Here is a 143138-nt window from a genome sequence, read left to right as displayed (position 1 = left end):
GATTATGAGGATGTCAGGATGCACACAGGAAACAATTCAATATTTTTACTCTTATTAGCAATTTTATTAACATGCCAAACAGGATCATACATACTGCAATATAGCAAAGGAGAGAGAGAATACAGGATGTGCAGAACTTGCATTAGTCAAATCATCCCATGAGGGAATCCCTGAAGTAGGAGAAGTGACATCTAAGGTATCAACAGATGATCATCATCCTGGTGTCTCCCACACTAGGATGCTGGGAACCATTCTTTATACTGGATTATGCTAACACTTGCTGCATCTCTTCCATATTTATGAGGGGTTTAGCCCCTTTTCCTTGTCTGAACTTCCACACACCCCCACTTATGTGGAGGGTCACCAATTTCTGTATGTTAATCAACCATTTACTTCAGACTCATTAGTATTTACATTATGTGGTTGCTATAGCATTATTGCAGTTTAATACTTGTGACTTTCAGTTATACATATTCCTTAAAAATATCCTAAAATATCAGCAATCCATGTTTGTGGTTTCCTGCCAGTCAACTGACTTCTTACACTTGTTCATCACTATCTTCAAGAAAGAGAGCTCGAAGCCAGGGATAGTCCTCTGAAAACTCCAGCTCAGTGCACAGCAGTGGTCAAAAAGGCTAACAGAATGTTAGGGATTATTATGAAAAAGGTAGAAAGTAAGACAGAAAATATCATACTGCCACTATATACGTCCATGGTGCACAGCACCCACACCATGAACAGCGTGACCAGTTCTACTTGCCCCATTTCAGAAAGGATATAGTGGAGCTGGAAAAGGATCAGAGAAAGACAACAAAGACAATCCAGGGTATGGAATGGCTTCCATATGCAGAGACTGAAAAGATTAGGGCTGTTCATCTTAGACAAGAGACAATTAAGGGTGGATATGATAGAAGTCTATACAATCATGAATGGTGTGGAGGTTTAATACAAACAAGAAGAAATACTTTTTCATGCAATGCATGGAAAACCTGTGGAACTCATTGCCAGGGGATGTTGTGATGGCTAAAAGTATAACTGGGTTAAAAAAGAACTAGATAAATTCACGGAGGACAGGTCCATCAATGGCTATTAGTCAAGGTGGTCAGGGATGTAACCCCATGCTTAGGGTGATCCTAAACCTCCAACTTCCAGAAACCAGGAGGGGAAGGCTGTGGTGGATCTCTCCAGAATTTCCCTTTTCTGTACACGCCCCCTGAAGCTCTGGTACTGGCCATTGTCAGAAACAGAGTACTGAGCTAGATGGACCATTGGTCTGATCTAGCATGGCAGCTCTTATGTTCTTATCCTTAATCTTGTGATTTAAGGTCATTTCTCTGCCAATCACTTCTGTTAAGCTAGCCCTTAATTACTTATGCTAATCTAACTGTAGGCCTGCTGGTTGTTTACTTGTGTTACAGCATCAGTCAATACTCACTCATTACCTAGATACACTACAGCAGGTACATGCAGTGAAGCATTGATTTGCACTGGTGCACACTTGTGCAGTGACTCTCAAGCTGTGCAGTGCCACAGAGATGAGCAGTGCCATGGGGTATGTCTGCACAGTGGCTGGGAGGTGTGATTTCCAGTGCAGGTAGACAGATGCACATTAGCTGTGCTCAAGCTCCCACCTGAAAATAGCACTGTGGCTGCATGGGCAGCAGCTCCCACTAGCCACCCGAATACAAGCACACCCAACCCCTGGGTACATACTCAGAGAGCTAGCTCAAGCTGCTGCTTGTGGCATGGCCACACTGCTATTTTTAGACACTACCTCAAGCAGAGTTAGCACATGTATGTCTACCCAAACTGGGAATTACACCTCCCAGCTGCTGTGTAGACATATACTCACAGTTATGTGTGGAGATGTGCAGCAAAGCATCGATGCTAGGTACTAGTCTTTTGTTCTTTTTAATACACCCTAATTTCCCATCCTTACTCAGGTCTGTCAAAGGCAGCAGGTGAAACAAGCAGCTTCCACCGCTAATGGGAAAGTAAGAGCTGAGCTGGGTGTTCCCCACAGGAAATTGTGAAAGGCATTTTGACTTTGTGGCATCCCTTTTTGCTCCCTCATTTTATGCCCTCAAGGTACACACACACAAATGTAACTCCCTGCTATGTGAGCACAGTCAGGTAGTTACATGCCCACACAGCATCATCTGTGGCAGAGCACAACTGCAGGGGCTACTATGGGTGAGGTAGGGAAGTGCTGTTATCCCCATTTTACAGATGGGAACTGAGGGGCTGAGAAGCTAAGTAACTTGCCCAAGGTCACACAGGAAGTCTGTTATAGAATGGGGAACTGACTCTGGATCTCCTGAGCCTCAGGCCAGCACTCTAGCCACTAGATGAACCTTCATGTCTCCACCTACAAGACAAGGCTGTTCAAAATGAAGCCCTAAGTGTGGTGCTCCCCTGTCCCCAACAAAGGTTGAGTGGAAGTGGGAAGCTCTGCGTGCCAGAGGTGGCTGAACCGAACTTCCCATGTCTTTTTCAGTTTCCATGAACAAACCTGGAAATTGAGCAATTGGCCAGCAACCTGGGCCATGTTTAAGGCAGGATATGACTGGATATTATGGGGCATTTCACTGGCCTCTCAGTCAATGAGAGAACTTGTTTGTTCCCAGCACACTCACTGGCTTCCAGAGTTAATGAAGACACCAGTTCTGTGGATTAACGCCTTAGATGATATTACCACCAATTGCCCTCTGCTATGAAAGGAGTGTTTTTCTCAGATGCTGACGCCTATTAAGTGTGTGTGAGAGAGAGATTGAGAAAGAAATCAATTGTCCCAGTTTAAAAGCTCTACAAAGTCTGGTCCTCCAAATCTTGTCAGGTGGCCATCGCAGGGCGGTTCTATTGCAACACACTAGGTGACTCAGCCAGTTGGCACATTCTCTTAGTCCAATTAGCTGCTGTGGAGATGATTATATCTTTATGGCTAAACAGAGCCTGTCTGTAGCTTGAGGCACTTTGTAAACTGGACAGAATAATAATTTAAAACACTCCAAACCAGAAAGTCATTGCCCAGCATATCAAACTCCTTCTGCCAGGAAAGTCAGCAAATTCAGAACGACCTGAGATGAAGGGAGTGTGAACTGGAGTCACAGGCCATCTTTACACTGCATACTGTGGTTGATGCGAGTTACATCACCATAAAGCCGTTGCAGTTAGTATATTGCTTGTGCACACGTATACTTGTCTCCTTGTGCCGGCACTGCATGTACTCACCAGGAGTGCTTGTGTCAACACACAGGGCAGTGCTCTATGGGTGGGTATCTCAGTGTGCCACATGCCACTGTCCAGCGCGCTGTCTTTTGAGAAGTTTTGGCAATGTATGGTAGGGGCAGAAATGAGTCGCGTAAGGGTAACTGGGAGCAAAGGGTCGACTTCCCAGTGTGCAACTGTCTCCATACCAAAATGTCATCTATATCTCATGAACTCACATGGCCCTCCTTACTGTCCAACATCTCTGACAGAAGCATGGAGCTTGCACAGCTCTGCACTATTGTCATAAGTGTTGCAAGCACAGGACGCATGATCTTCTGGTATTTGCAGAGCTGTAAGAAGAACTGAATGTGCAGGGAGCATGATGATTTCTTGGAGAAACAATCTGGGACATCATGAGAACCAATTCAAGGTTGTTGGTGGCATTCACAGAGCAGCTGCAGATGTTGGAGCACTGTTTCTGGGCTAGAGAAATGAGCACTGACTAGTGGGATCACATCATAATGTGGGTTTGGGATGACAAGCAGTGACTGCAGAACTTTCAGATGCGCAAGGCCACATTCCTGGTTCCATGTGCCAAACTCACCCTACTGGAATGTGTTTGCATAAGTACTTTGTAACTAGCACTTCTTAGGAATGTGGATTTCTGCAATATCAGCCCTGTTCTGGCCAAATTCTGTAAGCTGGTCCTGCCTCATACCCAGCAGCGGCTCCAGGCACCAACACTCCGAGCGCGTGCCTGGGGCAGCAAGCCATGGGGGGCACCCTGCCAGCCCCTGCGAGGGCAGCAGTCAGGCAGCCTTCGGCGGCGCGCCTGCGGGAGGTCTGCCGGTCCTGCGGATTCAGCGGCAATTTGGCGGCAGGTATGCCTAAGCCGCGGGACCGGTGGACCTCCCACAGGCAAGCCGCCGAATCCGCGGGACTGGGGACCTCCTGCAGGCGCACCGCCAAAGGCTGCCTGACTGCCGTGCTTGGGGTGGCAAAAAAGCTAGAGCCACCCCTGCTTATATCAGGCCTCTAATACAAGGACTTATGTCTCAGGCTCTCTTCCTGATACACAAAGAAAGATTCAACTATCAGCTCAGCAGGTGCAGAATGACGGTTGAATGCCCTTGTGGCATCTTGAAGGGATGCTGGCATTGTTTACTCCCAACATTAGATCTCAGTGAAAAAAACAGCCCTATGGTTATAGTTGCCTACTGTGTCCTGCATAAGATCTGTGAAGCATAGGAGGGAAAGTTGCCACTGGGATGGAGGGCAGGGGTGGAGCAGCTGTCTGCTGAGTCTGAACAGCCAGATACAAGGGTTATTATAAGAGCTCAGTACACAGGTATACATCTCAGGGAGGCCTTGAAAGAGCATTTTAACAAAGAGCCACAATAATGTGTGTGATTTGCTCTGCTCTACTTGGCCCTGCTGTTTTGGGGCCTGTTGGGAATTGTGTGGTGCTTGGTGTACATCTATGAACAGAACAGTGTCAATGCACCTATTAATTTTGCAGTGCTTGGTGCTCATTTATGATTATTACACTGTTAGTCACTGATCCTGTGAGTTGTGTCACATTACAGTAACAAGTAATTGAGTACTTTCAGAACTGCTAGACTCTGCAGCATATGTTGTGAACTAATAAAGACGAATTATGTTCCAAATAATAGAATTTTATTCAGTAACAAAATCAGTGCAAAGAGAAATCTGTGCAAATTAAAAGTAAATACATTAAAAACTTTATAAATTAATGGAACAGAACTTAATAAGGGGAAAGAACATTCATGTCCATCTTACCTACACATACAGCAACTTTGGCTTTCACAGGTCAGCATATATGAAGAAGTGGTTATCTTTAATGTCCCCAGGGTGGAGTGGAAGGCATAGGGATGCAGTCCCTGATGCCACATGGGATATTGAAGGGGGATTAGAGTGATGATGCAATGGAGTCCCTCATGGACTACAGAGGGAGGCGAGCCTGGGATTGTTTAACCTGTAGGCCCCCAAGAGTTGGGAGCATCTGTGCTTGCTGCCCAAGAAACCCCACTATGTCCTGGTGCATCTCCCTCTCCTTTTCCTGCTGGGACTCCTGGGCCTTTCTCCTCTCCTCTCTTTCCTTCTCCAGGCTGTCTGCAACGTTCATCATCCAGGCCCCGTGCTGATGGTCTGATGCAGCACTGGGTTGCAGGATCTCATTGAACATGTCATTCGTCATTCTCTTCTTTCTCCTTATCTGACTCAGGCATTCTGTGGGTGTGGAGGGGGACCCCCTCAAGGCCACCATGGCAGCAGCTGCAGATAAAACACACAGATGTACCATTGTCAGTCTACTCACAATGGAAAGCAAAACTTAAGATTCAGAACTCCCTTCCCTTGCTCCTCATAACTTTTAAGCAAGACTTGCTCATTGACACTTTTGCTTGTGAGAACTCATGCGTGGCACCACTCACAGCACCAGCCCTGGTGAGTGTGGGCTGCTTGGGTGAGGGAAATGAGGAGAGAATTGCTTGGTTGCATGAAACTATGAGTGTAGGGCAATGGCACTGAGTACTAGCACCATTTTCTGCAGGCAGTGGTGATGTAGCTGATATCTCACTCCTGAGGGTAACAAAGGCACAGAGAGCACAACTGCTCCTGGGGGTGTCCCAAAGCTGCCTGGGCCCCTATACTGCTAGTCTGTGTACTGCAATGGTACCTGCCGAAGTAATCACTGACTTGTGTGTGAAAGTGTCCTACTGCAGAGGAAGAAATAAGGCTGCCATCCCTAGAAACCTCCAGGAGAGCATTGCAGAGTACCTCCATGACAGTTTCATTAAGATCTCTCAGAAGGATTCAAAGGACATCCCTGTGTACATAAACAAACTGCTCCACTTTCCCCCCCGCCCCGCCCCCGCCCCAGCCTAACTACAGGGGAATGAAAAGCAGAGATTGTCTCTACCTCTCTTCATTGTACTGCTGCCTCTTAAGTAAAGTAATGAAAAGTCGATAGCTGTGTCCTGTTAAATTGGGGGTGCCATCAGTACCTCATTGTAATAAAAAATACAATTTACACACTTACCTGGGGTTCCTTCCCCTGCTTCAGGCTCACCCATGCTCAACTGCTGGGACTGACTGGACTGCAGTGGAGTCTCAAAGAGGTCCTGGCTCACAGCATAGCTGGATCCCCTCTAGTTCCCTGTCCCCCACCCTCCCACTCTTTCTCCTCCACCTCCTCCTTGTCCTCACTGTTCACACCAGGGGCTTGTGGCTTGCGCTTCTTGGAGATATCCATGGTGGTCTGTGGGATGGTGGTGGGGTCTCCGCCAAGTATGGCATGCAGCTCTTTGTAAAAGCTGATATAATATGCGTGATTCCGTTCCTTCATTTTCCCGCAGCACTGTTGCTGAGCCCTGTTGTACCCCTTCTCCTGCATCCCGCGAGCAATCTGCCTATGGTTGTCCACATTTCTTCAGCTGGTCTGTAGCTGCAGTTGCACAGCTCCTTCTCCCCCCAGGCCCAGAGGATCCAATATCTCCTGTCGACTCCAAGCCGGAGCGTGTCTAGAATGTGTAGCCAGCATGGCCAGCTGGGCACTTCCACACAACAATGGAGATTCACTAGGTGTTCTCGGCAAGCCAGACAATCAAGAAAAGGCATTTCAAAACTTTGCGGGGCTCTAAAGGGAGGGGAGGACTTCTGGTCTCTGTGACCCCTGGGCAGTGAAGGGCACAATTGTGACCAAAGCAGTCAGTGTTGGACATTGTGGGACAGCTGATAGAGAACTGTTAGGGGCGACATAAGTAATACAATATCTACACTCGTGCTGAATCAACTTCATTACATTGGCCATGGCTCAACGCTGCTCAGGGACGTGATGTTATTGTGTCTCTGTAATGGGGCACTTACATCAGTGGGAGACAAATTTAAGCATAGACACATGCACAGCTAGGTCCACACAAGGTAGCTTATGTCAACCTAACGCTGTAGTGTAGATCACGGCACAGAAAAAATTGACTTCACCAGAAGCAACTGACTCTTCCAGAAACAAAGATCGTCTTCTCATACCAGTGTCCCGAGGAATAAAGAAGTGGAGAGGGGGTGAGAAATATCAAAACCGTACACTACATTAGCAGAATTGACTCAGAGGAAAGGCTTGCTTTTCAAAGTTTTCCACAAGGCGTCAGCTGCTCTTTAACTGGAGTGGCGCTTGCAGGCGTCATCCCAGTTACTTTCCTACTGTGGGAACTGAGCCTTTTAAAACTGTTTTGACTGTAACCAAGGAATTAGGGAGATGGATGAAGCCAGCCGAAAGTGTGACAATCTCCTAAAGGCACACAGATGGTGAGCAGACTTTGCAAACTGATTCACTTTGAGTGATCACTTTCCTTAAGTGCATTTTCGACAGATTTCAACCCAGGGAAGGACCTGAGGGGACCTGTTACTTCTTCTCTTAGGTGAAAGAAAAAGAAAAAAGGGAATTGTTCTTCCTTAAAATATATATACACATGTAGTTATTTATTTATTTGCCCTTTGACATCAAGTGGAGCTTGTCTCTCAGAGAAATGTCATCCATAGCTTAGCCCATATGGAGATGGGATACAAATTCACTGCAAGCACTAACCATGAAAAGATTTTCTCATTTCACCAGAAACCACATCTCCCATAGTTCCCAAACTACTCAAGTGATGTATGGCTTGGTAATTGCCCTGAAAGATAAGGAAAGCCTTCTCTGTGGTTACATTTGATATTGGCCTGATATATGGGATCATTCAGAGCCAGCTCTGTGGAGGGTTTGCAGACATAGTGTGTAATATGCCTCTTCATGCTGCAATTCTCTGCTGGGATTCTCGGCTGGTGGAGGGAGGGATTCTGGGGTAGGGTGGTTGCAAATTGCTTTACCACATCTAACGTCCCTTTCATAGCAGCCTCAGTCAGTTCTGAACATGATGAGGAAAGTTAACTGTGGTTTATAATTGCTCCAGAGTCTCCTCTTCAGTACTGACATATCTGAAGGGTGTAAACATCAAGTAGGGAAAGGAATTTTAGGGTGGTCCCAGGGGGTAAATCTAGAGGATCCCAGGGGAGAGGAGGATGAGCAAGAGAAATATTGAGTTTGAATATAGAGAAAAGCTCCTGAATGGTGAGGACTGTGGACCCATCTCCCAAGGGGAGTGCTGGGAGAACATAAATGATCTGGAAAAAGGGGTAAACAGTGAGGTGGCAAAATTTGCAAATGATTCAAAATTACTCAGCATAGTCAAGTCCAAAGCAGACTGCAAAGAGTTGCAAAGGGATCTCACAAAACTTGGTGACAAGGCAACAAATGGTTGATGAAATTCAATCTTGATAAATGCAAAGTAATGCCAATTAGAAAACATAATTCCACCTATACATACAAAATGATGGGGTCTAAATTAGCTGTTACCACTCAAGAAAGAGATCTTGGAGTCATCATGGATAGTTATCTGAATACATTCACTCAATGTGCAGCAGCAGTAAAAAAAAAGCTAAAAGTGTTAGGAACCATTAGGAAAGGGATAGATGACAGAAAATATCAAAATGTCTCTATATAAATACATGGTACATCCACACCTTGAATACTGCATGCAGTTCCGGTCACCCCATCTCAAAATAGGTATATTAGAAATGGAAAAGATACAGAGAAGGGCAACAAAAATGATTAAGAGTATGGAACAGCTTCCATATGAGGAGAGATTAATGAGACTGGGACTTTTCAGTTTGGAAAAGAGTTGACTTAGAGGGGACATGATAGAGGTCTGTAAAATCACGACTGGTGTGTAAGGAAGTGTTATTTACTCCTTCTCATAACATAAGAACCAAGGGTCACCTGATTAAATCAATAGGCAGTGGGTTTAAAATGGAAGTAAATTTCTTCACACAACATGCAGTTAACCTGTGGAACTCATTGCCAGGGGATGTTATGAAGGCCAAAACTATAATGGGGTTCAAAATAAGAACTAGATAAGTTCATGGAGGATAGGTCTATCAGTAGCTATTAGCCAAGATGGGCAAGGATGCTCTGAGTGTCCCTAGCCTCTGATTGCTAGAAGCTGGAAGTTGACGACAAGGGATGTATCACTCAATGCTTGCCTGTTCTGTTCATTCCCTCTGAAGCTCCTGGCTTTGCCCACTGTCGGAAGACAAGACTCGGATGGCAGGTTTGTATAATTTTTGGTGGTGCCCAAAACAGGTCCAACCTCCCCGCTCCCATCCCCACCGGCCTTGTAAGCTGATATATATTTTTTAAAATAATGTAAAAATGGACTGGAAACAGTAAGCGTTTAACAGTTCCCCTATATCACAATATCACTATCATAAGAAAAATTTATTTAGCTAAGAATATCAATTTTATTAATACTCTTTTGAATATGGAAACACTCGTGGATCAATAACCCACAAAAGCAAAAAGCTCTGTCTAATTCGCTATTGTACTCTAACCATGTAAATCTTGATAGCCAAGATGGATGAAAACTCCTTTTCTTATCTTTTAGATTTGCTGCATCTTTCTTTTGGATAACTTCAGTTTGCAAGGTGGGTGTCAAACTCAGGCCATCACTTGATGAATTACCCTTTTGTTCTTTCTCTCTAGGTAACTTTATTAAGAATTTATCCTTTGTTCATTATTATTACACAAAATTAATGGGGTGCGGCTGAGGGGTTTGGAGTGTGGGAGGGAGATCAGGGCTGGGGCAGAGGGTTGGAGTGTGGGGGGATGAGGGCTCTGGCTGGGGGTGAGGGCTGTGGAGTGGGGCTGGGGATGAAGGGTTTGGGGTGGGGGAGGGGGCTCAGGGCTAGAGTGGAGGGTTGGGGTGGGGGAGAATGAGGGCTCTGGCTGGGGATGAGGGGTTTGGGGTGTGGGAGGGGCTCAGGCAGAGGGCTGGAGTGCGGGGGTGAGGGCTGCGGGGTGGGGCCGGGGATGAGGGGTTTAGAGTGGGGGAGGGGGCTTAGGGCTAGAGTGGAGGGTTGGGGTGCAGGGGGGTGACGGCTCTGGCCGGGGGTGCAGGCTCTGGGGTGGAGCTGGAGATGCTGCTCTCCGAGGCTGAAGAGCAGGCAGACGTGGATTATTGCCATGGCTGTGCAGAGCATTACTACTGGGGTTGTATACTGATTTAACTGGATTTGTTGTTTTAACTGTTATACAAATATTTCAGCCTAGTAACCAAGATGAAAGGAATCTAAAAAGGTAAATCTTCATTAATGTGCACAGAGAGGTAAATGCATAACTCTATTATTGGGGGCATGGCCAGTCTGAAAGCCATATATTGTAAACAAGTATTTCTTTACCTATTTATGACTTTCTCACAGTCTGCGCATCTCTTATCTTGGACAATGAAAATCAGTTAAGGTGCTTCCAAGTTCTCAGTGCTGTAACGTTTGGGTTGCGAACACTTGATGGAAATTTGTCCTTGCTGTAAAACCAGTATTTTCAATGGAATTTAAAAGAATAACAGGGGGGACATTTTTCCGTGGGTCTTAAAGGTTTGTTTTTATAAAACTAATTTTTTAGCTAAAGTGGAGTTGTCACCTTACTAAGGGCTTGTCCACACTGGGGTTTCACACTGAGATAAACTGTGCCAGCACAAGTCATAGTTAACTGGGCATGGATTGTCTACACTAAGGGCTTGCACAAATGCAACTATGTTGGTGTAAAATAATCCAGTGCAGATAAGGCCTACAAGTCAGACAGTCTAGCACCCACAGCAATGCATCCCTAAGAACCACTTATAAAGAACAAAAGAAAGAAATGCCAACTCCTAAGCAAAAGAATGGGGCCAGGGATGACAGGTTCACAGTGCAGGATGGGGCTCAGGGCTGAGGCAGAGGGTTGGGGTTGCGGGGGTGAGGGATCTGGCTGGAGGTGCAGGCTCTGGGGTGGGGCTGTGCCGGAGATGAGGAGTTCAAATTTTTGGGTGCAGCAGGCAGGCTGGGACCAGAGAGGAGGACTCCCCACAGCCCTCTCCCTGCCTGCAGCAGTGAGCTCTGGGGGAGGGGCCCTTCCGCTCCTTCCCTTCCCCCCCGGCACGACACTCACCCAAGGCCCAGGCTGCTGCTCAGGAGGTCCAGACAGGATAAGCCCTCTGGGAGTCACCTGCTGGGGGGGAGGGGATGCTGCTGTGTCTCCTCCCTTGCTCCCTCTGCAGGCGCAGCAGTCAGCCTGCCTCGGGCGCTGCTCCCTGAGCCGGCAGTGGCTGGCGAGGGAGCACAGCGCACAGCTTCAGAGGGCAGCTGCCTGCTGCCCAGAGTCCCAGGCAGGGACGCTTGGGGGAGGCACGCGGGGGCAGCAGGTGGGGCAGTGGGACGCTCTGGGAGAGGCACGCAGGGGTGGGAGGTGGGGCTGCGGGAGAGACCCGGCCCCAAACATTGGTGGAGCCGGGTCCCCAGAGCCCTGAATTTGTTGGAGCCCAGACACCATGGGCCCTACAGCTCGCCACCCCTGGACAAGACACTGTGCTAAATGGACCATTGGTCTGATCCAGTATGGCCGTTCTTATGTTTGAGCCTCTGCAGTTTGATCAATTAAAACTACAATGGGCAAAGCCTTGGTTGATAGATTTTTGGGAACAATCCTGTACTGGGCCCTGGGAACTAGACACAACCTAAAAGGGCTTTTCCATCTCTGTGGTACATTGAAAAGATAACTACCATGAGAGCTGCAGATAAAAATTCACCATGATTTATTTTCCAGATGTAGATAGACACTAGATTCGTATTAAGGATTCCGGTTAGTGTAGTCCAAGCAGCATTTCTTGCATTAACACTACTATAATTAAAACTACCACTAGAGGGCAATCCCAGCTTTATGAGCACACACCACATTGCAGCCTCAAACATCCATGACATTCTACTACTGTATTTTATACAATGCCACACAACAGACTAAAGGATATGAGACTGCACCAGATCTTTTAAAAACACTGCAACACATTGAAATTAATTCATACCATATATCTGTAATACCATAAACATTAATCTACTGTTCTGAAGCTATTTTAAAAGAAGCTAAATACAAATTTGGGCTAAAGCCCACTCACTGATTTCTGTGGCGTTTCACTGGGTTACAGAGCAGGACTTGCATGCACAACATCTGGTTGTCATAGAAGAAATGCTGAGCTACATTCTCCATAGGGAAGGCTAGTGAATTCTTCTGGATAAGCTCTCAAAAAACAAGAGGTTATGGATAGATATTACTTGCCAGATCCTCAGCTAGCAGAAATTGCTGATTTACACCAGCTAAAAAATCTGGCCTCCACATCTCTTGCTAGTCACAAGTAACCAGGATTCTGAGATGCCCTTTCGGAGAAGGAGCTTCTTCCTGGGGAACTTCCAGACATGTCAGATTTGAGCCATTAACTTACTTGTCCAGCCCTTGTCTCTCGGGTACTTTCCTGTCACATTCATTAAACCTCAGAAATGTTTCTGGTAACACTGAGGCTTTGCTCTGAGAGATGGACACATCAGCTGAAGGTAAAATAGGAAAGGACCAAACATTTGAACAAAACTCAAACTTGAATCTCTTTATAGGTTTGACAAATCATTTTTTCCTTTGTTTCACTTTTGCTGCTGCTGTCCCCACACTACTGGATCTGTCTGGGTCAGAAAGGGCCAAGATACCATGAACAAAAGCAGTTTTTTTATGGTATCTGCCATCTAGCTGGAAATGGGAACTGGAAGCTCCAGTTTTGTAGATCCACTAGGTTTGGATTGTTTCAGTTGGATAGTCTCCATGAACATCTGAGCTTTAGGGGCCTATCTGAACTTAACCTCTGAATGTTTGGCAGTTCCCTCATTGCTAATTGAAGAAATTATTGGATGATGGTCTTTGGCCTGAATTGTGCAGGAAGTCAGACTAGATGATCACAATGGTCCCTTCTGAAGCTTAAAAGTTCTCAGTCTATAATTAGTCCCTCCTCCACATCTCCATCTCCTCTTCAAGGTGTGGAAACTGACATCCCAATAGCTTCCACACTGAAATGGGCATGAACCAAAAGTCTGGATCCAAGCTCCTTTAATTATGGGGAAATTTGAATCCAGATCCAGACTCTGCCGTTAGCTCCCATCTCTATAATGGTTTGAACCAAAAACCTGGATCTGAACATCCTAACCTTTGAGGAAGTTTGGATCTGGATCAAGACTTAGTGACTTTGAGCCATCTCTGTTTCTATCACAGTAGGATTTGGTGCTTTAAAGATGGGATTTTGCTACATCAGGGCAGGACCCAGGATCCTGGGTTTGGGCTACGAGGAGGAGGGCTCAGTGGGTGGCAATGGGTGTAGAAGGAGGTCTCTTATTCAGACACAAATATTGGCAATAATTCAAGGGTCTTTTCAGGCTTTCAGGTTTTGTGAACAAGGTCGTGTCCCAGTATTGTGTTCTGATGCTATAGCAGTCCCAAACATGTCAGAGCATTTATTTATAGGCATGTTCCACAGCATTCATCACCATAGTATTGCAGAAGTTTTCATGATGTTGAACAATACTGGATAACAACCCAGCAAAATTGGGTCTGTTCTATGAAAATTGGGGCCAAAGAAGGATACAGCAAAGGATGTGCCGATCAAACTGCATTCTGCATTATGCAGTTTTTCTCTCTGTACTCTGAAAAGTGTAACAATTGCATCATGGGGGTCCATAGTTATTGTCTCTCAAAGACCTCTGGGCAAGTTTGTTCAGTGCAAAATAATGGTTTTCCTACCAGTGAGCCCTTCAAACTCAGCCTGGGACCTGAGAAGGAAGTTGGGCTCTTTCTGGTTCACGCATTGTCTCCTGGAATACAGATTCTGCTACTGGCATTTAGTTAACCAAACAATGTTGTTGCTGATGCAGAAGCCAGACTGCAATCCAGCTCCTTTTTCTGTAGCCGTAGCTCAGCAGGGTCAGTGGGGCTCTGAATACACACATGGAGCAAATTTGCTATAGGGAGATGCCAGTTTCACACCTTCCCTTTTCTGACCATGACTGCCCTTTCAGGTTTGCTGCAATAAGCTCTTAATTTACCTTAAACCCAAAGCTACTGCCCCAATAATATGGGGACAGCCCTGACGAGATGATTTATCATGGGAGATTTATAGTCACATTTATTATTTTTCAGGTATGATTGCAAGGGGAAGTGGGGAGATAAAGGGAAGCAGGCAGGAGCCATTGTGAACTTGCTAACAGCATCTGAGAGCCACGTAGAGCTTTGTTCACCACCTGTGTCTGGAATCCAGCATCCTGGGATTTCGAGGCTATGTAGCTGGCTGTCAGGGGCCTGCTCCTGGGCCTGGGTCTTTGTTCTTGAATTTACATGGAAACATCATCGGAACTGGAGTGAAGTGGTAAGAAGGAGCCTGAGGGAAAAGAATCCATCAGTGGAGAGCAGTACAAGGAACACGGTGCCGGGTGCCCTTTCCACTACCTCCCAGGGTTGGCCCAGGCAACACAGGCTTCCATTTGCAGCAGGGCCCACATATAAGGAGATGTGGAACTAGGCCTCCACTGAACATTCTTTGAACTTCAGGGGCACTGTTTCCAGCTGGCCCCCTGGGGGCGTGGAGGGAGGCAGTACTGGACAAACATGAATCAGGGCCCAGAAAATGGCAAACAAGCATAAACTACACTGCTGTGCCACTTACATCCAGGCTTCAGACCAGCCCTGCATCAGCTCTGAGACTTCTGCAGGGGCAGAGAGGAAGCAATTTGCACCTTCCTATTTCCAGGACCGCTAGGATCTCCCTCACTCTCAGAGCCACTATGGGCATTGCAGCAGTGGGGAATCAGGGCCTGATGTGACTTCTTCTGTCCCTGATCCACCACCTTCCTCTTCTGCCTCACACATGACCAAACCTTGGCCTGCCCCTTGCCTGCCCTAGATCAGCATCTGCAGTCATGGCTCCCAATGGGGAACCAGCAAAACTGACAAAAAACGGCCCAAAGAGTAGGGATATCCCCCACCATGAAGAACTGATGCATTAATCCTGGAGAGGGTTTGGCATGATTAGCAGAGTGGTAATAAGACACCCTCCTCTAGCCTTTCCTGTTGGTTGAGAGTCACATATTTCCCCTGATAATGAAGAAAAAGTCAAATACTAAGGCAGAAGGAGGGTTTGAAGCCATCTCTGTATTCCAAACTCTGCCCAAGTGATCTCAGGGCAGTTTCTCTCCCAGAAAAGCCCTCCAGGGAGCTGGGCGAGAGGCTCTGAACTTACAAGAATGAACATAGACTTCTGAAAATGTTTCCCAAGTTAATTAAAAACAGTCCCAAGGTAGGATGGTGAGAGAGAAATTGAAATCAAACAATACAAAATCCAGCCCAAGCCTTCACCCCCAGTCTTGGCTTCTCCCAGAGAACTCCTCAGCTCACTACCTAGGGCCTCTTTCTGAAGAGAGCCTTTATATCTGGATGAGGTAAAAAGCCATTTGTAATTACCACTGAGTAAAACTTGTATCATTTTCCAGCAAGATCATCACCTGCTAACAGAGTGAGGTTTTCAGACAAATGCTGCCAGGCTGCTAGATCCCTGCAAAGTGATGGGAAAGCAAGCGGGTCCCAACGCTGCTTCTTACACCACTACTAACCAAGTCAGCAGAATGTCAACATGTGGATTGTCATGAAGATGCACAAAGTGTTACTGTGTAATCAAGATGAAAGGGACATTTCTTTTAAAAAATATAAATAAAGGAACAAAAAAAGTAGTTGCCTGAGTTTATTAATAGAATTGATAATTGATTAATCAAATTGATTTAATACAGCCGATACATAGCAGCAGAGTGTGCTTCTTTAACCTTCACATCATTCTTTATTTTGATTGGTTGCTTATGCATCACCTCTTCTGGTGTCAAAAAGAGGACCATTGCTTTATTAGCAATCTGGTATCTGGTTATTTGTACCTGGATAGTTACTATTTCCTTAAAGGGACACTGTCAGGATAAAAAATTACTATCTCTGCTATCAAATTCCTTCCCTGTGCCACTGATAACACCCACAATCATTAAAACCAAAAGATTTTTTCCATTTATTCTTACCATTGAAAATTTGTTTTCCACTTCACTCAGGTTGAAGAGTGAAGCAGGACTGGACAGTTTCACTTTCCCTCTCTATTCATTTTCACTCTCTGAGTCTCATCTAGCAGCCCCATGATTTATTTATAATCCCTGACACTGTAAGAAAGGTTTAACTATCCTTGCGAAAACCTGTTTTCATTGCAATTTGATAAAGTCATGAAAATATCATTGCAGATTTTGGACTTGCCTTCTCTTTTTGTTCTTTTGACAAAGCCTGTGTTTTGCCTTGATATTATTTAACCATTCCCCTTTTGAAAAAGTGCTATTTTGTGAATCTGAGTTAGTCACTATTCATGTTTTACTCACATGCCGTAAACTTTTAGACATATTAAGCACTTACTTTGGGATGAAGAAAATCAGACCTAGTTCTATGTAACTGAATGTGGTTAGAGCTGCATGAATGATGCAAAATATTATATTTTAGTTTAAATTGCTGCAAGAATCACATATATTTTCAGATGGTTTTCTCAGCTCAGTAAATTGGGTGAATAATGAAAAAAAATATTGGGAAAATACGACAAAGCTATAAGCTTTTGGGGGCAGGAACTGTTCTCATTTTTTTTACAACATATTTGTAGAGTGCTCAGCACAGTGGGGCTCTGATCCCTAGCTGAGACTCCAAGTCACTACTGCTGTGATACAATTAAGCATAATACTCAACAAATAGTACTCAACCAGCCGTGCAGTTCCATGGATCCAACCTAGTATCTGAGACTAAAGAGAGACACCCAGCGGGGAGAGAGGCACATGACAAATTGCAACTGTTGAACTGAGACTGAGGGACCACATTTTCAGCCACCCTCTTACATTGCACTCAGGCATTTTGCATGTGGAAGTGAGTGTCTGAGTGACTCAATGGGGCAGTTAGACATTTGACTGCTCAGCTGGTGGGCCTCAATATAGATCACAGTGAGAAAGGGCCCAAGGAGACAAAAGTGAAATGGGGACCCATCCATTCAGTACTGCTGGGTTGCTCAATTTAAAATAGGCTGTTATGGGAGAGTGTGTTGCTGTTGTAAGAAGCATGCTGCTTATTCTACTTACCAACTGTTCCTTTAAGTCAATTTTTCAAGTGTTATATGAGTTTTTAAAAAGAAAACCATCCATCTCTCCTGCACCAGTTCGAGGGGGATTTTATGGCCCTTGGCAAACTCAAGGCTGGAGGCTCCTTTCAGTACAATATGGAGGATTTCTAAGTGCGTATATTGCATATGATCCAAGTGCAGAATTCTCCCTAGTGCCTGGCAGTTATGTGCATGGAATTAATGCAGCCTACGCAACAGAATCTGTCCCTAGGGCCTGGTCTACACTGGGGTGGGGGTCGATCTAAGGTACGCAACTTCAGCTACGTGAATAGCGTAGCTGAAGTCAAAGTACCTTAGCTCGAATTACTTACCCGTCCTCACGGCGCGGGATCGACTTCCGCGGCTCCCCCGTCGACTCCGCTACCGCCACTCGCTCCGGTGGAGTTCCGGAGTCGACGGGAGCACGTTCGGGGTTCGATATATTGCGTCTAGATGGGACGCGATATATCAAACTCCGAGAAATCGATTGCTACCCATTTGTGCGTGAGCCGTGAGTGTATCTCACAAGTGTGGATAATGACTGAGCTGTGAGTGTGTCTCATAGTGTGGGTCCACATATGTGTTAGATGTGAGTATGCCTCACAAGCATGTGTTGTGTGTGTGAGCTGCGAGTATCTCTTATATATGTATTATGAGTAAGACTATGAGTTGGTCACAGCTTCTGTGATTTTACATGACCTCTGCGACTTCAGCCCCGGGTGGTGGGGGTCTGGCTGTCAGCCCCAGGCAGTGAGGCTCCGGCTGTCAGCCCTGGATGCAGGGCTCAGGCTTCCATGATATATTGTTTATTGCCCATGTTCTGTCTGTGACTTTTACTAAAAATAACTGTGACAAAATCATAGCCTTAGTTATGAGTGTGTCTCGTTGTGTGTATGCCAGGGATCACCAGCCGGGGAAGAAACACTGCTTTGGCGTCACAAAGGGCTTTGCCTAAAGCATGGAGGCCCATCATATTGGGTTTAGAAAATGAGTGAAAAAAGTGGGTTGGACCTTTAAGTTTCAGCTGAGGCCATAGTCAACCCCCCTCCTACTTCCCAGTAAATCTGTTATCGCTAGGTTCATCCCATCAGCTATCTCTCCCAGAGAGTACTAAAGGATCAGCCCAGTTCTATTAAGAAAATATGGAATCAAATGGCACTACCAGGCACGTCTGGCACCTCAGTGACCTATTTAACATGGTGCTATATGGGCCCATACTGCCCATCTTAGATCAACCCATGGATGGGGCTGGTTGCATGCAGATCTCCTACATAGAAGGAGGCTCATCCACTTCTGCCTCCCTATTCCCTCACCCTAATCCTGAGGAGACCTCTCCAAGGCCTGTGTGGGGACAGGTGAAGACTACGTGGGCTGAGTGGAGAAGTGAGTAGGAGAGGGGTAGAGCCAGGCCAGGGAAGAAAGCACACAATCCCTTCTCCAGTCTCACAGAGGTCCCTAGGGCACCTATGGCCAGGGGTACTCCTTGATATCACAGCTCCAGTGAACCACCATGCAAATGACCCTGGCCTCACACAGATCCTTTCTGGAGACAGGTTCACAGCCTATTTCATATGAGAATGAGGGGCCTTCACCCAGACGTTATGTGCTGGCTACACTAGGAATGAACTGACAGACAGATCTACACATATGACATGGTGTAAGCATCACAAGGATCAAACACACACACAGAGATTTTGGCCCAGCCTGGGAGCTCTGTACTACAAGGCCTGAGCACCCTCACCTCCCATTGAAGCCAGTGGGAATTGGTGGCACTCAGCAACTTTCAGGATTGATCCCTAGCCTGGAGGCTGAATGGAAATTCATCAATAATAGCAGACCATGGTTTGTTACTTTCTTTTGGAACCCTTGTCTATTAGAACAAATGAGCGATCATTTCTCTAGGTTAGGGTGGAAGTTTCCGAGCTATTATCTCCTCTTTATGGGGGAGTGTTTACAAGTGTCTCATTTTAGGAACATAAATCATCCTCACTTCAACTAAATTAGTGTTAATGCAAATTCTCTTCTTCGCTTCTGTACAGCAGGAGCAGATTCAAGTGCATCCAAATGGCCCAACACTTGAGACATTGTCTGGTGCACTGGCTTTTTCCTCCAGCTGTGCAGAAACATATACAAGCCAGTCCACAGCGGCATTGTTATGGAAAGAAATTACTCAGAAGAACTTCTGATCCTGTGGGAATGCAGGGATGTGATGGTGCTCTGGGATTTTATGCCCTTGCAGCACAATCTGGATGTAAGATCCAGAATGCAACTTACATTTGTAAGTAGCAAATCAGAGGGATTCAGCAAAGATCCTAGTTGCTCTCTGAAGAGGACACCTTGATTTAGGGGAAGAATAGGTCACCTTGTCTCTCCAACTGAAAGGGAATAAGACACACTGAAGAGGTTAGCAGGATGCTTGGCTTCCCCAGAAAAAGATAGCATAAGATGTTGGGAAGAGATTTGGGCTCAGGGCCTAGCATGGAGGCCTCAGATGTTAGGAAAAGCTTCAGATGAGTATCCAGATATTGGGATATTCAGAGGCACTGAACCCCAATGCAAAAACATTGGAAGTTCAGCTCTTGCTACCACAGATGCTCATCAAGGGCCAAGTTCAGCCCTGGGTAACTCCACTGACTTCAGAAGAGTCACACCAGGGAGATATTTGGTCCCATAAATGTCTGTGGTTACTTGGTTTTCTTTTAGGCAGAACTCAGTACCTCAGCAAGATGGCTCTGGGTGACTGTGATGGTGCGTCCAAGCTGGGGAAAGCAGCCAATGGCATTACTGTGAATTGAAGCTTTTTTGTGATCTACTCATTTGACTCACCAGGCTCCATTGTCAGGGGAGAGGGAGAACCCTGTGGTTTTCTATGGGAACTAGGCTGAGGAAATTAGGGATGGGTGCAGTGGCACAGATGAAATAAGAATTTACGTGGACATTCAACGGGAAAGCTTATTCAAGCAAGATTTCTGCCCCAAAGATTCAGGTAAGTGTCCAGTTCATGGTGACCTGGAGCCACATTCTTGCCCACGACCTCAAGGTCAGGCCTGAAGTGAATGCCTAGCAAGCCAGTCATATCCCATTTGCAATCATCCTTTTTCTTGCTAGTGCATACACCTTAAGGGGATGAGGTTATAATTGTTCATACTGCAAAGAGGTATGTACAATCATTCTGCAGTGACTGGAATTTCTCAGTGGATTTATACCTGGGTCGTATAGAATTCCATCTGCATTTATTCCAGGCCCGCTGAAGAGGAAGCAGATTTTTCTTACAAAACACTGAGTCTGCAAGTGCATTCATCTCTGTTATAGGCAGTTATGAGGGGCCCATTCAGTGTCCAAAACACTCTCCGCAAATGGGAAAGCCAGGAGTTGGGCTAATGCCCTGATGGAACAGCCTAGTGCTTGGATTGTCTATTGCAGGGATTCTCAAACTTCATTGCACCGTGACCCCCTTCTCACAACAAAAAATACTACATGACCCCAGGAGGGGGGACCGAAACCTAAGCCCGCCCGAGCCCCCCGCCCCAGGTGGGGGGACCAAAATCTGAGCCCCACTGCCCCTGGTGGGGGAGAGGGGTCAAAGCCAAAGCCCAAGGCCTTCAGCCCCAGCCCCGGGCGACTGGACTCGGGCTTGGCCTTTGTCTAAGCCAGCCTTGGCAACCCCATTAAAATGGGGTCATGACCTCCAGTTTGAGAACCCCTGGTCTATTGGAAATTTTAACTTGCATTTCTTGATTTAACCACATGGGGGCATATGGTTATTAAGAGAAATCATGCAAATCTCAGCTTGCTACAGGTACACTGTCCCTTTAAAACTCAAACATATATTCTGAAAATCCTGACCTGGGTTACTATTAACACTGTAATATTTAAGGGACACAATTAGGTTTAAAAATAATATACTTGTAATAAACATATTCCCTTTCCTATGTTATATATTAAAAATAATACATTAGAATATTAAAATGAAGGCTTTTTAAAAATCTCATTAACTTTTCACAGTTTATGCAATTGTTTACATTTTTCTTTTTTTCTCAGCTTGGACAATGAAAACAGCCTACTCAGTTTCACTTTTGTTGCTAGTCACTTTCTTTTAAGCAATTCCACTTTCCAGTCCTTGTGAACTGATATAATGCTCTTTTTAATAAAATAAGATTAAAAGGGAGTTCATTTTAAAAAATATTGTGAAAACATTTATATAGTGACATTAAATCTTGTAAAATCTTTTTATTTTATCCTATATTATTAAACAAAATCTAAATGCAGGGTGTAAAGTACTGTGTTTCTTTAAACCTGAAACCAAACCAACAAACAAACTTTCAGCTAGGCTTGTTAAGTTATTCCTTTGTACAAAAACAACTTTAAATCAATATTTTTAAAAGCTAAAAAAATAAACATAAAAACATAAAGGGTTAAAATTTAAACACAGAAAAGTTAGGAAACCTTCGCTTAAAGGTGTCTGTGAATGTTATTTCTGAGCAATTATAGATACTTGATAAAGGCACAGAATAATCAATCTACCTAGGTTCCTATAACAACCCCCTTCACTCCATCATCTGACCACCTCATTTAACCATATACATGTAAATACAGAAATCTTTTCCCTGGTATAATAACAATAACATGCAGCTAGTCCATGCTCAAAGATTATTTGTTTCATATTCATGAAATGCACAATCAAACATCAGAATGTAAACATCATAAATCCACACACAATTTTCTCTTTTTTTCATCTAAATTTCATTATTCCTAATCATAGAACCACAGAAATGAAGAGCTGAAAGGGACCTCAAGTGTCATCGAATCTAGCCCCCTGCACTGAGGCAAGACCAAGTAAACCTAGACCAGTAGTTCCCAACCTGTGGTCCCCGGATTCCTGGGAGTCTGCAGACTATGTCTAAGACTTCTAAAGGGGCCGTCACCACCATTCAACATTTTTAGGGGTCTACAAATGAGAAAAGGTTGAGAACCACTGAGCTAGACCATCCATGACAGGTGTTTGTCTAACCTGTTCTTTAAAACTTCCAGTGATGAGGATTCCACAACATCCCTGGGAAGCCTAGTCCAGAGTTGAACTATCCTTATAGTTAGAAAGTTTTTCCTAATATTTAATCCCTTGCTGCAGAGTAAGCAAATTATTTCTTCTTCTACCTTCAGTGGACACTGAGAACAATTAATCACCATCCTCTTTTATAACCACCCTTTACATAATTGAAGACTATTATAAGGTCCCCCCTCAGTCTTCTTTTCTCAAGACTAAACATGCCCAGATTTTTAAACCTTTCCACATAGGCCAGGTTCTCTAAACCTTTTTACCTTTTAACTCTGGACTCACTCCAATTTGTCCACATCTTTCCTAAAGCCTGGCAGAACTGGACACAGTATTCCAGATGAGGTCTTACTAGTGCTGAATAGAGCAGGACAATTTCCTCCCATGTCTTACGTACAACACTCCTGTTAATACACCCCAGAATGATATTAACCTTTCTTGCAACTGCATCACACTATTGGCTCATATTTAGTTTGTGAGCCTCTATAACCCTCAAATCTTTTTCAGCAGTTGTGATGGGGGTTCCGGGGGAGCCAGTTGAGGTCACTCAATTAGGGTGAACTGCAAAGAAGGGGGCAGACAATCCCCAAAACTGGTGGATTTCCAATACTTAGCTTTACCAAGCAAGCCCAAATTAGCTTCCGTTATATCTCACTGGTTACTCAGAAGATATATCATGTCCACTGCTTCCCCCCATCTTCTAGGCCTGTAGCTCTGCCAAAGAAGGAAATTAGATTGGGCTGGAATGATTTGTTCTGGACAAATCCATGCTGCCTATTTCTTGTAACCCTATTATCCTCTAGGTGCTTACAAACTGATTATTTAATAATTTGTCCTAGAATCTTTCCAGATATCAAAGTTAGACTGACTGGTCTATAATTCCCCAAGTCCTCTTTGTCCTCCTTTTTAATGATAGGTACTATGTTTGCCCTTCTCCAATTCTCTGGGATTTCACCTGTCCTCCATGAGTTCTTGAAGATAATTGTTAATGGTTCTGAGGTTGCTTTAGCTAGTTTCTTAAGTACCCTAGGTGTTTTGTGATAAACAAATCAATGTTGAGGGGTTCTTGGGAATTAAAACGGGCAAGGGGGGGTTAGAGGCGAACCAGCCAGCTAGCTTCTCTAAGCTTTTTTGTGCTGATGCATTCCACAGTTCTCGGGAGCGTTTCGAAGAGAGAGAGCTTTGTAGGATTTCTAGGTTAGAAATTAATTGCGCCGGAATATATTGGTGGTGATAATTAAGGAGACCTAGTAGCTGCTGAAGCTCTCGTTTATTTTTTGGAGAGGCTTCTGTCCAAGGGTCTAATACGCTGGCTGGGGCTTGTGTGTGAGTGGTGGGAGTGAAATGGAGTCCCAAGAATGAGAATTGCTGGCTGGCCTGCAGGTGGCTCTTTGTTTTGTTAATTTGCCACCCATCTGCTTCTAATGCATCTATTACCATTTGGGTGGTACTTTGAACTGCTTGTGGATTGGGCCCACAAATGACAATGTCATCTACATAGGCTAACAGGGACACATCCTGTAGGGGTTTTACCTTTTTTAATGTGATATTGAGATGGGACGATGCAAGTGCAGGTGAATTACAGAACCCCTGTGGGCAGACTTTAAGATTCCTTGTGTGTCCTGGAGTGGGATTTGGTAAAACATATCTTTTAGATCAAGAGTACATGCCCACTGATTACTTGCATCGCTTAGTTGCCGCTGTATTTCTGGAATGGTGACAGAGTTGGAAAATGCGATAGGCTTTACACGGCTGTTAGCTTGTCTATAATCAATGACAAGGCGATATTTAGAGGGATCGCCGGGCTTGGGAATACCCCAACCCGCGGACAGAAAGGTGGATGCAGTAACCCTTTCTATCTTTTTCTCTTTTAGGGCTTGGCTACACTTACAAGTTGCAGCGCTGGGAGTTACAGCGCTGCTCATGCAGCTGTGTAAGGGCCAGCGCTGGAGTGTGGCCACACTGACAGCTACCAGCGCTGCAGTGTGGCCACACTTGCAGCACTTTCCAGCGCTGTATTGAGAGGTGCATTGTGGGCAGCTATCCCACAGAGCACCTCGTCCCATTTTGGCGCTGAGTATTGTGGGAAGGGGAAGGAAGTGTGCGGGTCATTCCGCTTCCTGTTTGCCAGCGCCCCGTGGTGCATCGCTTCACATCCCAGCATTCACTCTTTCCGGCAGCGTTTGGCGCCATTGTGAGTGTCTTTCTGTTACTCTCTGTGAATCGCGATTTCTGTGGCAAATGGAGCCCGATCTGCTGAGGACTCTGCTGATGAGTGTCACCAGCACAACACGTTTGGCAGTCGAGCTATTCCTTCAGCTCCAAAGTGACAGTGAGGAGTCCGACGATGATATCAATATGGATTTGTCTGCCGCGTGTGACACTACAGTGCTTGCGGCATTCACGGAAATGCTCAGCACCGTTGAACGCCGCTTTGGGCTCGGAAACAAGCACTGAGTGGTGGGCTCACATCGTCATGGAAGTCTGGGATGATGAGCAGTGGTTGCAGAACTTTCGTATGAGAAAAGCCACTTTCATGGGACTGTGTGCTGAGCTCGCCCCCACTCTGCGGCGCAAGGACACAAGATTGAGAGCTGCCCTGACGGTGGAAAAGCGGGTGGCTATTGCAATCTGGAAGATGGCAAATCCAGACAGCTACCGGTCGGTCGGGAACCAGTTTGGTGTGGGAAAGTCGACCGTGGGAATCGTTTTGATGCAAGTTTGCAAGGCAATTAATCGCATCCTGCTAAGAAAGACCGTGACTCGGGAGCGTGCAGGACATTGTGGATGGCTTTGCACAAATGGGTTTCCTAACTGTGGAGGCGATAGATGGGACGCATATTCCTATTCTGGCCCCCACCTGGCATCAGAGCACGTTAATCGTAAGGGTATTTCTCTATGGTTCTCCAGGCGCTTGTGGATCACCGCGGGCGTTTCATTGACATTTACACAGGCTGGCCTGGAAAGGTGCATGATGCACGCATCTTCGGAACAGTGGCCTGTTCAGGAAGATGCAGGCAGGGACTTTTTTCCCAGACAGGAAGATCACAGTAGGGGATGTCGAAATGCCCACTGTGATCCTTGGAGACCCCGCATACCCGTTACTGCCTTGGCTCATGAAACCCTATACAGGGAAGCTTGACAGGAGCAAGGACCGGTTCAACTACAGGCTGAGCCGGTGCAGAATGACTGTGGAGTGTGCTTTTGGGCGTTTAAAGGCTCGCTGGAGATGTTTGTATGGGAAGCTAGACTTGGGAAAGCAGCATCCCGCGGTTATAAGCGCTTGCTGTACCCTCCATAATATTTGTGAAGGAAGGGTGAAACATTCAGTGAGGCATGGACCACCGAGGTTCAAGTCCTGGAGGCTGAATATGCACAGCCAGAGAGCAGGGCTAATAGAGGCCCTGCTCAGGGCTTCAAGGATTAGGGATGCCTTGAGGGAAGAATTTGAGGCTGAAAGCCAACAGTAATGTTTGCTGCCTTGCATGGGAGTGAATTGCACTGCTTACACTGTTATTCTATTATCCATAATAATAATATCATTTGCAGTGCCTCTTTCTTTACTGGGCTAAGGTATCTTTCACTATCTGCTATAATAAAGACTGTTTTCAAAGCCAAGAATTGTTTTATTGAAAAGAAAAAAACTTCCTTGACAGACAGACAGACACACAACATTTCATTAACACAAGAGGGCAATGGTGTGGGTTGGTGAACTGTACAGTCACAAGTTTGCATATGCCATGTCTGGATTGCTGTTTAATGAATCCTGCACTTCAGGGTTCATATACTGCATGGTGATGGGGGTTGAATGCAGAGGGTAAGGGTGGTGGTAGGTATCAGGGCTGGTTGGGGAACGTACAGGTGTTGGAGGCAGCTGGTGGTGGTAAGAGCCTGGATGCTGGGAAAGGTGGTTTGAGCTGACATTGGGGCACAAGGCACAAAGGACGGGCGGGTGGGGAGTAGCACGGTAGTGCTCTGCTTGCATGGCAACGAGTGACTCTATAGACTCGCTTGGCGCTCCAGGATGCTTAGCAGCCGCTCCGTGCTTTTCCTCTTGGCCACTGCATTTCTCTGGCGGGTCCTGCTTTCTTTCTCTCGCCACTCCTTCAATTCTTTTCTCTCTGTAGCAGAGTGCTGAAGAACAGTTTTCAGCATGTCCTCTTTGCTCTTTCGGGGATTTTTTCTCAAATTTTGAAGCCTCTGTGATGTTGAACATCTGGGCAGTCCAGTCAAGGTCACGTAGACACAGAAATGACAACATTTAACACGGGCAGCATTGTATCCACTATCTCCAGACATGAATTGTTACACTGAGGGAGTTCTCACTTGCAAGTTCTCACTTGCATTCTTTATCCCAAAAGGAAAACACAACAGAAGCCACGAAATGGTGAGTGAGGAGTGTTTACTTATATAGGGAGAAGAGGGGCTTGAGTGAGAGGGGAGCTGGTTGCTTCGGGTAATCTGGAGTGCTAGAGGGGTTGAGTGAAGATGCAGATGCAGGGGTGATCTTATCTCCCTATCTCTTCACTAAAGAGTCTCCCAACATTTTTCACAGGACTTAATCCTGGAAGATGTTTCCCTACTGCGAGTCACTAGGGAACAGCGGGGGGCTCTTTTAGAGCAATGTGGATTCCGCCCGGGACCCTATGCGGCGTGCCTGTGTTCAGAAATGGTCCCCCCCCCCCACTGGCCGAAGAGTGGCGCGGACGCGTCACCGTCACTGGGACAAGGGACACAGTGGCTCTGCCTATAAACCTGCGCAGGCATATTGCCCACGCTCTGGATGAAGCTTTTGCTGAGATAACTGAAGCAGATTACCGCGACGGTGATAGACCACATCAACGGGCTATTCCACATCTAGACGCTGCCATGCATGCATCCATAACCCCCTTCCTCTCCAGAAACATTTCCACCCAGAAAATAAAAGCCGCTTACCGGTACCCGCTCCTCTGCTTGTCCTTCTGCAACTGCTGGCTGCTGCGATTGGGTACGTCCCGCCTGGCTTGAGAAGAGCTCCGGGCCGCATGCCTCCAGGCAATCTGCGGTTTCTTCCCCCATCCCAGGAGCTTCACTCGCGGTTTCCTCTCCCCCCCCCGCAGCCTCCTCCTCCTCCTGTCCCCCAGCCTGCTCAGAAGTGTCCATCGTTACCCTGGGATTGGCAGTGGGGTCACCCCCAAGTATCTTGTCCATCTCCCTGTAAAAACGGCAGGTCGTGGGAGCAGCTCCGGATCGGTGATTACCCTCGCGGGCTTTGTAATAGGCACTCCAGCTCTTTAACTTTCACCCTGCATTGTAGTGCGTCCCGTTGATGGCCCCTATCCAGCATGTCCCTTGCTATCTGCTCAAAGATATCGTAATTCCTACGGCCGGAGCGCAGCTGTGCCTGAACAGATGCCTCACCCCAAACACTGATGAGGTCCTGCAATTCACCTGTGCTCCATGCTGGGGCTCGTTTGCCGCGTGGAGGCATGGTTACCTGTAACCTGTAACTGATTAACTGATTGCACTCCACACCTGGCTGCAGCAAACAGGAAGGAGATTTTTAAATTTCCCGGGGCATTTAAAGGGCGGGTCACCTGAGGCAAGAGCAGTAGAGTGCAAACTGATGTGCAGAGTGGCTGAACAGGAATTCTGGGATAGCTCCTTATTCCCTGGAGGACAGGTAAAGCGCTGGTGAGTGTCCACACCTGCTGAGCAGCGCTGGTGTCACCAGCGCTGCACTCCTTATACCCCAACCCGGATGGGTTTTCAGCCAGCGCTGCAACCAGGGAGTTGCAGCGCTGGTTGTGCCCTGCAAGTGTGGACGGGGTGTTAATTGCAGCGCTGGAAAGCCTCCACCAGCACTGCAACTTGTAAGTGTAGCCAAGCCCTTAGAAGCTGAGTGAGCAAGGCTTCAATAAGGGGAAGCCCTTCGGATTTTGTGGGGATAGGGGAAAATTTCCATGGCTGGGAGTTAACTACTTCGGGAGTATAGGGGGAGTGATCGCCTACAGTTATAGGGAGGGCTTGCAGAATTTGATTACGCAGTTTAATTTTTTTAATATCTGAGACACCTAGCAGATTTTTTGATCCTAACAAGGCTTTTATTTTTCTTACGTATTTTCCGTGGGCAATTTTAACCCAAACCACGGGTTTTTCTTGTACTGCATCGAGGCCTTGAACAAACATAAAGGAGCCAGTAGGACAGTGGGGAACGTTGGGCTCAATAATGCTAACTTGAGCTCCAGTGTCTAATAAAAAGGAGGTGGGAGTGTCACCGTTAATTAACAGGGTGGCGTATGGGCGTTCATCGGTGGGGTCTTTAATTTGGGCCGGGCAGCATCCGGCCCCTATTCGTTTTTTGACCTAACATAGTCCTCCCAATTTTTCCAGCCTAGTTGTTCGGCTATATTTTGCTGCTCTTGGCCTGACATTTTATGCAGGGCTTCTTTGGGGATTCCTTTGTTAAGAAGGAAGCCAAATCGTGCCCGTTCAGCTTTAGTTCGCTCAGGATGTTTTTGGGGATTAAACTGACTCTTTGGAGGATCTTTTGGTGGCGACTCAACTGGGAGGACAACAGGCGGGGGCGGCAGTGACAACTTAATTTTACTAACTACTTCAAATAACGTTAAGATGGATCTGCGAACAGCTGCATGCAAGTGCAGCATGGCACCTGTGTCAGCTCCAGGGGCAGCTTCTAATGCTAAATCAACTGCCTCTGCTGAGACAGGAATTTGGGTGGGATCAGTAACATGTATAAAGGGTGTGGCCACCAATTGTTGTTGAACAGTTAAATTAAGTGGATTTTGTACTGGATCCCACAGGGCTATGGAAGCTCCTGCGATTGCCCATATTAAATCGTGTGGAGTAACTAAGGCTCCTGGGGGGATATACAATCCTTTAAAACTGCCTTGCATTGCTAAAATGGCAGCTGCCGGGGTGGTAAGTGGCCAAATGCGATTATTTAATAAAGCATGACCCAGGAAGCCTCGTGCCCAATTGGCCGTTTTAGCTAAGATGCCAGCCTCCTCACCGTCCACCAATTCGGCTCCGTGTTCTAAGGTTAGCCGTCCGACCCAAACCATAGGGGCCTCATCGGTTTTTCGTTGCGTTTCCTTTAAAAACTCTTTAAGTTCGGCTTTAGTACGAGTTCACAGTTCAGTAACCTGCGTGGTGTTGCCTGTTTGTGCATCTATTTTAGTTTTAGTTATCGCAATAGGCAAAGCTTCTGCTACAGTTTCAGATCCAGTAAATTCTGGGGCTGTTGGCAGAGCTGGATACAGAGGAGTTTTAGGACCTTCATATGGGGGTGGCAAAATTTTCTGAGAGGGACTTGGGGGGAGGGGGGTAGTGATGGGCTCTACCTTTTCTGTCTTCTCCTCATTATCATCTTTAGGTGAGCCTGGGGCTGCCTGTTTAGCTGCAAACATTGTGCCCCCGTGGAGGACAGAGCACAGATCGAGGGCCTTGCATATCATGCTAAACAGGACGGTGGAAACATCCTCAGATTTATATTCATCGGGTCGCAATTTTTTGGTTTTCTTAATTAAATCTAATTCTTTTATCATCTGGCATAATAATTTGTGTGCCGGATCAGCAGGCATTACCCGAGGTGGGGGAATCAATTTGGAAACGGTACCTCCGGATTTTCTAACAATGCGGCTACATTCTCTCCAAAGCTGAGAGGGATCTGCAGCACCGAGGTTCTCCACAGTCTCCGTGCACTGAGGCTGTAGAGAACAATCGGCTGGCTGACACCTAAAGCTCGGGTGGCACCGGAGGAGGCATCCCGTATCTGCCAGGGTTAATGGTACAGTATAGCCTTTTAGAGTTTTGCCCGAGCCAAGGGAACAGATCCATTCTATTTTTGGATTAGTCGAATTCTGACTAGTAAAAAGGTGAAACTGCAAATGTTGGAACTGTTCAGTTTCATCATCTGCGCGGTCTGCAGCGTGCCACGGGCATGGCCCAACTTCCTTGCATCCTGTTCGTGACGCCATGTAGATTGCCATGGACTCGCAGGGGCGAAAGAAAATGCAGGCCTGTTATTTACCAGGCTGCACGTGGCAACAGACTATATTGGTAAGGGATGCAAGGAGAGTATGGGTCATGATGCAAACTGCAGACACACACACACACACTAAATTAATCAATTTAAAGTTTTATTGGAGATAATTACAAGGGGTAAGGGAGGAGCGTATGATTAGCTAATAGAGTTAATGAAACTTAAAACACACGATGACTAAAATATCTACTAACAATATTTATAAACAAAGATGCAGCATTTAGTAATAACTGATACTTACAAATACAAACCAACGCATAACGACCGGCAAACGTAGAAGCTCTGTTTGAAACACGTGAGCTGAGAGAGAGGCTTCGAGGTGATCAGGCTCGGTTACAGGTGTACACAGGATACACAGGATTCGTTTTTCTTTCTCCTCTCCCTGCCTGCACATGGCAGGCAGGCTTAAAGTACCAACTATGACGTCATAGAAGTGTCATAGCGGACGGGGCCCAAAACCTGTTTGTGTCCGTTTCTGATTGGCACAAGCAAAGTTTACACCAAGTAGGGGAGCAGGTGCCTTAAAGTCTGGCTTCGCCCCCAAAAGGTGAGGAAATGCATATTGTCTTAGAATGCGTTCAACACTGAATGACAAAAGAAGAGGCCAGGGCAATACCGGTATGGGCAAGTTTTACAGGATGCAGACAGGAACTCATCTCAACAGCTAGTTTCTTAAGTACCCTAGGATGAATTTCATCGGGCCCTGCCAACTTGAATACATCTAAATTATCTAAATATTCTTTAATCTATGTTGGCTTGTGTTCTTTCCCCCTTGTTGTTAATATTAATTGTGTTAAGTATCGGGTCACGATTAACATTTTTAGTGAAGACTGAAGCAAAATAGGCATTAATCATCTCATCCATTATTAGCTCTCCTTCTTTACTAACTAGTGGACCTGCACTTTCCTTTGTCTTTCTCTTGTTCCTAATGTACTTATAGAACCTCTTCTCATCACGTTTTATGTCCCTTGCTAGGGTGTAACTCATTTTGTGCCTTACCCTTTCCGATTTTATCCCCACATGCTTGTGCTATTGTTCTGTAGTCTTCTTAGCAATTCATATATGTTTCCAATTTTTGTAGGATTCCTTTTTGATTTTCAGGTAATTAAAGAGCTCCTGATGGAGCCATATTGGCCTCTTACTCTTATTCCTATCCTTTCTTCATATCAGGATTGTTTGCTGTGGTGCCTTTAATTTTGTCTCTGTGAAACTGCCAGCTTTCCTGAACTCCTTTATTCCTTAAAAGTAGCAAAGAGTCCTGTGGCACTTAATAGACTAACAGACATTCTGGAGCATGAGCTTTCGTGGTTGAATACCCACTGCATCCGACAAAGTGGGTATTCACCCACAAAAGCTCATGTTCCAAAACGTCTAATAGTCTGTAAGGTGCCACAGGACTCTTTGCTACTTTTACAGATCCAGACTAACACGGCTACCCCTCTGATACTTTATTCCTTACATGTTCTTACCTACCAGTTCTCTGAGTTTGTTAAAGTCTGCTTTTTTGAATGCCATTGTCCCTGTTCTGTTGCTTTCACTCCTTCCTTACTCTAATGCCAATTAGTTCACTTACTGGCAGATTCACCCCTGTAGTGACTCTGGCCCCAGTACAGGAATAGATGGTCCATTAGATGGTCTAATTTTTAGATGGTTGGTCCAGTGATTAGGGTGCTTGCCAGGGAATCAGGTCACCCAGGTTCAATTCCTTGTTCTTCTATGTGTCACATTAGGAAAGTCACTTAGTCTCTCTGTGTCTCATCTATAATATGAGAATAGTAGGGCTTCCCTATCTCACAGGGGTGGTGTGAGTAGAAGTATACTAATGATTGTGAGGCGCTCAGACACTACTATAATAGTTACCTTAGCTAAATAGAGGAACTGAAGAGAGGCTGTTTGGCCTCCCTATTCAAAGGCAGTCCAGGTATGATGCCAACCCTGAAGGCTTGCACCACCACTTCAGAGACTCCTGTGGAGCTTTGTGGAAGTCCAGAGTAGTCTGGATGTAAGACCCTGCCTGCCTACTCCCCATCCCAGAATGGCTCCTGCAAAGGCAGGGCAGAGCTGTCAAAACTGGCTATGCTCAAGGCATAGAGATCCCCTGTGCCTGCAATGTTCTGTGGGCATAAAAAGGCCATAGTGTAATGATGAATTGGGACTTCCAGAAATATTCATCCCCGAGGTCTGTATTGGTCTGGAAGCACTTCCTGTGTTTATTTTGGACATTCCATGACTTTGGACATTCCATGACTTGATTGGCCAAAGCAAAAATTAATTAGACCTGGAACAGTTGTTTTGTTTGAAAGTAAGATGACTCTAGGCAGTAATAGATTGCTTGGCTAAATGACCTATAGCTGGCATCTCATTCTCTCACTTATCTTTAAAATAGTTTTCAGTCTTTGGAGTTGTGTGCCATGAAACGATGGGTTATTTCAGTTCTGTGTATTTCTTTAGGGCTTATTGTCTAATCACCAGCTGAGAATCTGGCCTATTGTGTGAGATGTTGTCTATACTTAAGCTTTCAATTTACCGTCTGTGCACGTTTGTACTCTGCAGATCTACTCCTCTTCTGCAGACTCCAAATCCAGTTCTCAGACTTGCTGTTCAGTACACACAATTCTCGTCAGCAGACTCTGATACAGTATCCAGCTCTCAAAAATATACCGACTTCTCAGAAAACTAAGTGATACATACTTAATCCTTTTCTACAGACTCATTGACTCGTATCCAAGTCACACGGATGCATAATCAGTTATTCATGTAATCACTGATGCATGCATACTTCCCCAGCACCCTTGCTAGCATATATCCTGGTCTCAAAGCCACTGACACAAATTCACTCAGTCATTCGAGCTGCTGGAACATACCCAACCCATTTGCACTGAAAGTTGTAATGGCTTTTTATTTTAAGATCATTTTCTTTCAGAAGCATCTTCTGTACTAGTGCTTAGGGAGTTCAAGTTTCTGCCTTTGAAATAGGACAATTTCTGTAAAAGTCAGAAACATGTCACATTTTCAGTACCCTTGGGCTCAGGTCCACAGCTGGTGTAAAAACAGAGCATACTGTGTTTAAGGGCAAGGTTGGTAGGTCTTGGTCTCTCTCTCTCTCTCTCTCTCACCCTCCTCGCCCCACACACACTATATTATATTTAAAGGCAAGGTGGGTCTCAATCTCTCCTCTCTCACACACACAGACTGAACAGCTCTGATTTATGGGATTTATAGCCCCTAAGGAGCAGGTGACTGATCATATGACTAAGAACATGGCCCACTGGGAAAAGAGGCAGGAAATAAAAGGTAGGTCTTGTAGCTCAGTTTAGTGATTGATTGCTGTAGAGGAACTGCTGTAGAGGAACTGCTAGGGTTGCCAACCCTCCAGGATTGTCCTGGAGTCTCCAGAAATTAAATATTAATCTTTAATTAAAGTTTATGTCATGTAATGAAATCTCCAAGAATATGTCCAACCTAAATTGGCAATGCTAGGAACTGCTGTGGGTGTTAGGTCTCTTCTGGCAAGGGCCTGAGAAAAAAGCATGAGTGAGCATATGGTTAGAAACTAATGAGAAGGCCATAGACTTCCTGGATTTATTGAGGACCCCTGCAATAAAGACAGATGAAGGAACTGTTCAGAGATTCTAGTGGGAGGGCTGCAGATAATTCTTGCAGCAGAGGGTCTATAGTTAATCTTGAAACTAGTGAACAAGAAATCCTCACAGACCCTGATGAGGACTATAGGAGCTGGAGGACAAGGTGTCTATGGGAGAGGTGTGCATGGGAGAGGGTTTCTAGTGCAAGGATGGGGATTTAATTTATATTAATAAACCACACCCTAGAACCACACCCTTTCATTTCAGAACGCTGTTTGTGTGGTGTGTGACACTCCAACACATGGGAGGGATTTGAGACATGGCTGAGTACCTGACAAAGGACAGGATAAGATGATCCTGTAACAATAGGCACAGCTCTATCCAGGTCAACAGCTCTGTGCCCACTTACACCAACTGAAGGTGTAGCCCAATTACTCCAAAGCATCTGGGCTTCATAACAAGGATTTCAAAGGCATCTCCGTGGCTAGCCATTATCATCTGTCTCCCTCTTCTGGTACAGCTCAGAAATTGTAGCTATTTTGGTTTAGGTCAGGGGTAATCCATTATTTTCTGTCAAGGTTCAAATTTCTTGAACAAGGCATAGTCAAGGTCCAGACTCCAGAGAAAATAATCATAATAATAATAATCATAATAATCATAATAAATTAAATAAAAAAATGTTGTGGTTTGTTCAAAAGCATCTGGCAGTCCGGATTTGGCCCATAGTCTGCCTATTGACTACCCCTGGTTTAGATCACTCAATTTGACAATTTTTTTTCAGTTTTTGTGGATCAGGTTCAATGCTGGTTTCAGGAAATCCCAGGGTTCAATTTGGACATTCTCTGCATTGTTTTAGCTTCATCAGAAGACTCCCCTCTTTCCACCACAGGAGCCATAGCATCATAGAATAGTAGGACTGGAAGGGACCTTGAGAGGTCATCTAGTCCAGTCCCCTGTACTCATGGCAGGACTATGTAATAACTAGACCATCCCTGAAGAGGTATTTGTATAATCTGTTTTTAAAAACCTCCAATGATAGAGATTCCATGACCTCCCTACACAATTTATTCCAGTGCTTAACCACCCTGACAGTTAGGAAGCTTTTCCTAATGTCCAACCTTGCTGCAATTTACGTCCATAGCTTCTTGTCCGATCCTCAGAGGTTAACAAGAATAATTTTTTCCCTCCTCCTTGTAACAATCTTTTCTATATTGGAAAACTGTTATCATGTCCCCTCTCAGTCTTCTCTTCTCCAGACTAAACTAACACAATTTTTTCAATCTTCCCTCAGATGACATGTTTCTTAGACCTTTAATCATTTTTGTTGCTTTCCTCTGCACTTTCTTCAATCTGTCCACATCTTTCCTGAAATGTGGCACCCAGAACTGGACACTATATTCCAGTTGAGGCTTTATCAGTGAGGAGTAGAGCAGAATAATTACTTCTCGTGACTTACTTACAACACTCCTGCTAATACATCCCAGAATGATGTTTGCTTTTTTTGCAACAGTGTTACACTGTTGACTCATATTTAGCTTGTTGACTCATATCCACTATGACCCCCAGATCCCTTTCCACAGTACTCCTTCCTAGGCAGTCATTTCCCATTTTGTATATGTGCAACTGATTATTCCTTCCTAAGTGGAATACTTGGTGTTTGTCCTTAAAGAATTATATCCTATTTACTTCAGACCATTTCTCCAGTTTGTCCAGATCATTTTGAATTTAATTCTATCCTCCAAAGCACTTGCTATCCCTCCCAGCTTGGTATCGTCCACAAACTTTATAAATGTATACTCTCTTTGCCATTAATTAAATCATTGATGAAGATATTGAACAGAACTGGATCCTGGACTGATCCCTGTGGGACCCCACTCAATATGCCCTTCCAGCTTCACTGTGAACCACTGATAACTACTCTCTGGGAACAATTTTCCAACCAGTTATGCACCCACCGTACAGTAGCTCCATCTAGGTTGTATTTCCCTAGTTTGTTTATAAGAAGGTCATGCCAGACAGTAACAAAATCCTTACTAAAGTCAAGATATACCACATCTACTGCTTCTCCCCTAGCCATAAGGCTTGTTACCCTATCAAAAAAAGCTATTAGATTGGTTCAACATAATTTGTTCTTGACAAATCCATGCTGACTGTTACTTATCATCTTCTAGGTGTTTGCAAATTGATTGCTTGATTATTTGTTCCATTATCTTTCTGGGTTCTGAAGTTAAGATGACTGGTCTGTAATTCCCTGGGGGTGTCCTTATTCCCCTTTTGATAGATTGGAGCTATATTTGCCCTCTTCCAGTTCTCTGAAATGTCTCCCATTGTCCATGAGCTTTCACGGGGACACCATCCCTGCCCGTCCTGGCTAATAGCCATTGATGGACCTATCCTCCATGAATTTATCTAGTTCTTTTTTTAACCCTCTTATAGTCTTGGCCTTCACAACATCCTCTGGCAAGGAGTTCTAAGGTTAACTGTGCGTTGTGTGAAAAGGAACTTTCAGACTACACATAGCTGTACCCAGGAAATGTTTCTCCAGGGACCTGTTTCCAGATGTGCAAAAACTAAGAAGCAGCTCCTGGAGCAAGTCCTCTGTTACCTGCAGGCAGGGCCAGCTCTGGCCTTTTTGCCACCCCAAGCAAAAACAAAACAACAACCTGCAGCGCTGCCATAGCGGCAAAGCAGGAAAAAAAAATCAAACAAACCTGCGGCATGGCCCAGAGCAGCAAAGCAGGGGGAAAAAAACCTGTGGGGGCAGCTGGAGACTCCTCAGCTCCTTTTATACAGGACACCAAACAGCCATCTGTGACTTTAGATGTGAGTTGTATCTAAGTGAGTCATATCTAAGCCAGTGACCTCAAAGTGAAAGGCTTTATTATTGTAGTATCAGACTTCTGAGCCAGTCCCCTCATCTGTTTGAGTTATAGAATATCAGGGTTGGAAGGGACCTCAGAAGGTCACCTAGTCCAACCCCCTGCTTAAAGCAGGACCAATCCCCAGACAGATTTTTGCCCCAGATCCCTAAATGGCCCTGTAGGGAGCCAGGGTGGCTTCCCTCCGAGCCTGAGGGTAAACAGCCACTCTCTCAACCGGAGTGGGCGGGGCCAGGCCAAGCTTGTTCCGCCCCCCGGAAGGGGAGGGGTGGAACAGGAAGTACAAAGGGTGGGGCCCTTAGCTCAGTGAGGGCAGCACCAGGGAGGGAGGCAGATCCAGACAGCACGCTGCTCCCTCCGGACCTTGCTGCCACCCCAGGGGAGGCCCTGGACCAGGGAAACCTGAGCTGGAGGAAGGACTGGGCTCACCAGGACTGCCTGCCACCGAGTACCCTGAGAAACTGGAAGAGCCTGAGCCAGGGGGAGAGCTTGAGCTGCCAGCAGCGGTCTACTCGGGTTAACTGGAGGAACTGGGTCCCGACGGTGCTACAGACTCCTGCCAGCGCTCCCCTGATTGAGGGGCACGCTACAGACTCTTGCCGGCGCTCCCCTGACTGAAGGGCGGGCTACAGACTCCTGCCGGCGCTCCCCTGCTTGAAGGGCGCGCTACAGACTCCTGCCGGCGCTCCCCTACCTGAGGGGCGCTACAGACTCCTGCCGGCGCTCCCCTGCCTGAGGGGCGCGCTACGGACTCTTGCCGGCGCTCCCCTGACTGAGGGGTGTGCTACAGACTCTTGCCAGCGCTCCCCTGCCTGAGGGGCGCGCTACAGACTCTTGCCAGCGCTCCCCTGACTGAGGGGCGCTACAGACTCTTGCCGGCGCTCCCCTGCCTGAGGGGCGCGCTACGGACTCTTGCCGGCGCTCCCCTGCCTGAGGGGCGCGCTACAGACTCCTGCCAGCGCTCCCTGACTGAGGCGCTACAGACTCTTGCCGGCGCTCCCTGCCTGAGGCGCGCCACGGACTCTTGCCGGCGCTCCCCTGACTGAGGGGCGCGCTACAGACTCCTGCCGGCGCTCCCCTGCCTGAGGGGCGCGCTACAGACTCTTGCCAGCGCTCCCCTGCCTGAGGGGCGCGCTACAGACTCTTGCCAGCGCTCCCCTGCCTGAGGCGCGCCACGGACTCTTGCCGGCGCTCCCCTGCCTGAGGGGCGCGCTACAGACTCCTGCCAGCGCTCCCCTGACTGAGGGGCGCGCTACAGACTCTTGCCAGCGCTCCCTGACTGAGGCGCGCTACAGACTCTTGCCGGCGCTCCTGCCTGAGGGGCGCTACGGACTCTGCCGGCGCTCCTGACTGAGGCGCGCTACAGACTCCTGCCAGCGCTCCCCTGACTGAGGGGCGCGCTACAGACTCCTGCCAGCGCTCCCCTGACTGAGGGGCACGCTACAGACTCTTGCCAGCGCTCCCCTGCCTGAGGGGCGTGCTACGGACTCTTGCCGGCGCTCCCCTGCCTGAGGGGCGCGCTACAGACTCCTGCCGGCGCTCCCCTGCCTGAGGGGCGCGCTACAGACTCCTGCCAGCGCTCCCCTGACTGAGGGGCGCGCTACAGACTCCTGCCAGCGCTCCCCTGACTGAGGGGCGCGCTACAGACTCCTGCCAGCGCTCCCCTGACTGAGGGGCACGCTACGGACTCTTGCCGGCGCTCCCCTGACTGAGGGGCGCGCTACAGACTCCTGCCAGCGCTCCCCTGACTGAGGGGCGCGCTACAGACTCCTGCCAGCGCTCCCCTGACTGAGGGGCACGCTACGGACTCTTGCCGGCGCTCCCCTGACTGAGGGGTGTGCTACAGACTCTTGCCAGCGCTCCCCTGCCTGAGGGGCGCGCTACGGACTCCTGCCGGCGCTCCCCTGACTGAGGGGCGCGCTACAGACTCCTGCCAGCGCTCCCCTGACTGAGGGGCGCGCTACAGACTCCTGCCAGCGCTCCCCTGACTGAGGGGCGCTACAGACTCTTGCCGGCGCTCCCCTGCCTGAGGGGCGCGCTACGGACTCTTGCCGGCGCTCCCTGACTGAGGTGTGCTACAGACTCTGCCAGCGCTCCTGCCTGAGGCGCGCTACAGACTCTTGCCAGCGCTCCCTGACTGAGGCGCTACAGACTCTGCCGGCGCTCCCCTGCCTGAGGGGCGCGCCGGACTCTGCCGGCGCTCCTGCCTGAGGCGCGATACAGACTCCTGCCAGCGCTCCTGACTGAGGGGCGCCACGGACTCCTGCCGGCGCTCCCTGCCTGAGGGGCGCTACAGACTCCTGCCGGCGCTCCCTGACTGAGGCGCGCTACAGACTCCTGCCGGCGCTCCCTGACTGAGGCGCGCTACAGACTCCTGCCGGCGCTCCCTGACTGAGGGGCGCTACAGACTCCTGCCGGCGCTCCCTGACTGAGGGGCGCTACAGACTCTGCCGGCGCTCCTGACTGAGGGGCGCTACAGACTCCTGCCAGCGCTCCCTGACTGAGGGGCACGCCACGGACTCTTGCCGGCGCTCCTGACTGAGGTGTGCTACAGACTCTTGCCAGCGCTCCTGCCTGAGGCGCGCTACAGACTCTTGCCAGCGCTCCCTGACTGAGGGGCGCTACAGACTCTGCCGGCGCTCCCTGCCTGAGGGGCGCCACGGACTCTTGCCGGCGCTCCCTGCCTGAGGCGCGCTACAGACTCCTGCCAGCGCTCCTGACTGAGGCGCGCCACGGACTCTTGCCGGCGCTCCCCTGCCTGAGGCGCGCTACAGACTCTTGCCAGCGCTCCCCTGCCTGAGGCGCGCGCCACGGACTCTGCCGCGCCCCGGCCTGAGGGGCGCTACAGACTCCTGCCGGCGCTCCCCTGCCTGAGGGGCGCGCTACAGACTCCTGCCGGCGCTCCCCTGCCTGAGGGGCGCGCTACAGACTCCTGCCGGCGCTCCCCTGCCTGAGGGGCGCGCTACAGGCTCTTGCCGGCGCTCCCCTGACTGAGGGGCACGCTACGGACTCTTGCCGGCGCTCCCCTGACTGAGGGGTGTGCTACAGACTCTTGCCAGCGCTCCCCTGCCTGAGGGGCGCGCTACGGACTCTGCCGGCGCTCCCTGACTGAGGCGCGCTACAGACTCCTGCCAGCGCTCCCTGACTGAGGCGCGCTACAGACTCCTGCCAGCGCTCCTGACTGAGGCGCGCTACAGACTCCTGCCAGCGCTCCTGACTGAGGGGCACGCCACGGACTCTTGCCGGCGCTCCCCTGACTGAGGGGTGTGCTACAGACTCTTGCCAGCGCTCCTGCCTGAGGGGCGCTGCAGACTCTTGCCAGCGCTCCCCTGACTGAGGGGCGCTACAGACTCTTGCCGGCGCTCCCCTGCCTGAGGGGCGCGCTACGGACTCTTGCCGGCGCTCCCCTGCCTGAGGGGCGCGCTACAGACTCCTGCCAGCGCTCCCCTGACTGAGGGGCGCGCTACGGACTCCTGCCGGCGCTCCCCTGCCTGAGGGGCGCGCTACAGACTCCTGCCGGCGCTCCCCTGACTGAGGGGCGCGCTACAGACTCCTGCCGGCGCACCCCTGACTGAGGGGCTCTAAAGACTCCTGCCGGCGCTCCTGACTGAGGCGCGCTACAGACTCCTGCCGGCGCTCCTGACTGAGGCGCGCTACAGACTCCTGCCGGCGCTCCTGACTGAGGGGCGCTACAGACTCCTGCCAGCGCTCCTGACTGAGGGGCACGCCACGGACTCTTGCCGGCGCTCCTGACTGAGGGTGTGCTACAGTCTCGTGCCAGCGCTCCCCTGCCTGAGGGGCGCGCTACAGACTCGTGCCAGCGCTCCCCTGACTGAGGGGCGCTACAGACTCTTGCCGGCGCTCCCCTGCCTGAGGGGCGCGCTACGGACTCTTGCCGGCGCTCCCCTGCCTGAGGGGCGCGCTACAGACTCCTGCCAGCGCTCCCCTGACTGAGGGGCGCTACAGACTCTTGCCGGCGCTCCCCTGCCTGAGGGGCGCTACAGACTCTTGCCAGCGCTCCTGCCTGAGGCGCGCCACGGACTCTTGCCGGCGCTCCCCTGCCTGAGGCGCGCTACAGACTCCTGCCGGCGCTCCTGCCTGAGGCGCGCTACAGACTCTGCCGGCGCTCCCCTGCCTGAGGGCGCGCTGCAGACTCCTGCCGGCGCTCCCTGCCTGAGGGGCGCTACAGACTCCTGCCGGCGCTCCTGACTGAGGCGCGCTACGGACTCTTGCCGGCGCTCCTGACTGAGGGGCGCTACAGACTCCTGCCGGCGCTCCTGACTGAGGCGCGCTACAGACTCCTGCCGGCGCTCCTGACTGAGGCGCGCTACAGACTCCTGCCTGCGCTCCCCTGACTGAGGGGCGCGCTACCGACTCTTGCCGGCGCTCCCTGACTGAGGTGTGCTACAGACTCTTGCCAGCGCTCCCCTGCCTGAGGCGCGCTACAGACTCTTGCCAGCGCTCCTGACTGAGGGGCGCTACAGACTCTGCCGGCGCTCCCTGCCTGAGGCGCGCCACGGACTCTTGCCGGCGCTCCCTGCCTGAGGCGCGCTACAGACTCCTGCCAGCGCTCCTGACTGAGGCGCGCCACGGACTCTGCCGGCGCTCCCTGCCTGAGGCGCGCTACAGACTCTTGCCAGCGCTCCCCTGCCTGAGGGCGCGCACGGACTCTTGCCGGCGCTCCCCTGCCTGAGGCGCGCTACAGACTCCTGCCGGCGCTCCCCTGCCTGAGGCGCGCTACAGACTCCTGCCGGCGCTCCCTGCCTGAGGCGCGCTACAGACTCCTGCCGGCGCTCCCCTGCCTGAGGGGCGCCACGGACTCCTGCCGGCGCTCCTGACTGAGGCGCGCTACGGACTCTGCCGGCGCTCCCTGCCTGAGGCGCGCTACAGACTCCTGCCGGCGCTCCTGACTGAGGCGCGCTACAGACTCCTGCCGGCGCTCCCTGACTGAGGGCGCGCTACAGACTCCTGCCAGCGCTCCTGACTGAGGGGCACGCCACGGACTCTTGCCGGCGCTCCTGACTGAGGGTGTGCTACAGACTCTTGCCAGCGCTCCCCTGCCTGAGGCGCGCTACAGACTCTTGCCAGCGCTCCCCTGACTGAGGCGCTACAGACTCTGCCGGCGCTCCCTGCCTGAGGCGCGCTACGGACTCTTGCCGGCGCTCCCTGCCTGAGGCGCGCTACAGACTCCTGCCAGCGCTCCTGACTGAGGCGCTGGACTCTTGCCGGCGCTCCTGCCTGAGGCGCGCTACAGACTCTTGCCAGCGCTCCCCTGACTGAGGGGCGCCACGGACTCTTGCCGCGCTCCTGCCTGAGGGGCGCGCTACAGACTCCTGCCGGCGCTCCCCTGCCTGAGGGGCGCTACAGACTCCTGCCGGCGCTCCCTGCCTGAGGCGCGCTACAGACTCCTGCCAGCGCTCCTGACTGAGGGGCGCTGCAGACTCCTGCCAGCGCTCCCTGACTGAGGGGCACGCCACGGACTCTTGCCGGCGCTCCCCTGACTGAGGGGCACGCTACGGACTCTTGCCGGCGCTCCCCTGACTGAGGGGAGGGCTACAGACTCATGCCAGCGCTCCCCTGCCGGAGGGGCGCGCTACAGACTCTTGCCAGCGCTCCCCTGACTGAGGGGCGCTACAGACTCTTGCCGGCGCTCCCCTGACTGAGGGGCGCGCTACAGACTCGTGCCGGCGCTCCCCTGCCTGAGGGGCGCGCTACAGACTCCTGCCAGCGCTCCCCTGACTGAGGGGCGCGCTACGGACTCTTGCCGGCGCTCCCCTGCCTGAGGGGCGCTACGGACTCTTGCCAGCGCTCCCCTGCCTGAGGGGCGCTACGGACTCTTGCCGGCGCTCCCCTGCCTGAGGGGCGCTACAGACTCTTGCCGGCGCTCCCCTGCCTGAGGGGCGCGCTACAGACTCTTGCCGGCGCTCCCCTGCCTGAGGGGCGCGCTACAGACTCGTGCCGGCGCTCCCCTGCGTGAGGGGCGCTACAGACTCCTGCCGGCGCTCCCCTGACTGAGGGGCGCGCTACAGACTCCTGCCGGCGCTCCCCTGCCTGAGGGGCGCGCTACAGACTCCTGCCGGCGCTCCCCTGCCTGAGGGGCGCGCTACAGACTCCTGCCGGCGCTCCCCTGACTGAGGGGCGCGCTACAGACTCCTGCCAGCGCTCCCCTGACTGAGGGGCGCGCTACAGACTCCTGCCAGCGCTCCCCTGACTGAGGGGCGCGCTACGGACTCTTGCCGGCGCTCCCCTGACTGAGGGGCGCGCTACGGACTCTTGCCAGCGCTCCCCTGCCTGAGGGGTGTGCTACAGACTCTTGCCAGCGCTCCCCTGCCTGAGGGGCGCGCTACAGACTCTTGCCAGCGCTCCCCTGACTGAGGGGCGCTACAGACTCTTGCCGGCGCTCCCCTGCCTGAGGGGCGCTGGACTCTTGCCGGCGCTCCCCTGCCTGAGGCGCGCTGCAGACTCCTGCCAGCGCTCCCTGACTGAGGCGCGCCACGGACTCTGCCGGCGCTCCCTGCCTGAGGCGCGCCACGGACTCTTGCCGGCGCTCCCTGCCTGAGGCGCGCTACAGACTCCTGCCGGCGCTCCCTGCCTGAGGCGCGCTACAGACTCTTGCCGCTCCCCTGCCTGAGGCGCGCTACAGACTCTTGCCGGCGCTCCCTGCCTGAGGCGCGCCACCGACTCTTGCCAGCGCTCCCCTGCCTGAGGGGCGCTACAGACTCCTGCCGGCGCTCCCCTGCCTGAGGGGCGCGCTACAGACTCCTGCCGGCGCTCCCCTGCCTGAGGGGCGCGCTACAGACTCCTGCCGGCGCTCCCCTGCCTGAGGGGCGCTACAGACTCTTGCTGGCGCTCCCCTGACTGAGGGGCGCGCTACAGACTCCTGCCGGCGCTCCCCTGACTGAGGGGCGCGCTACAGACTCCTGCCAGCGCTCCCCTGACTGAGGGGCACGCTACGGACTCTTGCCGGCGCTCCCCTGACTGAGGGGCACGCTACGGACTCTTGCCAGCGCTCCCCTGCCTGAGGGGTGTGCTACAGACTCTTGCCAGCGCTCCCCTGCCTGAGGGGCGCGCTACAGACTCTTGCCAGCGCTCCCCTGACTGAGGGGCGCTACAGACTCTTGCCGGCGCTCCCCTGCCTGAGGGGCGCGCTACGGACTCTTGCCGGCGCTCCCCTGCCTGAGGGGCGCGCTACAGACTCCTGCCAGCGCTCCCCTGACTGAGGGGCGCGCTACGGACTCTTGCCGGCGCTCCCCTGCCTGAGGGGCGCGCTACGGACTCTTGCCAGCGCTCCCCTGCCTGAGGGGCGCGCTACGGACTCTTGCCGGCGCTCCCCTGCCTGAGGGGCGCGCTACAGACTCCTGCCAGCGCTCCCCTGACTGAGGGGCGCGCTACAGACTCTTGCCGGCGCTCCCCTGCCTGAGGGGCGCGCTACAGACTCTTGCCAGCGCTCCCCAGCATGAGGGGCGCGACAGACACATGCCGGCGCTCACCTCCCAGAGGGGCGCTACAGACTCCTGCCGGCGCTCCCCTGCCTGAGGGGCGCGCTACAGACTCCTGCCAGCGCTCCCCTGACTGAGGGGCGCGCTACAGACTCCTGCCAGCGCTCCCCTGACTGAGGGGCACGCTACGGACTCTTGCCGGCGCTCCCCTGACTGAGGGGCACGCTACGGACTCTTGCCAGCGCTCCCCTGCCTGAGGGGCGCGCTACGGACTCTTGCCAGCGCTCCCCTGCCTGAGGCGCGCTACAGACTCTGCCAGCGCTCCCTGACTGAGGCGCTACAGACTCTTGCCGGCGCTCCTGCCTGAGGGGCGCGCACGGACTCTTGCCGGCGCTCCCCTGCCTGAGGCGCGCTACAGACTCCTGCCAGCGCTCCCTGACTGAGGCGCGCCACGGACTCTTGCCGGCGCCCCTGCCTGAGGGGCGCCACGGACTCCTGCCAGCGCTCCCCTGACTGAGGGGCGCGCTACGGACTCGTGCCGGCGCTCCCCTGCCTGAGGGGCGCGCTACAGACTCCTGCCAGCGCTCCCCTGACTGAGGGGCGCGCTACAGACTCTTGCCGGCGCTCCCCTGCCTGAGGGGCGCGCTACAGACTCTTGCCAGCGCTCCCCTGCCTGAGGGGCGCTACGGACTCTTGCCAGCGCTCCCCTGCCGGAGGCGCGCTACAGACTCCTGCCGGCGCTCCCCTGCCTGAGGCGCGCTACAGACTCCTGCCGGCGCTCCTGCCTGAGGCGCGCTACAGACTCCTGCCGGCGCTCCTGACTGAGGCGCGCCACAGACTCCTGCCAGCGCTCCTGACTGAGGCGCGCTACAGACTCCTGCCAGCGCTCCCCTGACTGAGGGGCACGCTACGGACTCTTGCCGGCGCTCCCCTGACTGAGGGGCACGCTACGGACTCTTGCCAGCGCTCCCCTGCCTGAGGGGTGTGCTACAGACTCTTGCCAGCGCTCCCCTGCCTGAGGGGCGCGCTACAGACTCTTGCCAGCGCTCCCGTGACTGCGGGGCGCTACAGACTCTTGCCGGCGCTCCCCTGCCTGAGGGGCGCGCTACGGACTCTTGCCGGCGCTCCCCTGCCTGAGGCGCGCCACAGACTCCTGCCAGCGCTCCTGACTGAGGGGCGCTACGGACTCTTGCCGCGCTCCCTGCCTGAGGGGCGCGCACGGACTCTTGCCAGCGCTCCCCTGCCTGAGGCGCGCCACGGACTCTGCCGGCGCTCCTGCCTGAGGCGCGCTACAGACTCCTGCCAGCGCTCCCCTGACTGAGGGGCGCTACAGACTCTTGCCGGCGCTCCCCTGACTGAGGGGCGCGCTACAGACTCCTGCCAGCGCTCCCCTGACTGAGGGGCGCGCTACAGACTCTTGCCGGCGCTCCCCTGCCTGAGGGGCGCGCTACGGACTCTTGCCGGCGCTCCCCTGCCTGAGGGGCGCGCTACAGACTCCTGCCGGCGCTCCCCTGCCTGAGGGGCGCGCTACAGACTCCTGCCGGCGCTCCCCTGACTGAGGGGCGCGCTACAGACTCCTGCCAGCGCTCCCCTGACTGAGGGGCACGCTACGGACTCTTGCCGGCGCTCCCCTGACTGAGGGGTGTGCTACAGACTCCTGCCGGCGCTCCCCTGACTGAGGGGCGCGCTACGGACTCTTGCCGGCGCTCCCCTGCCTGAGGGGCGCGCTACAGACTCTTGCCAGCGCTCCCCTGCCTGAGGGGCGCGCTACGGACTCTTGCCGGCGCTCCCCTGCCTGAGGGGCGCGCTACAGACTCCTGCCAGCGCTCCCCTGACTGAGGGGCGCGCTACAGACTCTTGCCGGCGCTCCCCTGACTGAGGGGCGCGCTACAGACTCCTGCCAGCGCTCCCCTGACTGAGGGGCGCGCTACAGACTCCTGCCAGCGCTCCCCTGACTGAGGGGCACGCTACTGACTCTTGCCTGCGCTCCTGACTGAGGGGCGCCACGGACTCTGCCGGCGCTCCTGCCTGAGGGGCGCTACAGACTCCTGCCAGCGCTCCCCTGCCTGAGGGGCGCGCTACGGACTCTTGCCGGCGCTCCCCTGCCTGAGGGGCGCGCTACAGACTCCTGCCAGCGCTCCTGACTGAGGCGCGCTACAGACTCTGCCGGCGCTCCTGACTGAGGGGCGCTACAGACTCCTGCCAGCGCTCCTGACTGAGGCGCGCTACAGACTCCTGCCAGCGCTCCCCTGACTGAGGGGCACGCTACAGACTCTTGCCAGCGCTCCCCTGCCTGAGGGGCGTGCTACGGACTCTTGCCGGCGCTCCCTGCCTGAGGGGCGCTACAGTCTCCTGCCGGCGCTCCCCTGCCTGAGGCGCGCTACAGCCTCCTGCCAGCGCTCCCCTGACTGAGGGGCGCGCTACAGACTCCTGCCAGCGCTCCCCTGACTGAGGCGCGCTACAGACTCCTGCCAGCGCTCCCTGACTGAGGGGCACGCCACGGACTCTGCCGGCGCTCCTGACTGAGGGTGTGCTACAGACTCTGCCAGCGCTCCTGCCTGAGGCGCGCTACGGACTCCTGCCGGCGCTCCTGACTGAGGCGCGCTACAGACTCCTGCCAGCGCTCCCTGACTGAGGCGCGCCACAGACTCCTGCCAGCGCCTCGACTGAGGGGCGCACAGACTCCTGCCAGCGCCTCGACTGAGGGGCGCCACGGACTCTGCCGGCGCTCCCTGACTGAGGGGCGCCACAGACTCTTGCCAGCGCTCCCTGACTGAGGGGCGCTACAGACTCCTGCCGGCGCCTCGACTGAGGGGCGCTACAGACTCCTGCCGGCGCTCCTGACTGAGGGGCGCTACAGACTCTTGCCGGCGCTCCTGCCTGAGGGGCGCGCTACAGACTCTGCCAGCGCTCCCTGCCTGAGGGGCGCGCCACGGACTCTGCCGGCGCCCTGCCTGAGGGGCGCTACAGACTCCTGCCGGCGCTCCTGCCTGAGGGGCGCTACAGACTCCTGCCGGCGCCTCCTGCCTGAGGGGCGCCACAGACTCCTGCCGGCGCTCCTGACTGAGGGGCGCTACAGACTCCTGCCAGCGCTCCTGACTGAGGGGCGCTACAGACTCCTGCCAGCGCTCCCTGACTGAGGGGCACGCCACGGACTCTTGCCGGCGCCTCCTGACTGAGGGGCACGCTACGGACTCTGCCAGCGCTCCCCTGCCTGAGGGGTGTGCTACAGACTCTGCCAGCGCTCCTGCCTGAGGGGCGCGCTACAGACTCTTGCCAGCGCTCCTGACTGAGGGGCGCTACAGACTCTGCCGGCGCCTCTGCCTGAGGGGCGCCACGGACTCTTGCCGGCGCCTGCCTGAGGGGCGCGCACAGACTCCTGCCAGCGCTCCTGACTGAGGGGCGCCACGGACTCTTGCCGGCGCCTCCCTGCCTGAGGGGCGCTACGGACTCTGCCAGCGCTCCCTGCCTGAGGGGCGCGCCACGGACTCTGCCGGCGCTCCTGCCTGAGGGGCGCGCTACAGACTCCTGCCAGCGCTCCTGACTGAGGGGCGCCACAGACTCTTGCCGGCGCTCCTGACTGAGGGGCGCGCCACAGACTCCTGCCAGCGCTCCTGACTGAGGGGCGCGCTACAGACTCTGCCGGCGCCTCCTGCCTGAGGGGCGCGCCACGGACTCTTGCCGCGCTCCCTGCCTGAGGGGCGCGCTACAGACTCCTGCCGGCGCTCCTGCCTGAGGCGCGCACAGACTCCTGCCGGCGCTCCTGACTGAGGGGCGCGCTACAGACTCCTGCCAGCGCTCCTGACTGAGGGGCGACAGACTCCTGCCAGCGCTCCCCTGACTGAGGGGCACGCCACGGACTCTGCCGGCGCTCCCTGACTGAGGGTGTGCTACAGACTCCTGCCGGCGCCTCCTGACTGAGGGGCGCCACGGACTCTTGCCGGCGCTCCCTGCCTGAGGGGCGCGCACAGACTCTTGCCAGCGCTCCTGCCTGAGGGGCGCCACGGACTCTGCCGGCGCTCCTGCCTGAGGGGCGCGCTACAGACTCCTGCCAGCGCTCCTGACTGAGGGGCGCCACAGACTCTTGCCGGCGCTCCCTGACTGAGGGGCGCTACAGACTCCTGCCAGCGCTCCTGACTGAGGGGCGCGCACAGACTCTTGCCAGCGCCTGCCTGAGGGGCGCCACGGACTCTGCCGGCGCTCCTGCCTGAGGGGCGCTACAGACTCCTGCCGGCGCTCCTGCCTGAGGGGCGCGCACAGACTCCTGCCAGCGCTCCTGACTGAGGGGCGCTACAGACTCCTGCCAGCGCTCCTGACTGAGGGGCGCGCTGCAGACTCTGCCAGCGCTCCCTGACTGAGGCGCTACAGACTCTGCCGGCGCTCCCTGCCTGAGGGGCGCGCCACGGACTCTTGCCGGCGCTCCCTGCCTGAGGGGCGCTACAGACTCCTGCCAGCGCTCCTGACTGAGGCGCGCCACGGACTCTGCCGGCGCTCCCCTGCCTGAGGGGCGCTACAGACTCTTGCCAGCGCTCCCTGCCTGAGGGGCGCTACGGACTCTTGCCGGCGCTCCCTGCCTGAGGCGCGCTACAGACTCTGCCGGCGCTCCTGCCTGAGGGGCGCCACAGACTCTTGCCGGCGCTCCCTGCCTGAGGCGCGCTACAGACTCCTGCCAGCGCTCCCTGACTGAGGGCGCGCTACAGACTCTTGCCGGCGCTCCTGACTGAGGCGCGCTACAGACTCCTGCCAGCGCTCCTGACTGAGGCGCGCTACAGACTCTTGCCGGCGCTCCCCTGCCTGAGGGGCGCCACGGACTCTGCCGGCGCTCCTGCCTGAGGCGCGCTACAGACTCCTGCCGGCGCTCCCCTACCTGAGGGGCGCTACAGACTCCTGCCAGCGCTCCCCTGACTGAGGGGCACGCTACAGACTCTTGCCAGCGCTCCCCTGACTGAGGGGCACGCTACGGACTCTGGCCGGCGCTCCCCTGACTGAGGGGTGCTACAGACTCCTGCCGGCGCTCCCTGACTGAGGCGCGCTACGGACTCTGCCGGCGCTCCTGCCTGAGGGGCGCTACAGACTCTTGCCAGCGCTCCTGCCTGAGGGGCGCTACGGACTCTGCCGGCGCTCCCTGCCTGAGGCGCGCTACAGACTCCTGCCAGCGCTCCTGACTGAGGCGCGCTACAGACTCCGGCCGGCGCTCCCCTCAGTGTGGGGCGCTACGGACTCCTGCCGGCGCTCCCCTGACTGAGGGGCGCTACAGACTCTTGCCAGCGCTCCCCTGCCTGAGGGGCGCTACGGACTCTTGCCAGCGCTCCCCTGCCTGAGGGGCGCGACGGACTCTTGCCGGCGCTCCCCTGCCTGAGGGGCGCTACGGACTCTTGCCGGCGCTCCTGCCTGAGGCGCCACAGACTCCTGCCAGCGCTCCTGACTGAGGCGCGCTACAGACTCCTGCCAGCGCTCCTGACTGAGGCGCGCTACAGACTCCTGCCAGCGCTCCCTGACTGAGGGGCGCTACAGACTCTGCCAGCGCTCCTGACTGAGGGGCGCTACGGACTCTGCCGGCGCTCCCTGACTGAGGGGTGCTACAGACTCCTGCCAGCGCTCCTGCCTGAGGGGCGCTACAGACTCCTGCCAGCGCTCCTGACTGAGGGCGCTACAGACTCTGCCAGCGCTCCTGACTGAGGGGCGCCACAGACTCCTGCCAGCGCTCCCTGACTGAGGGCGCTACAGACTCTGCCAGCGCTCCTGACTGAGGCGCGCTACGGACTCTGCCGGCGCTCCTGACTGAGGGGCGCTACAGACTCTTGCCAGCGCTCCTGCCTGAGGGGCGCTACAGACTCTGCCAGCGCTCCTGACTGAGGCGCGCTACAGACTCTGCCAGCGCTCCCCTGCCTGAGGGGCGCTACGGACTCTTGCCGGCGCTCCCTGCCTGAGGCGCGCTACAGACTCCTGCCAGCGCTCCTGACTGAGGCGCACGGACTCCTGCCGGCGCTCCTGCCTGAGGCGCGCCACAGACTCCTGCCAGCGCTCCTGACTGAGGCGCGCTACAGACTCTGCCGGCGCTCCCCTGCCTGAGGGGCGCTGCGGACTCTGCCGGCGCTCCTGCCTGAGGGGCGCTACAGACTCTGCCAGCGCTCCCTGACTGAGGGGCGCTACAGACTCTGCCGGCGCTCCCTGCCTGAGGCGCGCCACGGACTCTGCCAGCGCTCCCTGCCTGAGGCGCGCTACAGACTCCTGCCAGCGCTCCTGACTGAGGCGCGCCACAGACTCCTGCCGGCGCTCCCCTGACTGAGGCGCGCTGCAGACTCTTGCCAGCGCTCCTGACTGAGGCGCGCTACAGACTCCTGCCAGCGCTCCCTGACTGAGGCGCGCTACAGACTCTGCCGGCGCTCCTGCCTGAGGCGCGCTACGGACTCTGCCGGCGCTCCCTGCCTGAGGCGCGCTACAGACTCCTGCCGGCGCTCCCTGCCTGAGGCGCGCTACGGACTCTGCCGGCGCTCCCTGCCTGAGGCGCGCTACAGACTCCTGCCAGCGCTCCCCTGACTGAGGGGCGCGCTACCGACTCTTGCCGGCGCTCCCTGCCTGAGGGCGCGCTACAGACTCTGCCAGCGCTCCCTGCCTGAGGGGCGCTACAGACTCTTGCCAGCGCTCCCCTGCCTGAGGCGCGCTACAGACTCTGCCGGCGCTCCCCTGCCTGAGGCGCGCTACAGACTCTGCCGGCGCTCCCTGCCTGAGGGGCGCGCTGACTCTGCCGGCGCTCCTGACTGAGGGCGCTACAGACTCCTGCCAGCGCTCCTGACTGAGGCGCGCTACAGACTCTGCCAGCGCTCCCCTGACTGAGGGGCGCTACAGACTCTTGCCGGCGCTCCCTGACTGAGGCGCGCTACAGACTCCTGCCAGCGCTCCCCTGACTGAGGGGCGCTAAAGACTCTGCCAGCGCTCCTGCCTGAGGGGCGCGCTACAGACTCTGCCAGCGCTCCTGACTGAGGGGCGCGCTACAGACTCCTGCCGGCGCTCCCCTGACTGAGGGGCGCGCTACAGACTCCTGCCAGCGCTCCCCTGACTGAGGGGCGCGCTACGGACTCTTGCCGGCGCTCCCCTGCCTGAGGGGCGCGCTACAGACTCTTGCCAGCGCTCCCCTGCCTGAGGGGCGCGCTACAGACTCTTGCCAGCGCTCCCCTGACTGAGGGGCGCTACTGACTCTTGCCGGCGCTCCCCTGACTGAGGGGCGCTACTGACTCTTGCCGGCGCTCCCCTGCTTGAGGGGCGTGCTACAGACTCTTGCCGGCGCTCCCTGCCTGAGGCGCGCTACAGACTCCTGCCAGCGCTCCCTGACTGAGGCGCGCACGGACTCTGCCGGCGCTCCCCTGCCTGAGGCGCGCTACAGACTCTGCCAGCGCTCCCTGCCTGAGGCGCGCCACAGACTCTGCCGGCGCTCCTGCCTGAGGCGCGCTACAGACTCCTGCCAGCGCTCCTGACTGAGGGGCGCTGCAGACTCTTGCCGGCGCTCCTGACTGAGGCGCGCTACTGACTCGTGCCGGCGCTCCCCTGACTGAGGGGCGCGCTACGGACTCTTGCCGGCGCTCCCCTGCCTGAGGGGCGCGCTACAGACTCCTGCCAGCGCTCCTGCCTGAGGGGCGCTACGGACTCTTGCCGGCGCTCCCTGCCTGAGGCGCGCTACAGACTCTGCCAGCGCTCCCCTGACTGAGGGGCGCTAAAGACTCCTGCCAGCGCTCCTGACTGAGGCGCGCTACAGACTCTTGCCAGCGCTCCCTGACTGAGGGCGCGCTACAGACTCTGGCCTGCGCTCCCCTGCCTGAGGGGCGCTACGGACTCTTGCCGGCGCTCCCCTGCCTGAGGCGCTGCAGACTCCTGCCAGCGCTCCTGACTGAGGCGCGCTGCAGACTCTTGCCGGCGCTCCCCTGCCTGAGGCGCGCTACAGACTCCTGCCAGCGCTCCCTGACTGAGGGGCGCTACAGACTCTTGCCAGCGCTCCCTGCCTGAGGGGCGCTCAGACTCTGCCGGCGCTCCCCTGCCTGAGGGGCGCTACAGACTCCTGCCGGCGCTCCTGCCTGAGGCGCGCTACAGACTCTGCCGGCGCTCCCTGACTGAGGGGCGCTACAGACTCTTGCCAGCGCTCCCCTGCCTGAGGGGCGCGCTACAGACTCTTGCCAGCGCTCCCCTGCCTGAGGGGCGCGCTACGGACTCTTGCCGGCGCTCCCCTGACTGAGGGGCGCGCTACAGACTCTGGCCAGCGCTCCCTGCCTGAGGCGCGCTACAGACTCTTGCCAGCGCTCCCTGCCTGAGGGCGCTACAGACTCTGCCGGCGCTCCCCTGCCTGAGGGGCGCTACGGACTCTTGCCGGCGCTCCCCTGCCTGAGGGGCGCGCTACAGACTCTTGCCAGCGCTCCCCTGCCTGAGGGGCGCGCTACAGACTCCTGCCAGCGCTCCCCTGACTGAGGGGCGCGCTACAGACTCTTGCCGGCGCTCCCCTGACTGAGGGGCGCGCTACAGACTCTTGCCGGCGCTCCCCTGCCTGAGGGGCGCGCTACGGACTCCTGCCGGCGCTCCCCTGCCTGAGGGGCGCGCTACAGACTCCTGCCAGCGCTCCCCTGACTGAGGGGCGCTACAGACTCTAGGCGGCGCTCCCTGCCTGAGGCGCGCTACAGACTCCTGCCAGCGCTCCCTGCCTGAGGCGCGCTACAGACTCTGCCGGCGCTCCTGACTGAGGGGCGCTACAGACTCCTGCCAGCGCTCCCCTGACTGAGGCGCGCTACAGACTCTGCCGGCGCTCCCTGCCTGAGGGGCGCTACAGACTCCTGCCGGCGCTCCCTGCCTGAGGCGCGCTACAGACTCCTGCCAGCGCTCCCTGACTGAGGGCGCGCTACAGACTCCTGCCAGCGCTCCTGACTGAGGGCGCTACAGACTCTTGCCAGCGCTCCCTGACTGAGGGGCGCGCTACGGACTCTTGCCGGCGCTCCCCTGCCTGAGGGGCGCGCTACAGACTCCTGCCGGCGCTCCCCTGACTGAGGGGCGCGCTACAGACTCCTGCCGGCGCTCCCCTGACTGAGGGGCGCGCTACAGACTCCTGCCAGCGCTCCCCTGACTGAGGGGCACGCTACGGACTCTTGCCGGTGCTCCCCTGACTGAAGGGCGCGCTACGGACTCTTGCCGGTGCTCCCCTGCCTGAGGGGCGCTACGGACTCTTGCCGGCGCTCCCCTGCCTGAGGGGCGCCACGGACTCTGCCAGCGCTCCCTGCCTGAGGCGCGCTACGGACTCTTGCCAGCGCTCCCCTGCCTGAGGGGCGCTACGGACTCTTGCCGGCGCTCCCCTGCCTGAGGGGCGCTACGGACTCTTGCCAGCGCTCCGCTGCCTGAGGCGCGCCACGACTCCTGCCAGCGCTCCCTGACTGAGGGGCGCTACGGACTCCTGCCAGCGCTCCCCTGACTGAGGGGCGCGCTACAGACTCCTGCCAGCGCTCCCCTGACTGAGGGGCGCGCTACAGACTCTTGCCGGTGCTCCCCTGACTGAAGGGCGCGCTACAGACTCTTGCCGGCGCTCCCCTGCCTGAGGGGCGCTACGGACTCTTGCCGGCGCTCCCCTGCCTGAGGGGCGCTACGGACTCTTGCCAGCGCTCCCCTGCCTGAGGGGCGCGCTACAGACTCTTGCCAGCGCTCCCCTGCCTGAGGGGCGCTACGGACTCTGCCAGCGCTCCCTGCCTGAGGGGCGCTACGGACTCTGCCAGCGCTCCCTGCCTGAGGCGCTACGGACTCTGCCAGCGCTCCCTGCCTGAGGGCGCTACGGACTCTGCCGGCGCTCCCCTGCCTGAGGCGCCACGGACTCTGCCGCGCTCCCTGACTGAGGGGCGCGCTACCGACTCTTGCCCGCGCTCCCCTGCCTGAGGGGCGCTACGGACTCTTGCCGGCGCTCCCCTGCCTGAGGGGCGCGCTACGGACTCTTGCCGGCGCTCCCCTGCCTGAGGGGCGCGCTACGGACTCCTGCCGGCGCTCCCCTGCCTGAGGGGCGCGCTACAGACTCCTGCCGGCGCTCCCCTGCCTGAGGGGCGCGCTACAGACTCCTGCCGGCGCTCCCCTGCCTGAGGGGCGCGCTACAGACTCCTGCCGGCGCTCCCCTGCCTGAGGGGCGCGCTACAGACTCCTGCCGGCGCTCCCCTGCCTGAGGGGGCGCTACAGACTCCTGCCGCGCTCCCCTGCCTGAGGGGCGCGCCGCAGACATTCACCGGTGTTCCCCCTGCCACTGATTCTCCGAGACCGGGCGGGGCTCAAGTCGGCCAGGGAAAGAGTAGCTCACCATCGCCCCTAGCGGTGGTAAACCAGTTGACGCAACTTACAGGCCCCCTTAAGAATTGAACTCATAACTCTGGGTTTAGCAGGCCAATATTCAAAACCCTGGGCTATCCCTCCCCCAACCACCAGGAAGATCCAGACCTTCATTAATAGCTGCCTCAGAAGGATTCTCCAGATCCGCTGGCCAGACACCATCAGTAACATCCACCTCTTGGAGAGGACCCATCAACTCCCAGCAGAGGAAGAAATTAGAAGGAGAAGGTGGGGCTGGATAGGACATACACTACGCAAGCAGCCAACCAACATCACCAGACAGGCACTGCAGTGGAACCCCCAAGGCAAGCGGAAAAGAGGCCGCCCAAGAAATACCTGGCGATGCGACCTTCAGGTTGATAGCAAAAAAATGGGCTATACCTGGAACCAGCTAGAGCGAATGGCCCAGGATAGAAGACTATGGAGATCTGTTGTTGGCGGCCCATACCCCGGTTGGGGTGACGGGCATGAATGAATGAATGAATGATCCCTCCCCCCGATATACAATTGCTAGTAAACTACCAGCCTTGTAACTGATAAAATGCTATAAAATCCTGTTCTACCAGCCTACATGTCAGCTGCCACAATCAATATGGATTCTCTGCCCTGTTCTACTTCCTTTGTACTATCTGAACAGAGAGCCCAGCTGGATCAAAGGCTCTGTGATTGGCTTTTACATTTCTCTCCCCTCAACCCCTGGCATAGGGGCCATTTCAGGGGCAGGGAACTGTTCCATGGGTACTGGGGTTGTCCACAATTAGCATGTAGTCCATAGAAGACTGTTGCCAGCTGGCGCATTTGAGCGCATCAGTCCCTAAATTGCTCTAACTAGTCTAGGGAAGAGAATGAGGGCCCAGATCTGTTTGTTGCTGCTCTTCTTTTTCTCTTCTCCTGTGCTGTCCGGAGTGGCCAAGTATCAGCTTTTGCTGTGTACTCCCCAGGGGCGGCTCTAGAGCCCAGCGGGGCAAGCAGCCGCCTGGGGCGGCCCTTTCCCAGGGGGGCGGCAGGCTTGGCCGGTGGACCTGCCGCAGTCATGCCTGCGGGAGGTCCACCGGAGCCCGGGGACGACCGGACCTGCCGCAGGCATGACTGCGGACGGTTCGCTGGTCCCGCGGCTCGGCTGGACCTCCCGCAGGCATGACTGCGGCAGCTCAACCGGAGCCACCGGAGCAGCGTACCACCCGCAGCTGCGGGAGGTCCAGCTGAGCCGCGCGACCAGCGGACCCTCCGCAGTCATGGCCACGGCAGGTCCGCTGCTCCCGCGGCTCGGGGGCGCCTCCCGGGCATGATTGCTTGGGGCGGCCAAATTTGTAGAGCCGCCCCTGGTACTCCCCCAGGCTTGGGCAAAGCTAGTTCTTTGTGGCTTCAAAGAAGCAACTAAAGCAAAGCAGGGAAGTAATGGAGCAGCCAGAGCTGTTTCTTTCCACCACCCTGATGCAGTGGGAGGCCAGCAGAGGAGCAGCAGAGAAGGGACAGCAGCTGTTCAGAGCACTCCTCCCTGCACTTGGGGCTGCAAGAGAAGTGGCTGAAGGCTACTGGGGAGATGGTGCCCCCAGCTCCTCTCTGTAGTGATGGGGCTGATTCAAGCACTTTATTTTTAAAACTGTAGGGTGCAGCTCAGGCAGCATGTGTTCAATTCATAATTAAATACACATTTTCTCCCCAGCACAATCACCATCCAGGAACACAAGTTTGGACACCACTGGGGCAGGAGCAACAGAGCAGCTTACAACTGGATGGGATCCATGCCTGTGTGTAGTGTGTATAACACCCAAGCTATCGTAGAGATGGCTGCATAGACTCTGTCAACATAGCCAACACATTGTATTGTGTAGGTGTTGGCTCCATGGTCCACTTTATGAAACAGTTTCTGAGATGACACACTGACAACCTATGTATAGATGCTGTTCAGACAGCAAAATATTTAATATATTTCATAACCATGGGTTAGCCCATGTACATCATGACCCTCACCAAGAAGAATCACAAAGGATGTTACAAACTTAAACTGATGTGCAAATTATACATACGGGATCATGTTGCCCATCACAGAAAAGAGGCCACTCTGGGTATGTTTACACAGCAACTAGACACCCTTGGCTGGCCCATGCCAGTGGACTAGAGTTTGCGGGGCTCAGGCTGTGGGGCTGTTTCACTGAGTTTGAGCCCAGAAGACTATACGGCAGTGAAACGGCCCTACAGCCTGAGCCCTGCGAGCCTGAGTCGACTGGCACAGACCAGCCGCGGGTGTCTAGTTGCTGCATAGACATACCCTCTGCAGTGTAACATGGCAGCTGTTTAACAGCAAAGAGTAAGAGCTTGTTTACACTTAAAATGCTACAGTGGTACAGCTGTGCTGCTGTAGCATTTCAGTGTAGACACGACTTCTGCTGATGGGAGGGGTTCTTCCATTGGCGTAGGTAAACCACCTCCCCAAGATGCAGTAGCTAGGTCTACGGAAAAACTCTGCCATCAATCTAGCATTGTCTATATGTGGACTTAGGTCATCTTAACAACACTGCTCAGGGATGTGGATTCTTCATACCTCTGACCAACATAGTTAAACCAACCTAATTTTCTAGTGCATGCTGGAGCTGTGAAATTGACAAGAAAGCTGGCTTGCCACTGCAGGTTAGGTGTGGGGTTCCAGCTACAGCCAGCCTCCCCTGGGCTCCCCATTCCCAGCTGGGCTGCACACCCGCCTGCTCCCTACTTCCAGCCCTGCTGTTGCCCAGGCTCCCTGCTCCCAACTGGGCTGCTGTCTGGGCTCCCAGCTCCCCATGGGGAACCTGGATGCACGGAGGCTCCCCGCTGCCCATGAGGAGCCTGGCTGCTGCCTGGAGGCTCCCGGCTCCCTGCTAGGAGTTTGGCTGCACTGAGTGCCTCTCCCCTTGTGGGGTCTTAAAGCCTAAACTCCAGACTGAGCCCAAATGTCTACACTGTAATTTTAAAGCCCCACAGCCCAACCCCGATGAGCCTATCTAAGGCAGCTGACCTGGGCCAGCTGTAGATATGCCGCAGACAGTGTAGCCAGACCCTGCGTTTGTTAAGAACACTGGGGTTAACACATTGACTCCTGCAAGCACCGGGGGTTCTTTTATGTATCTGGGCCAAATACAGGAGGCTAGTTTTATGTCTCATCCACAAGACAGGCTGAACTGTACCGATTCCTTTGTCTCTTAACTAATCGATCTAAAGGGGGACAGATAATTGTTATGATTTGTTCTGCGATAACGCCAGCAGGCCAGACCCCCACTGTACAGACTGCCGTGAAGAGCTTACAGACTATCGATTGTGGATACAATAGACAAAGAGGGGGAACACAGAGAAACAATGAGATGATCCTGGTCAGCATGATAAGCAGCCTTCACAGCACACCAGCTACCTAATTGCTGTCACAGTTTTTTGTAATCATCATGAAAGATAAGAGCTTTAAGGAGAGATTTGAAGGGGCACAATGGTATTTGCTGATATTTACAGGAAGCTCCTTCTCCCATGCAACAAGGCCCAGCCTGGAAGAAAGTTGGGGGAAGGTGTTTGTTGGAAAGTTACACCCTATGCAATCAGGACTGGTGCCATTTGTGGGAAGAAGGCGGGGTGCACACTGCAGTATCATATAAGAGGTGATAGCTAGAGTGGGGATAGGTTAAGGGCCGTAAATGTGAAGACAAGGAGCTTGTGTTAGTTGTGTGGTGAATAAAAGGGGGCCAGTGGAGGGACACAAAGAGACGGGTGATGTGGTGAAAGCGACAAGCCAGGAAAATGAATTGTGCAGTGGCAGTTTGAATGGATATAAGTGGAGCCAGGTGGGAAATGCCAAGGCCAGAGAGGAGGAGGTTGCATCTCCCGCTGACATAGCGTTGTCCACACTGGCGATTCTGTCAGTGTAACTTATGTCGTTTAGGGGGATGGTTTTTTCACACCCCTGAGTGACATAAGTTATACCAACAAAAGTGCTAGGGGTGTGAAAAATCCACCTAACCCCCGGTGTAGACAGAGCTAGAATGAAAGGAGAATTCTTCTGTTAACCTACCTACCAACTCTCAGGGAGGTGGATTACCTACGCAGATGGGAGAACCCCTTCTCTTGCTATAGGTAGTGTATTCACTGAAGCTGTCATAAACAGATAGTTAAGGGTTAATGTCTCTTTTACCTGTAAAGGGTTAAGAAGCTCAGTAAAGAAGCTCAGTTAAGAAGCTCAGCTGACACCTGACCAGAGGACCAATAAGGGGACAAGACACTTTCAAATCTTGGTGGAGGGAAGTCTTTTGTTTGTGCTCTTTGTTTGGGGGGTTGTTCGCTCTTGGGACTAAGAGGGACCAGACATCAATCCAGGCTCTCCAAATCTTTCTGAATCAGTCTCTCATGTTTCAAACTTGTAAGTAATAGCCAGGCAAGGCGTGTTAGTCTTATTTTTGTTTTCTCAACTTGTAAATGTTCCTTTTTGCTGAGAGGATTTTACCTCTGTTTGCTGTAACTTTGAACCTAAGGCTAGAGGGGGTTTCTCTGGGCTATAGGAATCTGATTACACTGTAAAGTATTTTCCATCCTGATTTTACAGAGATAATTTTTACCTTTCTTTCTTTAATTAAAAGCTTTCTTTTTAAGAACCTGATTATTTTTTTCCTTGTGTTAAGATCCAAGGGGATTGGATCTGGACTCACCAGGAATTGGTGGGGGAAGGGAGGAGGCATGGTTAAATTCTCCTTGTGTTAAGTTCAAGGGATTGGATCGGTATTCACCAGGAACTTGGTGAAAAAGCCTCTCAAGGCTGCCCAGGGAGGGGAAGGTTTTGGGGGGACAGAAAGTGATCCAGACACTGAAATTTCTGGATGGTGGCAGTGTTACCAGATCTAAGCTAGTAATTAAGCTTAGAAGTATCCATGCAGGTCCCCACATCTGTACCCTAAAGTTCAGAGTGGGGGAGGAACCTTGACAGAAGCGTTACAGCAGTGGTGCAGCTGTGCTGCTAAAGTGTTTTAAGTGTAGACAAGCCCTTACACTTATACCCCTGCCCATACAGAAATAAGCCATATACATATAAGCACCTTTGTTCTTATGTTTAACTGCAGCCACTCTGGGGGTTGTACCATTTAAACTATACTGGTATACTTCAAGAGATGCAATTTTTGTTTGTAGACAAGGCCTTACCAAACATAGATCATGTCTACACTAGGAGCACTTTATCAGTGTATGAATACCAGTATACTATACTTGCAAAGCACACCTAACCTATGTGTACACAGCAATTATGAGGTGTGATTGCAGCTCCTATAGACAGTCCTGAGCTAACTTTAGTAGCTCCTGGAGGCATGTGATGAAGTGAAAAATCTCATCTTTCCTCCCCCAACCTTTTTTTTTTTAAAGTAAGTTTCTAGCCCTCAGGGTTGCAGTGAAAAGCCTGAAAACTTGAAGCCAGTGCACTTTAAGGCAAATCAAAACAGTACAACCTCCTGATTTTTATACCAGTTTCATAATCTTGGGGGCCTGAATGCTTGGGATTGGCAATGCTGGAAAGAAAGAGCAGCAGGCTGATCCCACCCTACAGAAATCTACATGCTAACGGCGCCCAGACCAACTGGGGGCAATGATTCCCACCCTTTAAGGCACAGCTTGGCGCGGCGGGAAAGGACTGCGCACTTAACTGGAGCGAGCTGGCTGGGTCCACTGGGTGTGCTGAGCCCTGAAAGCAGCTGGGGGAGGGAAGGGTTACAGCGGGCCCGCAGTTGACGCGCAGCTGCCGGAATCCATTGGGCTGGTTGGCTCGGCTCCAGGCTGGGCTGGGGCGGGGACGGGGAAGGGTTAAAGGGGGAGGAGGCGTCTCTGGCCTGCCCCAGGGGGTTGGCGGTTGCCTCTGACTCCTCCTGGCCCGAAGAACTGAAAGCAGCCGGGTAAGCCAGTAGCCACATCGACTGCATCTCGCCAAGGGAAGGAGCCTGTTACGCGTCGCTCGGTCCCAGCTGCAGGTGAGAGCGCGGCGCCCCCGCGGCAGGCCCCGCTCGCTCCCGGGCCTGGGCAGAGCTGCTGGGGAGCGGCGGGAGAGCCGGGAAAGGGGCCGCGCCTTGGAAACTTCCCGGGAAAGTGACCGAGAGAGCCCAGGGCGGGCGGGATGGGGAGAGGGGTCTGCAGCCTTGTGGGGGCGGGGGGTACCCGCTCCCGGAGCACGTAGCATTTCCCAGGGTTTCTTCCCGGAGCTCTGGATCCTTAAGGGTCGTGAAGTGGAGTGGCCGTGCCCCGTAACCGAATGTAAATGGGGCAGGAGTGCCGGGTCTTCCCCCCTTGCATGCAGCGACCTCCCCGGCTTGTGCTGCTAACAATCCTGCTGGCGCCCCCAAAGGCCCAGCTTGGGGTGAGTGGGGGGATTGGTGATGCTCCAGGAGATCCCAGATCTCCCCGGGGGGGTCTCTGCCCGCGAGCAGCGTTTGACCCCCCCGTGGAGGGGTTGGAGAGTGGTGGGCTGGGCTGTGAAACGGGACGTGCGTCTCTTCTCCCTCCCCCACCCCCAAAAGTGGAGGCATTGAGACCCGTAGCGAGCAGCGGAGCTGGTTTGTTTTCTCCCGATCTGGGGCCAAACGCGATGGGCATTTCGGGGAAGGAGCAGCTGTGGTTGTAAATCAGCTCGGTGGGATTTCCCCCCCCCCCAGCTTGGGAGACTCCCTGGCACAATAACCCCGTGTGTGTATGTGTCACTGGAGCTGCAGTTGCGCCTGCCACTCGGAGCAAGGGGGACTTTCCCCGTGGGCGAGATTGGACCGAAGCGTATCGGGGCTTTCACTAGCTGAGTGGTGGGAAACTCCGTATGAACTTTCCAGAGAAAGCGAAGGATCCGGATCAAAAAAACCCTTTGTACAGCCCGCCCGTCTGAGAAGGCGGGGGCCCTGTGCCCCGTGACCCTTGGGGCTGTCGCGTACTTCTCTGGCACCCCTCCTTGCATGGAGTGCAGCCCCTCAGGCTAAAATCCAGCCATTTACTTCGCAGGGCCCGAGAGGGCTCTAGGGACTGCCGGTGGGAACAAGCGAGCCCAGCCTGGAGGGGCTTGAGCTGTCAGAGACAGCAGGAGAGGGGGCAACAAGCCAGCAGCGATTATGGCCCTTTCTTCAGCTGCTTGTTTTGGAGGAAAACTTTAAAAGATCTGCCTTTAATGGAGCTCGTCTTTCGGTGCAAGCCGGTGCCATTGTAGTGCTAGATCTGTATATAAATAACTGCTCGCTAACGTTTAATAAATTGAGCTAATTTGACCTGCCACCGAGGATCCTTCCTTAGGGAGGTTATTTATTTACTTCAGAACACTTCTATCTGACGCTTGGCCAAACAGCTGCGGCTGCTGAGAGCTGCCTTTACTTTGCCATGCTGGGTTAATTAAAAGCTGTTGTTCCTGGGCGGGTTTAAACTCAAGATAGCAATGTCACTGTAATGGGAAAGGACTGTCCTGAATGGAGGTGGACTTGTAGCTGCTCCAGGAGGTTTTCTCCTGCTGGAATGCAGCAGGTGCTGCCAAGTTACTAGGACTTAGCTACGGTGGAGGCAGGTGCTCTGATCTCATTCAGCCATGACAGCTTATCTCAGAAGCTAGAGCTGGAAAAGTCCCATTTTACTACCAGTGCAGGATTGTTCCAGGCAGTTCACTGCACCTTGTGTAATCTGGTATAAGGATACCAGCTGAAGCTCCTCCCATCAGCCTGTCACCTCTGACTGTTGGGACACTGGTGTGATTGTTATCCAGCCTAATAAATCTTCCTCCTTGTGGTACAGAGGGGTGGGTCTAACTGCTCTCCCTTCTTGATGTTTGCCTCTCGACTAACACAGGTGATTATCGTGGTGTTCTTCCATCAGCCAATCTTGTTAATTGTTTCCTAGCTCACTTGTTCCTCATATTCCCTCCAGCTTTGGCCTGATCTTTTCTAAATGTCAACTTATGTCAATATCTTGTAATGTGGTGCCCAGAACTGAATACTATATGCCAGGTGTGGTCTTGCTAAAGCTGCTAAAGTGGCACTGCCTTGCTGTGCAGTGATGCTATTGTGTTCTGCTGCCTCACAGAGTACCCTACAACACACCAGAACCTCAGAGTTACAAACACCTTAAGAATGGAGGTGGTTGGTAACTCTCTCAAAAGTTTGTGACTCTGAATAAAACACTATGGTGGTTGTTTTAAAAGTTTACAACTGAACATTGACTTACTACAGCTTTGAAACTACTATGCAGAAGAAAAATACTGCTTCCCTTTATTTTTTAGTAGTTCACATTTAACACCATTCTGTACTGTATTTGCATTTGTTGTGTCTGCTGCTGCCTGATTATGTCCAGTTCCAAATGATGTGTGGTTGACTGGTCAGTTTGTAACTCTGGTGCTCATAACTCAGGTTCTACTGTATATACCACAGTGGCTTTGGTCTAAAGTGCAGTGGAAACCTTGATTTAGTGGTTCATCTAAGCTTTTTCAACTGTAATTTACAGTATTGGTGCTGAATGTTTCAGCGGAAAGTAACTGTAGGATACCAAGTAGTCTGGGAGCCTTTTATTTTAGAGATGACATCTCCTGTGTGTCCTGTAACAGCAGTTAAAATCTGCTGGGATGATCTACAATTGTCCATGACCCATGGCAGGAAATTCTTTGAGGAAGACTGCTTTTTGAACTGTATCCTTATGATGACCCACCACTCACCCTAATCTTGCACTATGCCTTTAGACTGCAAGGATCATCTGTTCATTCAGGCTAGGGTAGAGGATGTATGTACTACTGTTTTGGCATAACCTATCTGGGTAGCTATCCAGATACCTAGCAATGGAAACCATGCAGGAACTTAAATAGTTGGTAGGTTTTTCTGACCCTATTTGGTGATAAGCATATGGCCTTAGAAGCTGTATGTTATCCTGCCTAGTATTGCTGCACATACTGCCTTTGTTCAAGTGAATGTCTGATCCTTCTTTTTGTCTGGAAGTGTGATGAGCTTTTTTAAATCAACTTAGTGTCCTGCAGCTCCTTACCTGAGGAGGTTGTGAAGGCTAGGACTATAACAGCGTTTAAAAGAGAACCACCATGAATTTATCCAGTTAAGTCCATAAATGGCTATTAGCCAGATGGTTAAGGAATGGTGTCCCTAGCCTCTGTTTGTCAGAGGATGGAGATGGATGGCAGGAGAGTGATCACTTGATCATTGCCTGTTAGGTTCACTCCCTCTGGGGCACCTGGCATTGGCCACTGTTGGTAGACAGATACTGGGCTAGATGGACCTTTGGTCTGACCTGGTACGGCCGGTCTTATGTTCTTATGCAGCTGTGAGCTCCACAGGCCACATTTTTTCTTGGTTCAATATAGTTATTCCTAACCCTTTAAAATATATTTGCCTTGCCTTGGAATCTTTTGGGGCATGAATGTGCCACAATTATACACTAACGGTACTTGGGTGGCTTAGCTGACTTGGCAATGGGGCTCTAATTCTGTTAGATGTCATAACAGGATCTGCAGAGACTTGTACCGAATATGACACATCCCCAGAAATGGTCCAGCCTGTTGCATCTAATAAGGATGTTGCTAAAGGTAATGACTGAGAGCATCCATTGTAGTTCAACATACAGATGTTGGCTGTGAACGATCCACTTTGCCCTAGGAGTTGTAATGAGTCTGTTACAGTCCGAGTAAGGATTCATGGGAGGTTACACCTAAATTCTACATTGGATTCTGCAGGACTTTAAAATGAAGTTGCCAGAGTTCCCAAACAAATGGTAGCTCGAAATTACAGCAGCCCCTGTGTATTTGTTCCCATGGCTTTTAGAGACAAGGTGGGTGGGGTAATGTCTTTTTTTGGACCAACTTCTGTTGGTGAACTAGAAGAGTTTTTGAGATGCACAAAGTTGTTCTACAGGCCTTTGTAATATTAGAGACTGAATCTTTTTAGTTACATCTTGTACTCAGGGACAGAGCTTGAGATTTTGGCAGCTGGGGTTCTGTCCCTGCCCACAGCGCTGGGGCACTAATACAGTAGTGACTTGGGTCCAAGAGTGTCCATTACAGAATCACCAATGTCACTTCTTGCAACACCCTGTGTTCTCTTGGACATCTCCCATCAAAGTACTGAACAGGTCTGACCCTATATAGCTTCTGACAACACCGCCTGATTGGCTGCATATGTGGATTCTGCACAAGTCTGGGACTGTAGAAAGGCTTCACAGTCCTTGGATATGTGACAGTTCCTCTCTCTACATAGGACTCCCACTTTGGGATACTACCATCTCCCCCGGCTGCCTCTGTCTGTGGGGAAAAATGCTGCTTCTCTTCAGTCTCTGATGCTGGAGTCCGGTGATGCAGTGAGGTTGAGTTGGTATGCAATACTCATGCTCACATGCCTCCTCAGATCTCTGAAGGTTAGAAAGTTGTGGCTAGATTCCTACAGACTGGTGAGACTGAACTATTTTATAATGCCACAACTTCCATGGCGGAACTAGTATTGCAAAGAACTGTTGAGAGGAGGCTAATGTTTCAGTGACAACTTCACAATCACAGTAATGGGCTGGTGTTGCACATACTTGGTGTATCTGATGACAGACTAGCTGCAAAGGTGATAAATTCTTGCTGCTTTATAGGATGCCGATCAAGCACGGTATGTGTGGACATTGATGGGACATGGACCTGTGGAAAAAGAAGCAAATAGGCTTGGTTATGCTCTGAGACACTTCCAGGCAGCACTCTTGTGGGTGTCCCGAGCACAGAATACTAGTTTTGGTTGGAACAACTGATTGGAGTATCATTTCCATTCCTGCTCAGACACAAACTGATATAGGGGTCTGGTACCAAGTGTCTCACTTGGAGCAAGAATTCCAGCCCTTCTGTAAAAACATGGGACATTTGTGTTCCTGAGGTACCTTGATGCTTGTTCACATTGGGATGTCCTATCACTGTGAGCCAAAAAAAAGGCACTGGTTAGTCACCCTGAAAGCCATGATACAGATTCAGGGACAGTCCCCATTTAATGGAAGGGGGTAGCTTTTTCTCTTGCTTCCTCTTCTGTTATCAATAGTGCACATGTAATTTCCTCTACGGGGGAGAAGTCTTTTGGGCTAGAAGAACAGTTCCACTTCGGCCAGCTGGTTTGGCCGAGAACCCAGCTTGACTTTGGTTGGTCTTCTCTATTGTACTGATCAGCAGCAGGTCCTGGGAAAAACACCCAAGGCTGCATACGACAAGGTCTCTAAACACTTCCTGCTTCTGTGTGTGAGTGCACAGTGCTGTGAGTCTGAGGTTATTAGTGTGAAACTGGGGTTGGGAGTAGGGGACCCGCTCCTCTCAGTATGGGGTGGAGGTAGCAGGGCAGATGCCTGAGGCATTCACTCAGTTTCATACCAGTGCATGTGACAGAATGAGATGAAAGCTTTGGGCTTGGAGAAAGCTTCCTCCCTAGGGCTAGCCCTACCCAACTGCCTGGAGCCTCCTCCCTTGTGAAGATTTCACACCTTTAATGATGCAGCTCATCTGGACTGTCCTCATTCCAGTTAGCATGCCACTTTGTTTGGTGTCTCAGCACAGGCAGGTGCAACATAACCTGGAACTGGAGGCTGGCGAAGGAGATGTCCTACCAGGGCCTCTTCAAAGCTCAGTATCCAGCTGCTTGCATCTGCTCCTCTTCTCTGGGTGCCTCCTCCTTTCGTTCTAAGACTTCATACAGTGTGACTGAACTTCATGTGGAATTCTTAGGTTGACACTGGCTCCTCCTCCTTGCTGTGAAGATGCTTGAATTGGGGACAGAGCTTGAGGCATGTGTCACAGAGGAGCTCTAAAGGTATATCACCGCTACAGCCTACGTCAGTAAAACTTGCGTTGCTTCATGGGTGGAATATTCACCCCCTTGAGCGACGTAAGTTACACAGACGTAAGCGCTCACGTGTGCACAGCACTATGTTGGCTGGAGAGCTTCTCCCACCAACATAGCTTCAGCCACTCATGGAGGTGGGATTTTTATGCTAACAGGAGAGCTCTCAGCTCTCTCCCATCGGCATAGAGCGTGTTCACCAGATGCACTGCCATGGTACAGCTGTATCAGTACAACTGCACTGCTTCAGCTGTGTACTTTAGAGACATGACCTAAGTTCTGGCCTGCTTCAGAACAATCTCAGGTTTGGCAAGCATTTTATATCCTGCTCCCTTCCTGTGCTTCTGTGAGGTCCATCGAAGTGTGACGCTTTAAAAAAGGAGGCTCTGTAAATACATTTGAGATTAAAGTTTTGGGGGGTGAAGGGGTATTCAAACTACTGCTGGAGCAAATTAGCCCCACAAAAGGCAGCGGTGTTGGAAAGCTCTGTAAGTATGTCTTTGTGGGACAGGTGGTGATAGACTAAGACACAAGCCTTTGCATGGACCCTCTCAGCTTTCACTCAGCTATCAAATTCTCTTCCTTTAAAATATGTAAAGATCTGGTTTTGGTAAGAAGCTTGCGAGGTGTCTTACTATAGACCCTTGACCTATCTCAGCCTTTGAAGAGTTCTTCATTTGCCTCTCATCAGGGCCACAGGTTCACATCTAAATGGCACGTTACCCCTACACTGGCCTGCCCCTGGAGCACTGCATGCTGGGAACTGTAGTCTTTGTAGGACACATTTAGGGCTGTCAGGAGTGGGAACTCCTCCATCAGATGATAATTAAAGATGGATATTTGGAGAGAGAGTTATAGGAAACATCTTCTCTTTGGGGACTTTTTTGTTTAATTTATATGGGACCAACAAATTATCTAAACCTCCAGCTCTTCAGGTAACTTGTAAATATCTCCCAAATGATGGGGTTAAGAAGAAGCAAAGGGTAGGCTTTAAAGGAAGGTCTCAGCATGGTAAGAAGTTAATGGTGGAGGCACCCAGGCACTTGTTCTAGGGCTGATGGTCAATACATTGTGGAAGTGGGGCTGGGTAGGGTAGCACTGGCAGAACTTATTAATACTTGGCACAGGATACTCAAGAGTAGGGAGGATTGTGAAGATAATGGCTGATTTTAAAACTGGGCAGCTAAGTGTAATGCAAGGTACTGTGTACTGGGAAGAGTGGCTCGAACTGTCTGTGCACGCTGACAGGTTCAGAATTCACTATAATCTCCCAGAAGAAAGATGAGGGGTTACTGTAGGCAGCTTACAAAGATGACCGCTCACTGGACAGTGGCAGCCAGAGTCCATAAAACATTAGGCTGTCAAGACAGGGATTTAGAACAACATAGGAAATGCTATAAACCAAGGGCAGCCTCACCTTGTGTCCCAAGTTCAGTCACATCTCAGCTATGGCAGAAATAGAAAAGCCCTTAAGGAGGGTAATTGAAACTAATTCAAGGCAAAAGAAGGGGAGGGAAGAGGCAAACATAGTCTTGAGTGCCTTGTACTTTCCTAGGGAAAGAAGAGAGACCAATAATAACTGGATATTCCAATTTACAGAAGGACCTGTAGAATTCAGACAACCACACTAGAACTAAGCAAAAGGAAATACTTTACATGACATTGTATTGAACATGTGAAACTTGCTGCCACATGTTGAGGAAAATAGCTAATCTGGTATCTATAAAGCCTAACAGCTGGAAAGTGCCAGTTCATTAGGGGTTACAGCACTTGTAATAAAACTTCCAAAGGCCATCCATCCTTATGTGTCAGAGCATAAAGAGGTGACCAGCTGGGGTCAGGAAGAAACATTTCCTAACTACGCTGCAATATAGCATTGCACAATCATGTGGGTGTTAGAGGTTTATCCCTGTTTGTGAAGGCTGTGGACGCTGCTGGGGATGGGACAGATCACTGACTTGTTCCAATATGGCTGTTTCTGTGATTGAGAACTGGAGAATGCCATGTCTGGCTTTTTTATGTAAGGATATCAAGGCTGCTGGACGTTCTGTAACAGGAGGATCATTAGCTATTGAGATGAAATTTCAGAGTAGTAGCCGTGTTAGTATGTATCCTTAAAAAGAACAGGAGTACTTGTGGCACCTTAGAGACTAACAAATTTATTTGAGCATAAGCTTTCTCGGGCTACAGCCCACTTCATCAGATGCATTGAATGGAACATATAAGGGGGAGAGAGGTAGGGGTGTGTGTGTGTGTATAATACACACACACACACGATGCCATACCAGCTCTAAGAGGCTAATTAATTAAGATGACCTGTTATCAGCAGGAAAAAAACTTTTGTAGTGATTATCAAGATAGTCAATTACAGACAGTTGACAAGAGGTGTAAGGATAGTTATCATAAGAAAATAGATTCAAGTAGTCATTACTTGTAGTGTTTCATGGGGATTCTGTCTATTAGTGAGCTTCTGCCAGGAGCTAATTTCCATTTGGTCAATGCTGTGGAGTGGCATAGAGATCCAAGAAAGAAACTTCCATATGCTAGGCTGTATGTCCAATTCGCCCTATCAGCTCCAGGGGAGTTGTGCTAATCTGGGCTCAGAAATATGAGCATCTTGTAAGTGGCCATGTTTGTTCAGGTAGAAATAAACGTATGTACAGCCTATGCTATATGGGGGCAAGGTATAGAAATAACCCATTAAGCATTCATCTGACAAAGTGGGTATTCACCCGCAAAAGCTTATGCTCCAATACGTCTGTTAGTCTATAAGGTGCCACAGGACTTTGTCCCATTAAACATGGATGACCAAACTTTGATCTTGGCTGCTAACTTGCATTAGGGTTTAAATATCCTCTGCCATAATGCCTGCCTCATTCTCTGATGGATGACTAGAAACTTGCTTGTCTGAGATGTCAAAGGTGACTTAAAAGCTGAACTGCACGGTGTGTGTGTTGGCTCTATCCTTGTACTAAGCTTACGCAGAAAGTGACTATAGGCTGAGTTTAAGATGCTGCTGGTTGGCTGGGCCTTGTGCTGTGCTACAAGTGGAGAATCTCCTGGTTTAGCTGCTATTAGACTCTTGAGTAATGCCTGTCAGTGAGGACACCCAGCACGCTATGCACGAGGTATGTTAACCAGGTACCAAGACGCTCTTTCATCAGTGGCGTTATTGTTATAAAGTTTCCAGGGAGAAATGTGGCCTCCAGTCTCTTCTCAGTTTCCTTGTTGATTTCTCAGGCTAGCTGGGCCAGGTCTTTAGCTGGAGATGCATGTCAGTTGTTGCAGTTATGAAACTACCTCTCTGATTGATTGTTTATAAATCAGATAGGTATGGAATTCTCTGGGTGTGAACCTGGTGATGGGGCCCAGTCCCTAGCCTCATCGTTGTAATTGTGCAATAAGTCTGTAAGGTTTACATGCTGGTCCTGTGCCTTGCCCCACAGCCAAGACCTTCTATCCTTAACCCCTGCAGAGCTGGCCATCCAGATATGAATGTTGGTGTGCAATTTGTATTGGGTTGCAAGCTGGTTTTTGGAGGGGTAAGTGGGACCAGCTCATCCTTCCCTGTAGGATAGGATGTGCTCTTGTGACGAGAAACATCACCTTCTTCTCCCACCTCCCCCGTCACTGAGTCAGGCTTCCCTTTGTCCTCTGCAACAAGGCAGCATGATTTAGTGGACTGGGTGCTGTACTGGGATTAAGGAGGCTACTGACCTGAAAGTTACTTCACCTTTTTGAGCCTCTACTCTCCTCCCACCCTCTTAAATCGAAGAAACAGGTCTTTTAAGCTCTTCAGGGCAGAGACTGTCTCTTACTAGCACAATGGGAGCAGTGCTACAACAATACAAATAAAGTTCTTAAACTTCATGGCTTTAGCTTTGATTTGTCTGTCCTCTCTCTTCTCCCCCGCCCCCTTTCACTCCCCAAACAGACTTCCCATGCTGCCCACTGGTGTAAAAGGCCCTTCCCATCAATCTGTCAAGCTGCCACCCTCTTTCTGTATTCAATATCCACCCTAAATACACTTCCTCTGAAAGGCCCACAAAAAGCCCCTGTGAACTCCAAGTTTTTCCTTCCTCTGGGATGTGCGGTTGGTGTTCCGATCTGCCTCTTATACTGTAAGCTCTTTGAGGCAGGAACTGGTTTTACTGATGGTCCTGTGCAGCACAGAGCAAGCACTAAACTAATAATGAGTCATGGACCATATCTAGAAGGAGGAAAAGACCTGGCTAACTGCGTATGAAACAAGGTAAAGTGTACAGCCTCTCTGGCCATTCCTTCTGTTTCTTACTGCTGCTAGTGAGAATGGGCCATGGATGGGAGAGCTGAATGGGAATCTGCAGGAGGGGTGTGGGATGAATAATGGGAGTTGAACAATGGCTGTCTGGGGCCATGACACTCACAGAATGGGGGTGTGTGTGTGTGTGTATATGCACGCAGGGGAGGGGGATGGGGGAAGCAGCTACTAGCGAGATGCTGGGGCCCTGTGGGTCAGAGACGGCCCTCAATAGCAAGCCTCAATTGCTTCTTGGCTTCACAAAGCAACTGCCACCCCATCCCCTCCTCTCATTAACAATCCTGACATAGCACTTGATGTGTGCAGAATCAGATGAGGTGGCTGCCTGCTCATATGTGGAAGTGGCAAAAGTCAAATGGCTCCAGCTAGTCTCATCCACCCCACACCTCCCCCACCTCAGAGGTATGCATTGGGGGGGAAGGTGTTACTGAAAGAACAGACTGGAATTAGGGTTGCCAACTCTCTCAGAATAGCTTCAGTCAGATTTTTTCCTCCCAATATGATATAACTTTCTTTTTTTAAAAGAATATCCTATTAAAATCTCTCAGATTGCTTTCAGTAGTCACTGAGAGATGGATGCTGATTCTAGGAGACTCCAGGCCAATCCTGGAAGGTTAGCAACCCTAACCTGAATGAATGAGTTCTGAATGCATTAGAGTAAAATGGAGTAACTGAGCATCTGGGTTTGACTATTTGGAAGATCTTCCTGGTTCCTGAAGAGTGGGCCTGGATGTGACCACAGCCAATCTGGATGGAAGGTGAAAGGGGTTGGCCTGTGTCCTAGCACCTCTTGGTAGGCAGGGGTGCTGGAACAGTTTTTATAGTGGGAGTGCTGTGAGCCATTGAACCAAACTGTAACCCTGTATATAATGGAAACCACTTTGTCAGGGGGTGCAGCAGCACCCCCTGGACCTGTTATTCCAGCACCTACATTGGTAGGGATGAGGACTCTTTTTTTTTTTTCTTTACAGGCCCACACAGAGGGATCTGTTTAGACTAGAGTTCGTGCTCCCATTTTAACTAGTTAATTGCCAGAGTGCTCATCTTAAAACAAACCTAGAGGAAACACTTATGGAGTGTCTAGGTTAGCATTTGACAAGATGTGTTAATTTGAGTTAGCTGGCAGTCAATTAACTAGAGTTTCTGCTCCTATATTAACTCTAAACTAGATGTACTGTGACAGATGTTGCTTTCTATCTAGAGCCCTTGTCTAGACTGGAATTTCATGGTAGCACATGTTGTTTAACTTGCCACTAACTCAGTCTACAGCCTTGTCTTCAGTAGGAAAAAAGGTGTAATCTAACATTGTTAAATCCTAGTGTAGACAAGGCTGTTAGCTGGTTGAGGTACTCCCTGGGGGGGAGCTAGGCTCTAACTTAACCCATTTTTAGGACATGTTAAAAGTAGTGCATCTTGATTAGCATGTACTAGAAGGCAAGGTAGACAATAGTTGAACATAACACCTCAAATCGTAGTCTAGACAAGGCCTAGGGGGTTTATGTAGAGGGAAGAGTGATCGGGAGTGATTAACTGCCCCAAACCTTTTTCCTGATGCAGATTAATATATTTTATTTTAATTTAGTTGATTGGCTCCCTCAGTATGGGCCTCAATGCATTTTAAGATTTGCTGCCTCTACATAAGGATTTTAAAACATCTCTTAAACACCTTGTACCCTAATCTAGCCATCATTGACAGCTCTTCCCCATTTCTAATTGACGGAGAGTAGGACCCGGTCCATGAATATTTCTTGATTTGGTTAGCTAACTTTGTGCTGCCATCTGAAGATGTAAAGTGCTGCAGAATCCAGGTGTGTTGGTTCTGTATTGCCTGCAGATGCTGAGGCCCTTACTCTCACTTGGTGATTACATGGGACCCTCTTTAAATGAGAGAATTTCATGGGATCATGTAGTTCTTTAGGGAGACTTCCTACCTTTGACTGTCTATGAGCAGGCAGGAGAGGATTCAACTCTCTAGGACCTGGAAGTCTCAAATTCTGTTTGAAGTGGGTGAATCAACTCTGCCAAGCTCTGTTTCCAGTAACTCCTGGTCTTGGAAAGTGAGAGCCTCACTTAATCAGCTCCTTATTATAACCCTAACAGATCCCCCATTTTGAAGAATGGGGATACTTGGAATGACCAGGTTCTTATGTCATCAAGTTCAAGATCTCATAATGTATCTGGGGGAAATAACATGTCATTGACACCCTCCCCAGTGGTCTTGGAGATGGTATTGGTTTTGAAGTCTGGTCATTCATACATCCCAAACACTGGGTGTTCTACAGTGGAACTAGCATATGGTCTTGGCGCTTGTGAAACTCTACTTTTAGAGTGAAGCAGATGGGAATATTGATTCTAATCTGGTATTCTCCTTGTGGCAGTGGCTTATGTTGGATCCAGCAGTGAAAGGCAAAACAGAATTCCCTAATGCACTGTGCAATGTTACGTGGGGGTAAAGATGAGAAGTAATTCCTTCCTGGCCCATCTGGTAACACTTGGGCCCTGAAGGGACCTTGGATTCCCTTAGCTTTTTATAGCACGCATAACTAGAATGTCAGATGCACAATTGTCATCCAATTGTTAAATTTAGTGAAGGCCTTAACTGTTCTGACTAACTGGAACAGTGTTTTTATGCAAAAATTGCTCTGATTCCATTAAAAATGGAATAATTTCACTATAAAGCTTTTGCTCATAAGATAAAATCACCTACATGGTGTGAAACTTGGAGCTGGAACAGTTCCCTCTCGGCCAATGTCCTGGCATTGTAACAAATGACAACCGAAGGAGAGGTCACGCGTTCCTGCATTTTTAGCTGCCCCTTCTGTGCCTGGGAGATCAATGCAGAGCTGTCTGGTGGGCCATGTACATGTATACTGCTGAGCAAATAGACAGATATGCCAAAGATGCAGTTTCTTGCATTGGCTCGTCCTTCAGCTGAAGATAGTGGTGATCTATCCGATAGAGCAGAGGTGGGCAAACTACGGCCTGGGGGCTGCATCCGGCCCTTCAGACATTTTAATCTGGCCCTCGAGCTCCTGCTGGGGAGCAGGGTCGGGGCTTGCTCTGCATGGCTCCCAGAAGCAGTGGTATGTCCCATCTCGGGCTCCTATGTGTAGGGGCAGCCAGGGGGCTCTGCACACTACCCCTGCAGCTCCCATTGGCCAGCAAACGGAGCCAATGGGAGCTGCAGGGGTGGCACCTACAGATGGGGCAGCGCAGAGCTGCCTGGCTGTGCTTCCACATAGGAGCCATATCAGGGACATGCCGCTGCTTCTGGGAGCTGCTTGAGGTAAGCACTGCCTGGAGCCTGCACCCCTTTCACCCCTCCATGCCCCAACCCCTTGCTCCGCCCATACCTCTGCCCCAGCCTGGAGCCCCCTTCCACACTCTGAACACCTCATTTCTGGTTCCACCTCAGAACCTGCACCCCTTGCTGGAGCCCTCACCCCCACCCAAACCCCCAATTTCGTGAGCATTCATGGCCCACCATACAATTTCCATACCTGGATGTGGCCCTCAGGCCAAAAAGTTTGCCCACCCCTGCTATAGAGGTTGGGGTAGGGACTGGGAGTTGAACTTCTGGGTTCTTTCACAGTGCTACACCAATGTGCTGTGAGAAGTCAGATCCTCCACTTCTATGCCTACATACTTTAGCCCCTTCATAGCTGAATGTCTGATTCAGACATTCAACTTACTTTCCTACTTCATAGGGGACCCATGAAAGTGTTTATCCTATTTTACTGATTCTGTTTTTTCCCTTTGAGGGGGTGGGAACTGATGCAAAGAATGCTAACTATCAGTTTGTGATAGAGCTAAAAATGGACACCCCACCCCCATCTCATTTCCCAAGTCTACTGACTTAACCACAGGAGTATCCTGATTTTGCTGACTCCTTTCTAAAATGAGGGTACTTGCCTAGGTGCTGAGGTGTAGCTAATGTTTGTAAAGCATTTGGAGATCCATGGATGAAAGGTGATGAACATAGCCTTAAAGCGCCCAAACGGCAGCCTTCCAACATGTGCTGCTGCTATCTCCTCTCAGGCTAGTATTCTAAATTTGCACCACAGTGATCTCTGAAGAACGCAAGACACTTCAGTAACTGGAAAAAGCCACCCAGCCTGCCTTGTTTCTGGTTCAGCTTAACCCATCTTCCAAACTGTCAAATGCATAAGTAGGACACCGTATGTGTGTAAATCTGGAGACTCTAAAGAGGCCACTCCTTCTCCCTGAAACAGATCCAGCTTTTAAAACTTACTCTCTTCTGCAGCTGCCAAATTCCTGGTGAACTTATCCCATATGTCTGACAGGACTGCTTCACGCCAAGAGGAACAGTTCTCTTTACACCGATGCAGAGGTCGGTTGGAGTGATTGTCCTGACAGAGCCAGACCATGTTTGATCTCAGAGAGGAGTGGTGCTAACTTGTAGGTGGCAGGGTTCAGTGTGAGGCTTGGCAGGTCTGTAATTGGTTAATGTTCTCATGTCACTCCATTTAAAGCTGATGGAATCATCTGCTTGGTACCACATGCAGTCTCTGGGAGAGCAAAGCGCCCGTGTATGTCACTTAAGTCTCATCACTGGGGCTGTCACAGGCTGGGTGCAACTGAAAGGCTTTCTGACCTTGCAGGGATGGTAGGAACTTCTCTTCCAGCCGGCTTTGTATAGCAAAGGGACTGGATTGTTTGGCATTTGCCTTGTCTAATGAGACTTCTTATTGCAACACTTCATTTAAACAAATGCTTTGGCTACAAATCAAGTAGTTTCACTGCAGCCTCTAACTCCCTTTGTAGTCTTTGCTGAATGGCTTCCTTCCTATAGCACTGCTCCTTGCTGTCACTAAAACACCTGCAGCAGCAGCAGCAGCTGTGAGGTTGATAAGGCCCAACAGTGAAGAGACTGCTTTTCCCCTCCAGTGGCCGCAGAAGTCTTGCACAGGGTCCTGGTATTTCAGGCAGCTTCCATAGCAAACTCCAACAGGACTGGCTCTTAAAATGCCCAATTTAAAACATGCTGTAGCTTTGTACATAAAACTGAGGCACCCAGGAACACAGCACATTGGGTGGGCTGGCTAGACTCTAATGCATCATTTAGGGGAACTGCCAACAGACTGTGTCACTTGTAGTAATGGGACAGATGCTTTGGGGAGGGAAGAGGGGGAGGCTCCCAGTTCTTGAGCAGGAAGAAGGGGAGTATCTCAGACAGCCACTCTTTAAAGCAATTGTCTTTATATTAATTTCCCTTCTTTCGAAAGGGCAGGTCCTTTAAGTAGGAAGGGTCTCTATATTCCTCTCAAACTTTACCTGTGCCTTATTTGATATCCTTCCAATGGACGCTGCTGGCTGCATCAGGCACTATGTACCCCTAAAGTTCAGGATATTGGGTCATGCTACAGCATTTGTCTCCGTTTCTGTGATTTGTTGCCCTTATGCTTGTTCACTGCTGCAAGGCTTTTCTCCTAGTGACAGGGTACTGAAGTTTGCTTGGGTGCAATCAGGGATTTGGAGCAATCAAATAATTGAATTGCTCCACTCCAGCTCTGGGCAAAAACCTACTGCTCTGAGCTCCAGCTCCAGGCTCTGCTCCAAAGCCCTGGGTGCTATGAATCCAGTTGCATTTGATCTCATGGGACTGTCATTTGACCACAGCAGGAAACTAAACTTCATGGGTGGAAGGAAGTGGTGACGACAGATATAGATTGGATTTGGTGGGAGCCATCTGATGGCTCATGGGTTTCAACATTGTTCCTTTAATAGCAGGGACCCATCATACTGTAAACTTGGGATCTCTGAAGTATCTAAAAGCTTCCACTAAACTAGCTAGCTTGACATAAGGGCAGGGCCTCTCCACTGCAGAGCCGTGCAGCCAATGCATTCCTTTCCCTCACCCTCCCTATTGTTTTTACCAGGAAAGGCCATTTTGCACTGCAGCCAGGGGCGGCTCTACAGTTTTGGCCGCCCCAAGCAGTCATGCGCGGGAGGCGCCCCGGAGCCGCGGGAGCAGCGGACCTCCCGCGGGCATGACTGCAGAGGGTCCGCTGGTCCCGCGTGGCCCGGCTGGACCCCCCGCGGCTGCGGACGGTTCGCGGATCCCGCGGCTCCGCTTGAGCTGCCGCAGTCATGCCTGCGGGAGGTCCAGCCGAGCCGCGGGACGAGCGCTCCCTCCGCAGTCATGCCTGCGGCAGGTCCGGTCGTCCCGGGGCTCCGGTGGACCTCCCGCAGGCATGACTGCGGCAGGTCCGCCGGTGCAGCCTGCCGCCCCCTAGATTTGGCCGCCCTAGGCACCAGCTTGTTTTGCTGGTGCCTAGAGCCGCCCCTGACTGCAGCCACGTGGCTTTCTACAAGGCTCTTGCGTATAGTATCTGGTAGATAATGAGAGTTCTGCCCACTGGGCATAGACTTTCTCACCTGCTTCAGAAAGTTGTAGTCCTGGTTCTGATGGAGTTGGATTCATGTCCAGGGCTGACACTGCAGTACGGAGCCAGGAATGTGGTGGCTGTTGCCACTTTAAAGGGTTGTCTCCACTTATCTCTGAGGGGTCCATATGGAGCTTAAAGCCTCATAAGAGTAGGTCTGTTTGAGCAGAGTACCTGCATTTCAGTGCAGTTACTAAGGCCAGTAGAAAGTCCAACTGATCAGCATGGAAAGGGAGCAGTACTGTGTTTGGTAAACTTCATGGGGAATTGTAGGCAAATAAGATGAATTCCGGCACTGGAAAGTGCAATAAGGATGTGATGATGTACTTAACAATGAGACACTTTGTAAGAAAAAATACAGTAAGGTCACTAAAACAGCAAGCGCCTCTGTCCTGGCAAATACGGCATCTCCCACTGCATGAGGGTCTATAATACTTTACTGGAGCACTGAATCATAACTGACTTGGTATGTCTAAACTGCATGCAAAAAAACCCCATGGCAGCAAGTCTCAGAGCCTGGGTCAACTAACTCAAGTCATGCTATGGGACTAAAATAGCAATGTAGACATTCCTGAGCGTGAGCCCTATGAGTCTAGTCCATTGGCCTAACCTCTGAGACTTGCTGCTGTGCTGGTTGTTTTTGTTTTTCCGTGCAGAGCTACCCTTTATACTTCTGCTGAATTGCAACCACCTCTTCCTGCACTTCTTGAGGTTCCCTTCCGTTCATGCCTCCAAACCCAGCCATGCTTAGATCTGGAGCTTCCCAGTTCTTTAGTGTAAGCTAAAGCCTCAGGTACTTAAGATCAAAAATGGCTTTTTTTAGCTGTGAAAGGTGTGAAATTTAACTGGTCTTCCAGATCCTCTGCATTAGAGTTGTGGTGTTTCCACCATCCATATACAGATGACCTGGTACAGCATAACATGGCTTGTAAATGGGTAAGACTCCTTAAATCAAACCAATGGAAGGGATAGGTAGTAGTCCGATGAGGCAGGGGAAGAGACCAGAGCTTGAGAAGCATCAGGCAACTAATAGCCAGAGGCTTTCTAATAAAATCCAGGGTGAGTCCACCAGCAAAGTCCAGGTGAACAACATGAAGAGGATCCCAGTGCCAGAAGTGGCAGGGTGCTGGGATTTCCTACCCCTATGATGCCCCTGGATTTTGCTCACAGGGTCCCTGTATCTGCCTCTGGCTAGTAAGTGTTCTGCTAAACTTACAGCTACGTAACTCTCCTCTCTTCTTCCCTGCCACTTCAACCCAGAGCATAAAGAATGCCCTTTTCTTCTCCTTGCCTTTCTTATTTCCAAGGGTCTCTGGGATGGAGGGTCTCCTGTCCTGCCTCTCCCATGGCCTCCAATGTCAGGTGGTTTGACCTCTGTGAATAATTCCTGTGATTGCTGCCCTTAAGCTTCTCAGCAGCAGTAGAATGGAACCAGTATGTGGGTCCGTGTCCTTTTTGGTCACAGCCGTGAAACTGACTTGTTTACAGACTTGGAGGGGTGATACTGGGTTGGTGGGGGATAAGGAGAGTCTCAAATTTCAAGCTTTTCTTTCCAACCATATGTATAGACTCTGCGGGGGGGCGGTGAATAGTTCAAATTCTGCAGCAATTGATGGCTTAGTCCCTGCTCAAATTGCCAGTGAAAGGTTCCTACACACCTCTGGGGAGTAAAACAGTAAGTTTGAGCCCCCAGCCCTTACAGATCCCTGGAAAGGCTGATGAGAAGCCTTAAGCGAAGGCTGAAGTTTGTCAAAAGCTTAAATTCTGAGAAATGTACTAGTGCATGGTTTTGGTTTCCGTTCTGTGTCAGACTGCTTCCCTCTTCTGGGGTGCTAAGCAAACTTGTTTTTATTTTGTGAAGAGGAACCCAACAGTGGAAAGTCCTCCTTGTCTCTTTTTCTCCCCCCTCCTTCCTGCTCCTCCCCCTCCATGATGTCATGGCCTATCTTTATCTCCACAGAGATTAAAATACCTCCCCCCTCTCTCCTCCCCCTCTCCCCCAAGATAGTTTTTTAAGTCTGTCCCCTCTTATCAGCAAAAAATACGTACGGAGGAAGCAAGTCTGTGCAGGCCTATCTTCTCAAAGGAAGTGTGAAGCTGAGCTCCAGTAGCTTCTGAATGATGAGCGTGTTTTGAGTGGTGGTGGGGGAGACACTTGCAGACTTTAGGGAATTCAGGAATACAATTCAGGTGGGATTTGTTTTAAATCTAAGGCTCCTCTCCTTAATAAAGTAGGTTTGGGGATTGTGCTTGTACAGTACATAGCCCAGTGGGGACTCTATTCAGATAACTTTGTTCTGTCCGGTGCCGGGTGGGTGGGATTTACCTGAGCCCGATGAGTGAGGTATGGTCTATCCCTGCTTGCCTTGAATCCTGAACTCAAGAACTCTCCTGATACAAGCCTGCCATCAGGCTGGCTTAACTCTGCATGTCAGTTCCTGGAGCCCACTTCTATGCAGCAGGAAGCAAGGCTTCTCAACAAGTTCTATATTTATTTGGCCAGCAAAATGAAATATTAAATAGGACTTTGCCTTCAAGACAGTGAGTTGTATCAGTCTCTCTGGGGTTGCTACTGGAAGGGTGGGGATGGAATGGAGGAGGGGACTTAGCTTACAGTTATTGGTACTGGTGGTAATTTGTATCCCCATTTTTAAAACATGTAGTCCTTCCCCCCCCCTTTTTTTGTTTTCTCCCCCCCCCCCCAGCTGTTGGAGACAACATGGTCAAGTGGCATGGTGTCGTAGTCTTTCTCCCCCCCCCCCCCACTTACATTGCCAGCTTAAGTATGTCTCTGTCTCTTAAACAGCAACATATATATAAATGTTTTTAATAGACTTTCTTCCATATTTACGCCTCTACCAGCAGTGTTGGGAGCCTCACCCTGGTGCATGGAAACCAGAAGGCAGAACTGGCCACTTGAATCCATATTGTACTCGGGTGAACTAGATTTGTGGCTAGTCTTGATTTTGCTATTTTTAGTCAATTTCAGAAAATGAATTAAATATAGTCTTGGTGTTGCAAGTGTCCCAGTCCCCTGACAAATGCTGTGCAGTGAGTCAGTTTCCCTTGTGGAAATGAGGGGAAACTATGAAATTGACTAGACTGGGCAGTCAGATACACAAAGAGCACAAACCTAAAATAACAAATAACTCTTCTCTAGGAATCTAAGTAATTGGTTATAGTAATATTAATCTGACTTTCAGACAGATGTCCGGTGTTAGGTTTTTTTTTTATTTTAGTTCACTGGCTATTCTGGGCATTTGAAAGGTTGCAATCAGCTTTCCTCTACATTGAGCCTACTTCCTTGTTTGTGCTATGAAGCTTTCCAATCTTGCCAATAACACCCTGATTCTGGTTTGTCATCACTTCTGTTTAATGATCCCGGATGGCACTTGGTGTGTCTCTAAAGCATTTGTTACTTCCTGCCGCATTTATTGCTTGCTTATTAAAAACAAGCTGAAGAAACTCTGCAGTCCTAATTGGATGACTGCTATCCCTAATGCCTGGCATCTCACTGAGCACCCCTACTCTGCCTGTCTGCTCAACATATTAATAAAGTTAACTTCTTAATGATGTCTCAGCTACAAGAACCAAACAAGAAAAGCTTTCACTGTTCATCAAGATAGAATTGTTCCCACTCCATCTAGATTAGCCTGTTTGTCTTATTTGTCTCCTATCAGAAATTCAGCCTCATTAGGGACTTTGCCCTTCACGTGAGCATTCTTTACCTCTGATCTTGTCTAGAGCTGAGTTCAATGCCTCCTATTAAAGATGACAAGCAATGATGTTGGAAAGGAGGCAATAAAGCCATCAGTTTTGTTGGCATGTTCCACTCTTACCCCTCCACTTCAATAACTGTGATATTTCTGCATCATATGATAAGCGACTTCATTTTAAATGTCTGTCAGTTACTTTCTTAATGACTTCAGGTTTGCTCTCAGGAAGTAGGAATCTTATCCCCATCATTTGATGTGGCTAACAGACATCCATCTGCATTCACTTTGTTGTTCGTAGGTAACCCAGCTTAGAAGCTGAGAGTTAAGTGTTGCAGCCTTAAAAGAAGGGCTGCAAATAGGTTTTGTTTTGTTTTCCTTCCTGTTCTTCCTGTTAGGCTGTACTTATTTTTTTATATATATATTAAAAAAAATATGGGGGGGGCATTGTTTCTTGAAAGGGGTTAAATTTGTGACGGGGCATCTTCCTTTAAATCTCCAATGTCCCTCTTGAAAAAGCTATTATCGAGTCATGGTGTTTGGTATCGCAGCTGAGTTTGCAGCCAGGTTCTGTGTATAGTAAACTGTGTGTGTATTAGAGGTAATGAAATGCCTCTGGTAGGGCGTGTTACTCAGGCAACTGTGTACTTCCCACCTGCACTTAAAGTCCAAGGCCTTTTGTTAATGTCAACAGTACATGCTTATCACGTGTTTTCTGCTCACTTGCTAACCTGATTGTTCGTAACTCTAGTCCTCTAGGGAACGCTTTGCTGTGACTGGTGTGTTAGTAAAGAAAAGGCTCATTAACTCTGTCACTATTCATTAGCTGGTGGTGACATTGAGACTGCCTCTGTCTCTCCTTAGAGAGACAAGGTGGGTGAGGTAATGTTGGTGAGACACGCAAAGTTTCAAGCTACACAGAGCACTTCTTCATGTCTCACTGATCAATAGTCAACCTGATTCCCCTTCAGAACCCAGCCTCTGAGGGTACGTCTACACTACGGGACTATTCCGAATTTGCATAAACCGGTTTTGTAAAACAGATTTTATAAAATCGAGTGTGCGTGGCCACACTAAACACATTAAATCGGTGGTGTGCGTCCACGGTCCGAGGCTAGCGTCGATTTCTGGAGCATTGCACTGTGGGTAGCTACTCCGTAGCTATCCCATAGTTCCCGCAGCCTCCCCCGCCTCCCCTCCCCCGCCCCTTTGAATTTCCGGGTTGAGAAATTCATTGTCGCGGGTGGTTCTGGGTAAATGTCGTCAGTCACTCCTTCCGCTGGGAAAGCAACGGCAGACAAGCATTTCATGCCTTTTTTCCCTGGATTGCCCTGGCAGATGCCATAGCATGGCAATCATGGAGCCTGTGTAGCCTTTTGTGACTGTCACCGTATGTGGACTAGATGCCGCTCACAGAGGCGATTCAGCAGCGCTACACAGCAGCATGCTTTTGCTTTTGCATGATAGCAGGGATGGTTATCAGCCATATTGCACCATCTACCATACCATAAATTGGTAATAAGATGATTGTGGCTACCAGTCCTTTTGCACTGTTCCATTTGCTGCTGTCCTAAGTGCCCCTGGCTGCTCTTAGCCAGGCGCAAAGTTAAAATTGGGAATGACTCCTGAGTCAATCCCTCCTTTTGGTATCTAAAAATAGAATCAGTCCTGCCTAGAATATGGGCAAGTCCCCTAGAATATGGGCAAGTCCCTAGTCCTGCCTATAATAGGGCAAGTGTACTAGAGAACCACTGTATCAGAGAACCAGAGAGCACAGCTGCTCTGTGTCAGATCCTGCAGAAATTATGAGCTGTATTCTATTCACAGGGGGTGCTCCTGCAACAACCCCACCTGTTGATTCCGTTCTTCCCTCAGCCTTCCTGGGCTACCATAGCATTGTCCCCACTTGTGTGATGAAGTAATAAAGAATGCAGGAATAAGACACAGTGATTTGTTAGTGAGATATGAGTGGAAGGCAGCCTCCAGCTGCTATGATAGTCCAGACAGGACAGTAAGGAGTGTGTAGGAGAGGAGCCCAGCATCCCTCTGCTAGTTCAGGGCCACTTGAATCTTTTCTTTACACATGAAGGGTGGGGGCTGATGGAGCTCAGCCCCCTGTTTCTATGACGATGATGGTTATCAGCCATATTGCACCATCTACCATGAAAAATTAGGACCAGGCACCCTTGATCGACCTAACAGATGCTGGTCATCATGGTTACCAGTCCTTTTGCACTGCCCCCTTTGCCAATAGGCTGATGATGAGGACGGGTACCAGTCGTATTGCACCATCAGCCACCCATGGCGGGGCGAAGCAAGGATGTTGGGGTTCAGTGCTGCAGCATCGGGTCTATCTGCAGCATTCAGTAAAGATAGGGTGACATGTTAAAGAGTCAAGAGAGGATTGTTTTCCTTTCACTTCTGGGGTGGGTAGGGGGGTGCGTAAATTGCCGAGCTATGCCCTGACCCACCGCGGACACTGTGTTTGACCCTAGAAGCATTTGGAGCTCAGCCAAGAATGCAAATACTTTTCGGAGACTGCAGGAACTGTGGGATAGCTTGAGTCCTCCAGTCCATGAGCGTCCATTTGATTCTTGGGCTTTCCGTTACGTTTGTCACGCAGCAGTGCGCTGAGCCCCTGCTATGGCGTCTGTCTGGAGATTTTTTAAAAATGATTTTGAATTTCGTCTTCTGTAACGGAGCGCTGATAGAACAGATTTGCCTGCCCTTACAGCGATCACATCCGCATGGTCCATGCGGGAGCTCTTTCTTTATTTTGATTTTTAACTGCATCGCCACCCGTGCTGATCGGAGCTCCACGCTGGGCAAACAGGAAATATTCAAAAGTTCGCGGGGCTTTTCCTGTCTACCTGGCCACTGCATCCGAGCTCAGATTGCTGTCCAGAGTGGTCAGTGGTGCACTGTGGGATAGCTCCCGGAGGCCAATACCGTCGATCAGCGTCCACACTAACCCTAATCCGATATGTTAATACCGATACTAGCGTTACTCCTCTCGTTAATGAGGAGTACAGAAACCGGTTTAAAGAGCCATTAAAATCGATATATGGTGCCTCCTAGTGTGGACGGTTGTGGCGTTAAATCGGTTTTACGCTCGTAAAACCGATTTAAACGCCTAGTGTAGACCAGGCCTGAGAACACTTCCCTGCCTAAGCTCTCAAAATACACTAGTATCGTGGCTAAGCTTTAAAGTGAAACTGTTCCAGCAGTTAGTGCCTGTGTTCCTTATGCTTTTGAGGTCCTCTCAGTGTCTCTCTCCTTCCTCTTCCCCCCTCCCCACATCAGATCCCTTGGAAAGGTTTCTCACCCCCTGGAGTTAAAGGCAACTCAGTTTTGAGTTTCTTTAGCTATGAGTGGTTATTAATGCACAGAGTTGTCAGCCTTGCAGTGGGAACTGGGTATGTCTCCTAGGTGAGTGAACTCCAGATGGTCTCCAGCTCATCAGACCTTGCTTTGTGGAGCTGTGCCTTGGCCGGGATTCCTGTTTTCTGGCTTTAGGGCTTGCAGTATGGGAACAAAAATGGGCAGCTGCTTCTTACAGCTTGGGATCACAAAACAGGGTTCCCAAGGCTGAGGAGTGTGTCTACTGGCTCTTAAAGATCAGCCAATCAATACAACCTCTGGGCATATCAGTCTCTCAAATCTAATCTAGTCTCTCTCTAGAACTATGTGCTAGTTATTTGGATAAGAACTGAGCCAGCAGTTTACATGTTTCCTACCTAAACTAACAATATTTCCTTGGACCGTCAACCAAAAGACTATGTCCTGTGAGCTGAATGTCTGCTAGGTTGTTCAGAGCGGGAACCCAATTTGAGAGTCAAGGGCTGCCTCTCCCAAGGGAATTCTCAGCAAGTGGACCCTAGGTGACCTCAGTAACTAGGATGGTACAAAGGGGAAGGATAGGAGGGCAAGTTACAGAAGACTTTAGAGATTTAAATCCAAGACCCGGAAGAATATCTGGCAGCAGATAATCCAGTACACCCGACAGGGCTCAGGTACTCTTCCTCTGCTGAGGAAAGGTGCTGCTGCAGAAGTTCATGAGTGTTTTTTTGGAACACTCATTGCATGGGGCCAACTGCCAACCTGGAGGCAATGAATGGCTCAGATAACTGGGGGAGCCACTATTGTAAAACAAACATTTTAGGGGTGTGTGTGTGGGGGGGAGAGAAAGCCAGGGACAGAGTAGCTGCTGCGTGCAGGCTCAAACAGGGCTAGTCTCTAGAGAAGCCTGAATACACAGCAAAGAAGGGTGGGGAAAGAGAATTGGCAGATGACTTTAGCCACACCAAGGGAGCATGAAAAGGAATGAGGGGGAAGCTTCTGACTCCGGTACCACTGCTTTGATTTCACCCTAACCTATCATCCTCATCATGATGTTTCTATTATGCCTCTTGTGTTTAGGGCAGTGACAAAGCTTCTCCACTGCTGTCTGTTTCTGGCAAGTCTTTCAATGGCTCCCCACCTGTGCCCCAGGTTTTTCAGCTCAGCTTCCACAGCTCTTCACCATGTTTTTGGGTGGCCTCCATTTTAGCTTGCCTTCAGGTGTCCATCTTATTGCTACTCTGGTGATGGAATCAGTTTCCATCTGAAGCATATGACCAATTCATTTCCAACACCTCCTGGTGGTAATGGTGCTCAAATCCTCTTGGCTGCACTGTGTCAGTAGATCTTGGTTTGAGATTGTTCTGGGCCAAAAGATACGGAGGGTTTTTCTGAGGCAGATTGTATGGAATGAACACTGTTTGTACATGTCATACTTTCTCATTCCCCAGTATTCTGCACTATAAAGTACTGTTGAAAGTATGTAGCTCTGATAAATTTTGAGTTTGGTTTTGGTGTTGTATTTTCATGATTTCCAGACTGTATTTAAGCACCTGAAGGCGTTCCTGGCTTTATTGATGATTTTTGTTGTTGTTGTTGTTCCGGGCGTCCTGGCTTGTTCCACCCTTCTGGCTGATTTTGCTGCCCAAGTAGGTGAATGTTTCTACATTGGTGAGAACATCATCCTCTATCCATATTGGTGATGGTGAGGCGATATTGACGGTCATGATATCTGTCTTATCGTGGTTGATTTTTTCAGTCCAATTTGCTGGCTGAATGTGAGTAGAATTTTTTCTTGTATATGGTGTTGGGTTTGTGATAGGGAAGAGAGATCATCTGCAAAGTCCAGGCCTTCAAGGGATGAGAGGAACATCCATTTAATGCCTCTTGGCATGTCATCTGTTGTACACTGCATAACCCAGTCGTCTCCAATCCTCTTCAACATTGCCATCGTGATGCACCCCTGTTGTACTCCTGTTTTGACTTCAAAACTGAGCTTGCTGTGATCTTCACTGCTTGTAAAGTTGAAATAGAAGCTTTTGATGACTGACTATATTGAAAGGAATTCCATATGCCTGCAGAATGCTCCATAGGCTGGTCCTGTGAATGCTATCAAAAGCCTTCTCAGTCTATGAAATTTATGTAGAGTTGCCATTGCCATTCTAAGGACTGCTCTGTTTCATAGAGTGAAGATCTGGTCTGTGCATCCACAATCTTTCCAAAAACCAGCTTGTTCTTTTCTGAGAATGCTATCAACTGCCTCTGAACGCTGGACTATGATCTCTCCCAATACTTTGCTTGGTACAGATAAAAACATGATTCCACGCCAGTTATTACCAAAGAAAGGAACTCTCAGTGTTGTATCTTCACTACAACCCCATTGGTCCACTCATCTGGCACTTTTTCCCTTTCCCAGACTGATGTAAATAGAGGGGCCAGGATAGATGCTGCTAATTTAGGCTTTACCTTGAACAATTCTGCATGCAAGTTACCCTTGCCAGGAGCGTTCCTATTTTTTTTTTTAAAGGATTTGATGGCTTGTATGATCTCTTCCTTAGTTGGGGTGTCTGTGTTGACATCAAGATCATCTTCTGCCTCCTGGATGTTTGCTTCCTCTTTAGGTGGTTCCTAGAACTTGTTCTCTGTTCAGCAATTCTTTGAAATGCTCTGTCATGGGCATTTCTTGTTCCTTCGGTTGTTAGTAGGTGTCCTTGTTTTGTTCCTGATAAGAATATTTGTTGGTGTCTGCTGTTTACCACTGATAAGCCACGTCATTTTATAGATAGTTCCTTCTTCCATTTTGTAGATGGTTCCATGAACAGCTGCATCCTCTGCTCGTGTTGCCAGATTATCAATATAATGCCGTTTGTCCGCTCTCACAAGGCGTTTGACTTCCCGGTGTGCCTTGCTATACTGCTCGTGGTATTGTTGAGCTCCTCATCTGCATTCCCTTCCTCTTCATCAAGGTCTGCAAGTGCTTGAAACCTGCAGAACGAAGGCTTTCTGTATTTCAAGGGACTTTAGCTTGTCAATATCGTAATGTCTGTGTCCCTTGTTTGGTGGACCCACACTTCTCAGTTTTAACGTGATGGAGGCTGTCACAAAGTGGTGGTCGCTGCCAACATCTGCACCACTTTTCACATTTGTCAGTGAGTGTCGCCATCTGCTATTGATCAGGATATGGTCAATCTGGTTCTTATCTCTGCCATTTGGAGAACACCATTTCAACATTGTGAAATTCACAATGTTCAGATAGGATTCCACCGATGACTCTGTCATTCATATTACAGAAATCAACAAGCCTTTCTCCGTTTTCATTCAGGGTGTCACACCCTTGTCTTCCTATTGCTCTTTCGTTTGTGTTGTCCTTACCAACCTTGGCATTGAGGTCTCCCATGGCCTGGTGTTCGTGCGCGCGCTCTCTCTCTCTCTCTCTCTCTCACTCCACCTGCAGTGTAAGGTAGAATTTGTCCTAGCCTGACAACAGCTACCTAAACAATTCCCTCTGCTTTGTTGTCTATATCCTGATCTTGAGCTCATGCCTTACTTCTGAAATCCTTAGCTTCAGGGGGTTGTTTGTTTGTTTTGGACTAGGAACATGTAAACGTCATAGAGCTCTTCTGGGTGGGTGACTCTTACCTCAGGGAGAGATGACAGCACCTTGCAACCCATCCTGAGTTTTGATTAAATACAATGTTTCTTGGTCCTGAGGTGATGCTTCTCCCTCAGTTTGGTTGGTTCTGTGTGCCTTAGTATCTATTACTGTCTTGGAGGAGCTGTGCATGTTCCCCATCAGCACCTGTTGTGTTTCAAGAGGGCCAGCTCTTTCCAGTCATGAGCTGTGCTTTCTTTGTGTTGTGTTGATACTGTTCCTTAGTCTGGAAGGGTCACTGTAGAGCAGTCTTAACAGGAATCAGCAGAGCGGCATATGTGGGAATCCAAGACTGCAATAGCAGAGCACGCTGCAGGTCCGGATTGAGGTCTGGTATCAGAGCTGCATAGCGAGAGCTTTACACAGTGACTTGAGCCAAATATAATCCGCCTCGCTTTAGTGAGCACCAAACTCTGAGTTTCCATGAGCTGCTTGTGAGGTCAAGAAGAAAGAACTACTATTTAAAGCGCTTTGGCTTGCAATTTAACTAAAATAAAACAAAAACAAAAAACCCCACCTTAAGTAGCCACCCTGTCCCTCCGGTCCTTGTCTTTTTTTCTGTATAGTATGAAGAGAATTGAACCCTCTATGCTTTCATCTTCCCACTTCCTCAGGACTCCTGGTTCCCACAGCATCACCTTACAGCTCACCATTTGGGAGGGGGTAGGAATCCCCCAAGCTTCCCAGTGCCACCGGTGCCTTACTTTTTCTAGCCAGGGAGAGGTGGCTGGGCTCATATTACAGACCTGATGTGCAGCATCGAGTCATGCCCGTCCCCCTGCCCAGCCCCTAACAAAGAGAGGCTCTGTTCTCCTTTCCTCAGCTGCTGGCCTCCCCTGATTATGTGCTCCAGCTTCACTGCCATCAACTCCGAGCCTTCAATACTTCTGCATAATACTCCAATGGAAGAATCATTTCCCACTCCTGGCCTCGGGGAATAAGGGAAGTGGCCCTTGCACTAATCCTTGCCCCATACAGACTCCTGCACTGTTCTGTGCAGGGGCAGGAACCCATTGGTGAGCAGAACCCCTCGGCTCCTAGACCTGTCTGTTCAGAGCTATGGAACTCTCCTGGGTTCAGGTTTCTCCTCCCCGCCCCCCTCCACCGCCCAAGTCTAGTTATAGGCCGTGAGCCGGGCCAACTACTCAAGAAAGGGAGCTGGACATTACTGTGGACAGATGAGTGATGCAGAACAGCAAACTGTTAAGATCTTTAAAGAATGAAGCCAATATGGTGAGAGAGGGAATGTCCTCGGTGAATGGTGCAGCCTCCCATAGAATATTTTGTCTAGTCTGCATCTTCAGAAGAATAATGCCGAACTAGAGGAGACGGTTCAGAGAATGGCAGTGAAACTCATGGTCAGTTGACTAAAAGACTGAAATTGTTAACCTTAGAGATGGGCTATGATGACGCATATAAAATAACTAATCCTAGAAAGGTAAATCAGGAACTTCATAACTCAAGGACAAGAGGTCACTCAAGGAAACTAAAAGGTGGTAAGTTTGAAACTGAAATACTTTTACATAATGTAACTAAACTGTGGAACTCTCTGCCACATGTTAAGTTTTTTTTGGCCTCAAGAACATCAAGATTCCCAAAGAGAGCATTAGCTCTTGTAAATGAATATTAACAAATTCGTGTAGAAGAGAGATTGAACTTCATGCTTCAGATGAAGAGATCAGGATGAGACTTAACTTTGGAGATGCATATTATCCCACATCTGTTCTGCCTTCCGCTGAAGCACCTGGTGCCTGCTACCAGTTGGAGATGGGATACTGGAGTGGGTAGACCCCAGTGTCCTACACGCCTGATCCATTATGACAGTTGTCCTCTACCAACAAGCCTTTTTGTCACCTCTTGCTGAGTTGTTGCTGTTTGGGATTCCACTGTTGCCAACTCTCTCTCTCTCAAATCTTGTGACTGTTTTCCTTTAAGCCTCAACTCTGAGTCAAGTGACTAATAAAACAGATTTTCTTGGGGTGGATTGTTTGTTTTTTTGTTTTTTTTTGTTTTTAAAGCAAGCTTTTAGCTTGCATGGTTGCAGAGAAAATCTTCAGCACATGGTCTGAGCGAACCCTAACAGCTCAAACAAGAAGGCAAAGAAATCCCAAAATTCAGTATTGTCAAAAACTTAAGCAAATCTCATGACTTTTGGTACTGACTCATGCTCCTTTTTTTTTTTTTTTTTAAAGGCTTTAATGTTGAGAGCGGGGGGGACACCACCATTTTGGGCCCCACCAAAAATTATACGAACCTGCCGCCTATGTTCATTGGGTCAGGGAACTGCTCTCTGAAGTCTTCTATTGCATGTTGGAATTTTGGGGAGGGAGTTCTTATGTTTTGGATATAAACTTCTTGATGGGAACTGTTTTCTGAATTGCATGCTTTTATGGCTATGAGCTGTAGGTCTGGGCACCCAGTTCACAGCAAGAGGACTGTACCAGTGCTCTAGCATCAGAGTATGTGTGTGTGTTTTTTTTTTTTGTTTTGTTTTTTTAAAACTGTGCTGGGGGTGGGAGATGCTCCTTGCTATGTGATCAAGTCCCTCCCCAAATCAGTTTCCCCATTTGTGAGATGGGGAGAATACTTGCCTACTTAACTCTGTTCTTCCAACTCCCTGCACCTCTGTGCCTCCCTAAGTATTAAAAAAAACAAAAACTCATGAGCCGCACTGGAGACAGCTAAGTGGTCATATGACTGCCTAGTGTCCACTGCAAAACTGCCATGAACCCTAAAGAATAAGAGGTTAATCATTTCTGGGGACGCTGACTCCTAATGTTAAATCCCTATTGGCTTGGGCAGCAGGTTACGGTATTTGGCTTTTATATTTCAGCTAGTGGAAAGAGCTAGAATCACAACACACATACCCCGCCTCTGTCTCGGGAGCTAGCTCCCTGAGAGCTCCATTGAGACTGGCTGAGGAACATGCACAAGAGTACAGGATGCTTGCTGGGTTTGCAGCAATCACACCCCTCGCTCATGATAGCGTCATGAGCTAAAAAAGTGTGAGGAGCTGTTGTATAGTTACCATCACCAAGTACAATCCCTCATGCAAACATGAGTGGTGTTAGTCTTGGCAGAAATCAAGAAAAAAAACTGAACTATTTCCTAGAGATTGTAATGAAATGGGAAGTTTCTGCAAGACTTTTATGAAGCATAGGCTTCTGTACATTGCATTGCTACCTATTGAATAAAAAATTAATACTGCTCTTGGAATGGTGCAGGAGAGGTGTGTGGGTGTGACCTTGCTGTCTGAGGGAAATTAATACTGTCATTAAAGAACTGGCTCAAAGTAACACAAATCAAGGTCAAGATCCAGCAAGACAACAAGATGCCCTCCTGACTGAACAATCAACACAACAGCAGGAAAGGGGAGGAGGGATAGTTCAGTGGTTTGAGCATTGGCCTGCTAAACCCAGGGTTGAGTTCAATCCTTGAGGGGGCCATTTAGGGATTTGGGGCAAAAATCTGTCTGGGGATTGGCCCTGCTTTGAGCAGGGGGTTGGACTAGATGACCTCCTGAGGTCCCTTCCAACCCTGATATTCTATGAAACTCCAGCAGGCAGGACTTGGATTGAGCTAGAGAACAAGCTGTCAGGTGACTGAAAGAGGGGCCCTTTCTGGAGGGACTTGGGAGCCTGGACAAAGTGGGGAAATGGGGAAGAGAGACAGACTCCATCATAGCTTGACTGGCTCCTCAGGGCACTGGTTTGACCAGGATGGTGTATGCCTTAAATTAAGTGATTTTTTGCTAACCTAAGGACTTTCAGACTGTGTGTGCCAGGTGACTAATAAATGGCCAACTTGTTTTTTGAAAAGGCTGAGTGTGTTGCTGCAAGTACTCACTGAGAGCATTATGCCCTGACACCTCCTCACACAGGAGTCTGGAGTTCCTGCAGGAAGTCACGAAGAGAGAAAGGGATCACTGGTGTTGAAGAACCAATCTCAGTATCATGAAAGCCACAGGCCAGCCCCTGTGGAACTATGGGTCTTTGTGGCCTGGCACACTAAAGGGGTCACTCCCAGGAACCCGGGTACAGGCTGAGGCATCGATCACACCCTGTGACTCCATGACATAGAGGTCTTTCCAGATTCTAAGCAAGCGGCTCTTGTGCTGTTGCACAATGTAGGGTCCTTGTTTTGTGGGTAACTGGGAAAACTCTAATCTCTGGAGCTGTAGGTAAACTCCCTTGGAACAGACAGCTTCTTTGTTGCCCCTGCAGAGGCAAACAAGCCATACCTCTGGAGGCAGTGTGGCAGTCACTCTAAGACAGTGACAACTCTGTGTAAAACTGGCTTCCTGCTGTAGTCAGTGCGTCCCTGGGGCAAAACCTACCTTTGTATAAAATGGTAATGTGGTAGTTGCTGTATAGCCTAACCTTCTGCTCTTGGCATTGTGGAGTCGACTTGAGTGGCTGGTGTGTTCCAGAGAACACCAGAAAGTAGACGTATGTATGTTACTGTATTTGGGGGATGGTGTTCAAAAAAAGAGGAGATGTTAAAGCACTGTCTTTATACCTTCCTCTAAAGCATGTGGTACTGGCCACTGCTGGAGATGCAATACTAGTCTAGATGAACTTCATTAGTGTGCTCAGAGATGAACAAAATAAGCTATATGTAATTAGCTGTTTAGCAACATGCCCATACAAGGGCTGTAATGCTGAGTTAATTCATCACCTTGGCCTCTCCAGGTATAGTTTGGTAATTCCAATTCTAGAAACTTTCAGGCTTCTTGTATCAGGGTGACTAACTGCTTCCCAGACTACCCTGTTCTTTCTTCCTTACTCTCTCCCAAAGTGAAAGGATGGATGAACTTTGTAGTTAAAGGCACTGTAATAGGATGAGGCTCTACCATGTATCCTGTGTGACCTTGAACAAATCACTTAAACTATTTGTGCCTCAATGTCTAATCTGTAAAGTCGGGGGGTTGTGAGAACTAAACCCAGCAGTGTTTGTGAGGTGCTTGGATATTATGGTGAGGGAGGGGCCATTCAACTCCCTATATAGGGTAGCATCAGAGGGTAGCTGTGTTAGTCTGGATCTGCAAAAGCAGCAGAGAGTCCTGTGGCACCTTATAGACTAACAGAAGTATTGGAGCATGAGCTTTCGTGGGTGAATACCCACCCATGCATCTGACGAAATGGGTATTCACCCACGAAAGCTCATGCTCCAATACTTCTGTTAGTCTATAAGGTGCCACAGGACTCTTTGCTGCCTATATAGGGTAGGTCTGCATGGCAATTAAAAGCCTGCAGCTGGTCCATGCCAGATGACTTGGGCTCCTGGAGCTCAGGCTGCAGAGCTGTTTCATTGCTATGTGGACTAAGCTTGGGTTGCAGCCTGCAGTCTGGGACCCTCTCATCTTAAAGTCCAAGGCCAGAAGTCTACACTGCAATGAAACAGCCCCAAAGCCTAAGCCAGCTGGCGTGGGCCAGCTGTGGGTGTCTAATTGTAGTGTAGACATATGCATAGTGACTCTTCCCACCCCAAAAAGGCTCATGCTACATATTGTGCTTGTAACATATTCCAAGCTGTGTATTTTGGGAGTGTGACTGGGAGCAAGGGCTCGGTCAGAAACTCGCTGTAACACTGTTACTTCCCTAACAGTCATATGAAAATAATACCTACCCATCGCTTACTGTCCAGCTACAGACCTAGGACCCAGTCCAGTCTTGGTATCTGCCTTGAAGACCGAGTAATACCGCCTTGCAGCATAGCTAGAGTTAAGCGTTCCCTCCCTGTAGTCTAGAAGTGATTGCTGATTGGTGGGGGAAACTAGCCAATTAGAATGAAACCTACATTCCAGTTTAGCCCAGAATTAACCTACATATTTAATAGGATTAGCCAAAAGCTTTGGACTGAAACAAAATAACACACTGGCTTTCAGTGAACCTTGCTGAATAAACCCAAAGCCAGAAAGCTCTGCTGCTGATGTCCTAGGTTTTGTGGGTTGGCTGTTTAATTGGAGTGATGCTTTACCCCAATCTCATCCTTCTGGTGGGTTACTTATGTCCTTTTTAAAGAGACAGTCCTTGTTGAGTGAGGAACTCAAAAGCACTTTAAACTATGCTAAGTGGCTAGTTTTTTCACATTCTCCTCAGAAGCTATCCTTATTTTGGAAAGGAAGGAACAGATCTCTGAGATGTGGAAATCTTCCCCTTTAAATATCAGTCACTCAACCAAGCTATGCCTTTCTAGGATGAAATAAGAGAAATGAACTTGATCCCTCCAGCTCTCCTGAACTCCCTTCACTTTGTCTACATCTGTCTGGAGTAGTACCCAGAACTGAAGACTCTGTTGCAGATAGTCTACCAAACATATTACTGGGAGGGGCTAGCCTCTCCTTGCACCAATATGTGGTGGTCATGGAACCCCAAATTGCACTGGCCTCTTCTCTTCCCCCCCCCCCCCATCATGTTAATTGGACAGACAGATATTCTGAAACTTGTTTCAGGTATAGTGAAGCTGCATTGACTTGTGGCAAAGAACTATGGCTCTGCAATGTCTGTCTCAGTACACAGGACAAATAGTGGAAATGTTTCACAGGATTCTCTTACCAGTCTGGTGTTCCCAAACATAATCTCCAACACATTCTTTCTGTGATCCTCTGAAAACCAGACTACACACATTGAGGTATGGTCATCAAATGCCTATTGCCCTCACCCTTGTATTGTCTGTATTACTCTGGCCTGCATCATCAAACTGCTGCCTGAGGTGCTGGAGCCTATACTACTGGTACCTACATGCAGAGGCTTGTCATCACATTATACTGAAAATGGAAAGGTGCTTTTGCAGGTACATCCTTGTCACAAGTTTGCCCATCTTTTAAGGGTTCCTGAGCAAAGACATAAATTCATATGCTGCTGAATTGCACAGCTTGTGGTCTGTAGCATCATGCATGATTAAGGGTTCTCATATTCACACAGGTGACTGGCTACTGGGTTGGGTTGTACAAGGCTGGCATGACATAAATTCCAAGGCCAGAAGGGACCACTTTGATCATCTAGTCTGACCTCTGTATAACATGCTGGCCATAGAGCTGCCCCAAAATAATTCCTATAAATTCTTTTGGAAAAGACATCTTTGACATGATCTTTCAAACTAGGCTATTGACCCATTTTTTTTGACTGTCTATAGGCCCACAGGGAGAAAGGAAGAGAGCTCCGGGGGAGTAAGGAGGTAGAATGAGTGTACAGAAAAAGCTGGACAAGATTCATTTCAAAGCTTAGCAGTGTCCTCTGTGGATATGGAGTTGGAGCCTCAGCTGATTACATATAAATAGTGATGGAATTACAAGGCTCCTAGCTGGTTAAATCCCTTCTGTGATTGTGGGCTTGTCTACACTTACATTTTCTAGCACTCTAACTTGCTGGCTCAGGGGTATGAAAAATCACACACCTGAGCACATCAAGTCTAAGCGCTTTAAAGCGCAAGTGTAGACAGGCTCAGAGTGCTGGGAGCCAATCCCCTCGTGGAGGTGGATTACCAGGAGCACTGGGAGAGCTCTCTTGCTTGCATGTGACTACACTCGCACTTCAAAGCACTGTCACAGGAGCGCTTTGAAGTTTCCAGTGCAGATATACCCTGACAGAATTGCATTGTAGGCCCCCTGTCACCATCCAGGAAACTTCTACAAAGGTGGCACTTTGTCAGTGGTGGTCAGTCTGGTCCATCCTCTTCTCGGACAGTAAGGAGAACCCTTCATCCAGTTGGCCCAAACATGATCTCTACAGAACCAGCTATTATGTAGCTGGATCTCTGGCAAAATGGTTGCTCAGAGCTATCTCTAATGCTGTCTAGAGGCTATATACTGACATGTGGATTGTTGTCTTGTTTTTTTTCCCTTTAGATCCTGGAAGTGAAGGAAGATGGGGTCCAACTGTTTGAAAGTCACCAAGTATTTCCTCTTCCTTTTCAATCTCCTCTTTTTTGTAAGTATTCTTGTCTCTGGGGGAGGGCTTGAGTAGATGAGTAGCTCTGAATGAAGGGGTGGGCAGAAGGGACTATATATAGCCTCAGATGTGGACCTTTAGATTTCAGACTAAACTAAAATTTACTATAGGTGCCCACTCCAAAATGTCATTGACCCTGATGCCCCTTGTGGCTTCCAGCTGTACACGCTCCCATCTCCTTCCCTGGCCGAAATAGACAGATTGCCCCATTCCACGTATCCCGCCTGCTGTGTCTAGTTCCTATAGCCTCCTCTGTCCATGGAAAGGGGAAGGTGGGCCTACTTTGCTTCCCTGGAAACTTGCCATTATTGCATTCCTTTTTCTGCCACATCTGGAGCAGCAGCAACAGGGTTGCTACAGAGTAGTGAAGCCACAAAACCCGTGGAGTCCATTGCAATCCTCCTCTTCTAAATAGTCCAGGCAGGCTTCACAGAATCATTATAATTTCACTTCAAGTTCTAGTAGCTGGTTTTGATTTTGAAAAAGCTGAATCAGTCCCAAGTTTTCATTTGAAGTGGAATTTGTGAGGGTCTTGGGTGCAGGCTTGCCTGGTGGGATGAGGAGGATTGGATTTTGGGAGGGGGACCCAGTGTGAGCTGCTTCAGAATCCCTGATTGGTGCTGGCTCGCTTGGTTTGGGTGAGGATGGGAGGGTCTACGTCTGGCATATATTCACCTGAGTGTTTGGCCTCAACTTCATCTCCTTCAATCACAGCTGTTCTCCACAAAACTCCTCTTATGTTTGGTTTAATGGCTGGGATATCTGTGTCCTCCAGGGCTCTCCACAGGCTGATCTAAATCGTACAAGTCACGCTGGGATTGTTCTGACTCTTTCAAGGTGGTGCCACTTGTAGTAGAAAGAGGAGCCTGGGACGTATGTCTTGTATCAGAGGCCTGATGTGAAGCCTGAACTAAAGTAGTGGTCAAAGCTTTGACCACTACTTTAGTTCAGGCCTCTGATACAAGACATCTGTCTCAGGCTCTCTTCTACTACATCACTAGGGTAGGGAAGCCTCAGGTGGTCTTCTCTAGAAATGCTGTAGCACCACAGCTGTACCACTCTCTTGCTTCAGTGTAGACACTCACTACAGTGATGGGAGGGATTCTCCCATTGCTCTAGTTAATCCACCTCCCTGAGAGGTGGTAGCTAGGTTGACAGAATAATTCTTCTGTTGATCTAGTGCTGTCTATGCTGGGGATTAGGCTGGCTTAACTATGTTGCTTGGGTGTAGATTCTTCACACCCTGAGCATAGGCACCAACTTTCCAATGTGCCGGAGGGTGCTTGGCCCCTGCTCTACCCCCACCCCACCTCTTCCCACCCTATTCCACTCCCTTCCCTGAGCGTGCCATGTCCTCGCTCCATCCTCCCAGGCTCCTGCATGCCATGAAACAGCAAATTGCCATGGGCGGGAGGGCAGGGCACTGAGCCACAGGGCCTGCTGGCAGGCAGAAAATCCTGGGTGCGTGGGAGGAGCTGATAGGGGTGGGGAGGCGAAAGGGCTGCCCATGGGTGCTGAGCACCCACCATTTTGTACTCCTGAGCAACATAGCTGGGTTGATCTAATTTAGTGTAGACCTAGCCTCAGATTCCAGCTTTCCCCAATTCTCCTGTGTTGGTTTAAACTCTGCCTGTCTCTCTCAACATTGCTGAACGTGTATGACAGAGAAGCCTGCTAAAATGAGAGCTTTGCTTTCCAAGCTTATCCTCTGAGTGGGGCTTTATTCCTCTACCCCACACACTGTCATGCCTCGAGCTGTGCTATGCTGCAGCCTCCTGGAGTGCTGGCCTTGATGTTGCAACTGGGACACATCTGGATCTGGTTTCCCTCAGTTTGCTATGCTAGCTCTTTCCCTGCCATGTGTTTCTATTGCGTCCCTCTCAGAGTAGCCAGGATTCCAACTAAAGACTGCCAGGGACCAAAGGTCATGGATGTTCTTAGCATAGCCGAGGAGAGTCTTAAAGGGCCATCAGAGGTTTGAGGGGACTGGTTTTAGTCTAGGTTAGTGGGGGGGGGGGGCGGAGGGAGTCCTACAGGATTGTATCTGGCTCTTCTGCTAATGCACACTTGTTCCCAGGCTTATCTGTAATTGCCCATCAGTTTTGAGGGGGTGGGCTAGTATTTTTGTTGCTCCCTTACCTGCCCATAACAGAAGGTATTGCTCTGTTTACAGTGTGATACAACTAACTATCCTTTACAACCTCCTACTCCTCTGGGGATGGATGGGGTGAGCTGGGGTCCAGCGGGACCCTAAAGTTATTAAGAGATTTGTGACTTTCAGCTACTTTTTAGGCAGGTTCTGGTTTGTGTTCAGCAAGAATAGCAACTCGGGGAGGGGACAAAAACCCCCTGGATCATGGGGGAGAGGTTCCCTGGGACTATCATCCTGGTTACAGGGATTGGGGCATTTCCTGTATTCAGTGTAACAGTCTCAAAAAAGTATGAGTAGGAAAATAGGGGATTAATGTGGCTTTCTTTTCTCCCCTCACTTACTTGTTTCAGGGTCTCTTTGTGGCAGTTGGGGGAGCTGTGGGGTAACCAAGTTGTGGGAGTCTTGGCTGTAAATAACCTGCACTCCAGAAGCCTTGCTTACCATTCCTATGGAGATGGTTCTGTCCAACAGGAGAGGGAGGAGAGGCTGCATGTGTCTTACAGTGCTGTCTTGCCCTATAATAACCCTGCTTATGTTTCCCTTGCTGCTGCTGAATGTTTGAGTGGGGATTGCAAAGTCTCTTTATTCCACACCCTCTCCTTCACTTCCTCCCCCCTCCCATCCTGCGAATCTCCTTCTCAGCCAGTAAACCAGTGTTCCTGGGGAGCCCCCACGGGACAGCTCTAAGCTGGCAGGGGGGAGGGAGGAAGGGGGCAGAGCCAAGCTGCTCCTTCAAATTGATCCACAAACTGCAAAGTATTTTCCCACATTTTGCACGGAAAGAGGTCGAAAGATGCTGTGGGGTGGGGGTAGGGGGAGCGGCTGACGCTGGAATTCTGCAGCAGGGTTCTCAGGGACCTTGGGCCTCCTCTGGCTGGCTGCAGGTGACGGGAAGCAGCTGTTCTCTGGGCAACTTTCATCTGCTTCTTCTCCTGTGACGTTTCAAACAAACGCTGCTGTTTGACTTAGTACTAGGCCTCTGCCCAATGGAAAGCTGGGCTGCAGTGCTGAACTAAGGGCAATGAGATAGGAGGGGTATTGACCAAATGAAGTCTGCACATCCCTCCCTGAGCCAGGCAGGCTCCATTGAGGGCCCCTCATAAGTAGTAAAGGTATTACCTCCCCATCTAGAGGTGTATTCACTCTAGGGTCAGCTCTTAAGCAGGAGAGCCAAGCAGAATCCCCTGCAATTTGTCCTACTCTGCAGTGGTGATGGCAAGGGGAGAGGAGGTGAGAAACTATCCCAAAGCTGCTGTGTCCCTCCATTTGGGGGTGATGCTCCCCTTAGCACAACGATTCAGAGCAGACTTCTACCTAAGCTGTGCCATGTGGGTGCACGTTGGTGGGAAGAGGGGACGAGCATTAATGCTCAATGTGCCCATAAGGCAACATGTGGGAGGTGGGAGCTGGAGGCTTTTCCCTTGGAGTAACTCAAGGACTGGATGGAGATGCCTTATACAAAGCATGTATCACAGTGAGATGGATCCCCTGTGAATACTCAAGTCTATGGACATTTCTTTAATGCTTGGGCAGCCCTATCAAGGGTGCTGAGTGCTGCTTCTGGGAGTAGCAGGGGCTCTTAGTGCCAGAGGCTTTTCTCTGTCAAGCTGAGGCTAGTGAATAACGGGCGACTGCCCTCAACTTGAACTGACAGGCACATGCTGGGGTGGGTTTGGTTCCAGGTGGGATGGATTTGGAGTGTAACGCTTAAGTGGTTGGTCATTCTACAGATCAGCAGTGGCAACAGGAAATGCCCATCCCTGCAGAGAACTTGCATGTTAATACCTATGATGACTGACTTTTGTGGTCCTGTTTGACCCGTCGGCTGCAGCCATGTGAATGGCACCTCCATCCTACTGACCTGGGTTGGAGGGAACCAATGCTATGAACGTGTCAAAACTATTCTCAAATCCAGGGATCTGCAGAGTGTTTGGATTTCCCCTGTGAAGTCTGCATGTGTGCATGCAATTAAGGAGTTACAGGTCTCAACCACTGTAGGGCTTTAACTGGGTGGCAAAGGTCTCCAGGTCCTGGGGCTCTGAGCTCCCATTTGCTGTCAGCTATCTAGAAATGACGAAAGGAAGGAATATTTCCTGGTTCTGGTTTCATGGTCAAGTTCTCTAACCTAGAGTCCTTGCCTGGCTGAAATGGGCTCTCTGGGCCTATCAGAAGGTGGTGAGTAAAACATTAGAGGAACACTGCCATTCTGGCTGCTGTTTAGACACTGAAGTGACACCTGTCCAGTACTAGTTGATAAAGTCATAACCAATTGAAGTAGCCTTAGGGAGACCAGGCCTCCAACACATCCTTCCTGGAGACCCGAGCAGCCAAGGCAGGTCACAAAGCTCCACTGAATAGAGAGAAAATTCACCTATGCCTCCTGCTTTCTCTACTTCTCCTTACAGCGAATGGGAAAGACAAAAGTCTGGGTGCTTCAGAGCTAAGGCTGCGTGGAGATGGCATTGTGAGGCTGAGTCTGTATGTAGTCCATGGGTATGTTGCTCTCCAGGTGTGGCTTTTTTATACAGTGGATGGTGAAGAGTAGACTTGCAGTCAGGGGGAGACCACCTACTTTAGCCATCTAGCTTCATCTCTGAACCAAGTAAGCTGAGCAAGTGGCTGCTGCTGCTCCTTTCACTTTGGAGTCCATGATTCCAGTGTGGATGGGGGCTCCCAGCCTCAGTCAAACAGACTTGCTGTCCATGTTGCAGGACCATAACTTCAGCCTTATTGGAAGCCTCTGCCATGTGCAGGCCTATGCAACATAGACCCTATGAGGATGGACTGAGATGTGTGGGGAGTAGAGGAGATGTTTCCGCTGCGCAGTTCTCTGCCCTACCCTCCTCTTAACATATATGTGAGTGAGGTGCAAAGTCCCCCTGAACAAAACCCCAAAGTTTAAAATCAACCCTCAGACTAGCTGGTCTGTTAGGCAGAACGTGACCTCAGTCCGTCTTGACACACCACAGTGTCATCCCAAGATAGCACTGAGCTGGGCCCTGTAATTATCCTGCTAAGGGAAGTACAATGTGAGGCCATAATTGCCACTTTCCAGTAGGCTTGGCTTGGCGTGTCACTGAAGTGAGTTTATTTTCAGCGCTGGGTAGCGAGGCTGACACTTTTCACTCCGACAGGAGCCCTGGCTAGAATCCTGTCCCCTCCTGTAGGGGGATAGGGTTGTAGGACACACCATTGCTTAATCCATTGTAGTTCACTGATCACTGCAGTTCCCACCCACAGACAGAATAAGAAAGATGTTGCACTTAAGCTAGTGGAAGGAGCAACCCTACTACTGTGCTCAGTGAATTGGCATAGACATGGAATGGAGCTGAAATTCTGTCAGGGGACAGCAATGCAGCCATGGGACAGCCTGTCTCTTTCCTTTCTCCTCTCTTCCCCCGCCCCTCTATATTTTTCTACAGCAGCTTCCTGCAAGCACAAGATTTGCAGACTAGAGCAAAAGGCAGACTGAACAGAGGCCGTAGATGGTCCCAGTGCCTCATAACAAATAGCCTCCCGGGAACACAACTTAGAAGTAGTTCTGTTTTTTGTCAGCAACGGGAGAACATAGGTTGACACCCCAAGATCACTGCTCCATAAGAAAGTCATATGAATATTTTTGAGAAACTGTGGGTTAAGCAGGAGACAATATCTCTATCTGTAAATTCACCCATCCCTAGGAATGCCATGTTAGCTGAGATTTTCCTTCATCCCTCTCTATCTTGTGTTTTAGCTGACTCCCTGGCATGATCTGCTGTCCCAACCCTGCCCTGAGATACTGCAGTGTGCTCAGGCCCACTGGAAGAGGGCCAATGTGGCATTTTTTCAGTATTGGGCTAAACAGAGTCCGGCTTAAGATAAGGGTGGGCGCTAATGCACACTACAAGATCCAGTCCTCCTGCCCCTGACAATGTATAGCCTTGGCAAGCTTTCCACCACTGAGGTGCAATTTCTTTCACTCTCCCCCTTGTCTGCATGTAACTTATTTGCCACTTAATTCTGATTTAACTTGGTTGGTGAGTTTCTTATCCTTCTTGGTCACCTGCCACCAGCACAGCTACCAAGCTCCCCTCCCAGCCATGCATTGCTGTCCCCTAAGCAGCAGGTTCTTGTGTGGTGTGATTACACTCCAGTTCCATGGACACCACCTGGTATGAGACACAGCGGTGCAAGTCTGTTTGTGGCATTGGTGAGGAAGTTACAACAGTTTTCAAAACATATGGAAAGGGGAATTTCAGGAGCTAGCCTCTCATTTCCCTTGTTTCTACAAACCTCTGTGAACATGCTCCAGCTGGCCCATAATCTGCATCTTCCTCTCTTGGCTTATCTAGCCTTCTCTGTCCCATCCTGCAATCTTGTCACTGTTTGGTTCAAGAGCCTTCTTGGCAGCTCCTGCCATCTGGAACCGCCACTCTATTTTTGCCCTGAGTCTCCTTCCCTCGCGCTTCAGATCACAGCTGCAAACCTCTGTTCTGAGTGTGCCTTTTGCAGTTAAACGAATGAGAGCCTGATCTGTGTGCTGCTTTGGAGGTATAGGGACTCTGCCCTCCATTTGTGCAGTGGGCTGTGATGCTGAATGGGGTATCTGGGCACTGCAGTACTAACTGTTGGAATTAACCCAATATAAAAGATACTGTGGTACAAGGCAGGTACCTAAAGTGAGGGTTCCGTCTCAGTATAAGGGCCAGAGAAGTTGTGTGCATGTAACAAAATGTAACCCACAATCAATCTGGTGCCTGTTTATCCTCTCATCAGAAATGCCCAGCTCCAGGTGAGAAATGTGTTACTGCTAATCCTCACCCCAGGCAGGCTGTGTGGTAGTTGGAGATGGGCTGCTGCTGCTTCTCTCTGGAACAACCAGCTCTTTCTGGTCTGGGCTATCCCCAGAGTTTGCCAGCTAGTTGATGCCAGTGGAGTTTTATGGGTTTTGGTTGTGGTGGTGTCTGTCCAGTTTCCCTGTCATGTCTTGGGCCCCATGCCAGAAGCTCAGCTGTCACCCTCATGCACCATAGCTTGTGGCTTTGTTCCTTGGAGATGGGCTTTCTGGTTGTGCATGTTACTCATAGGAGCCCAAGCTTAGCAGCACTGATTTCTGCATTTGATGCTTTGCACTTAGGCTTGAGTCACAAATGAGAGGTCTGGCATGTCCGCTAGACATAGCTGCTGCTCCCTTGAAGGGTCCCTATTGTAAGGCACCGCATAGGATTAGGTAGGTGGTTCCCCATCCCTGTGAAAGCACAACCCTGGATCAAGCAGCAAGGCTTTCTCTGTCCAAAAGCTCCTATAATGCCTACCTGTGTGTGACACATACCTGCCTCTTGCTGCTCTTTTTGGACAGCATTGCTCTGTACTTGTACAGCTTGTACCTTGAGACTCACTCCAAGCCTTTCACGGCAGAGAGCCTTTTGACTGTCTGTCCCAGCTCTCCTCCCCTGCAGCACCATGTATAACCAAAGCACTACACGAATAATCTCCGAACAGCAGAACCTAGAGCCTGTGTGCTGCTAGTTGGGACTACTTCCGGGAGTGACTGTTTAATCTTGTTTGCTTGCTCTTGGGGAAGGGCGTGTAATAGGAGGAAGGATGGGAACAGTGGGACACTTGCTGTTTCGCTCTTAGCCACCAGTCCCCCACTCCCTGTTCTGTTTTGTTCTGTTTGTTTTTAACTAGTGACTTTCACTCTTCTTGCTCTTTCAGATCCTGGGTGCTGTGATCCTGGGCTTTGGAGTGTGGATCTTAGTCGACAGAAGCAGTTTCATTTCAGTTCTGCGTAAGGCCATGATTCATTCGTCTCCCTTTTTATCTTCTGATTTATATCCTGTGGGAGATGGGTCCCTCTGTGTGTATAGCTCTTTAAATACAAAGGCATGGGAGAGACTTTTACGGCATAGCAGCACAGCCAAGGAACATAGTCCTAAGCAAAGACTGGCTTCTAGAAGAACATCAGTAGTTAAAGATCTTGTTTAGGGGGGCTGTTGGATCAGTCCAAGGATGGTAACCTTAAAATGTGCCCCATTCAGAGAAACTACTTCTAAATAAAAGCTCTTGAGAAATCCTAGATCTCTTCCCAGACATAAGCTCCAGATAAATACATTACAAGCCATATGGCTGGACCATTGCTGCTTGCTGGGCTCCCAGTCCAAACATGTTCTTACTTTATCTAGTTACTTACAGTGTGCCCAGGGCTGTGCAGCGAGACTGTTTCTGCCCGAATATTTAATCCCCAGAGGATATGGGTCTTGAGAGACAGCAAAAGGAGCAGCTGATTCTCAAGTTGTTTGCTGAAATGCAGTGGATTACACATGCATACATTAATTTTGGTTGTTAACTGGGACCTGTATTTAATTCTTAACTGGAGCTTTTTCCTCTTGCTGTTCTTAAACCCGCATTCTAGCCTGACATCCACAGCCCCCTGCATGTGTAGTAGTAGTCTCTTCACTCACAAATACCCAGTCAGGAAAGGTGACTTGGGCCTGTTCAGTGGGGTCAGGGCATTCTGTGCCAGTCAAGAAAATTGAACTAGCTTAACTGAACCTGGACTGGGGTGGGATTTAAAGGGCTTTTGGTTAGTTGGGTAATTGTCACCCACAACAGAGGTCACACGTTTGTGGCTTTCTTGTATTTAAAGTATTGGGTATTTTTATTTCTTAAGCGCTTCCCACATCTCCAGAATTGTGGATCAAGGCTGTTGTGTGAGCCTGGCCTTGCACACAACCTACCGTGGTTCGGCTTTATTCCAGGGAGTGAGGAGTAGCAGTAGCTGCCATGCTGCATCCAACTCGCTATCCAGTGACTCTGCAGGTGGCATTGGCTACCCAGCCATGTGCCGTGCATCTGTAGAGACGTGCAGTTTGGATGCCATGAGGAGGCTTTCTGGAAAATGTGACCTGTTGAAGGGAAGGGGGATGGGCCCCTATACTAAATGCTAGAACAGCCCCAAATCATTGATGCTTGCATGATTTTACTGCAGGATCTGGGCTGCTACTTCAGCTTCTACAAGGGGAAGAATCACAAGGGGGCTACAGCAATGAGGTTGTGAATGGAGATGCATCCCTTTACACTTGCAGCCATAGGGGTTTGCTCAGGGCCTGTCTACTTACAGAATTCCAGAAGGAAACACCTGTTCCTATTAAACTGGATGACACCATAGGTCTATGATTTGAACCTCTGTTGGCACAGCACCGTTGAATCATAGAAGATTAGGGTTGGAAGACACCTCAGAAGGTCATCTAGTCCAACCCCCTGCTCAAAGCAGGACCAACCCCAACTAAATCATCCCAGCCAGGGCTTAGTCAAGCCAGGCCTTAAAAACCTCTAAGGATAGAGATTCCACCACCTCCCTCAGTAACCCATTCCAGTGCTTCACCACCCTCCTAAAACTAACAAAATGTGCAGGACACATTGACTTGACTCTACTGGCTGCTCTTTGCACTGCCTGGCCTCAGTCTTAGCTCTGTTTTCCCGTTTTACCCTTAATCTCTGCTGAATGTGCACCACAGTGCTTTAGGCTTCCTTCCTTGGGATTTCCAAACTAAGTTCTTTCTCTGCCTACTCCCCTCTTTCCTGTACTTCTTTCTTCCTCCCCTCTGCTTTTAGTAACCCTACCAGAGACTGGGGAAGAGTTCTGCACAGCAGGGCATTCCAGCGTGCTGCCGAAAGGGCCTACGTGTCTCTGTTCTCCTTTTGGCTGCCTGCCCAGAACAGGGGAAGACATGGAGCAAGGGGGAATGGAAAGCAGGAATCTCCTGCCAGTAGATTCTGCAGAACCTTCCTTCGAGAGCCAAGATGCTGCAAGCAAGGAGCCTGGGATCTTTTGAAGACTTTGGCTCTGGGGTTGGAAATAACTTTTATTTTTTTATTTTTTTTTAAATGTGGAAATGGCCCATCAATGGCCTCCTAGCAGTAAAGCGATTCAACACGTGTTCAAAGGCCCCAGTCGTGCCTGCATTGCTACAGGGGATTTGTGGCGCTCTCTGCTAACATGCAGAGTGTGAGCTTGGACTTTGATTTAGGGCTACCCCCATAAATACTTCACCCTGCAAGGCAAACGTGTCCAGTCACGGGGCCAGGATGTGATGTCTTGACGTTGCATTCAGTTCCACAGCTGTTGACTTTTTTTATTTGGGTGGGGGGGGGAAGGGGGAGAAGAGGGCAGGAGGTGTGCTAATGTTCTGGATAATATATGGTGTGGTATTGTCTGTCTGCCAGTCTGGGCTAAGAGCTGGCTCAAGCTATTCCAATGAATGACTCTGGCCTTGGTAGTTACTTGCCTTCCTCCTAGAACATTCTAGTGGAATGTGTTTCCAATGCCAATTAGGTACATGTTACAGCTGTGTTTAGGGGGTAGGGCGGGGGGTGGGAAGGGAAAACTATGATGCTCTTCTGGGCCTAGTCTTGATTTAAGGTAGGGTTGTTTGCCGGGACTCCCAACCTAGGAAGAGGCATCACCAAGCTTTGTAAGTCCTGTAACCTCCCTTACTGGTCACGCGACATCCAGAAGTCTCCAGCATCCTGAAACTCCTGTGTTGCTAAATGTCTTTCTCAGGCACTGTGAGGCTCCTTATAAGCTGGTTAAACCTGCTTTTTACCTCCCTTTTGTCTGCCTCCCTCCCGCCTCTCTATAGGGGTGGGCAGTCTGCAAAGAATAGTCCTTCTATGACCACCATAAAGGCAAGCCTCTGTTCTGCGGCTTCTGCAATTGCTATTTAAGGACAGTCGGGAAGGAAGTGAGGACTGAAATGGCAGCTGAGCCCTTCCCCTATAAGGAAGGTTACACCTTCCAAATTGGGTGTAACATAAATGGAGGCAAGGGGGCAGCATCCATTCAAAGAAAGTGCAAGGGCTGCTGATGGATTGTGCAAGAGGAGCTACAGTTAGGCATGATCTGTATTAAACCTGGAATAATTTATCCTTGCACTCCTTTATACAGAGCTGGTTGGCCACTGGCATCAGAACACTACATTCAAATTGTCAAGTAACTCGAATACCTCCTACCTTGGCCAGCCAACACCCTGCAAGCCAATTGGGTCTGTCTGTCTCTCACTCACTCAGCTGGTCCTTCGCAGTATTCCTTTCCTGCATAATGGATGGGAAGAAACTGGACAAGAGTCTTTTTATAAAGTTGGATTTCTAATGTGAAAAGGCAGATGAAAGAGGGAGTACTTCGGTAGGGAAAGGGGTAGAACTTCCCCCAACATTCAATTATTGAATATTAAGAATTTGGGAAATAGTGATGAGGTAGAAAGGTGGGGTTGCTCCTGCCTCATCTCTCGGAGTACCAGTGTCTGCTCTGAGAGTTAGTCAGAGAATTATAAGTAAGATATGAAGCTAAGGTGTGACTAGTCCTTTACTGAGATTTACAAGCAGGCTGAATGAGTAACTGCAGGTTCAAAAGTGTTTGGGAGAAGGGAGGCAACCTTTCTACCCACAGACAAACTTTTCTGTTTAGGTTTCTGTCTAATGCTCCTGTCAACCCTCCTGCAGCCATGGATGTGGGCCTTTAGTCCCTGCATTAATCAAAGCACTTGGCTGTAAGTGCTTGTCTGTTGATGGCTGACTCTTTCCCTCCCTGTCTCCTACAGAGACTTCATCTGAATCGCTAAAGGTCGGTGCATATATCCTCATTGGAGTTGGGGCCGTCACCATGCTGATGGGGTTCCTGGGCTGTATTGGAGCGGTCAATGAGGTCCGATGCCTCTTGGGTCTGGTGAGTGAATCACTGCTGCCTTTACTCCACCTCCCCAACTTCTCTTCAGGTTATGTCCCTGTCCTCTGCTTCTCCCTGGCTCAGTGATCTCCTTGCTGAGTGATGCAGGAGTGAGCCAGTGTCTGGGGACTGGAACCATCAGCAGGGCAGCCTTCAGGCTGGTTGGGGCTTTTGTTTGCCATCTTGGCTATCTTCTCCCTTCTCTGCAGTGTATATTTTTCTCTCCCCATCTCAGTAACAAATTACGCAGAAATTTCCTCGGTGACCTCTCCCTGCCTCCATCCTCCTTGCAGCCCTGGGAGCACAAGACTATGTGCCAGCAGTGATGGATAAAGGGGGTGGGTGTGAGGAGAAGACTTGCTTCCTGCTGCAGTGCAGGTGTAATGGGATGTGGGGTGCAATCCAGGCTAGCAGGGCTGTCCTTAGGATTTACGGAGCCCTATGCAGTAGTATTAAACTGATGCCCCTATGCCTGACTTTGCCCCCACCCATGGACCTCCAGAAGAACCTCCCCCCATTCCTGATATACACCGAGCTTTGTACACAGCAGACGCTGCAGCAGCCCGGGGCAGGGGTAGGGGGGAGGGATGAGGCGGCAAAGGACACCAAGCTGCCCGGCCTGCCTCACTGCAGCGGAGAGTCGCAGTTCCCTGCAGAGACCCCCATACCCTCTCCCTCACTCAGAATGCACCACACTGGCACATTTGGCTCTGAATACGGCCCCTGCCTAAGGAGACTGCAGCGCACGTTGGGTGTGCAGGAGCTGACACACTCTTACCTGCTGTCCAGGTGGTGGTGTCCCAAATTTTTGGGTGCCTTACACAGCCGCGTAGGCTGCATATGCTGCAGGGCTAGTAAGGGGTTGTCTCCACTTCCTTGTAATCCTAGGTGCCTTACAGTGCTTTGCTGCCGTAGCTCACAGCCTGGGATGCTCACAGCCAGCCTACAAGCATGCATGCCACACCCTCAAATGTCTGGGTGCTATGTAGCCAGCCCTGGTCCAGCAGCTCTGACCCGAGCAGGCTGTCTACAGGCTCACTCTGGCTTCCACTGGCCTTGGTTACAACCAGGAATGTGACCCCAGTGCACTCCCAGTCTCTATTCTCTCCCCCTCCCCCCCACCCCCAAAAGCCTCAACCCAACAACATTGCGCTGTGCAATGCCCAGCCGTCTCCTGAATGGCTCAGATAAATTTTTTGTTTGTTCCTTTAAAGGCACAAAATCACATCACATTTTATTAACTTAACTAAAGTCTCCTCCATTCCATGGATTGGTAAAACTGATTTTTTTTTTTTTAATCTGAGCACACCTGCTGAGGAGAATGTCAGCCGTGCCACATAGCCACCCCTCAATCTGGTGCCAAGAGCAACTTCTGCCCTCGAGGCCCAGGGCTGGAATGTGGGGGGAAGAGAGAGGTCCGAGCCTCGGCATGTTCTGTCACATGCAGACACTGTAATTGAGGCTCCCCTACCTACCAGACTGGCTCATCTCCCCGCTGTGGAGTCCTCTCCTGCCAGGCCCAGCAGCTAGCCTACTGGTGGAGACAGAGCTGCAGGCCATGGCTGAAGTGTATTGGGCAACTAACTCTAGCTAGTTCTGTTAGCGCTTCATTGTCATGATCAGCCAGGAATCTCCAGACTGAAGGCTGCTTACTCCTGTGTGAAAGGCCTGTATTGTCAGGATTTGCCCTGAGCCCTACTGAGGCTGCTGCCCATAGATGTAGACTTGCTTGGGAAGCCAGCAGAGTTAACACCGTCTCTTTTGTTTTGTTTATCTAGTACATCACCTGTCTGCTGCTGATCCTCCTAGCTCAGGTTGCTGCCGGGCTGCTCATCTATTTCCAGCGAGATGCCGTAAGTTTCACTTCCCTATAAGCCTTCAGGAGACAAGGGTTGGTATTGGGACAAAGACCTGCAATACATTCCTCCTTATCCTATCTGGCTTGGGGCTGGAAGCTCTTACTTTCCCAGCCCGGTTATGTCATGTGCAGGCAATGCAGTCAAGCTCTCTCCACATCCAAGCTATCTCCTCAATACCATATGCAATCTGCCCTGTTGTCCAGTCTGTCCCGATGTACCTGCCAGGCCCAGCAGCACCATGTACCCAAGGAGTAGGAAGTTCCTTATTTTTTTCACCCATGGGTACCATCAGAAGTACCAAACCCTTAACTTGTGGTCCTCATCTGGATACCACCAAGTCCATGCAGCCAGCAAATCCCCTTTATTCCACCGACTGCTGGAACACTCCATTTTTGGGACCCTGTTGATGTAGTCAGTCCTGGTTACCCACTGCTCATGAGCTCTCTCTCCATGTGCTGCCATTTACATTTAGGGAATGAGCTGCATGTGTCGGGGTTTGGCTCATTCGAAGAGCTGAATGAGAATAGCAAGTGAGACAGTCTGCCCCCAGGCTTGTTTTTGGTCCGAGAACAAGAGCAGTGAAGGAAGGTGGTTCCTCTGTAGGACAGTTCTTCAGTGAGCATAAAATGAAGCACCTGAAGTCCACAGCAAAGCTCCCATGGACTCTAATGGTGCAGCATCAGGGCCTAAATCCAGACTTGGGGAAACTCCCTTTCCTCTCCCCCTGTTGAAATGTAGAGAATTTGTGAATTGGGCTCTTAGTGTGTATTTTAGTTCCTTGCCAGGGGAAAGACTAACTCTGTAGTTTCCATCCATGTGTGTAACTGACTGTGGGTGCTTGGACTTGAGCAGTAGCTAGGCAGATATGGTGGGTGGTGCTTATAGAAGTCTTTCCCATGAGGTTTGGGGCAACCATGTTACTCACTAACAGACCTAATGCAACCATCCCAACACCCACCTGGCAAGGCTGTTGGTGGTAGCAGCTCCCAGACACGGTATTCCTCCCGTCTGTGCTGGCTGGGTTTCTGCTATGGAGTATCCTGTCTGTAGTCCTTCTTGGCTGTGTGCACACAGCTCCCTTCCAACTACCCTGCCTCCCATGCTGGGGGTCCCTACAACTCTGCTCTGTTGCTATCCTGTCCCAATCCACTTGCTTCATTTCCCGTCCCCTTCCCCATGACCATGCAGGATTGCTTTTGCATTTCAAACTCTTCCACGCTTTCAGTTTCGGAGTAAGTGGGTTAATAGCTAATCTCTGTATGGGAATCCATTCTGTCCTTGAAGCAGGGCAGAACCCATAGTCTGATGGGTCTCCATCTTTACTACTTATTGAAGCCTCATGGCTTTTATCTATTGAAACTGCTTTTATTGCAGCTCTCTAGGCCAGGGATCACATCTTGTCTTGTGATCTGTGAGCGCCATCTACATTTCTAGAGCTCTAAGGGACTAGGACAAAAGTGCTGATCCCCTCCAATGCACTGCAACATCCAGTCCCAGTCTTAGATTCCTTCCCAAAGGCAGCTCTTCCTCTGACCTCTGGCAAGTCAGTGCAACACTTGGCCTAAAACCTAGATCATGTGGATAGTGATGAATTATAATTGTGCTGCCCCATGTCTGACAGGATATGTTTACACTGTTTTAAAACCCATGTTGTTAAGTCTCAGAGCTCAGGCCTACAGACTTGGGCTCACGATACATTACTAAAAGTAGCAGTGTAGCTGTTTGGGCTCTGAAGCTTGGGGAGTAGGGTGGATTTCAGAGCCAAAACCCAAATTTCTGCTTAGCTGTTTTTAGCATTGCAGCATGAGCCCTGAGAGCCAAAGTTTGTAGACCTGGGCTCTGAGACTTGCTGCCCTGCTCCCACTCAGCTAGCTCGAATTTCCTGCAGTGGGCTGTGGTGAGCAAGAGCAGCTGTATGAGCTGGCTTCCTAATCACCTGTGTTCACACATGGCTTGCTCTGTGCTGCATTGATTGCACTTGGGGGGAGAAGTGGAAACAGTGATTAGCTGGTGTGGGGAGCGGAACAGGCATTTGCATGTGCTGCATCATAGAACAGCCCCAGTTCTGATGCAAACTAGGGGGTGGGAGTAGGGGGAAATTACTGCTTTCTCCTGGATGTGATGGGCTTTGGCTCAGCAAGGCAAGTGTGGTTTCCTTGCCACCCATCCCAATACTCTCCTTTATCGCTCCTTCCTCTCTGAACTGTTCAACACTTCAGCAGTAAAACTGCAGGGTTTTGTCTAAGCTGGAATTTCTTGCAAGCAGCTGATATTGGCAGCAGTGTAGGGGAATTGACCATACAATAAGGGCTTCTGCAGCAAGGTGGTGCCAGTATACCCCCCAGTAGCAGAGCTGCTTGGATACTTTCACCCTTTCTGGGGAGGAAAGGGGGCAGTTGGGCTCCCGAGCTGAGATTCCAAACACTCCCGTGCCATCCATCCAAGGCAATTGAACTCCATGTGGACTGCTACATTGGAGCCTTTTAGAGGATCCCTTAAACTTGAGGTGCGGTCTACTCTGTGGGGTACTTGCACAGATCTTCAGAGCAGCACCCCCAAGTTCTATGGGCCAGAATTTCTCCTGCCCGTCTGACTCACGACAGGCCATGCTTCCAATTGGTATCTGCACTTGTGGTGCTGTGAATGTCACTTTGTATTTACTGCCCCTTCTCCTGAAGGAGTCCAAAGAAAGGACTGTAAAGTATGCTGAGAATTGCACGAGACTGTTTCTTAGCATGTAGGATGCTTTCCACAATGACGTTCTCTTTGATTCAATAAACTTGGCTAGAAATAACTTTCAGCGATGGAAAGTGAGGGGTTGGAGTGGGTGGTGTTTACGAAGAGTATTTCAGATCTGAAGTGCAGAGTACATGACAGATCTGTACCTCCACTTCTCAGTAGAGATGACCATACCCCATCTGGCACAGCTGCTCCGAGGAAAGTATGATTTGTCCAAAAGTAAATACCAAGCATTTTTCATCAGTAGATCTCCATAGCACTTTACGAAGGCGGTAACATCACTATCTCCATTTTTACAGCTTGGGGATACTGAGGCAGAGGGGGTGAAAAGACTTGGCCAAGGTCACCCCACTGTTCAGTGGCTGAGCTGGGAATAAAAGCCAGGTCTCCTGAGGCCCAGTCCAGTGCTTTATCCACTAGGTCACTCTGCCACCGTATGAAACCATTAATTCAGAAGTCACCCAGGTATTTTCTTTCTTTCCCTGCCTTCCCCTCTTCTCCAGGCCTGGTTTTGGCTGGGGAATGTTGTATCTTCCTGTCCCTTCTGTCTACCTTGGTCTAAAGTTCTGGCCCATCACATGATAAAGTCAAGGCCCATTGCCCCAGGGTTGCCCTAGCAACAGATGGGCTAATTGTGAAGACTTGAGTGAGTCTCCCTGATTCTCCAGCAGTATGTAGTGGCAATGAGGCTTCCACACAATGCTGTCCAAGGGAGGTGGGTGGAGTATCATCTCCACTATAGATGTGTCTGTCTCAAAGTGTTCTTAACTTGGGTGAGCTGACAAGTATTGGTTTAACATGGGTTAAAATAGCAGTGACTGTGTGACAACTCAAGTTCAACCCCCAGCTTACCCTGAGTGAAAAGCAGAGTTGGCATCTCTTCACTGCTGTTTTTTAACCTAAGTAAAGAACACACCTTTGTTTTGCAGTGTAGACTCTAGGTATAAGGCTGTCAGCACAACACCCCCTTCTTCCTTACGTTTGACTCTTGTTAATGAAACAGGTGTGGGCTCTTTGCAGCTGAAAGGCACAGGAGACTGGTAGCTCCCAAAACAGTAATATACATTTAACAAACTACATTCTACTCTTCAAGCTGTGTGTTGCTGTTTAATGATAGATCTCAGTACAGTCACCCACTGCCCCTCCATAGCTCATAGAATCCTAAACATTAGTGCTAGAAAGTCCCTTTTAGAGCTCCTCTAGCCTAGTTCAGGTTGCTTCCTATGCCAGTGGTTTTCAAACTGCGGGTTGTGACCTAGTACTGGGTCGCAGAATGTAAGGCACTGGGTCACGGCGGCTCTGGTTAGCACCACCAACCAGGCCATTAAAAGTCCCATTGGTGCTGCCCAGCAAAGGCAGGCTAGTTCCTACCTGTTCTGACACTGCACTGCGCTGTGCCCCAGAAGTGGTCAGCAGCAGGTGGGGGGGGCCATGGGGCTCTGCACACTATCCCCACCCCAATCACTGGCTCTGCACTCCCATTGGCCAAGCTGGAGGGGGCAGTGCCTGCAGGTGAGAGACACGTGGAGCCGCTTGCGCATGCCTCTGCTTCCGGGGCACAGCGTGGTCTGCGGCACCAGGATAGGCGGGAAGCCTGCCTTAGCACCCCTGCTGTGCTGCTGACCAGGAGCCCCTTCTTGCACCCCAAACCCCTCGTCCCCCAGCCCCACCCTAGAACCTGCCATGTCCAGCCCTGAGCCCCTCCAAAATCTAGAGCCTCTTCCTGCACCCCAAGCCCCTCATCCCTGGCCCCACCCCAGAGCCTGCACCTCCAGCTCAGAGCCCCTCTTGCACCACAACTCCCTGCCCCAGCCCAGAGCCCCCCTTCATTCCTGAATCCTCATTCCTGACCCCCCCACACACAGCCCTGAGCCCCTCCCACATCCGAAACCCCTCATCCCCAGCTCCATTGGGTCACGAGCGTCAACAATTTTCTTCAAGTGGGTCGCCAGAAAAAAAAAAGTTGGACAACCACTGTCCTGTGCCATATTCTGTGGGACTTTTGCAACCTAGCTCTAAACGACTTAAGAATAGGAGAGTTGTTATGCCCTATTTGCCAATTGTGTGGTGTATGCAGGGGCTTGTCTCCGGCTAAGTGGCTGTAATGTGTGCCTCAGCTGAAGGATTGGAACTGATTGGGGAATAATCTCTCAGAGGGAGCCCCATCACTTGATATGCATTTAAAACTGGACCTGACAAAAATGTAATATTCCAGAGAGAACGATCTAGCATTGGTCCTAGAGAGATGGACTGGATGACCTCTGGGGCCTCTTCCATCGCTAGGTGCGTGAATAATATAGTGAGTGTAACTGTGCAGGCCAGACTCAGATTTCCTCCCTTAGTGCAGTGATTGGTTTGTGCAGCTTTCCACAGTAATGAGAAAGGGAAGTTGAGAAATTGCATGGCCACTGTTACATGGATGGTAGCATCCTCCTCATGCAGCTAACTTTAAGCTGTTTTCCTACTCTAGCTCTGTATAGCACCAGTGATAAACAGCAATGGGTTTTTTTGGCATCGTGAAGGGGGGTGGGTATTGAAAGTTGTTCAACGTGCTTTTCCAGCTTGCTGCTCTTTCAGTTAGTTGCCCTGGCGACACACAGGGGGCTAGGTGTTAACTCTGGATGCCTGTGTTCATTCTTGGCTTGCTCTGCCAGTTAGACTCGAAAACAGGTTGCCCTAGGTTCACTCTCCAGAACTGTACTTTCTGTGTAATTAACCCCCCCAATTCTTTCTGAAACACACAATAATCCTTGGTTTATAATTATCTGCAGTGCCTCGCAATGCTGGTGTAAGGCTGACAGACCCTGGTCGTCGGCAGGCGGGATCGAACCTGGGGCCTCTGGAGCTTAGTGCGTGAGCCTCTACCGCATGAGCTAAAAACCAAATGCCTGTTAGCTAAAGCTGTGGAGCAGACTCATTTTCTCTCTCTAAGTGGTCTCAGTGCCACTAGATGGGACAGAACTCCACACCCAGGAAATGTGTGGGTTACACTTGTACAAAACCCCCTAGCTTAGAACTAGAGCCACTTGAGACTCTTCTCCCACCCCCAGGCAGCGCATCCTCATGTGATTGGCACAGATTATGCACAGCAATAAAAAGCTAGAGCTGTGCATGAGCAGAGCTTTTCCCTGAGCTCTGGGAAAATCTGGGACTGAAGCACTTGAACTGGGCTGAGTCTTCTTGCTGAGCTGGGCTTGCTTTGACTGAATGTGCAGGCTAGCAGCTGACTTCCTGGGTGGGGTTCAGCGTAGACAAGTAGCTCTCCTTGCCTGCCTCTGCAGAGAGGTGGGGAGAAGGAAGGCAGCCCAAAGGTTCAGTAACCTTTTGAGCTTACTGAAGCAGCAGAGGCCAATCCCATTAGCAGGAACCAGGTCAAATTGCTGTTATTTCCCCTTGACTTGGGGAAGGGGGTGGGAGAAGAAGTTGGTTTGCCAAGAATGAAGGGGAAGAAGGTTAGAAGTCAGCTGAGGGAAGAGGAGAGGTCATGTGACTCCTATCTGTGTGACTGAACCTGGCTGTCCCCACAGAAAGCCAAGCTGCTGATTCCCTAGGAACACAGAGTGCTGCCTGGTGCTGAGAGTCCTGACCAACTCTGGCTTTGAGATGATTTTTTTTCCCCTGAGGCAGCTTGTGCAGCTGCAGCAGTAATACTATTGCTGAAGCTGGCTGGGCCAGGTCACTTTATACCAAAAAGTGGATGGATGGATGACTGATCCAGGCAGGTTACAGTAACCTTGGGTTGGCTTGGAAATGCTCACTCCAGGACCACATCAGTGGGGGTGACAAAATGGGCACCACTGAACTTGATGTGGTGTGTGGTGGTGGGGGGGAGGGGGCGGCATTGCAAATGCTTACGGTGGAAATCAACTCTGCTCCTGACTGTAATGCAATCTCTAGTTTTCCCCATGCTCCTTCTGACCTGATCCTTCCCCTCTCCCCTGGCGGCGGCTGCTGTGTCCAGAGTAGTGACTGAGGAGGACCTGAGACTCTTTTGGGCAGTGGGAGTTGCGGGGGTGGGACTGACCACGAGGAAGGTGTTGCTGAGAGTGACTAGCTTGCTCTGCTGATCAGGCTCTGGGTGGGTATAAATGGCAGTGTGGCGGGGGGGTATGTACTCATGAGGAGGGAGATCTAGAGCAAGGTGTGTTCGGGGTTTACCATTTGCATCCTGAGATGTAGCTGGGCTCTCCAGTTAGTAGGATCTGTCAGTAAATTGTCAGCAAGGGGCCTTGGCTGCTGCCCTCACCCAAGGCTGAGTAGGGAAGCCTTTGCTGGCCCCTGCACAGTGCAGGTGGGGAGGGGAGGCTAGTGCCATACTCGGGTTCTGGTTCCCACAGTGCTGGGTGCAGATATAATGGTCTGTCCAGGTGGGTCTCAAGGAGGAAGCTGGCCAAACTTCCATCTGCACCATCTTTCCAGTCAACTCTGGCTCCTTGAAAAGAGGCGGAGGGAGTCAGCGCACCTCCCTGTGTGTAATCTTGCCCTAATGCCCAGCAGCTCCACTTGAACTTGGTCAGTCACTGTGGATGTCAATGTGATTTGCAAATACCCTGGGCTTTGAGGCTTCGTTAGTAAGTCAGTGTGTTTAGCCTCTGTCTACTGAGGGGGGAACCCACTTGCCTAAGCCTGCAGAGCGAGTTGCACAGCCAAGCTGATAGTCTCCTGTCTTTAACCCTGAAGAAGCAAGTGCAAACTCCAGAGCATGGGCAGCAATCTTTACTGACCTGTGTTTAGTAACTGACCTTGTCTTTCCTTTGCCAGCTGAAAGCAGAAGTGTCCATCGTGGTCCATGACCTCATTCGGGATTATAACCCTGATGATCAAGACAAAAAGAGCATCCAGGATGCATGGGACTATGTGCAGGAACAGGTGAGTCATCGAGTGAGGGATGGTGAGGAGAAAAGACAATGCTGGATGTGGTGGTGGGCTGGCAAACATTGGCACTGGACAAAAGTGAGGTGCTGCTAGTCAGACTGAGAGTAGGGGAGGTGCTGGGTAAACTCGAGCAACCCCTTATCTTGACTGCCTCCCAGCCTGTCTCATGGCCCCCACTATTCCAGTCCTATGCATGCACCCCCTTCAGTGCTGACATGCAGCCCTTATGCCCTCCAGCCTCCTTGCCAGTGAACTCCAGGAATCCCTTCCCTAGCCAGTTGCCCTTTGTGTTGAATCGCTATGTACACGGATTTCAAGGCCAGAAGGGACCATTGTGATCCTCTAGTCTGACCTCCTGTGTAACAAAGGTCACAGAACTTCCCCCAAAGTAATTGCTACAGCAGAGTGATTAGGTAAACATCCAGTCTTGATTTTAAAAAAATGGCCCATGATGGAGAACCAACTATGATCCTGGGTAAATTGTTCCAGTGGTTAATTACTCTCCCTGTTGAACATTTCTTCTAGTCTGGCCCCATGGCTCTCACCTGGCATTGCTCTCACCATGGTAGTCTCCAGCTGCAGCACTTGGCTCGTGCACTAGGAAGCTTACTGGAAAGGACTTCCTTGTTCTCATTCATGTTTGTAGAACTGTGCCTGTTGAGGGGAACCGCACTGGGCCCTGCCATCTGGCCAAGCAGCACAGCCAGCTGTACAGGGTTTGAGCGCCTACTTGCCGAGAGACCACGTTGGCTGCTGTTCTCCGGCAAGGCCCTGCAGCTGCCTGACCCAAAGGGGTAGGGATGGAGAGTGGGTACTGCATAGTAGGTCAGACAAAGGGGATTTGAGCCTTACTCTCCCAGAGGTACTCAACCCCCACTACTTTGCACTCCTTTGCCCCAACACCAAGCTATGCCTTAATACTCCACTGACACCTTTTGCTGGGATTAATATCTTGATAGTGAACTAAACTGAAGGTTTAATGCCAGGCAGCCCAGCTGAATCTGTTGCCCTACTCCCTAGGATGTGGTATCTTATCTGCAGGTGCCAGCATTGCTGGGAACCATCCAGCTGTCCATGGGTTCTGCTCTTGGCATCAAGGTCACTGCCTGAGCAGCTGGTGGGGAAAGCTAATGCCCTGGTTCAAGCATTTGGGCATGTCAGAGTCATGTTTACATAGCTCCAGTACTGTGATTTGCAGGCAAACAGGAGAGTAAGAGCCCTGCCTTTGAGAGCTTGCAATCTAGCCAGGATAAATACAAACCAAGGATCAGGAAGGGATGCAGTAAAAACAAGGGACTCTCTAGTGCCATGGCTCTTGTTTGTTTCAATGTCTGTGCTTTCTGGAAAGAGCATGCTCTGGGAGGTTTGGCTTGGAGAGTGGAGGCATGACCAGACCAAGTCCGGGGGGGTCCAGGCATAGAGGGGAAGGAGATAGGACAAAAAGAAAACAGGGTGAGCTTGAACAGAGCCATGTTGGCAAGAGGGCAGTGAATCCAAATGTGCTGGCTCCCCCAGCAGCTGAAATGGGACAGTGTTGTATAATCAAAGCATAAATGTGGAGGCAGAGCACTCCTGATTCCAGGTGTCTAAATCAGCCTCTTAACATTTGTTTTCATCCTGACTGTTGGGGATTGACACTCCCACGCACCAAAAAGCACTTCACATGGTCTGTGGGGCAGATGATGATGGAGAGTGGCATTGTGTAGGTCTCCATTTGGATGCTAAAGGAAAAATCCAAGCCACAATCTACCATCATAGTCATGCCTCTTTGACAGCCTTACAGAGGACTGTCTGGGCCATGGAGATGGAGTCCCCTGTCCTCCTTAGAATCCATTTCAGCAGCAGGGAAGCTTGCATCCCCAAAGCCTGTCATGTGAGTAAACAGGAGTTAAAGTCTGGGATCCTATTCTGTTAATCAGCACTAGAGATCCTGTGTGAGCTTGGGAGGATGTGTGTCACAGTGGATATTGAGTGTGGAGCATCTCTGGAATATCACATCATTGCACAGCTCGCTCATGCTGTCCAGACTCCAAATCTCCTTGCATTAGAGTTAGCTCCTCCTGGGGACTTTTTTACTGGAATTAAATGTTCCAATATGAGTCTTAAATATCAGATGCTAGCTCTAAATTGGAGTCTTTTTACATTGTTCAAGCACCAGCTCTGGCATTTTCAGGACTCTCCACTTCATTAAATAGTCACCTTGTTTACTAAATAAATCCAATTTAAGCCAGAGGACTTGCTAGTAGGCCAAGAATCTGAATCCCTCCCTGGCTTCCACCTGGTGAGCTTCTGGTACCTTTGTTACTCAGATGTTATGGTGGAAGCACTTGGCAAGTGAATGATGTGTGTTGTGTATAAGACAGCCAGCTAGACCATAAATTCTCATTTACGCGGCCTTGGATAGACCTCATGGGGGGAATATGTTCCCAGTGAAGCCATCAGCTTTCCATATGAAAATGGAGGAAGATAATTGTCTGGCCCCTGGGATCTTTTTGCAAATGAGACAAAATTTCTCCCAGCCCTCTCTCTTCTTGATCACCCCTTTAGCGCACACATTCTGTTTTGAAACAGCTGACTCAAGCTGTTCCCAAGCATCTGAAGAAGTGGTTTTTTACCCATGAAAGCTTATGCCCAAATAAATCCCTTAGTCTTTAAGGTACCACAGGACTCCTGGTTGTTTTTTCAAGCTATAACTGATGACTAGGGGTGGGTCCAAAGTTTTGGGTAGACATGGTAGCGGGTGGGCTCCATCTTGTGGTGGGCAGCTGTTACTGTAGCACTTAAATTTCAGGGGCTGAAGATCTGGGCAGAAGAGGATGAACCTTGCATTGATTAACAGAACTTTTTTTTTCAGTTAACCTTTAAGGTTGTTACTTTGCATGTTCTCCAAAATGTTCTGGTTTCTTACACCCAAGGCATCTAATATTATGGAAATTGCACACTTAAGGAGAAGATCAAGTAAATATTCAGTCTGTACAATCTCAAGTAAAAACATGTAAAAATACTATTTAACTGTGTCCCCTACGTGGTCTACAGATTTGATTCTGGGCAGGGATTACCTTGCCAACATAAAGGCCACAAAGTCTCTCTCTCAAACTCACCATGCATGCCCTCTGCCATCCTCCCATTCTCACCCATTATTAGCTAGAAACCTTGCCATCTTGCCCTGCCGCGTTTTGTGGTAGCACCCTTGCATTCAGCACCTGGCTTTATTATGAACTGGGGATAAGAGGAGGTCTGTCTGTGAAGGATAGCCTCTCCTTTTGGAAACTAGTAAAGACCTACGTTAGACACAATCTTGTGTGACTCTACACCAGTACTAGAGGGTTGGGTGGGGGGGAGGGGAGGAAATGAGTGAGCCAGAACACACTTCAGATACTATCACTCATAAAGTGACAGTACCAGAATGCCTTACTACGAGTGTGTAGCAGCATGACTTGAGCCCTGCTCTACAAGTTGTATGGTTTATGGACCCCTAAATGTCTGCCTGTGCCTTCTTCCTGGAGGTGAGGCTCATGAAGGCTAACATGCTCCAGCACACTAGCTGCTCTGCATGCTAGTTCTTGTAGTCTGTCTCTTGCACCTCTGGATGGGAGGCTGCAGTTTTCTCTCTTTAAGCACATTAGGTGTGGCCCTCTAACTCATGGCTAGCTGCCAAAATGTTTGGGGGAGAAATCAAAATCCAGCCCTTGCACTTCTCATTTTGTTGCCTACCTGCAGTAGATATTGCATGGAGAAGGCCTGTCCCTACCTGCTGTCAGCCCCTTCCTCTCTCTTACTAGCCACAATATCTGAAAGAGAATAAATGGGAATGCTTTCTTTGCTCTTAGCTCACTTGCTGTGGCTGGACTGGGCCACAGAACTGGACGGAAAATGAGATCCTCCTGAACAAAAGCCTGACTTCCTACCCCTGCTCCTGCTACAATGGCTCAGCTGATATCCAGTCTAAGAGTGGCTTCTGTGACATCGCTACTAATAAGACTGTGTCAGTTGCCGACTGGCCTGTTTATACAAAGGTGAGTACTTGAGCCTCCTGGGACCTGCATGGGAAGTGTCCATTGTGTGATTCCCTGGCAGTATTCTAAGAAGCTAGAGACAGAAAACTGTTATTGAGGTCATCTTGTCCTTAGACTCCAGGAGACACTGCAGAGCCCTTCTAGGATACATTTTCAAGGGCGTGGCCCTGTTCCCTCTGAAATGTCCTAAGCAATGGGGCTTCCACCCCTTCTCTGCTGATGCTGTTCTACAGCCTGATAAATCTCACTGTCAGGAAAGTCCATGTCATTCCATGGTTCAGAAGGAGAAACAGGAGCCGTTCCCTTTCCCGAAGGACATAAGAATGGTCTTACCCTGTATGGGCAGTGGTCCATCTAGTCCAGTATCTGGTCTCCAAAAGTGGCCAGTAGCAGAACTTCAGGGGGAGTGTAGAGAACAGGACAATTGAAGTGATCTATCCCATTTTCCCCTCCCACCTTCTAGCAGTCAGAGGTTTAGGGTTGCCTCGAGCATGGGGATTACATCCCTGACCATGTTGGCTAATAGTCATTGATGGACCTATCCCCCAGGCACTTATCTAGTCCTTTTTTGAACCCTGTCATACTTTTGCCCATTGCAGCATCCCATGGCATTGACTTCCAGAGGTTAATTGTGCTTAGTGTAGGGAAAACTATTTTCTCTTGTTTGCATTAAACCTGCTGCCTATTAATTTCATTGGATGACCCCTGGCACTTGTGTTATGTGAAGGGGTAAATAACACTTCGTTTTTCACTTTCTCCACACCATTCATGATTTTATAGACCTATATCCTATTTCCCCCTCTCCCCGCCCCAGTCATCTTTTCTAAGCTGAACGGACCCACTCTCATGTCTCCTTATATAGAAGCTGTTCCACACCCCTAATAATTTTTTGTTGCCATTCTCTGTACTTTTGCCAGTTGTATCTGTTTTGAAATGAAGTAACCAGAACTGGACACAGTATTCAAGGCATGGGTATACCTTGGATTTATATAATGGCATCAATATTTTCTGTCTTATCTTCGATTACTTTCCTAATAGTTTGTAACATTCTGTTTAGCCTTTTTGACCACTGATGTGCATTGAGCTGAGGTTTTCAGGCAACTATTCATGGTTCTTTTAAGATCTTTGAGTGGTAACAGCTAATTTAGAACCCATCACTGTGTGTAGCTGGGATTATTTTTTCCAATGTGCATTATTTTGCACTTACCAGTGTTGAATTTCATATGTCAATTTGTTTCCCAGTCACCCAATTTCACGAGATTCCCCCTGTAACTCTTCCCACTCAGCTATGGACTTACAAAATTATTCGAGATAGTTATCATCTGCAAACTATGCCACTTCACTGTTCACTCCCCTTTTCCATCCCATTGAATTAATATGTTGAACTGCACAGGTCCCAGTACAGATCTTTGGGGGACCCTGCTGTTTCTTTCTCTCTCTCTCTCTCCATTATGAAAACTGATAATTTATTCCTACTGTTTGTTTCCTATCTTTTAACCAGTTTCTGATCTATGAGATGACCTTGTCTCCTGTCCCAAAACTTAGTTTTCCTTAAGAACCTATGAGGGACCTTATTATCAAAAGCTTTCTGAAAATCCAAGTACACTGTATCAGCTGCATCACCCTTATGCACATATTTGTTGACACTCTGGTAGCTTGGTGAGGCATGACTTCCCTTTTACAAAAGTTTTGTTGACTTCCCCCACTCCCAACAAATCATGTTTATCTGTATCTAATAATTCTGTTGCACCCTTCAGATGTTTGTAGACTCTTACCCTACTTCTCCTTCCCCCTGTAATTGTTTCCCTCCTAGGGCTGCATGAGTAATGTGCAGAACTGGTTACAGGACAACCTTGGCATCATCCTTGGAGTCTGCACAGGTGTTGCTGTCATTGAGGTGAGTCTCCACTACCCGCTGCACACACTAACCTAAACATTGGGTCACTTTTTCAGGCTCTGGAGACCTGGCCAGGGTGGGACCACAGCTCTGATGCTCATTGGAATGGGTTCAAAGCTCCAACAGCCAATGAGAGTACCCTTCAAACTGAGACTGTTCAATATCTGTAGGTTACTGATTGGAAGGTGAATCTAACCAAGTACTAGCTGCTGTTCTGGGAGTCTCTCTTGCCCAGGGTCTTGCTAGCGTAGCTGGGAATCCATCGTGTCTATAACTAAGAAGAATGTGGGTAACTAGTCTCAGTTAGTGAAATCCTAGTGATACCCATATAAAAGGCTAAACCAGAGTAGCAAAGATTTTTAAACACCTCTTTGTGCAGCAGTGTCCTCATGCTGGCTGTTAACAGCCCATTGTGGCAGCAGGACTAGCTATCTGCCTGTCTTGCACTCGGATCACCCCAGTTAGCACAAAATGCTTGCTTGCTTTTCCCGCTCAGCCTGCCTGTTTTCTGACACACTCTCTCTCCTTTTTCCCCAATACCTGTTTTCCAGCTGTTGGGGATGGTGCTGGCCATTTCACTCTGCAAGAACATACACAAAGAAGAATACAGCAAAGTACCCAAGTAATGAGTCTTCTGATCCTGGAGCTACCCCACCACAGAGGCGCAAACAGAACATTCCTCCTGCCCTCAACCCCCTCTGACTGTCCCATCACACTGACCATTACTCCAGTGAGATCCCATTTCTCTCAACACCGAGGAACTGTAGTGGCATAATACAATATGAATCTTCTGGTGATCAGGGCCCTGGGCAGCCCCTCTCCTGTCTCTGGATAGTTCCTACTCTGTGAAGCGGGCCACTTATCTATCTTGCATCATATGATATGATCAACCTGGGAGGGCACGAAGTTTTCACTGCTAACTCTGTGTTTAACAGGCTCCTTCCCATCTTTATTCCCTTCCAGTCCATCAGGCCTACAATAGAATAATCCTCCTCCCCACACCTCCTCTCTTCACCACGTGAGCTGGGAATCCAATGAACCAGCATGAAGACTGAGGGCTTGGCCTACTGGTGATGGGTCACCCTTTGGAGTACATTGTGGGTGAAAGAATGCTTCCCTTCCAATTAGCCTCACATTGTCTTCTCCCTGCCCTTACCCCCATCCAACTCAGACTAAATCTAGAACATTCTATGCTCAGACACCCCTGGATCCCCAAAATCGTTCCTCCCATTTCTGGAGTAAACCAAACGCTGCCTTCCACGTAGCTCCCTTCCCCTTCTCGTTAGATTAGAAGCCTCCTGGAAGGAGCCAAGCCGACTTGTTCCAGGTGTGGCCCATCCAGCAGCTTGTGATGTCATTGCTAAGCTGCTCTTGGAACAGAGGTAGATGGGTTTTGGGCTTCGCTAATCTCAGAGCCCCTTCTTCCATCCCTAGTCCTCCCTTTCACTGGCTCTCGTTGGCTCAGTGGCACTTTAGAGACGGTTGAATAGCACAGGTGTCTGTGGACTCAGCCCAGGCAGGCTCTGCTGGGCATGTTCTTGGGTTGCCAACTTTTATAGCAGAGATGACTAATTATTTTTCCAGTATGCAATCTACGATTGTTAATTCTTTTTAATTACGATGTTAAGACAAAGGCATCTGTATCTCGATTGCTGGCCAGGCGGGACGGCTGCCACTGGAGTCCTGGTCATGGGTATAGGGAAGAGTTTGTCCTTGTTTGGATTGCTGACTAATGGCCATGGGACCTGGAATCACTCTCACTGGTATCTGGATCATGGGCTTTAAGGGGAGTCGCTACAGTGATATCTCAATAGCTGGCTCCACACAACAGCAGATGGTTGGATTGCAGGCTCCATTCTGGGTGAGGAAATGGGGAGGCTTGGTGCCTGGACGTCTGGTTGTGTGTGCAGTGATGCTGCTGCTGCTAACTGAGACCTGGGGAAAAAGGGGAGTTACTGCTTACAATATTCAGAGTACTAGCTTCCATTTACCCTCCTCTTCAGGCCCCACCTCAAAGCCCCTGAAATGGCCAGCTTGTGACTGCAGCTCTGTCTTGCCTACTGCCCTCTTGGAAACTCAAATGAGGTTGGGGTGTTCATGCTCCTGGTGCATGTGCTGCTCAATTTTGGGGATCATAAAGGGATAAGTGACACCTGCCAACATGTCTGAGGTTGGTATCTCTGTAACGAAGGGAAAGGGATCTGGCTGTTGTGCTGACTGGCCAGCAGCAAGGGGCAGCTCTAAAGAATTCCCTCCACCCACCTCCCAAAAGGAGCTGGCCTGGGGTCCCCAGTCTCTCACACTGGCATAGGAGGCTTGGGGAGGGATGGTCCTGCAGTGGTGGATGGAAGTAATTGCTCTTGCAGGGGAAGGTGGGGGCTACTTTACTTGGCCTGTGAAGGTATTTCTAGCTATGGAATGTGATCGTGGTCTAGGGTACAGGTGCCTGGTGGGTGAGTCTGCCTTCAATAGTGATGTGTGCCATGTATCAGGGTAGCATGAAGCCCTGTGCACTGACTCTCCAGGCATAGTCTCCAATTCCAACTAAAGGAGTAGGCTGGCTAGCTGCTGCTCCTTTGACAGAGAGTAAAGAAGTGCAAAAGCCTCCAGGGGAGTGGTAGTCTCAGCAGTGGGCCAAGGACTGAATGATCCATGGAAACTGCACTTCCCTTTCACCCCAGATGCTGTCCCTCCAGGGAAAGGTGACTCTATGTAGGCAGCAAGCGCTGAGGAAGGTTGCTATCGCATTCCTAAGGTGATTATTTCCTGAACCCCCTCCTCTTTGTACAGATCCCTCCAGCCTGATGCTTACAGGGGCAGCACCTTTTTATTGCTCTGAAGTGAAGCTAGCATTTCCCTCCATCTCTTGTAGTAACTAGAGGTTTGTCCCCAAAGGTGGTTTATTTGTTGGCATCCGAACTGGCAAACAAGAGCCATATGCTGAGCAGAAAGGAAGTGGAGCCCCTGCTGAGCTTTTCTTTGTCTTTTTAGGAACCTCTTCCTACTGGAAGAAACGCATGTACAGATCTAAAACATAGAGAGTATTTCTGCAATAAAGAGATTTGCTTAAAAAACACCACAACCCAACCCTTGTGCACTGCGATATTTGCTCTGTCCTTTCTCCTTTGTATAAGAATCTTCTTGTGATGGTCACACCGCCAGGGGGCTTGGGGATGTGGTAAGAAGCACCTGGCATTGACCTCTTAATAGGGCAACAGAGGCTGCCAGAGAGGCCTGCCTGTGAGAAATTACTGGTGTGGTATTGTGGAAACATCGCCTCCCACTGTTTGGAACTTTGGGTGAGGGGTGCTTTGTGTTCACTAGAAATTTTGTTTTGTGGGTTGTTGTTTTTTTTTTAATTCATGCCATTACAGTTGTAGGCAGGAGACAGGTCTTGTTTTCAAGGCAATTAGTGTATTCAGGGCTAAATAAACTGTGGGGCTGGAGGTACTTGAATAAGTGCCACTTAGTTTAGCCCAGGGTGCTGTCTGTATTGTGTTAACAGAATCCAAGAGTTCTAATTCCTCCAGTAACCAGAAGCACACATATTCACTGACCTTAGAAGGCCTCATCACACTATTCCCACAACAACCATGGAGGCCTGAATGCTTCCTTCTCACCCAGCCACCCTGCCTAACCCCAGATTTCCTCAGTGTCCTTACTCCCACTCCCCCTTGCTCATAGGTGCTGACTCTATGGGTGCTCTAGGGCCACCAGGAAAAAAAATAGGGGGTGGTTAGCACCCACTGATGGCCTTGTGGATCAGCACATCCCCCACTGCCTCATCTGCTACAGATTAGCTGTTCAGCAGCATGGGGGTTGGAAAAGGAGGGATGGGGGCAGGGTCTGGGGTCAGCAGGATCAAACACCTCTCAGGAACTGAGGAAGTCAGCACCTATGCTGTTGCTACACTCTACACTTTAAGTGAGATCTTTCACTAAATGGAGACATCAAGATGAGGAGGAAGGTGAGAAGCTGAGGTAGCCATAGTTGTGGTCTGTTTGGAGCATTCTCCTTACTTCAGTAAATCAATCCATCACTTGAGCTGAGTGCTCTAGTTACAGAGAAGTAACCCTGTAGTGACTATGCAAACCACTCTGCCTTGGATAATCAGAGTTCAGATAATTGTATAATTGAGAAGCATGCAGTTATGAGCAACAGCTGGAGTTCCCTGTAGGAAAGCTGAGACAGTGCATGTCACTAAATGCACACACGCATACATAAAACTGCTTTCCAGGGACCTGTGAGCCCTCACAGAGCCCCACAGCCACCTGTCATATGGAAAATTAATAAATGCTAAGTATTATAGCACTTTACATGTTCAAAGGACTGTACAGCCACAAACTTCACTAGTTGTTGACATCCCAGTGAGGTGGGTTGGTGGAACTAACCCTGTTTTACAGAGGAGGACAGTCCAGGTGGATGAAGTGATGTCAAAAGATCCAGTGACTTACCTGCAATCATACTGTAACCCCCTGGCTCTGCCACCAGCTTGAACCCAGGAGGCCTGATTTCCAATTGATAGGGCCCTACTGAATTCACAGTCCACATTGGTCAATTTCACAGTATTAGGATTTTAAAAATAATTAATTTCATGATTTCAGATACAACACTGAAATGTTCAGATTTAAATAACTGTAGGGGTCCTAGCCCAAAATTGAGTTATGCAGGGGGGTGTCACAAGGTTATTGTAGGGGGGGTTGTGGTATTGCCACCCTTCCTGCTGATGGCATGCTGCCTTCAGAACTGGCCCACTGGAGGGTGGTGGCCCCTGATAGGGATGCCACTCTTACTTCTGTGCTGCTGCCTTAGAGCTGCCACTCTCCGGCCACCCAGTTCTGAAGGCAGCACAGAAGTGAGGGTGGCAATACTGTGACCCCTGTACAATAACCTTGTGACTCCCCCTCCCCCCGCAACTCCATTTTGGTTCAGCACCCCCAGTTTGAGGAATACTGGTCTCCCCTGTGAAATCTGTATAGGATAAAAGTACTATACACACATGACCAGATTTCACTGTCCATGACACGTTTTTCACAGCCGTTAATTTTGTTGGGCCCTCCCAGTCGACCACCCTCCTGCTCTTCTCTGCGTATTACGAGACACAACCTAGTGTTTGGAAACCAAACTATTGACCCCTAAGAGGTCAGCTTTAGTTGTGCCAGGGCCAAGACTTGCTGTGTCCCCTCCACTAGCCTGTACTCTTGGGAGAGGGTAGCTGACTGCCTCCTCTTTCCCCAAAACCCGCCCCTGTTGCTTGGTCTACTGAATGAACCGAAAGCTGTTTACGCCTCTTCAAGTGTTTGACCACTAGAGGGCGGTGCATCACTATAGCAAGTTTAGGACTGTATGGCCCCTATTGCTGCGGTATCATCAGAACTGGCTTGTGCCTTGGTGATGGAGCTGATCCATCACCAAGGCACAAGCCAGTTCTGATGATACCGATAGCAGTGGAAAGTACGCAGCAACCTTTAAAGCAGACTTCATATGCAAATTAGCCTCAAAATAAACTGCTTCTACTGCACTGTCAACTTGTTAAATTGGAGGCAGTTCCTGGACTTCCCCAGTCTCTGATGGTGAAGGCAGCCCACAAGCATAATATTGCCTGTCTGCATGCTCCACCCACTACTGTGCTTTGACCTCCCTTCCCTCACATCCTCCCCGTGCAGATAAAGCTGTAGGAGGTCTCAGCAGCTGTCTCCTCCCTTCTTGAAGGTATGGAGGTGGCAGCATGCAGGGAAAAGAATGGATGTTTCCCCTATAAATTCCCCTGTTGCCTCAATGCTCCCCTTCTCCCTCTAGTCCTGTATGATGCTGATCCCATTGCAGGAGGAGTGTTGTGGATGAGTTGCTGCCAATAAAACTTGCACCAGCTCAGTTTCCACTGCCGCTGGGAGCAAGTGGCAATTCCTCAGCTCCTGTGTGCACAATACCATTCTTCCTGCAGAGAGCACGCTGCTCGTCCAGGGGTGCACATGTGCCTGGTCCAAACTCCCAGCTCTCCTCCAGGAGCAAAACTTGGTCATTTTCATCATGGTTGCTGTTGGAACCGGGAACACTTCAGCTTCTTGAGAGCTGCTCCTCCAGCCAGCCTCAGTCATTTCCACCTTCAGGGCAAAGGCTTCCTTAGTGCTGTTCCTGTCCATCCATATCAACTGGCAAATAACAGGGGAGCTGAGCTGAGCTGGAATGGACCCTGGCTTTACACCTATGTGCTGTGAGGCCTGGCCAGTGTGTAATATCTTACATAGGCGGCTCTGGCTGGCCTCTAGCAAAATATCCTCAAGAGGTCCCTGGGATTGAGGCAGATTCCTATGCTGGCTGCCTCTCTTCACGGGCTTAGTAGCTGGGATCTCTTGGAGCACCATCAGGTGCCTGAAGGATGCTAAACTTAATAAAGCTGCCAGTGACCAAGCTGAAGGTAGCATGACCCAGGGTGGCCCTAAGTAGAGCGGAAAGTCCCAACAGTGTCCATAGCTTTGTGAAATGGAAGCACTGTTGCTGCAGGCGCTGGTAAGTAAATCTTCATCTGCACAGGCCTAGGGGCCTGAAAGTTGATATAATTGACCTCTGGGGGGATTTTTATCTTGCAGGTTAGGCAGAGCTGGAATGGGAAGTCTCCACCTACTAGTGAACCTACAGTGGATTTGAGTAGAGGAATTTCATGGGTGATTAATCCTTTCAGAACTGACTAGGATATCAGCCAATGTCACCCAATCGTTAACCCAGACGGGCTACCACGTTGGCGGAAGGGTTGGTGGGACTTACAGTAATGTTTGAACTCTCTCCCCACTGTTGGACTGGAATGGGGCCGTGTACAAGCTGAACCACATGGCTTGTCTTGGGAGGTGCACAGAGAGGAGGAGCAGCAATTTGGGCCAATCCCAAGAAACTGGAGGGAGGGAGGACCCGAGGGCTTCTCACAGATGCGTTTTTGTTTTTGTTTTGTTTTTTGTTTTTTTGCTGCCAGCAGCCTTCACTTTAACCCACAAACAGAAAACATCTCAATTGCATGTGGTCTGGATACCTGTTAGCCTCGAAGACTCTTGGCTCCGCTGCTGGGGTTTTGTTGCAGGGGAAGAACCCCAGCTGCTAGCCAGGATCTCTGATTGGAATCTTTGGCCAGATCGATACTAAAAACGTTTGCGGGTATCAGGTTGGTTGGAGGGGGTTTGCCAGTATAGCTTATTTGGTTCAGGGAACTGGTATAAACTGTACTCAAGGGTTCCTTTAAGTTGGTACAAGCTGTGTATCTACTAGGGGCACTTGCTGGTACAGTTATACCCCAAAATCCCTTTTTAATGGACAAACCTTTGGGCCTTGACTACCCTTGGCCAGGCCTTTGGAGAGCAGCTCTAGACAGCTGAGCTGGGAGCAAGTGGCAATTCCTCAGCTCCTGTGTGCACAATACCATTCTTCCTGCAGCGAGCATGCTGCTCTTCCAGGGATGCACGTGTGCCTGGTCCAAACTCCTAGCTCTCCTCACCTGTTCTGTTTCACAAAATGGGAGCTGGTACTTTCATACTCAGTGTCTCTCTTGTGGGCAAGCCTCAGTCATTGGCTTCCACATTCCAGGCATATGTACTGCTGATTCCTTCTCTCAAACTGCTCAGGATTGATGTGGAAGTCTTGGAGGGGATGGGGATTGAAGGGTGGGGGGAGACCGGTAATGGAAAATATATATTTGTGGACAACATGGTCTTCATTTTCAACCAGGACCTCTAGTCCTACTTGGGAATAGAGGATAGGGGAGGGGTGTTTAAAGTGCCCTACCTCCTTTAACTAAAAGATGAACAGTCCAAAGTGGCAGGAGTGCTGACTCCTGTACTATGGTAACGCTGCTGAGGCAATACAGCTTCAGCTACTGTGAGGTAAGTTCTGTACAAGCTTTAGCTTTCATGTAATGCTGGTTTAATGTGGCACCTAGATCCGAAGGTCACCGGGCCATCTATAAATGGGCCATAAGTAGGATATGAAGAAGTCTCCCTCCTAAAGCATAGGGGGTGCTACATCTCTAGATGAAAACTGGGTGCACTCCACTTCCCTCTGGCAAATTCCACTGGGGTGGTGACAGTAACTCAGTAGTTTGAGACCATGTCCTTCACCATCTAAGTGCTCTACAGGCGTAACCTGGCCATCACCTTTCTCTACAAGGCAGGGGCATGTTGCTCTGTGATGGGCTATCCTGCTAGACCGCCATAAGGCCCCTAAAGGTATTTTTGCTGTCTTGTGAGCCTTGCTTTAAATCACTCTCCTTCTAGCCTTGTACCCAAAGCACCTAACTAACTCTGATCACAGACCCCACTCATTATTGCCCAGCTCTTTCAGCACCCAGACCGCATCAGCTGCTGCTTTCCCCTAACCCCACTCAGTGCTGCCTCCCCTTGCCCTTCCAGCTCTAGCCCAAGCAACCTTCACTGGAAGTTCTTGGTTTTATTTTACCCAAGGCAGGATGCCCTGACCCCATGGAATCACTTAAGGAGCTTGAGTGACAGGCAGAGCACTGCTTCATTTAACCTCTGCTGCTCTTCATATTAATTATCCCCCCCCCCCTTTCCCTCTCCTCACTAGAGCTACAGGAGGCTGAGATGGATACATGTGAGCTAATCAGTCAGGTTAGCAGGGGCTTGCTAATGTTCTCGATTAACCGGGTAACTGGTTGAGTGCTGGTCAGTGATGCATCTAGAAGGTGACACCAAAGAGCAACTCCAGCCCTCAAAATCAAACATTTTCTATTTCCCTGGTGGAGGCTTCTCTCCCACCTCCCCTTTCAAAAAATGGCCTGCACCTAGGTCCCTTGGGATAGCTCAGTGCTAAACCCTAATCGTATTCCCTGTAGGAGCTGGGTTAAGAGGACCATGGGACAGAAGAACTACTGAAGTGCATCAGACCACAGCTTATATGACAGTAACCTGCATGTGCTCATGGCCAGTACCTCAGGAAGATGGAAAACTTCATCTGTGAGGCATAGGGCAAGCGGTATAGTGCTACATCCAGGGGTTGGTCTGTAAAAACTTCCACCTGCCCCCCGACCCACCCCATGATCAATTTGTACCTTGGAGTGTGTGCTTTGAGTTCTCTCTTTAGCTTTGATTAAAAAACTGCAAATGTTATCAACGTGGAATTTCAAAGCAGGAGGGCTCCGTCAAGTTTGGAAGCTGAGAGCAAACACAGCTGTAACAACAGAGAGGGTGTATTCCCAACAGATGTCCAGGCATTTTGTTGCCTCCCGAGTCCCAAGAGATGGGCAATACAGGCGATCATGTGCCTTTAGGAAATATCTAGGAAGAAGTCAGCACCATGCTCCCTAGAATGCCCTCGTGGAATTTGTGGGGTTCTGTCAGGGTTAGATGAAGGCCTAGCGCCCCTGACTGCTGAACTAGTAAGATAACATCCATCTCTGTCTGTTTCAACCCATCTGCTGGTGGGTTGAAAGGTGTAACTCATGCGGTGATGGCTACAGGGAACCTGAAACAGTAGCTCTGAGTTGGGAACTGCCCATTACCACCCCACTCCTATGACTGCTGAAAGACACTGCTCTGCATGTCCCCGGCCAACACCACCCCACTACAGAGCTCTGGACATGCTCTTGCTGCTGCCACTACATCATAGCTCTGCCAGGGTGGAGTTGGGGAGGTTGGGGGTTGAGTCCTCCCTACTCTGGGACATACCCTCACCCACTGAAAGGCAAAGGAGTGGTGACCTAAGGTGGCAGAGGCCCTAGTAGTGGTTGCAGGCCCCAGCAGATGGCTCTTGTGTGGGTGGCCTGTGTTAGTTCATTCCAAGCAAGTTTGGTGCTGTAGTGCGGGGAGGGGGGGATCTTTGTCCCTGGATTGCTTTAGTTCAGCCCTGAGTTCTGTTGGCAAAACAAGAGCAGCACCCCCTGCATCCCCCCATAGGCCTTCATGGACCAATCCTCCCATCGGAGTAGCAATTTCAGTAATTGCTGCTACCTTTGGTGGGAGTGACTGTGAACTGGGTGCTCCTATGAGTGACTTCACTGTCATCAAGTATCAGAGGGGTAGCCGTCTGAGTCTGGATCTGTAAAAGCAGCAAAGAGTCTTGTGGCACCTTATAGACTAACAGACGTTTAGGAGCCTGCAGCCGATGAAGTGGGTATTCACCCACGAAAGCTCATGCTCCAAAACGTCTGTTAGTCTATAAGGTGCCACAAGACTCTTTTTGCTGCTTTCTCTGTTATCCTTGATTTAGCCAGCTTCTATCCAAGTGTCTTTAGTGAACAGCCTCCAGGAGTTTCTCCTGAGGCAGGTGCAGTGGGTGTGTGGGGAGCAGACTCTCATGCTTCCTCCCAGTGCTTATGAACTCTGTTTGATGTGCCCTGGACCATGGCAAATCTCTTTCATGTAGTGTATTTTCAGGGCCCATGAGAAGCATGGATTATCCTCCTGCCCCTGACCCTTGACCTCCTCCAAGGCAGCCACACTGTCAATAAATCTCATGAAGGCAAGTGCCTCCTTCTGCTGTGGGGAGGAGGGCAAGCTGCTCCTGCAGTCACCTGTAAGCACTGGGGAAGGACCCATTAAAAGAAAGGCCTTATCTGCACTAAATACATTTGAGTTCTAGGGTTTCCGCTTTGTCACATGGTAAATGAGGCAGTGATTTAAAATTCCTATACTCTGAGCTCTCCACGCAGATTCTTTATAAGGATAATGTCTGCAGTAGCATCCACGAATGAATAAGGCTTCTATGTTCGGTCTTTGGTAGAATTTTATATTTATTTTTTTAATAATTGCGATGGATAACATCAATGTGTGTTTTCAAGCACTTTTTATTTTAACTGATTTAAAATATCATGGTTGTGAAAATTGCAGGGTGGTCCAGACAATCTAATGACTGTCAGCGTGATTCAAAAAGTTAACAGGCCTACTTGAATTGCGGGATGATTGTCAAAAAAAATTTGCAGCTGAGTTGTGGACAAGCTATGGAAAATTGGGGGTAAAAATAATAATGGATCTTATTTGCGGTAATAAAGTCCATTATTACTTTTCCACGATTTTCTGCTGTCAACTGCCCAAGGCTGAGTCGGGGCTCCTGCTGTCAGCGGGAACACGGGGCTGACTGAGGCCACCCTGGGCTCCCACTCTCAGCCCCGCACATGGTGGGGCGTCTGCTGTCAAAATTGCAGTGGAAGCCTAATATTGCGGAATCCACAATATCCCAAGTTATGTAAGGCCTTATTTATAACCATTAAAAAACATTGTCAACGTCTTACATCAAAACATACAGCATAAATAACCTTAAATCAATCTCCAAGTTCTCAAGCAGCATTTTTCTAATTGTGCCAATCTGTAAATTCTGATGATTATTGGTAGAAATATTTTTTTTGTGTGCATGGTGAAATTGACATTTACTACTGATCTAGCCTCTCTCTATATAGTGAAGCTCTTTCACTTTCTCATTCAGATATAAAAGTTGATGCTGTGTGTGTGACATAATTGAATAAATCTGCTAAAATGCCTTTCTCCACTAAAAAGTCTTATCTACTCTAGCAAGAGAATGAAGATAAGGTGACAAAGAATTCAGCACTAAGGGTATACATGTAACCTTAACTGTAGCTGTATGTGTACATGTTCATTATAGTACAGCTGTTAATACATGTTGGCACACTAGTTTCTGCCGGACCAAGTCCACGTTGCACCCCTGCAAAAGGCTGCTGTGCCTTTCTCCAATCCTTATACCTAACTGTGTCATTAAGTCTCAGTAGATTCCAGTGTGGGGGTGTTTACCCTTCTGGATCCTGCTGAGGGGCATGCTCCATGGTAAGCTTGTATATTCAAGTACTTCTAACTTCTTGAAAAGGCCTTTGAGGCTGAAACTTCTCTTGTTAGGATGAATCCTATGGGAAAGGTTTGCTTGCTTCTGAATTGTGACTGGGACAATAGTATTTCTCCCTGGGTTTAAAATTCAGGTTTTTACCATGGGTTAGGTCCTCAGAGAGGACATGTTTAGTCTAGAAATAAAGTTATCATTTTGAAAATCACATACTGCATATGCATGATACATGCTCTGCTCATTTTAATAATGCACCAGTGTGCAGTGCTCTAGAGAGGGACTTATGAACAAGAATATAGCTGGAAAATCCCCTGCTGAAAGAAACCCAGCTGTGTTTGTTTGCATGGGTGACACTGTTTATCCAAATGTCACGTTCTACATTCAAACGTGCCTACTGCATGTGTTTGTTTGAATGTTCAATCAGCGTTCTTTCTTTTCACCAAGAAATTAAGTGCAAAATCTGTGTTAATGCAATGTTTTAAATGCATAAAAGGCAGGAGAGTCAAAGTTATTGTTCCTACAGTTAGGTTAATATTTGCTATCCTTGCATGTAAAAGCTACTGCTATATACAGAATTATGAAATACTGCAAACATTAAATAGGGCTGCACCACAGCTACAGTGAAAACCATCACCACAGCGCTAACTTGTGTCTATATTTCCACCCAGAACTGTGTATTAACAGAGGGGTGTCTTTGGTTTTAAATCTGCACGCACATTCTTATATGTGCAGGGATTTGTGCGTTCTGTATACATAGATGTAAATATAATATGCATTTAATATGAAAGTCTGATTTCAACCTTTAAGCAACAGGGTCATGACTCTAGTTTTCAGTACATGAGTGCGAAAACAGATTTCTACCTCCTATATGACAAGGAGTTCTTTAATGGTCTAAGTCCTAAGGAAACACAGTGATTTCAAATTCCCTGATTTAGTTCAGACCTGACTTGTGCTCATAATCACCTAAAATAAACGAATACAGATTGTTGTGTTCAGCCCCGGTCCCAACATTCAATGATGTCTCCTGAGCCTTTGCTGAGGTGGAAGGGGGGCTGGGCTAGCCTAGAACCCCTTAAAAATGGGACTAGTTTCACAATCTTCAGAGTAAAGAGCTCTACACAAAAACAGTTCATATCCCTCCTTTTGCTGGAGCCTATGACCAAATTGAGCATGACTTTGATCTTTAAGACAGATTCTACCAAGCTGAGTCTGTGCGGCCCAACTGAATTTCTGCATAGGTGATAACATGGAAAATCTCTTAAGTGTTTCAAATGCACGCATTACTGAATGCCTGTGGTGATTGTATGAAGGTACTTTTCTTAGTGTCTGCAGTTACTGTAGCGTAAAGGTCAAGCAGACTCCATACAAATGCTATTCCATAGCTTCTCAATGGCAAAATATCCAGAAGCCAAGGGAAATGGGCTATGCAATGTTGGTACTTTTCTGCTCAGAGTTAACCTCCAACCCGCCAGCACACCACCGCAGAGGGGGAGTAGGGTCTGTTTTAAGGAGAATCTCAGTAGCCCCTTCATGGCTGGAATGAATTGCACTTCTGCCTCACCACCCAGGGAGCAGTTTATAAACCCAGGTAGTTTAGACTGCCACTGCCCATGAGCAAGTGTTCTCATTGAAATAGAGGGCTGCTAGAAGGCCAGAGTGCAAGCTCTTCAGGGCAGGAACCTTGGCTGGTTGCTCTAGGAGATGCTTGACACACCTTTGGGCACAGTAGACATAACATCTGTATTTCTGACCTGCCCCTGTAAACCCCACAGTCTGTTAGAGCACCCCTCTGAAGATGGCATGTTTTAGTGGATGGACATTCTTCCTGATTGGAAGTGTACCCTAGGCAAAACCTCGATCACTCCATCTGTTAGCTATCACTCTGAAAGAGTGTGGGCTCGTCAACATGCCTTGGGTAGGTTTCCCTTCCAGGGATGCCGGGCAGGATTCACCTCACATGTGCATTTCCAGAGGGTGTCCCAGCCCCACTGGCCTATATGTCCAAACTGGAGACTAACAGCTCTCTCCCCTCTGCTGACCTGGGCACATTTCTGGTAACATCCTATCATGCCATCACCATGATGAAGGTTGGAAGCAGCAAATGTAATTAAATCTGGTTTCGCTGATGCCATTCTGCTGTACCTTCTACATTGGGGTGGGCAAACTACGGCCCGCAGGCTGGATCTGGCCCCTCAGGGCTTTGGATCCAGTCCGTGGGATTGCCAGTCCCGTGGCACAGTGGGGCTAAGGCAGGCTTCCTGCCTGCCCTGGCCCTGCGCTGCTCCCGGAAGTGGCCGGCACCACGTCCCTGCGGCCCCTGGGGGAGTGGGAAGGGAGCCAGAGAGCTCCATGCGCTGCCCTCGCCAGCAGGCACCGCTCCCCGCAGCTCCCATTGGCTGGGACCAAGGAACTGTGACCAATGGGAGTTTCAGGGGAAGTACTCACAGGCGAGGGCAGTGCCCCCCATTCCCCAGGGGCTGCAGGGACGTGGTGCCGGCCTTCTGACATCTTGTCTCTCTTCTCATCCCTCCCCAGGTGTCAGCCTCCTTTCTACTCCTTCACATAGTCTCACCACTGATAGTGTGAGAGCCTTTTCCTCTACAGCTCCTGCCTTCTGCAATACCTCCTTCCTGTATCTCTCCACCTCATTGACTCCATCTATTTTCAAATTTCATCTGAATCCATCTGTTTTCTTCTTTGGTTCTAAATGTAGCCAAATGTTCAGGAAGTTTGGATCCATAATTGAAGTTTGCAATTTGGGCCCCTATTTTTCATGTTCAGACAACAGCTGGCTCTGCAGAGACTTGTCAGTTCTGGGGAGACCTTTGATGTGGTGCTGGTGGGCCCAATGCCCTTATGACAGAGTGGGATATGGATGAGATCTGGGTTTGCTCTGAGGCTAGTTCTTATTTTCTCTAATTCCCCTTGGCTACCAGTCTGGGATTAAATGAAATGCTTGGACCTAGTTAGTATAGCAAAGAAGCTAGTTACAGCCCAGCTGGTTTTATATGATGGGGAAACTCCAGCAAACACAGCCATCTGATCACTACTATTGCAAATTTGGCAGTTTGATTCCATTGGAAGCTAATTAACGCCATTCTATTGGAAGCTATTTAACCATTTCATTGGAAGCTAATTAACGCCAGGCCCTTCTGGGCCAGGCAATGCAGTAGCAGGGTCACATTGTCCTCTGTTAGGCAACAGCCTCATCTGACATGAAGAGAGATGTGTCTCTGTCGATTTAATGAGTGGTAACTGCATACAACTATTTTTAACGTTGCTTCAATTCTCCTCCCTTTTTAACAGGAGGCCCAACGTGGCTGAGTTTCTCACTTTTGCTATCACCACCTTGACCAGACAGATGTTTCCTTAGGAATTGCATCAGTGGGGCACCTAGATATAGCAGTGATGGGTGAATTAGAAAGGCTTTAGATTGACTAATAGAGAAAGGTCAGCTGGAATCAACCTCAGGTTTTCCTGGGCCTGAACATCTACTCTCTGGTTTGTCAGACAATGCAGGAGCTGTCTGTTGACTCTGCCCATTGGTGTAATCCTCAGTAAGCCCTTTTCTTACCCAAAAGGCTTAAGGGTGGCAATGGCATTCTGGACTGGAGTTTAGTTTTCCCTCAACACAATTTGAGGAACAGCTCTGCTGCACCATCATTGATTCTCTCCCAGCCCAGCTCCTGGAATATCCAGACTTCCAGAGCCCTGGTTTTGAAGACTGGGGGATTTATTGTATATAAATTAAAAGTTTGTGGCTGGAGAAGCATTGTGGCCATTGCCTTTGTCCCTTTGAAGATGCTCTGGGAGCAGACACTCTGAAGTTTGCTTTGTTTTGCTTTCATCTGTCAGGCTTTTGATGTTACTTGATACTTTCAATAATATTGTCTAATCCTCTAGCAACTTTCATCCCAAAGGAACCCAAAAGCTTTACTGGCTATGGAACGAGTCCTGTGTCCATAAAGCAAGATGTCCTATCGGCTGCAGTAGCATTACCCTAGTATGGGAAATGGCTAAGGATCAGGACTTGTATGCTTATAGCAACACTGAAATTCAGCTGCCTTTGAGAGAGAGAGAGAGCAAGCGCAGCAGTGAGTCAGGAGAATTTTGGCCACACATACCCAGGAAAACTTCCTCCTCCTCCCAAAACCCTCCTATGAAATCTTTAACTTCCTCTCTGCAGGGACATTTTTAAAGGTTTTGCCTGAAAATCCCCCTTGCACTAAATCATATGGAATTCAATTTGAGAACAATAAAGAGCTAAGCTGAACACCCTGAGATCTGCAGTTTCTCCAGGGAACCCCTGCATTTCACATCTGATGTTTAAACCACTAAAAAGGCCCACGGCTGCCACCTGTGTAAGTCCCATGAAATACACAGAGGGGAGCTATATTATGGAGATTCCTGAAGTGAAGCTCTCTGGTTCAGAGGGTCCATCCCAACTCCATGCTGATCAGACCTTTGGCATGGAAATTTGGCAAGATTAGTTTTTATTGTGGTGTTTCAGTGCTGCTGCTTCTGATCCTGCTGTTAGTACTTTCTTCAAGAAGTGTATTCTAGTGTCATTTTCCTAAATCCTACTTATATTTAAAAAAAAACCCCTGCATTATTATCTGGTAATGATCCAAACCACTGTGGGCTGAATTCATCCTGGGTATAAGTCTATTGATTTCCAGGGAGTTAACTTAAACTTGGGGCCAAACTCATCCCTTTCATTAGTGATACTGCAGCATTTTAGTTGATGATGGCAGTATGTTTCTAATGAACTGCAGCAGAGAACAGTGGGGTTGCAGTACTTGGAGCCTTTGCACTAGTATTTTTTAAATAAGGGTGACTGAAAGCAGGAAGCACAGAAATGCAGCTGAAAAGAGTTGTGTGGGGGGTTTTTTTGTTTTTTTTTTACAAAGTGATCGTTTTTCCAACCTCCTGGAAATTTCTGACTTGAATTTGGGAGAGTTCTGCATCTGTTTTTATCTTATCTTCCCCCAGATAATCCTAGATTTAACTATATCACCTTGAAATGCTGTTGAACATGAGGCAAGTCCCCTTGTCACTGATCTCTAGTAAAAATCCTGGCAGGAGGTTACTTTTGCAGCCTGCACCCTTTAATGCTTCTAACTTCATTAGTCCTTGGAAAGGAAAAGGCCCCCTTTCTTTCAGGAAGTTACTTTTAATATGAAAGGGGCCTGGCTCCTGGGTTATGTATCCTTAGGGATCTCTTTCTTGTACCCAGTTCCTCAGCCCTCTGGTAGGACCAGTCAGTGATATCATTGCACCGATGTTCCTTTCCAAAGTCCTCCAGCCAGATGGGTTATTTCGGTGAGAGGAAGAAAGGGAGGGGAGGCAGTGTCAAGGAGGCAATCCTCTTCTAAAGCTCCTGCCAGCCCCCATTACCCTTGAGTGCTTCTTGTCATCACCTACTATTACTGGCGGGTTTATGAATTCCTTTAATAGCTCAGCTCAAACTAAAACCATCCTTGCTCCCTCTAAAGCCTCCAGCTCACCAGCTCCTACCCAAACACAAGGGCAGGTGAAAGATTCCCACAGCTGCCAGCCCTGTCCTAGTTATAAACACACAGCTCCCTAAATCAAATACCGCCCATTGGCAGTTTAGGCAGAGTGCCCCTCGCTGGGAGGAGATAAGAAGAAACATCGATTTGTCTGGTGTGGGACACCTGCCATTCCATTCCTAGAACCTGGAAGATAAAGATGAGGGCCCAACCAGACCATACAGTCTGTTTCTCTGAGGCCAGGGCAGATTTGTTCCCTACAGTACAGCACCAGGGGTGGATGAAAACATATTTTTCCTCTGCCCATCTCCATCTGCTGACATGGATGTCAGGTGCGTTGGATCTCTACACTTTCTACTGCCATGTGGCCAAGTATTCTCCTCTTGATACCGCTTCTCCTTGTGGGTGCTGTTCACACCACATCCTCCAGTAGCTTCATTTTGGCATTCTGTGGTGGTGCTACTGCAGATCAGTCCTTGTGGCTCTTCCTGTGCAGCGAGCCAGAGCTTTGTTTCACTTGCATCACCAACGGTCTCTGTCTTCTATCCCTGGATAGCCTGATCCATGACCTTTCTTACCCTCAGCTAACCACACTCTCACATGTGTTCATTTTCCTTGATCACCTCCCCAATCATGCTGCTAATGTGCAGCTTTTAGACTGAAACAAATTTTAATAGAAAATTTCAGTCAATAAAAAATTGGAAATCAAAAAAATGGTGTCCCCAGCTCTTCTTTTGAAAGGGTGGAGGTCCTGCAAATCCAATTTTTTTTCCAGTTTTCCTTTCATTGTAAAACTGAAAATTTTCAAAGGAAACTATTTTTTTTTGTTTTATTAGACTTTTTTTGTGAATAAATTCTGTCTCTCTCTATCAAAAAAAATACAAAAGAATCAGATGGTTTGAGATTGTTTAACTTTTTCTCCCTTTTTTTCTCCTAAATAAAACTTTGACAAATGCCTTGATTTTACACAACACTTCAATTTTGAAGAAACTGCATTTTTTAGTGGAGAGCTGCTCTGTCTAAGTTTTTTTTTCTGACCAGCCGTAGTAGCCACTGAAAGCCACAACCTTAGACCATTAAGAGGAGTTCTGTAACCCAGTATCAATGGCCTGTGTCTGTAGGCAATAATGCATCTTGCTATTTCCCTTCACCTTTAGGTCTTGAGCCTTTGTGCAGCTATAATGCACCTCCTTATTCTCCTCTCTCTAACATTAAGGTTCACAGAAGATAGGGTTCCCTTCCTGGTTGCCTATCTCATTTCTTCTGGGGCAAGTTAATAACAGTAAATGTTTCACACTAACAGACAGGCAGCTCACGCATTCAGTTGCCCAAACTGCGATTTTTTTCAAGTGAACAGGAACACAAACATAAATACAAATACAGCCATGCAGAATTCAGCCCATGTCATGGTCTTCCCTGGTTGGTTACAGCGTACATTCTATTTGGAAGACATTTTGCTAAGCAAAAACATTGGAGGCCCAACTAGTCTGACCACCCAGGCAGGGCCGGCTCCAGACCCCAGCGCGCCAAGCGCGCGCTTGGGGCGGCGTCCCAGCGGGAGGGCAGCAGGGGGCTCCGGCGGACCTCCCGCAGGCATGCCTGCGGACGGTCCGCTGGGACCGCGGCTCCGGTGGAGCATCCGCAGGCATGCCTGCAGGAGGTTCACCGGAGCCGCAGGGCCAGCGGACCCTCCACAGGCACATCTGCGGGAGGTCCACCGGAGCCGCGGGACCGGCGACCGCTAGAGCGCCCCCTGCGGCGTGCTGCCCTGCTTGGGGCAGCGGAAATCCTAGAGCCGCCCCTGCACCCAGGATCTAGCACAATGGGGTCTTGGTCCATGACTAGGGTTCCTATGATAATAAATAATTAAGTTGGGGCAGTATTCTCTACCAACTGCTGCTGTGATAGATCAGTCTGTCTGCTAGGGCACCTAAACTGCTTATCTCCAGCTATTCACAGTCCCAATATAGGGGCTGTGAGGGGTAGATGATCTACCCGTTAATGATATTTTCTTTATACCTTCCACTCCCACCCCATTCAGATACCAAAAATATCCCTAGCCTGGCCCATCCAGACCAGCTATCCAGTAAATCTATTTCTAAACATTTATAGTTTTATACAACATTGGATTTATACAAATTATTCCATTCCCTTTAATGCTGACCTCCCAGTCAATGTTCACCAGCAGAATAATTCACAGCGCACACATTCTTAACACAAATTTTCTTTCCCAATCCCATTTTTCCTCAATAGTTCAATTTTGTTTAAAAAATGTTGGTATGTCCTGTCTAAAATACAAAACAATCCAACTCCTATAAAATCAGTCCCCTAAATTCTCGCCCTTAAGCATATACATAAACTTTGGCATTCATAGGAATTGCCACATAAACTATAGAATGAACAATAAACAATACTGTCATCATAGGTGTCTAGCTGAGGTTAGTTTCTCTTGCCCTAATTAATATTTAGCTCTCTGGGCTAAGATCTAATATAATATCTACTCACCAGAAACAGTTTATCCTATCAAACCTTTAGCCTTCATTGGATTCAACTTACTGAGGAATTTTCTTTTCTGCTTATGGCTTCTCTATGGAACTCCATGAACTAAAATGGTAGGTCCCCGTGCATTGACATTCCCCAATTTAGTCCCTCCTTAGGCCATTATTTCTAAAGCTCAAAGAACCCACTTAGGAATTCTCTTTTAAATGGGCCAACCGTTTCAAGCTTGGTTGATTCCCAAAGTGGACCTAGCTGACTCTTTCAAAT

The 143138-nt window shown here is 49.9% G+C and overlaps 1 protein-coding gene and 2 long non-coding RNA genes across 3 annotated transcripts; all 3 read left to right on the top strand.

Moving 5' to 3' along the window:
• The first annotated feature begins 9327 nt into the window (after positions 1 to 9327).
• LOC120405225 lies at positions 9328 to 15865 on the top strand. Its single transcript, XR_005598447.1, has 3 exons — positions 9328 to 9371; positions 9705 to 9744; positions 14303 to 15865. It is a non-coding gene; the product is annotated as an uncharacterized LOC120405225 (long non-coding RNA).
• Positions 15866 to 30908: 15043 nt separating this feature from the next.
• LOC120404557 lies at positions 30909 to 34322 on the top strand. Its single transcript, XR_005598037.1, has 3 exons — positions 30909 to 30962; positions 33607 to 33709; positions 34267 to 34322. It is a non-coding gene; the product is annotated as an uncharacterized LOC120404557 (long non-coding RNA).
• A 26148-nt stretch (positions 34323 to 60470) lies between these two features.
• Positions 60471 to 126157, top strand: CD82 (CD82 molecule). Its single transcript, XM_039537316.1, has 9 exons — positions 60471 to 60621; positions 95723 to 95804; positions 103675 to 103747; positions 107559 to 107683; positions 109462 to 109536; positions 117043 to 117150; positions 120987 to 121172; positions 122986 to 123069; positions 123621 to 126157. The coding sequence occupies exons 2-9, from the start codon at positions 95742 to 95744 to the stop codon at positions 123693 to 123695; spliced, it is 789 nt and encodes a 262-aa protein (XP_039393250.1). The 5' UTR covers positions 60471 to 60621; positions 95723 to 95741; the 3' UTR covers positions 123696 to 126157.
• The last annotated feature ends 16981 nt before the right edge of the window (positions 126158 to 143138 follow it).

The sequence above is a fragment of the Mauremys reevesii genome, linkage group 4 (genome assembly GCF_016161935.1).
Source record: "Mauremys reevesii isolate NIE-2019 linkage group 4, ASM1616193v1, whole genome shotgun sequence".
NCBI classification, from domain to species: domain Eukaryota; kingdom Metazoa; phylum Chordata; order Testudines; family Geoemydidae; genus Mauremys; species Mauremys reevesii.
This window is presented reverse-complemented; position numbering and strand designations above follow the sequence as displayed.

Bases quoted from the DNA above. Each gene is read 5' to 3' on its own strand.
- CD82 (XM_039537316.1), top strand. From the start codon at position 95,742: ATGGGGTCCAACTGTTTGAAAGTCACCAAGTATTTCCTCTTCCTTTTC. The intron at 107,684-109,461 runs GTGAGTGAATCA...TTGTTTATCTAG, and splicing joins TCCGATGCCTCTTGGGTCTG to TACATCACCTGTCTGCTGCT. The intron at 117,151-120,986 runs GTGAGTCATCGA...CTTTGCTCTTAG, and splicing joins GGGACTATGTGCAGGAACAG to CTCACTTGCTGTGGCTGGAC.